This window comes from Tachypleus tridentatus, chromosome 6 (genome assembly GCF_004210375.1).
Source record: "Tachypleus tridentatus isolate NWPU-2018 chromosome 6, ASM421037v1, whole genome shotgun sequence".
Classification (NCBI taxonomy): Eukaryota; Metazoa; Arthropoda; class Merostomata; order Xiphosura; family Limulidae; genus Tachypleus; species Tachypleus tridentatus.
This window is the reverse complement of record NC_134830.1, coordinates 150158430-150276762: the sequence shown is the minus strand read 5'-3', so window position 1 is coordinate 150276762 and position 118333 is coordinate 150158430. Positions and strand designations below refer to the sequence as shown.

The 118333-nt window shown below is 34.1% G+C and overlaps 4 protein-coding genes and 1 long non-coding RNA gene across 6 annotated transcripts; 1 reads left to right on the top strand and 4 right to left on the bottom strand.

Annotated features, from left to right (window-relative positions):
• Positions 1–20279: 20279 nt before the first annotated feature.
• Positions 20280–32912, bottom strand: LOC143254023 (uncharacterized). Its single transcript, XM_076508739.1, has 2 exons — positions 32633–32912; positions 20280–24575 (listed from the first exon to the last, which is right to left on the bottom strand). Exon 2 carries the CDS (start codon positions 24424–24426, stop codon positions 21775–21777), a length of 2652 nt encoding a protein of 883 aa, XP_076364854.1. The 5' UTR covers positions 24427–24575; positions 32633–32912; the 3' UTR covers positions 20280–21774.
• Positions 20562–62410, top strand: LOC143254026 (uncharacterized). The gene is made up of 2 exons (XR_013029931.1): positions 20562–20625; positions 62294–62410. It is a non-coding gene; the product is annotated as an uncharacterized LOC143254026 (long non-coding RNA).
• Positions 34165–45071, bottom strand: LOC143254024 (HEAT repeat-containing protein 1-like). The gene is made up of 10 exons (XM_076508741.1): positions 44911–45071; positions 43505–43666; positions 42954–43091; positions 42588–42692; positions 41162–41232; positions 38604–38701; positions 38212–38369; positions 37300–37458; positions 34978–35086; positions 34165–34355 (listed from the first exon to the last, which is right to left on the bottom strand). Exons 3-10 carry the CDS (start codon positions 43068–43070, stop codon positions 34267–34269), a joined length of 906 nt encoding a protein of 301 aa, XP_076364856.1. The 5' UTR covers positions 43071–43091; positions 43505–43666; positions 44911–45071; the 3' UTR covers positions 34165–34266.
• Positions 44911–106494, bottom strand: LOC143254022 (HEAT repeat-containing protein 1-like). Of its 2 annotated transcripts, none has more exons than XM_076508737.1 (29): positions 106381–106494; positions 105187–105272; positions 103127–103339; positions 102563–102727; positions 98765–98996; positions 97318–97410; positions 95080–95168; positions 94151–94344; positions 93351–93472; positions 92939–93103; positions 91633–91783; positions 90067–90206; positions 89252–89438; positions 82254–82425; positions 72228–72444; positions 71042–71290; positions 68748–68879; positions 67446–67537; positions 65971–66117; positions 64702–64945; positions 64057–64185; positions 62280–62504; positions 62004–62129; positions 61705–61865; positions 60735–60911; positions 47342–47485; positions 45657–45842; positions 45211–45389; positions 44911–45010 (listed from the first exon to the last, which is right to left on the bottom strand). In XM_076508737.1, the coding sequence occupies exons 2-23, from the start codon at positions 105249–105251 to the stop codon at positions 62085–62087; spliced, it is 3468 nt and encodes a 1155-aa protein (XP_076364852.1). In that variant the 5' UTR covers positions 105252–105272; positions 106381–106494; the 3' UTR covers positions 44911–45010; positions 45211–45389; positions 45657–45842; positions 47342–47485; positions 60735–60911; positions 61705–61865; positions 62004–62084. The 2 variants fall into 2 exon arrangements, with proteins under 2 accessions (XP_076364852.1, XP_076364853.1); XM_076508738.1 differs by having other exon boundaries at positions 93351–93451.
• Positions 106495–109911: 3417 nt separating this feature from the next.
• On the bottom strand, positions 109912–115397 carry LOC143254025 (HEAT repeat-containing protein 1-like). The gene is made up of 4 exons (XM_076508742.1): positions 115262–115397; positions 113041–113194; positions 111485–111701; positions 109912–110059 (listed from the first exon to the last, which is right to left on the bottom strand). Exons 2-4 carry the CDS (start codon positions 113180–113182, stop codon positions 109912–109914), a joined length of 507 nt encoding a protein of 168 aa, XP_076364857.1. The 5' UTR covers positions 113183–113194; positions 115262–115397.
• Positions 115398–118333: the final 2936 nt, after the last annotated feature.

The following is a 118333-nucleotide window of genomic DNA, read 5'->3' as shown; positions in this document are numbered from 1 at the left end:
ACAAGAAAACATGGAATGGAGGTTATACTGATGAACTGGAATATTAGAGGGTTAAACTATTGTTGTTGTTCTTAATTAAGCACAAAGTCACACAATTTGTTATCTGTGCTCTGCTCACCACGGGTATCGAAACACGGTTTTTCGCGTTGCAAGTCTACAGATATACCGTTGTACCACTCCGTGAGGGGGGTTAAAATGTCTTTTATTTTGTGCAGATCTACATAGATGCTTATAATAGAGATAAAGATGATTAATCAGACAGAAAAAATAATATTAAGCTTCGAACGTTTCTGAAACATTTTCATCAAATTCTGGGAATAATATTATAATTATATTTACTGACGGGAGGGGAATAAAGATTATACAACATCTTAAGGAAGTAATATAAATAATGAAGTGAATAATCATCAAGTTAAAACTATTCTCAAATGAGTTGAGTATGAAGTGAAGTTATTTAAAACAGTTTTAATTTCTAACGATATTTGTAAGTCTTTAATTAGCGGAGTGTCTTTAGTTATGAATAAACTTTCTTTTATACAGAGTTCAACATCTGAAGATCCTGTGGTAAAGATGGCGAAATCATTACATGAAATATTGTGACCCGTGGTTTCAGAATGTGAACGAATGGCTGAGTTTAAGTAGTGGAGGACCGGTTCTGTTAAATACTCCTAAATATTAACAGACTTTCGTTTTTAACTGGCATTTCCTTTTGTTACTGTATGTGGCCTTATTAATACATGAGCCATGAAATAAGTATTTTATGTGGAAGCTGGGTATAGATATAAATGTGAGCTGAATTTGAAGGTACTACAGCACGCCTTCTCTGAAAAAAAAAAAAAAAACACCATTCACCGTCAACTCTTGGGCTATTCTTTTCCAATGAATAGTAGGATTGACCAACTAATTATAACGTACAATTGGCTGAAAAGGCAAGCATGTTAGTAAACGGAGATTCGAACCTGCTATCCACAGGACCTGTAAACAGATTAGCCACAGTTGTTATTACATGCTACATAATGGGGTTTTTGCACTCTCTTCATCGCAAGGAATACAACCCCAGATTTTGGCGGTGTGACTACTTAAACTTTACTGCTAACCCATATGGAAAAACTCGGGTTTCGTTCATGACGAAGGGCAGATTATAGACGGCGTATTGTGCAGCTTTAGGCTTAACAATAAACAAGCATATCGTTTCTAAGAGAGATCTACTCACAGGAACTAGAATTTTGTATCCAGTAATCTGTGAGTTAAATAAATAGGAATAATAAAGAACTATACATTAAAAGACACCTTGTGATAAAAAAGCCAAGAGTTAACACAGAAATTTCAAATTCTCTAGAAAGATTAGCAGTCAAACACATGGTTGCCAGATGATTTTCTTGGATTTCACCGAATAATTTTCTAAAATTTACCGAAAATTCTTGGACTTTACCAAATTAAATAAAAGCACATAAGTAACCTTATTTTATTAAAATCTAGGCGCTTTTCTTCTTCATTAGTATACAAATTAGTTTCCTTCATTTTTTGCACAATTTTTCAGATGGTTGTTATTCTTTACATGTCGTTTTTTTCTAAAAGATTTTTGCCATATAATAAGGCATCTAGTGTTTCCGTACTTAGCCAGGAACGATTTTTCTACCTTTATATTGTTTACCAAAGAGAACAGTCTTTCTACCACAGGTGAAGAATGAGACAATGATAGTAAGTTTGTCATTAGATTAGAGATAATTGGGGAACTATAATACCAGTATTTCTTTGGTTCTGAAATTTCATTCTCACCATTCTCTACTGATATCTTCATGTTGTTTTTCCTCAATGATATTAGGAAATTTCATGGTCAATGAGTTAATTGAATATGGCTGTCCTTAAGACACATTTTCTGGATCTAAAGTTTCAAGTAGCTGTAAATACGTGAACATACCAGATGATACAAACCGTTTGTACATTTCCTTGTTTAGTTTGACATAAAAATTCAATGTCTTAAGATGAAATTCTTCGAGGTCTTTGGTTTGGATTTTGGAAGAATATTCTAGAAAGATACTTTCAGTTCTTGCTCCACGATATATTTCACTTAAGGGAAGGTAAATTGAAGAATCATTGTTGTTAACCTTCGATATATCTGAACCTTTTAGTACTTCTCTTTTAATAAAATTACCAAGGATACCTTTCATACTACTGTTGATGGAGGCACGTAGCCTATGAATTCTGAAGCTCTCAGCTTGAAACTCTAAATTTATTTTATTTACATATGGCAGAATAGAAGTTAGAAATGCACAGTACATTTTTAGAATTGGATTCTGTAAATCTCCTAGTATTGTAGATGCTAAAGTCATCCCATCTTCTAATTCCACTGAAGTAAAAAATAAGACAAATGCTGGCCATTGATTCAGTAATCTTTCTACCAGTTGCTGAAGTGATAACCATCAAGTACAGCTATGATGCAAATTCCTGAAATTCTGTATATTCAGATAATCTCTTTGGGCTGTTTGACAAATGTGAATAAATATTTCTAGTCAGCTCCTCTAAGAAAGTTTAGAACATGCACAGGATGCACGTAAATAAGTTAAATGACATACACAACCTTGTACAAAGATATATGGAACTATCTGTTTTAGAAGACTTTGAACACAACTTTTCGACCCCGTCATTACACTTGAATTATCACTTGCATAGCCTATCAGGTTTTTAAATGGGATTCCATGTTTTTCAGAATAATATACCATAGAATTGTAAATGCCTTGGGCAGAACAGCAATTGATTTCCAAATGAGTTATAAACTTGTCAACTGTTTTTTTGAATAATGGCTGTCATAAAATCTAACTATTATAACAAGTTGTTTTTTTGTGTGGATACATCTGTACTTTTATCAATAATTAATGAAAAATTAATATTCTTTAATTGTGATATAATAATTTCCAAGTATTCCTCACCAATGTTCCTTTTGTTCTTGTACCCTTACTTCCCTTAACAAATTTAGAATCAGGGCATGCATTAGATAGAAAGCCTGGAAGATGATCTAGTGTTAAAATGAGGATATTGTGTTCTGCGACAACACAAACGAACACATTTTCAGTTCAGTGGAAGCCACTTGAGACATGCTGTGTGAAGAAGTAGAAGACCGTAAGAAATTAGTTACTTTGGAAGTCTGGGCACTTGTTTTAATATTTTTTAAATGTTTTTTCACTGTCTAGATGTTTCTCAACTATGGTAACACTCCCAAATAAGTCACAACTACATATTTCACGAAATGACTTATTTAAGTTTTTCGAACTTCGACTAAAACAACTAAACTCAGGATTATTAAGACATTTTTGTGTCAACTGATGTTTCTGTTCGTAACTAGGCCTAAGTAGGCTTACTTTCTTACATGGATTTTCTACTATATCACTACACTCATCATTCCTAAGTAGGCTTACTTTCTTACATGGATTTTCTACTATATCACTACACTCATCATTCCTTTTCTCAGCCATTATGATCTGTGGGTTAGGTTAAATATAAATTAAAGAAAATTATTAAAATTAAATAAAACACAAATTTAAAATTAAACATTATGCTGTAAACGAATACTGACACTTACGAGTCACAACTCACAGAATCATAACAACAGTTACAGTATATGAAAACAACACAAAGATCCACGGTTGGACCACCATTGTCTGAAGTTATCTTGCGCCTGCGCAATGAGCCCTTATAAAGCATATTCAAACATTTAGACATAAAACTGGCCTGGCATGGCCTAGCGCGTTAAGGCGTGCGCTTCGTAATCTGAGGGTCGCGGATTCGCGCCCGAGTCGCGCCAAACATGCTCGCCCTCCCAGACGTGGGGGCGTTATAATGTGACGGTCAATCCCACTTTTCGTTGGTAAAAGAGTAGCCCAAGAGTTGGCGGTGGGTGGTGATGACTAGCTGCCTTCCCTCTAGTCTTACACTGCTAAATTAGGGACGGCTAGCACAGATAGCCCTCGAGTAGCTTTGTGCGAAATTCCAAAAAAAACAAACAAAACAAAGACATAAAACTCGACCTTATGAAGCATTATCGCAAGGTCAAATTTCACGTAAAGAAGGCAATGAAAGATTTTCAAATTTATTGTCCAACATTTACAGTGGAGCCTTAATAGATTTAGCACGTGACAGTATAATTTATAATAATCTTTTTGTTGTTTATTTGTTTAAAATTGTACAATTGTTATTTCAAATTGTACCTCACTATACAAAATAAAATATCTATTCTTATATTTCAACACTTTCTTTTCTCACTATCGCCCTCTGATAGTTAAGCAGTGAGTTTACGAATTTTAAACGCTAAAATCCTGGGTTTCATTACCTGCAGTAGACAGAGAGCAAATAGCCCATTTTGTAATTTTGAGCAAGAAATAAATACGAAACAAAAACATCGCCCTCTGTTACAAACATTATTCTTATGACATCTGATACCATTTACGATGCTCTACAACATATAACATTTTTATGGAAAAACATTAAGTTTATGGTGTTGTTGCGTGTAAGACACGATTCTCTCGTTTTGTTGTTTCGTTAGAAAATGTTTCCTCTTTTTGTTCTAACTAACGAATAATAATAATAATAATGCTATACGAGTCATGTCACACAAAGAAACGCTTATTTCAGCGCCAGCTAAGTTATATTAGGAAGCCTAATTAACGTGTCAAACTTCTGTGAATTCAGAGAAATGTGCGTAAAAATGAACGTGTTATTGATTTACGGTACATTTGGTAATTTTCTTTCTGTCTAATAATTAACTATAAACAGATTTAATGCTAGAAACCACAAAATTGTACATAATGTCAGGTTTTCAACATATGTACGGTCCGGATTATTTGCAGTAGGTGTCTTTGTCTTGTTGTTAATCAATTCAACAATAAACAAACAGCACACGATCCATTTGTTTTAAAATAATATATTAAAACATGTCAAATGTATATACATATGCGGACCGGCATGGCCAGGTAGGTTAAGGTGTTCGACTCGTAATCTGAGGGTCGCGGGTTCGAATCCCCGTCGTACCAAACATGTTCGCCCTTTCAGCCGTTGGGGTGTTATAATGTTACGGTCAATCCCAATATTCGCTGGTAAAAGAGTAGCCTAAGAGTTGGCGGTGGGTGGTGATGACTAGCTGACTTCCCTCTAGTCTTACACTGCTAAATTAGGGACGGCTAGCGCAGATAGCCCTCGTGTAGCTTTGAGCGAAATTAAAAAACAAACAAACAATCTAATACGTAATATTCAGAAACTATTCAATTTAGTAAATTATTTTCAGAAATTGGTATCCTACGTTTTTAATGCTACTGCTGACCAATAGATGTCGCAACTAAGAAGGTTTGGAAGATGTTAAAAATTTATTCTACAATGATCAGTGAAATTATATCACGCAATCATATTTGTATTAAATAATATAAACTGGTACAGTGTTAGATTTTGTACATGTGCAAATTTAAGAAACATGCATTTACAAACAAAATTAAAATAAATATGAAGTGCTTGATATTTTAATATTTTTTTGAAATATTTAAAGAACTTCGAACAAGTTCTTAATAAAGAACAGTTCAACACAATAAATAAGCACAAAAGATTAAAGAATTATTAATATATAAAAATCCGATTGGTCAAGCGTTTCGTTGTCAAACTGAAACGTTAATCTAACCTAACCTTTTCATGGCTGCAATATTTCGTACGTTTATTAACTAATTCTAAAGGTACGACTTCCAAATAGAGTTCAGTTTAAACAATAATAAGAAAGCTAAACTGATGGCTTATTTAACAATATCCTTTTATGCATTGATATACATATGTATAAAGGCACTGTTTTAAAACGGAATGAAATTACATCAACTTATAAGTCAATGAACAAACCTTCAAATAAACTTAACAAAGGATAAGACACAATACCAATAAACACAGAGTATCTGGTCCATGTTTATTTATATACTGTTACTTCCTTTAACCAAACAAAATCATTTTTCATTTAAAGTAGAAAAAAGTAAAGCTATTGAGCTCGAAAGAAAAACACGTTCACACAGCGAAACAGAAATAATTTCGATTAATCAAAACTCATTGCTGAACCAAGTTATTTCATGAAATTAACACAAGAGGGTTGAGAGAAGTATTTCAAAATAAGAAAGAAAATGTTGAATAGTATTTAACATTAATCTTATTTGTAAGGTTTTTATTTGTTGTTTTCCACAAATGAGTTATTTAATAGAGTTTCTGGTCTGGTTTGTTTTTAATTTCGCACAGAGCTGCATGGGGGCTATCTGCGCTAGCCGTCCCTAATTTAGTAGCGTAAGACTAGAGGGAAGACGGTTAGTCATTAATACCTACCGTCAACGAATAGTAGGACTGACCGTTACGTTATAACGACTCCATGGCTGAAAATGTCTGTTTGAATGGGGATTCCAACCCTCGCCCCTTTTATTGGGAATTAGATCCCTAAACAACTTTTCATGCTGTGCCACACTTTCTGGACCAGTTCGAACTTGAAACGTACAATGCAATGTACTCGTTAACTATCGCGCCAAGTCTCTTAAAAATGTCATGTTTCACGTTTTATGCTTTTATCAGTTCTTCGTTGTTTGTTTTATTTTCAAGCTGATCTGTTATTGGTCTATATGACTTTAGATTAAGATAATACTAATTAGATTAGTTTCCTGATATGAACTCCATACTTTCTTATGTATCTCGTTAAAGGGCGAAACATCTTTTCGATGTCGCTTCTTGATATCAGTTTAGAACATCGACCCCCATAATGATAGTGAAAAGTAATGTCAAACATCATTTTCATTGCGTTAGGAAAATACGAAAGTTTCTTAGTTTCCGAACTATATATACGTATTCTTTAGTATTACCATTCTCGCCTTATATTCGGAACAAGATGATTTATCAATTCTTTTATATCTCAATCAGGTCCCTCTCTGCAACGGATCTTTTATCACACCTAAACAAACAAACTTTTCCGCCAGTGAATACAAATATACTTATAAGTCCTGGGACAGGTTTTGTCATCTCTCTTGAAAACAGGAGTAATATTAGCGAAATTCCAATAATGTCACAACATTTGTATATTTTAACTTTTTTGTCTCGCGGTGAAAGGGGAGTTTCTATGTTGCATTCCATCATGGAGACAAGGGAAGTGTGTGTATTCCATCATGGAGATAAGGGAAGTGTGTGTATTCCATCATGGAGACAAGGGAAGTGTGCGCATTCCATCACAGAGAAATAAGATAGTTGTGTATTGCATCATGGAGAAAGGGGAAGTTTTTGTATTGTGTTCCATCATGGAGGAAGGAAGGGAGTTGTGTATTGTGTTCCATCATGGAGGAAGGAAGGGAATTATGTATTGTGTTCCATCATGGAGGAAGGAAGGGAGTTGTGTATTGTGTTCCATCATGGAGGAAGGAAGGGAGTTATGTATTGTGTTCCATCATGGAGGAAGGAAGGAAGTTGTGTATTGTGTTCCATCATGGAGGAAGGAAGGGAGTTGTGTATTATATTCCATCATGGAGGAAGGAAGGGAGTTGTGTATTGTGTTCCATCATGGAGGAAGGAAGGGAGTTGTGTATTGTGTTCCATCATGGAGGAAGGAAGGAGTTGTGTATTGTGTTCCATCATGGAGGAAGGAAGGGAATTATGTATTGTGTTCCATCATGGAGGAAGGAAGGGAGTTATGTATTGTGTTCCATCATGGAGGAAGGAAGGAAGTTGTGTATTGTGTTCCATCATGGAGGAAGGAAGGGAGTTGTGTATTATATTCCATCATGGAGGAAGGAAGGGAGTTGTGTATTGTGTTCCATCATGGAGGAAGGAAGGGAGTTGTGTATTGTGTTCCACCAATAAAGTGATTTTGTGGATAAAATCCTAGATTCTCCACTGTGAGGCACTATTTAGATAACAAAGGTTTATTTACTTATTTTTCTAAATTACTGACATATTTTAACAGAAACACGTGTATCACTCAATAGTATATTTTTCTACTAACAGTCCTACAAATTTGCTTTTAGTTTCCAACTGTACACTCACATTTGGACTTTCAACAATACGTTCCTCTGTGTATTCTACCAACTTTCAACAATACAATCATCTCTATATTTTACTATCTTCCAACAGGATATCCACTTCCAACAATGTGCTTGTCTTTAGATAGGACGTCCCATCAATAATTTGTTTTTAGATATACAGTTTTAAATACGGCTGACTATTAGAACTTTCTGCTGATGTGCAGTGCGCTTCTCTAGATAGGTTATCAATATCTTCTGCTAGCAATTTGTAGTAGTTGGTAGGCCAAATTTTCCATCCACATCTGGATAGTTTATGGGAATTTCTGTGAACATTTAGACAATTACAACAAAATACAGAGTTAAATACACAGAATGCAATAATACAACCGTGGAGATTTGATGACTGAAAAATAAAAGAGACATACGTTTATACTGGTTTGTACATCTGTTAACTCTGATGAAATTGTAGCTTATATAAATATAAACTGCGATTCATACGCCTAATTTAACTTAATAACTAGTTTTGTTAGAAAATTAAACATATAACTCATCGGGTAACTGAATTAATACAACAAACACGATAACTCTCACTTAATATTTATTCGTTAATCACTAACCCAGAACTATTTCCTGGTATTTGTATCTGCACCCTTCATCTTAGATATTTTCCGAGCTTAAGACTATTGATTGTTAACATTCATAAACATTATAGGTATTCTAAGACTAGGTTTATTAATTAACTTAACCTTAACATAACGCTCACTCTTGCAAATTACCTGAATTGAAACAATGAAATATTGTTTACTACAATATGAACAACGGGATTGTTTTAGAAACCATGCATTATGAAGGTTAGTTTAAGGCTTGGTCCGGCATGGCCTAGGTAGTTGAGGTGTTCGATTCGTAATTGGAGGGTCGCGGGTTCGAATCTCGGTCGCACCAAACATGCTTGTAATACTTTGAAACCGTCGTTTTGCGTGTGTGTTTCCTTTTAGCAAAGCCACATCGGGCTATCTGCTGAGAACACCGAGGAGAATTGAAGCCCTAATTTTAGCGTTGTAAATCCGTAGACATACTGCTATATCAGCGGGGACATGTCGTTTTGTACCTAATCATGTCCAAGATTTGTCGAAATGCTGTTCAATTAATAATTTCTTCAAACCGTTTCTATACTTTATTTGTCTCAAAGTAGGTCTGTCGTTATTAAATTTAAGACTCAATGGTCGTTCAAGATGTCCTAGCAAAGTTAAAATCTGATGTTTACCTGCTCTTGATACAAGCAATTCATGATTTCATGAAGCTCACAGGTTTTCAAAAACAATGATTACAGTTAATGGTGTTCTACAAGATTCATTTTTATAGGAACAGTCTCGTACAGTCATTATATTTCGTAGACGTTTGGTTAAACTACGCTAATTTGTTGATAAAACTAGCAAATTAACTCTAATTACTTCACATAAACCCACAGTGATATTGTTGAAAGATGAATCTATAGTTCATATCGGTCTTACGAAACTTCATCTGGTCGAAAACGTTTAATGTTAAACTCTGGTGGTATTATGATCTTCAGAAGCAGTCCCTGGGTTACTTATTATATAGTATCTTCAGAAGCAGTCCCTGAGTTACTGATTATATTGTACCTTCAGAAGCAGTCCCTGGGTTACTTATTATATAGTATCTTCAGAAGCAGTCCCTGGGTTACTGATTATATAGTATCTTCAGAAGCAGTCCCTGAGTTACTGATTATATAGTATCTTCAGAAGTGGTCCCTGGGTTACTGATTATATAGTATCTTCAGAAGCGGTCCCTGGGTTACTGATTATATAGTATCTTCAGAAGCGGTCCCTGGGTTACTGATTATATAGTATCTTCAGAAGCAGTCCTTGGGTTACTTATTATATAGTATCTTCAGAAGCAGTCCCTGGGTTACTGATTATATAGTATCTTCAGAAGCAGTCCCTGGGTTACTGATTGTATAGTATCTTCAGAAGCAGTCCCTGGGTTACTGTTTATATAGTACCTTCAGAAGTAGTCCCTGAGTTACTGATTGTATAGTACCTTCAGAAGCAGTCCCTGAGTTACTGATTATATTGTACCTTCAGAAGCAGTCCCTGAGTTACTGATTATATAGTACCTTCAGAAGCAGTCCCTGAGTTACTGATTATATTGTACCTTCAGAAGCAGTCCCTGAGTTACTGATTATATGGTATCTTCAGAAGCAGTCCCCGAGTTACTGATTACTGATTGTATAGTATCTTCAGAAGCAGTCCCTGAGTTACTGATTATATGATATCTTCAGAAGCAGTCCCTGAGTTACTGATTATATAGTATCTTCAAAAGCAGTCCCCGAGTTACTGATTATATAGCACCTTCAGAAGCAGTCCCTGCGTTATTGATTATATAGTATCTTCAGAAGCAGTTGATTGATCACTGATTATATATTACCTATGTATCTAATTTAGCAGTGTAAGACTAGAGGGAAGGCAACTAGTCATCACCAACCACCGCCAACAATTGGGCTAGTCTTTTACCAACGAATAGTTGGATTGACCACACATTGTAACGCATCCCCACGGCTGAAAGGGCGAGCATGTTTGGTGTGACAGTGATTCGAACCCGCAACCCTCAGATTACGAGTCAAGCGCTCTATACTTGCAGTGAGGAACTGAGCCTAGCCTAGTGGTTTGTGTGCCATACAGGGTATCCTATGGTACAGGGTTAGAACCTTGTTCCTGCAAAATGGCACGCTGCACTTTGAGGTCGTGAGTGTTTCATAACAGCACTGTTAAATCCCATTATTCGATTAATGTGCCCTGAGAGTTGGCGATGGGTGCTATTGAGTAGTTGCCTTCCCTCTGGACTATATAAGGTGGCCCGTAAGTCCCTGCACATCCATATATCCAGTGTATCTGTGTGCTGTCCCTCATTCTCACTGCGCTCATGTACCCACGTACTTGTCACAATACGCTCTTCAAGTGTAAATGGGCTTACATCAGCCATATTTCTCTGAAAAAAAGAAACAAATTTATAATACATGCATAATTGAATATAACATAATAACATGTGGATGGGTAGGGACTTACGGGCCAACCTGTAGATTCTAATTCAAGTGTACTAGCCCTTTTGTAGCTTTATGTGAATAATAAGTGATACAAATAAATTAGTAAAAGTAATTTTGTATATTATGAGTATGTATGCATTACTTTATGCGATGTTAGGACTGACCTTAATTGTTATTAATTATAATAAATTTTGTATTTACAAGCCTTATTGAAACCATATTTCTGTTTGAAATGGGTTGGTAATTAACAGTTTGCTCTCCAAAAGTTTGTTTTATTGCGGGACGGTGTACAAAACCCTTTCCCGCGAATACCTAACAACCCCTCCTTTACGGTTAAATTTCGTGTAACCCAAAGAAAACAAGTTCAACCGCCGGGCTAAACTAGTCGGTATGGTATATGGAAATTATGAACCTTGCCTCAGACGTTGGGTATGTCACGTGAAATAATTAGGTTAGAACTGGTATTCTGAGGAACAAATACTTCAGTTATTTTATATGTGGCTTATAGACAAAGTATGCAAAAACATAAAGAAATGCATTGTGGTCTGAAATGAACTACATTTTAAGAACAGTTAAATAGTTATTTGCTATACTTAATTTATGGGAGAAAAACAGTTAAACCTTGCAAAAATTTGTTACACATTTACCTTTTTTCTTTGTCTAAAGGCTAACGTGTTTGTTTGGACGTGCTTTTTGTAAAAACCCTTAAAATAAGTATTTAACAGATTGCGTGCTTTTACACGCTTTAGCCTCGTAACGGTGAAAAAAAGACGTAAAGATCATGTTTTCGCTAAGCCTATTCTTTTTCCGATAAACATTTCCACCGCTGCCTCACAAGACAAGTTATTAAAAATAACAACAACATAGTATTTTGACAAGTTTTCATATCAAAAGATTTTATTTTCAAAATTATCAATATAATATATTAGATAAAAATTTCCATTTACTTACTAAAATTTTAGTCTTGAACTACCATCAAACTTTATCACCCAAATTCTCGTATATGTTCATTTGGTAGGAGTTATTTTTTGAATGCATGTGGTTGTTGTTCGTTTTCTCCGTTTACCGTCTAGGTTATTATTTTTCAGTATTTTTCACAATTTATTGAACTTGCTTTTTAATTTAATTGTATAAACAATTTGATTATCCATTTATTTTTAACATCAGAGATATCAACATATTATACAGATTTTAAAGTATTTTTCGAGAATTCGTATAAAACTCAATTTTGTATGTATATGCCTATTTATTCGTTTATTCGTAATGTTTTGTAATTTATTCAGTTCGTTATGTTCAGTCCTGGATATGGTTCTTAATATTTTACTTATAATTTAATAATTTATTTGAACAGGTGCAATATGATAGTAAAATTATCGCTAAATCATGGTTCTTTTAAAAATACACTATTGTTGGTTTATTTCGGCTTTAACTTTCCACGTTTTCAAAGAACACCACCGGTTGATAAGTAGTAAAGTTAAAGGCTTATAACGCTTAAAGTCGAGGTTCGATATTCGCAGTGGGCATAGCACAAACATATTGTGTTACTGTAGCTTTTTCGCTGAAAAGTAAACAGAACTTTCGTAATACGTATGCTTGAATTCCTGTGAAGTTACATTATTCCAGCAGTAAATTCAGATAAGAAATATAGAATACGTTGTTTTCTTCTTTTTTGATAATTTAAGTTAACGTTCGTTTCTTTTTCTTTTTTTCACTTTAATAATAACTACACATTTAAAACTTCATTCATTTTTCTGCTTAACGTGTATCTGATAGTTTGTGCTAATTAAAAAAGGAAAAAGTACCATTTTTAGTAAAAAAATACGTTTGCGCAATAGAAAAAAAGAAAAATTATTTCCACAATATGGAGAACAACTGATTAACCTGTTTAGAAACAAGTGTAATTAATGTTATTTTCTAACCTTGTCACAGTTTTGATTATTTAATATCTTTATCCGCCGTTATGAGGCGTGCTATGTTTGATACTTTATTCTTGGGAAAATGCCAATGCAGAACAAGTTTTGGCAGGTTTTGAATGAAAAAGGCGATAGAGCCCTTCACCACATGATATATGTTAAATGCCTTCATTTAAATATTACACTATAAAAATGGGTCTCCACTCTATAGTTTAAACAAGTTTTGATTTAAAACATACTGTTAAAACTAAATCATAATAAAAGTATATATATACGTACCTTCCTCGTCTTATCTTACACGACTAGCAGAAATCGTGTTAACATACTGAACGTTTTTTGATAAGGTCAATGACTTCGCCACCTGTTTTATTTCTTTTAGCTCAACTCTTATCAACAAAACTTGGTTATTCATTGTAGATAAAAGTACGTTCCCACAGTGACATTTTGCGAAGTTTAAAGTAAAATTGACTAGCTAAAAATATATAATTATATGTTTAAAAATAATAAAATAACTTTAAAATTTATGTTTAAACGCCAAAGTGTTGGAAAACTAGTATTAATAAGCTTAATAATTCTTTGTTATAAAAAATAACTGAAATGTCCCTCACATACATTCCTTAATTTGCTCGTTGCGCTTCGAAATTACAGATGTGTAAATAACAGATCCTAAATATAATAATTTGCTCACACAAATCTATTCAATGCCATAACTTGTCAGTTGTACTAAACATTGAGAGACAAACAATTATATGAAACTATTAATATATGCACTAGTCCCCCCTCTAGTACAGTGGTAAGTTAAGTCTACGGATTTACAACGCTAAAATCAGGGGTTTGATTCCTATCGGTGGACTCAGTAGATAGCCTGATGTGGCTTTGCTATAAGAAAACATACACACATTTATGCAGTATGATATTTCAAACGTTGAAAGCCGGTAAACCATTAGGAACCGAATAGGCTTAGTAAGTGTTAGAAAACAAAGTATGCCTAAAAAGAACATTTGCTGTTAATTGGTTTAAATAACAACTTTATTACTCACAGTTAACACGTGTCGTCTCGAGATTCTTAGTAGTTTTGATAATCATTATAGTTGTATGGCTTGCTCGTGATAATAAAACTAATAATTTATTTCGATAAATAAATATTTATTTTAGCAACATCACAATCTTTACCCCTTATAAAATAAAACATCACAAAGATTGGTAAATCGCAAGTGTACTTATCGAAAACACGAAAACGTTTATTGTTTTTTAGATTTACAGTCATTGTCCTAGTGTTTTCAAACTTTTGTTTCAGTACCGTGAAAAAAATGTTTGACATGTTAAGATTGTACATTACCGTTACATTTAGATAACAATTAAAAGTAATGCTTTAAACCAGATATTACTGTGCACATCTCCTGATTCGCAGTTTTTAAAGTAGACGATGATGGCGGTAGTTACTGATCTCAACAAAACTCATTGTTAATTTAAAAGAAAAAGTTGTTAGATAGTGGGGAAAATCCAGTCTACTCTAAGCCGACTTATATTAAAATTACAATATGATCATATATAAAACTGTATATTTAAACTTATTATATCTTAGGAAATACTTGTTCTAGAAAAACTAAATTTCACCAGACACACATTTATAAAAATCGCAAAATTGGTTGAGGTTGCTATGTGCTTCAAGAACTGAAGCATAATCTGTTCTGGGTTTATAATAAATTTTGCATAAAGCCACAAGAGGGCTATCTGCACTGCCCACTCCTATTTTGGAAGTGATAGACTAGAGGGAAAGCAACTAGTCAACATCACATATCACCAACTCTTGAGATACTGCAATCAAATAGTTGGGTTTGATCATCGCTCTTATAACGTATCCAAGCCCCAAAATGCGGAACACGATTTTTTAAGGGGTCTAATAAAACGCGAACAACAGAACCTCGGATCCACAGTCTGGTACCTAACCACTGAGCTGCCTTCGTTTGTTCTGCACAATATTCGTTGGCCATCACAATCTCAGTTTTAATAATCAGTTTCAGGTACTCCAAATTTGTGGCGTGTTCCAATAGACAGTCTCTTTGAACAGACCTTTCGCACTGGAAAATCTGTGAATTTCTATATTTATTTTATTTTTCAAAAGCCCCCTTCTTCCCCAGTACTTGTGACGAGCACAGCACAGATTGGTCACTGAGTTGGTTTTGAGCTTACAAACAAATAAACAAGCAAAGAAAAAAACAAAGTTTGACTGAAATGAAGCTGGTATCGTTTGTACAACAAACCACCACACACTAAGACGACGTTTATTTAACTCACCAAAATAGTGTTGTTGAAAGATACATAAAAGCAAATAAGAAAAAACAACTGAGAAATGTAGTGTGATGCAATATTTTGTAATACCCTGTCCCACGTTCAGGCTTTTCTGATTAGAAGTTGTTTATAATTAACAGTGTGCCTCTAGTGAATTGTGTTCCCTAATAACTGTCAGATTTAAGATACATTGCTGGCCAAAATCTTAAGGCCAATGAATATAAAGAAAAAATATGCATTTTGCGTTGTTAGAATCAACCACTTATTTGAGTAGAGTTTCGAAAGATGAAAATAAGAAAAGGGAAAATAAAAATAAAAAACTTTTTTAGCATTTAAGAAGGAAAATGTGAACAGCTGCTGTTTGACGCCCCATTGTTCCATGGAGAAAGCACCCTAATAACATTAAATTATTAAGGGGCTTTCTTTACAATCACCTCGTTCCAGTTGGAGTAACAATGTCCGCCAAATCCCATCCATCGTCCAAAAACCTTGCTCACTTGGCACCTCTTTCCATTTTATTCCTAACTTCAGAGAAAACAGATCGAAAATTAGTTATTTTGTTTAATTGGCTATCACATAAGTAAAAGGAAGGTTAGAGGCCTACGTTATGTTTTAGAAGACTACATCACACATATTTGTAACACAATCATAGAAATGGAGTTTAAAAAAGGTGGCACCATCTCATAACCGAAATAAGAATGCAACTTTCGGGCTAAACTGACAGCGATTATTTTTTGGAAATAACACGAAAACATCTGATTTAATTTGTTATCACGTATTTATCACCAACGTTCTAGGTTTTCATCAGTATCGAACAATGCAAAGTAAATTCGTGCGAGAAAGTCTTTATATCGTTTAACAACAGCGACTTTTGAAGTTTGTATGTAGGTCAAGGAAAGCACGTGAGGGCGTGAAACAGTTTTGTTTGTTTTTAGTTAAACCTAAAGCTACACAATGGGCTACGTTTTCTGTGCCCACCACGGTATCGAAACCCAGTTTTTTAGGATTAGAAGCAAAATCCTTCAGACTTACCACCGTTCCACTGGTGGGCGTGAAACGAAGCATATTGGAGTAATTCGGCTATCATGCAGGTATTCTAGATTTGACAACAACAAGACAAGAAACAGTTAAAATGCAAATAAGATCCACACTATTCAAACAATATCTATATTCTACAAAACCTGAACAGACAAAGGTCGACATCTTAGAATAAGAACGAACAATAATAATTCTTCATCAAAATTTCAATGTCAAGGGTTGGCGGTCATAACTCTGCCATTTGGGTAACTGAAACACGTACGGTTGTTTACTTCTTATTCATTTATCTTGAACGACTATTTGTTTTTCAGAGGTTTGAATCTCAATGAAGTAGGGTCTTCTGGTGGCTCAGAGGTAAGTTTCCAGACTTATTATGATAAATTCCGGGGTTAGATTCCCCACGGTAGATCGCCCGAGTGCAGCTTTGCGTTAATAAAACAACAAAAAACGTTATTACAAACAATGAAACAAGAAACATAAAAGATGTGAAATGCGTTGCTGCTGATGTGTCAAAGGCCGATAAAAAGGAACCAGTTAACTTATTTGAAATCCAGTTTTATGCAGAAGATTTCGGACCTTTTAGACTACATGATTTCATTTTTTATTATTGTACTGTTGTTTACAGAATTCACAAGTTCACTACTAAGACGCAACCCTATTTTCTTGAAACACCCATAAACTAATGATAAACAGGAGGAAATCCTCAATAGTCACGACATCTGATATTTTTTAGGTAGGATTAGTGCAAAGTAGTCTATGAGACCTTTTTTTTTTACCCTTTTATTAACAATATTGTTATGCACCAGCACTACCAAGCGTGGAACACGCGTATACTACTCGATTATATTTTATTAGTCGCCAAGTACTCTACCAACTTACCCTTAAACTGAAATTATTTTAGACAGGATTAGAATAAATTAACCAATGAGAGCTTGGACGTTATCAAATACATGAGTCAAATTGTTGGACCTCTTGAGTCCAAAACTGGAATTAGATATTAAGTCGGTTAAGTTGTTGATTTGAATTAAGCACAAAGCTACACAATGGGCTATCTGTGCTCTGCCCACCACGGCATTGAAACCCAGATTTTAGTGTTGTAAGTCGGCAGGCATACCGCTGTGCCACTGGGGGGCAAGTCGGTTAAGTTTGTTTGTTTTTTTGTTTTTTGAAATTTTGCGCAAAGCTACACGAGGGCTATCTGCGCTAGCCGTCCCTAGTTTTGCAGTGTAAGACTAGAGGGAAGGCAGCTAGTCATCACCATCTACTGCCGACTCTTGAACTACTCTTTTACCAACGAATAGCTGGATTAACCGTCACATTATAATGCCCCCACGGCTGAAAGGCCCAGCATGTTTAGTGCGACGGGGATTCGAACCCATGACCCTCATATTACGAGTCGAGCGCCTTAATCCACATGGCCATGCCGGGCCAAAGTCGGTTAAGAGATGACAGAACTACTGAGCTAAAAATTTATACAGTGGAACCCCTCTAATCAGGCAAGTTTGTCTCAGTCCCGAAGGTGGCTGCTTTAGAGGGGTTCCACTGTACTTGAAAATCTCAGATTCGTTATGTTGCGGCTAAATACAAAAAACAAAGTAGTATTTTACTCAAATTACAAGCGCAATATTTTATTAATCTGTTTTTGACATATACATATATATCTAAAAGGTCTAGTCGTTAAGGTGTTAGACCCGTAATCTACAAGCGCCGGGATAAAAAATATGATGTTTAACATGCTTGAGATTTCAAGGGGAAGATCGGTTATAATTCCACAGTCAAGCTCATTATTCTTATTCTAACAGATGGCGCTGAATTCTGCCGGCTGTTTCTTCTCTCTGGCTGGTCGGCAGTTCAAAATGTAGGACAGCAGCAGACAACCACAGTAGCTTTGCCATAAATAAAATAATGAACACTAAAAAAAATTATTAGAATAAAACCTTTATTATGATTAGAATATTGTTGCTGTTGTTGTTTTTTTCATCCTTTTTATAACAAGATATGACTTACAAAAATGTTTTGAAATAAAGAATAGAACACATACAGTTGTGTAAACTGAGAAGACATCTGGTGGAAAGTTTATTCTTAATATTTTATTTTCCCCATTTTTTTTTCTTGTGAACATAAACTGCTTGAGGCTTGAGAAGATGTTTGAAGCTTTTTAGGAATTCTTATTAAGAGGAGTTTGTTGACACTTGCGGCGTTTTGGTGTTCATTTTGGCCCAAGTAGTGTCCGAAACGTCGTCATTTGACTCACACTGTTCAGAAAACACGGCAAACTTACAAAGTACTTCCTCTGATAAAACAGTGTTCAGGTTTGTGGCAATATTAGCGGTATAAAAATTAGGAACGAAATTAAACTCCCTTTCCTTAAAGATGTCATTAAGTCCTGACTATTTAGGTTTGCGAACCACCTCGTTTTTTGAAGAAGGGAAAAAGGCAGTACACTAAATTATAACAACATAATTTAATAAAATAAGATGAGAGAATAAACCTCACCACAGTATCAATATTAACCACCAAGATGGGTGTATAAAACTCACTACAGTGCCAATATTAATCACCAAGATGGGTGTATAAAACTCACTACAGTGTCAATATTAACCACCAAGATGGGTGTATAAAACTCACTACAGTATCAATATTAACCACCAAGATGGCTGTATAAAACTCACTACAGTGCCAATATTAACCACCAAGATGGGTGTATAAAACTCACTACAGTGTCAATATTAACCACCAAGATGGGTGTATAAAACTCACTACAGTGTCAATATTAACCACCAAGATGGGTGTATAAAACTCCTTACAGTGTCAATATTAACCACCAATATGGGTGTATAAAACTCACTACAGTGTCAATATTAACCACCAAGATGGGTGTATAAAACTCACTACAGTGTCAATATTAACCACCAAGATGGGTGTATAAAACTCACTACAGTGTCAATATTAACCACCAATATGGGTGTATAAAACTCACTACAGTATCAATATTAACCACCAAGATGGCTGTATAAAACTCACTACAGTGCCAATATTAACCACCAAGATGGGTGTATAAAACTCACTACAGTGCCAATATTAAAATACTGTCTTGTACAGGTACGCCACCCCTCCACCAGTGGCTTTGCGGAGAGTCTGAAGGTTTATAACACTAAAACCCAGGTTTCGAGATGGACACAGCACAGATATCCTATTGTGTAATTTTAGGCTTAACAACAAACAAATAAACGCTCAAGAATTCAGAACTATAATAGCGAGTGTTTTTTTTTAAATGTGACCCTAATATTCTGTCGCAAGAAAATCCCAATAACTTTTCTTAATTATTTAGTAATGAAACCGGTAGACAGGTCATTATTTTACAATGTGTTCGCCCTCCCCAAGTAAAGAATAAATATTTCTACTTTAACTCAAATAACATATACTTTATTTTATTTTTTATTTAATATTTTAAAGCAAGGTTATAAAATATATAATATTAATGCTATCAAATTATAATCAAACATATTTAAAATGAATCAATTAAGATCAACTTATGAATATATTTAATGTAAACGAGAAGATTACTATTATAGAATAAAATAGTTTAATTTTTCTATTTTTGATACTGTTATTAGGAATTAAGCACAAAGTTACACGAAGAGCTGTCCGTGCTTTGCCCACCACGAGTATTGAAACCCGATTTGTAGCAGTATAACTCCGCTGACATATCGTTGTGCCACTGGGGGAGGGGTATTTATTACACTGTGATGCTACGAAACCAGTAAAATGAAGAACAAGTGGATAAAAAGAAATAAACAAGGTACTATTTTGTGTACATACAGTTTCAAAATAATATATATATTTCGCTAACCTAATTTCAGTACTAAAATTATCCAATATATAAAAAAGAGCTGAAAATTAGAGGTCATGATAAATTATAGACAAGTAACTGTCTTGAAAAAATAACAATAAATCAGAGTATGACTTATTAAACAATTAGTTTCACTTTATTATAGTAAGTTCATCTGTTACACACGAAAAGCACAAAGCTTAATAAACCTTTATTCATATAACATTTTTCTATATGTATAGGTTATTTTCTTTTTTAAACTACGTTACACATGTATGAAAATAGTGTATCATTAAACCGACTAAAAATTAATATATGAATATATATATATTTTACTGATTAATTATTTCTTTACTAAAGGCAAAATTCAAAATATCTTCTGTGACGTATGACCTAATGCATTATTTGATTGGCCGTAGCCTCTGGTGTGGACTGCAGCTTCGCTGATTGAAGGCTCATCAAACTGAAGGTACACAGGTAGGCCTATTTCAAATGTGTGGCAGGAATTTAGGTTTAAAAATCTTTCAAGCTTACAAAAAAGATTTTGGGGTCTGAAAGACAACTCGATTTGGTTAGAAACTTTTGTTCTTTTCACCCTGAAAAGTATACTTTCTCTGAGCTCAAAAAACAACAACCAAACCCTTTCAAGTTAACCCTATAAAATGACGATGCATGCAAGATTTATGAGGTTTTGGTTGTTTTTTTTTTCGCTCGCCATTTAATAACCTAAATTAACTTCAGTTAATATATGGTGAATTAAATATTAAATCAGAAATCCTGAAACAGGTGTTATATATGAATTAAAACTATACAATGAAATTACATTTCAATTTGCATTTTGTGAAATTTTCCATTAACGCTAAAACGCGCTTGTTTTGTAACTATCACGTGACAATTACTCTCGAAATTGGTTGAGTTGTAGTTGAAATAGCCTAACTTACATAGTTTATCTTTAATCAGTTATAAGCGACTGATTCGTAAGTACAAACAATTTTTACTTTATATAAATTTACAAATAATCTTTCACAGGGGTTAATTTTGTCAATCAAGTATATCCGATCAGATATTGTTTAAAAGTTAGGAAACAGACGTTCCTGTTCAAACAGTGTTTCTAGTGCCAAACTTTTGTTTTGTCAAATTTATTATCATAATCTTATCTGGCATTAGGAAGAAATCTATATTACTTACACTTAGTTATTATGAAAATACTCGTATAATACTAATATTTGCTTTTAATTATGGCTTGCTGTTATAGCAACTACAACTTGAATATTATTAAATACAAACATTAACAGCAGCTGATAAATAGTTCGTTAATATGACGATATACTGAGACAGTTAAGGACATAGAAATGTGTAATTGCTCGTTGAAATTTAACACATTGTATCTAAAGAAACAAACTAACATTATACATGTGGAAGAACCAATACTGTGTTACGTAATTTATCTAAATGTGGAATGACACATCAGTTTGCTTTTTTAAAAAAATAAAAAAACGAACTATTATTCTCAACACTGTGTTATATTGCTATTAAATATGATATACATATATCGGAAAGCCCTCACCAAAAGAAGTAATAAACAGAATATACGAATATCACAGTCAGAACACACTACATTTCTAATTATTTTGATGGTTTACTCTTTAATTTTAATTTTAACCAAGCAAGCTTCGCATTCTTTGGTACTGAATGCCGTCGCTTGAGGGTGCTTTTGGCCAAACTGTCTTCACTATTCAGTGATTTTTGTTTACATAGTGGTTTCAACAGATCCTCAGTGTCCTCTTCTCCCGACTTGTCCTTTTCTTGAAATTGTACACTGTTCTGAGGACTTGAACTGGTGTCTTTCCAGTCTGATCTGTGATTAGCACTTACTATAGTCTCATTACTAACTGACTTATGTTCAATAAAAGGACTGTTTTCACAAGAAATTGTCTTCTCTTGGGAACATTGACTGACACTCTTATCACTTCCTTTTGAAACACGTGGACCACTTTCTGACTGAAGGTGTCCGTTTGCAGTTCGTGGACTGTTCTTTTGGCAGCGTTTCATGGAATGATTACCATGTGGTTCAATTATTGGATGTGACCCACTTTTTGAAGATCCCTCAACTCTTCTTTTCAGTTGGTGAACTTCGTTATTCAAGGTTTTTTTCCCACACCTTGTTGTATCACTGTCATAGCCAGATAATCTCGTTTCTGGTAAGTTCTCAATATGATCACAAAACGAACTCGAACGTTTTTCTTGTGCCACTTTCTGACGTGTTTTATACGCCACAGCAAGACCACCTCGGATACAGGACAGTTCACTTTGTGGTGCTTTATTTTCTCTAAATTCTAAAGAAGATTTGAAACGGGGATTTAATCCCTCAATAATGGCACATTCTACAACATCTTCAGGTGTCTTATGACGTGTCTCTTCCAGGTTTTCATAATTAATGGAGTACAACTTTGCCCGCGGCAGGGCTTTTTGCTTGCCCATAGAGTTATTACGTAGAGATCGTATCTGGAGACAGTCCTCTTTGACTGCTTGATGCCACAAATCACTTGCTTCCACAGCACGTTGAAACCTTTTTCCTTCATTGGAGAGAGGATTCTGGTACTTCACATTTGTCTTTCGAGAGTCAACTTCCTGGATCAGAGGGGAGTCGTTCTTCTCGGTAAAGATGTCCTGGTAAGTCTTCTGGTTTTTAAGGTGAATATCAACACTTTCATCGTACCATTCTTTCCCATTAAGATTCGCGTCTTTGTCTTCACAACCAACGCAATCATTTTTAACAAGAAACCCAGTATTGAGTTTGAATCCAAACGATCGATTCTTGGTCTTTACGTGTCGTAAAGTTCCGTTACCAAGTGTCAAACCATTTGTTTTCTTGTGCTCATTCTTTTTTACCTTCTCGGTCTGGCTGCTCGATTGAACATCTTCAGTGAGTGGCTGGTTCCTTAGGGATTCACGTTCTTCTTCTTCCAAGATACTGAAGATGGAGTCGTAAGTCTTCATTGGATTTATTATTTGAGATTGTTGTTTGTCGCTTTGCAAAGATTGGTCCTTGAATGATTGTGTATTACATTGGATACCAATATCTCTTGTACTTCTCTGTGCTTCCTTATCCATTATCCCATCCAATATTTGGCTTCTTAACGTTGGAACTCGTTCGTGGCTGGTTTGGTCAAGTACCTCTATGGAAATTCTCTTGTCTAGCTCATGTTTTGTTCGTTCACGGATGTTTTTGTCTCCCAAAATACTCTCGTAGGATCTTACACGACGCCTTCCAGGTTTAGGAGGAGCGTCCTCGGAATTTATATGTCCTCTATCGTGATACCATGTTTGATGTCTCTTCACTAAATCTTGACAGTTGCCACCTGGATGTTGATTGAAAGAATTTGTCTGGGCAGTGGAATATAAGAACAACCCATTTCTCTTATCCAGTGTTTCACAGTTTTGTTCAGAACTCAAATGGACCACTGTCAGCTTATCGTCTTTTTCACTATTAACATATTCGTCATTACTTTGAGTCTTGTTAAGATTCTTTTCTGATTTAAGGTTAGAGGGTTCGTGTGGATAGTCACACTGATCTTTGTGGTTTCCTCCGTGACAGTCAGCACCTGATGTGTCGATTTTCTGTGGTACTTTACCAGATATCATTTTGAAGACTATATAGTTTTTTGGTTTATTTGTGGTATAATCTACGTCATCATAATCTATAGGAGGTTCAGAAGGCTGAGTATATTTGTACCTAATGTTCTCGACAAGTGTTCTTAGGAAGTTACTCTCTTTTCTCTCGCGCCGAAGTGTTGCTTCCTTGTTGAACTTGTTTACAATCTCTCTCACGTAGTTCCTCTTCACTAGACTAGTTTCCATTTGCTGTCTTTCACCACCATCCTCAGAACCGGTAGCAGTAACCCTGGAAGGCTTTCCACCCTCAGAACCCTGGGTAGTAGCATTTGTTATTTCCGCTATGGGCATCAGTTTACCATTTCTGTTTTCGTGCCAGCGGCCATCTTGGTTTTTTAAACAGTAGTCGTGTCCTTTTTTTGGTTCTAACTTTCGGTTTCCTTTGCGTCGATTTTTGGACACTTTAAACCGACATTTTTTGTCTGAGCTGAGGTCGTCGGTGTTGGTATCAGTGTAGATGTCCATTTGCATAGGATACTTTTTTATTCTTACAGCTTTGTTGAAACTCACTTTTTTGCCCGACGCTCGTGAATCATTGCTGACGTCAGAGCGGTCAGAACCAGTCGAGTCCGTATGCTTGAATCCACCCACACTTCCCGGCATGTTGAATGTAGTAAGTTTTTTCCGTCGATGAAGGAACTATACAGAATTATGCTCTGTTCAAACACGACGATATCTTCTCTGTAGTTTTACCACTTCACTAAAGAGTCAGTCTGATCTTCAGTGAAATACGTTATCCATGTCTTCGGTCCCTGAAACACAAGAGTTAGAACCTTATATAAAATTAAGTCAGACGTGCAAGAACTTGTTATTTTCATATTAACTTTAAAACTAACTTGGGTTCAGGAATTTTCTCTCAATTAGTTCTATCAGTAATATAGCATTAAAAAAACACAAGTTAAGCTACTTGTAAGTCAAGCCCACGTGCCCCGGCATGGCCAGGTGGTTAAGACACTCGACTCATAATTTGAGGGTCGCAGGTTCGACCCTTGTAAGTCAAGTCCACGTGCCCCGGCATGGCCTGGTGGTTAAGACGCTGACGCATAATTTGAGGGTCCCCGTCACACCAAATATACTCGCCCTTTCAACCGTGGGGGTGTTATAATATGACGTTCAATCCCACTATTTGTTGGTAAAAGAGTAGCCCAAGGGTTAATGGTGAATGGTGATGACTAGCTGCCTTCCCTCTAGTCTTACACTGCTCATTTAGGGACGGCTAGCGCAGACAGCCCTCGTGTAGCTTTGCGCGAAATAAAAAAAAGCAAAAAACAATCCTACGTTAAGAATGATAAAGGAACAATATAAGGATTACAAGTAATAAAATAATAACTTGTCGGTCATGTTCTATAGAGTTTTATTTAAATACGGATTCAAGGTTTAGAGCTTTGGTGTGTTACATTAGACGATGTTTTGGGTTCTCTAGTGGCTGTCCAACCTCGGTGTATTATAGTGAACGATGTTTTGGGTTCTCTAGTGGCTGTCCAAACTCGGTGTATTACAGTGAACGATGTTTTTGAGTTCTTTAGCGGCTGTCCAACCTTGGTTTAGTACAGAGAACGATGTTTTAGGTTCTTTAGTGGCTGTCCAACCTCGGTGTATTACAGTGAACGATGTTTTGGGTTCACTAGTGGCTGTTCAACCTCGGTGTATTACAGTGAACGATGTTTTGGTTCTCTAGTGGCTGTCCAACCTCGGTGTATTACAGTGAACGATGTTTTGGGTTCTTTAGCGGCTGTCCAACCTTGGTTTAGTACAGAGAACGATGTTTTAGGTTCTTTAGTGGCTGTCCAACCTTGGTGTATTACAGTGAACGATGTTTTAGGTTCTTTAGTGGCTGTCCAACCTTGGTGTATTACAGTGAACGATGTTTTAGGTTCTCTAGTGGCTGTCCAACCTCGGTGTATTACAGTGAACGATGTTTTGGGTTCTTTAGTGGCTGTTCAACCTTGGTTTAGTACAGTGAACGATGTTTTGGGTTCTTTAGCGGCTGTCCAACCTTGGTTTAGCACAGAGAACGATGTTTTGGGTTCTTTAGCGGCTGTCCAACCTTGGTTTAGCACAGAGAACGATGTTTTGGGTTCTTTAGCGGCTGTCCAACCTTGGTTTAGTACAGAGAACGATGTTTTAGGTTCTTTAGTGGCTGTCCAACCTCGGTGTATTACAGTGAACGATGTTTTGGGTTCTTTAGCGGCTGTCCAACCTTGGTTTAGTACAGAGAACGATGTTTTGGGTTCTTTAGCGGCTGTCCAACCTCGGTGTATTACAGTGAACGATGTTTTGGTTCATTGCAGGTTAAATGTTAATAACAGTTTGATATTCCCAAAGTATTTGGTATACGTTTCGGGAGTGCAGAACTTTAGAGGAGAAATTCCTGAAGGCGGGCAGTTCCAAATGGTATTTAAAGCAGCCTTTTCTGAACCATTTACATATAATTAATGCTTACCAATGAAACATTCTAAAAATATTGCCAATCTAAAGTGTTTACTACAGACGATTAAAACACTTGTCACAAAAACTCTTTGAACTGAAAGAGTAAAGTTTATGGGAACTAATGCACCCCCCCCCATCCATCCATCGGCTTTGTCCCTCGTTTGTATTGTTAGTTGTGAGTTTATACTGTTGTTGTTATATGTTTTTGATATAAATATTTCTCACTTAAATTTAAAAGTATCAGATTTCTTTATTTGTTAAATAAAAAATAACAATCCTCATGAAGTCATTAGAAAACAAACCCTTTGTTGGTGGTGTTACTTGTCAAACCAAAATACCCTTACTAAATATATTATTTTTTACCACTGTAACTTCAGGATGAAATTAATGTTTGTATTATGTGGTACTTGGACCAATCGGAAAGCAGGGAGTGTTGGACCAATCAGCGAGAGGGGTTGTGAGAGAACGCAGCTGTACTGAAGGTCGTCACAAAGGGTTAAGCCTTTTAAAAACTAAAATAAAATCCATATCTTGGCATTGTTCACCAACAAAAATATTTCCTTGACGTCACATGAACATTCTAGTTTTATAACGCAAGGGGCCGTCTCACAAATATGAGAAACGATATTTCATTTAACAAATATTGCCTAATCCAAACTCCAGTGTGCAAGACAGTCTCCAACTTGGCCCGGCAAGGCCAGGTGGTTAGGGCGCTCGACTCGTAATCTGAGAGTCCCGGGGTTCGAATCCCGTCACATCAAACATGCTCGCCCTTTCAGCCGTGGGGATGTTATGATGCAACGGTCAATCTCACTATTCGTTGGTAAAAGAGTGGCTCAAGAGTGGGTTGTGGGTGGAGATGACTAGCTGCCTTCCCTCCAGTCTTGCACTGCTAAATTAAGGACGGCTAGCGCAGATAGCCTTCGGGTATCTTTGCGCGAAATTTCAAAACAAACAAACTCCAACTATTGACAAGACAATATCTTGTTTTGTGATAAGTGCTTTTCCTAGAGCTTCGTGCATGATGGGAGGGAGGGAGGGTGGTTCATGAAAGTAACACCGACATTGTTCGTTCCCGTCCGAAGAAAAGGACAAGTTTTATCTCGAGTGTTTTTAAGTGTGTAAATTAGGTTACATTATATATATATAATTTAGAGGTGTCAATACGCTTGTTACGATGCTATCTATTTGTTACTTGAATAGCGAAGAAGTACGTAACAACGAACGTTTCATTATTCACATAAACCTAACGTAACAACCGGTCTGTGAAACCGTTTTTAAAATCGCCCAACAGAACGTGTGGAATTGTGAAATTTGTTTTTATAAACTACTTACCGGTTTTGTTTCACGAGAAAAGCACGTGAACATTTTCTGAATACACGAGACAGTTAAACTGGATTATTGTTACTTAAACAACGCACTACTTTCTCACGCGTATTTGAAACATAAACGAACGTTTTGTTGTGTTTTTTGTACTATCGTCGCAGTTATCTTTGCGGAATTATATAATTTGTAGAACATAAACGTCAAAGGGTGTAGTTTATTTTATTATTTGTGTCGTACTTCGTGATTTTAAAATGCTAATAATCGTTGCCAAAGTTTTTCTCCATTTTGAAGTTCACATATATGTAATATGATTAGTCCGCCCGGGATTTGTAACAACGCTAAGAAAATACATAACCTTTATTTTGCACTGACATAAGATGTATACCAACCATCTGGTGAGTTGGCAGCTACCTTACGGACTTGGAATGTTAAAATATGGGGTTTGATTTCCCTCGTTAAACAATGAACAAGTATCCCATTTGGCTAGCTTTACTCTAAAAACAAATAACCACTATTATGTGCTCAGTATGGAATGTGTCGAGTTAACTTAAACAGCCTTAGCTAACTTATCTCACTGTTACTTGATTTGACAAAAACAAACAAAAGCAACAGTAAGGTTTGTGTGTTAAAGTTAATTAAACCAGTTGTTGTTTACAAATTCGTTTACTTCTTATTTTTATCTATAATTTCTTTAACATCTGCTGGCGCAGTTCTTCCTTTATCGTTATGTATTGGTAATTTAGTATAAACCCAGTAAGAGCTGTGTAGGCCTAAATCTGTTTCAATCACTAAGAAGTATCAGCGTCACTCAAGTCGCATAAATATTAAACAGACAACCAGCTAAGCCTAAAGTTTGTGATTTAAAAAAAAAATCATATTAGATGGATTTCTTATCATATTCTTCTTGATTTGTATATTTTGGGTTCAGAGGTATATAAAAACACCACTTTATATCCATCTTTCGGTTTCCCACAAATCACTACCCAAGAGGCCTTTCGCTAAGTACCAGAATTCGTCAGTTGGAACACACGATAGAGTGTTATGTTATTTGTTTGAATTTTGGCCCGGCATGGCCAGGATGTTGGGGCGCTTAACTCGTAATCTGAGGGTCGAGGGTTCGAATTCCCGTCACACTAAGCATGCTCGCCCTTTCAGCCGTGGGGCCGTTATTATGTGACGGTCAATCTCATATTCGTTGGTAAAAAAGAGCTCAAGAGTTAGCAGTGGGTGGTGATAACTAGCTGACTTCTCTCTAGTCTTACGCTGCTAAATTAGGGACAGCTAGCGCAAATGGCCCGTAGCTTTGCCCGAAATTCCAAAAAACAAACACCCAGAATTTTATCGTATTAGGCATATTATTTTGTCTCGTTATATCGAAGTGATTCGTTGGATCAACGCTAAAAAAAAACACAAACAAACAAAAGAAAGCATTGGGGCCTTGAGAGTGTTATAAACGTAACTGTTAAATCTCGCTATGTGATCAGAGTAGCCCAAAAGTTGTCTATCGGTTTGTGTAGCTTTGCGCAAGTAGTGGGAAAAGCCCATCCCAGAACAGCGCCACTGCATCTAGATAGGTGGCGCTGGAAATTTAATCGTTGAGGTTATGTTCAAATATTTTATTTTGTTTCTGCGGTATTTCTCTGCTCGTGTTTATTTTGTAACTGAGTGCGTTCTTAATCTTACCATTCAGGCGTAAAGAGTTGGAGTTCAATCTAATTCAAAGACTTGCGTGTAGCTTTTATAACGGGCAAGTTTACCCACAACTCTGTCTGTTAAACGTAGTGTTTATTTATCAACGTTTTCCGTCTTAAAGAAAAGCAAAAACAAATCCATTAAGCCTATACACTCATTGAACAAAATATATATTTTTTCACCCACAACTTATGTGTGTTACACAAAATTACTCTTACTGAGAAGTGGTGTATTTTAAGTACGTATATGACGTAGGACATTAAGTTATTCGAATATATACTGCTTACTTCCACAACTAGATCTATATAAAAAATCGTTTTCGGTTGCTACGGGTCTGAATGGCATGACCTTTACGTCAGCTGCTTATTAACTACAAAAATCGAAATTTCTTCGGTCTACTAATTTTAGGGCGGAAGTTTAGTTGTTCTTAAGAGAGGAACATAAGTAGAACAGGGCGTTATTTAAGGGTTGGTCCGCTGAACGAGGGCGAAGTTTTCTTGTTCTCGATCTTTTAAAAACACATCCTTCGCAAATGTTTTATCGAGCCGTTGCCTGCGACACCTACTTTGTGGATCGGTATTGATTATACGTGTGCCAACATTAGTTACATATGGCGATGTTTATGAACAAGGCGTAGCCCAATGGTTATGGTGCCCGGACCGTGAATCCGAGGAATCATGGTTAGCGAATCGTTACCGCAAAACACGACAACGTGCTCTGCCCCTCAGGGTCTATCGTTGCAATGTAGAAGATTGATGGCCAAATCTAACTATTCGATCAGACAAGAATAGTCCAACTGTTGGCGTTGGGTGACGTTGACTACTTATCTTCCCTCCGTTCTGTCAGTAAAATATTAGGGATGGCTAACGCAGATAATCTCGGAAAACTAAGGTTCGTTTGTTCTGATTGGAAGAAGAAATTTTACGTTAGTTTTAACAATCTCGCCCTTAAGCAGTGAAATAAAATAAATGAACGTATAAACAAGTACTAAAGGTTTGTGTTTGGAATTAAGCACAAAGCTACACAGTGGCCTGTCTGTGTTTAGCCCACCACGGGTATCGAAACTCGTTTTCTAGCGTTTTAAGTCCGCAGACACACTGGGTCGAGATCAAGAACAAACTCTAATGGTTGTTTCATCACGTCACTTTCCAGTATGTCCCCACAAAATTGATGTCTGGGAACCACAACGCGCCAAGTTCTGCCCTTTATAAACTAAAATATGCTTGAAAGCAAAGCACAATCTTGCACTGTTAAAACGTAATCTGACAGCAGAAGTAAACATTACGACTCGAGTGAGATCCGAACTCGCATTCCTTGCTTGTCAAACAGATACTAAGCGACCGTGATTCAAGTCTCACTGAGAAACTGGCATAATTTACCTGGTTGGTGGTGATTAGCCAAAAGTAAGTCATGTTTAAGTCAGATCTGGTTCTGCCCGGTTTCAGGTTTCGCCTCTTTATATTACATTTTACTGGCTATAAAATGACGTTTGTGGCGAATAAGCGAACCCTTTAATTATATAATAGAGTTGACAGATGGTTAAGTTTTTAATTTCGTTCTCAGTTATAGGTGAGGCGGTTGTGGCAACCAAACAATTTTTAGAAATAATATTCGACTAACCGACAGATGGAAGGGTTGTGTATTGTAATTTTTCTTGTGAGATCTAACTTGTTTCACTCTGTCTAACAATAAACAACCGCCATGTTCGTGTCGTGACTGAATAACTCCTAAACACATTTATTTAAATTTTTAGACAAAGACATTTAGCCTAAATTCGTTAATCAAAAATGGTTCACACAAGTAACTCACTGTTGACGAGGGTATTGAACTCATTTTTGTTCAAGGAGACATCAATCTTTGAAACATCGAATTTCCGGACACGTGTCTTGTTTAATCCACAAGTGTCACTCGAAACGTGTAACCAAATGAACCAACGCTAAATGTGCTCAAGGTGTTGAATGCGCTTTTATATTTCGATTAAATTTTATAGGTTATTTCTGTCACATCACAATAAGATTGTTACTGAATGTTAAGTTTCCTATACTTGACCTCTATGGTTTTCCATTAATATAAACTGTAACGCAATATTTCAACCACGTATTTATATTGGTGAGTCGACGAAACTCTGTACAAAAGTCCGGTGAACCCGCAGTATACTGAGCATTTCATCAACATTTTTACTGTTAGGCCTAAAGGTCACACTGTTTCGCGGGCTTCCATCATTTAAAAACCAAAACGTTTGAAGCATTGTTTACAAAAGCTGAAAGCTCCCAGTTGTGACCAATGTTCAACAAAGTGAATGACTTTGGTGGTTACTAACCGGTTTAATTAAGCCATCTTGTTTTGAGATGCTTGGGCATTTCATGTTTAAAACACGTTTCATTTTTACGTGAGGTTTTTCGTTCTTATTAATAAAGATTTATATATAAAAGATAGAAACACCATTTACTTGTGTTGAATCAAAATAGGTAATACAAAAACAATAAAAGTACTTTACCTATACTTTGTCAATAATACTACACCTCGGATCAAAAAGTACCTTAGCACTAACTAGGTCAACGTCATAAGCCTCGGGGTGGCCTACTTCTTATCGCGGTATATAAATCCTAACACTCGTGGGTGAATGACTATCGGCGGGTCTTAATAATCAGTGATGACGAGAAAACCCACTCGCAGGGAAAAATATATGTGTAAAAAGGCTCGTTTGGGTTTAGAAAATTTTTTATGTAGAGGAGCGAACAACGTTTCGACCTTCTTCGGTCATCGTGGGTCTTGACAGCTTCACTAAATAACCTAACAACTAAGCCTAAATTAAGGAGTACTTGATCACCGTAAAGTTTACACATTCAATTAGCAACTGTAATGATCTGAGCTCTAATAAACGATCATATATGATGGAAACTTTCGATCACATGGAAAATAACCGCTTAAACATCGAATACCTGTATTATTTTTATATAAAAATACCGTGAAATAAACTTCAGGAGGGATTACTACATACCAAAAAGTTGTTAATAAACGCTGCTACAATATCTGGATAGGGTTACCATCTACACTTTATAGCAATATAAAAAAGTAGTAACGGGCTATCATTGTACATATTGACCTCGATGTTGTAATTCACTAGTTCAAAAAAACACGTTTATCCGTCGATTAATGGAATCAAAATAATTTTAAATATATATCCGAAGTTCCTTATTGTTCAAATAAGAAGTTCATTACCCAAATAAACTTATTGTTTTCACTTACATTTTGTTGTATGAATTACAGTTACCTCTTATAATCTGTTTAAAGGTTACTTGGCCAACAGAACGTACCTGATAAATATTAACGTGTATTACACTAATTTTCATTTCTTTACCTTTTTTATTTTGTTGTTGTTTAACATCCGATCAGCTCATGTGCTATCAGTGCATTTAGTCGTAGCCAAGTACTTTTCCAACAAACTTTGTTGTAGTTATTCCACGAACTGCAGAAAGAAACCTAAAACGCTTATTTTCTGTCTTACTGAATTGTTAACTTTATCCTAGGGCATTCTCTGTACATATCACATGTACATTGTTCACTGCACAGCTTGGAGATGTTTAAAGTTCACTCGGGAGACGCGATACTGTATCCATCTCACACACCACTCGTATTTTGGTTTCTAACTCTTTCAGGTGCGCCAACACTACCTTCTTTCTCACGTTTGCGCATGCGTCTGCTTTACTATTCAGCGATCGGGACCAGCTTCGTCGGTTGGCAGCAATAATTTTATTGATAAAATGAGGATATTGTACTTTTTAACCAACATTTACAAACATAATTAATTCACAGTACCTTGAAATGCATAAAAGTTTAAATATTTTATAAAGAATTCCCAGTCTTTGTAATTAACCCTAGCTTACAAGCAAGTTTTTTTTTTTTAAAGGAACGTTGAAACGAAAGATTTTATGGATGGAAGTTATGGTGAAATAATGATAAATAAAAACAATTATTTTAGCTAAACAGAGAACTTGGATGACTTAAAAACGCGCAGTGAAGCTGACTCGATAGTATCACTTTTAACAGGTCATACTATGCTATGCAAATGAAGGCGTTAGTCATAACGAAGTGGATATTTTACCAGCAAAGAGCTAAGATTAATTTGGTTAGGATTTGATGAAGTAAAATAAAGGACTATATTAAAACAAATGTTGGCGGGCGTCGTTTTAACATAACTATATAACAAGCACTTTGGTATATCTAACATTGTAAGTAAATCTACGAATTGAACTAACATTTTGTGTGTTTGTACCCCTAACAACACACATTCATATGATAGACCTCCAAGACATAGGTCGACAAAAATGCACGATTTCACTGTTTACGTTTTATTTTAGGAGGTCCAACAACATAACTTTGGGCCCAGCGTGGCTGGGTGGCACGGCTCGTAATCTGAGGGTTGCGGGTTCGAACCCCCGACTAACCAAACATGCTCGCCTTTTCAGCCGTGGGGGCGTTATAATGTTATAGTCAGTCCCACTATTCGTTGATAAAAGGGTAGCCGGAAAGTTGGCGGTGGATGGTGAGGACTAGCTGCCTTCGCTCTAGTCTTACACTGCTAAATTAAGGACGGCTAGCGCAGATAGCCCTCGTGTAGCTTTGCGCGAAATTAAAACCAAATCAGAACATAACTTTAAATTCTTACAAAACCAACCACGACGTACTTCTGGTACTTTGTTCCTTATATTACACTATACGTAAATATACTGTATTTTAAAGTTTTGACAAACCAGTCCTGGGATTCTGTTTTGTAATGTGGTAAGAAGTGATAATCACTGATATGATGTAGAATTATGTTTGAAAAAAATATTATAATAACTTTAGCATAAAGTGGCATTAAGTAATTATAAAAATAAAAAAGCCACAAAATTAAATAAAAAATATTTATTAAAATTATTTACAGTTTCTTGTATAAATAAGAAAACAAACCCGGATTGGTACTATCGAGGTACATTCGTTTTCCTAAACGATTTAAAAATATTTAGCTAAAGGTTCTCCCAAAACCTGTTCCATTTCAGCTATAACAGATTGGCATTGCTGCTCTACTTCGGTGCTGTCATCTAGTGAGAGATAAAAAACAAATAGTTCAAATTATTTTGTCTGAACCAACAAGAGAGGCGATAAAAAAAGGTAACTCTTAAAAGTTGAAACATATTGACACCAAACTAGTTCCAAAAGAATGTTTTGGTACATTAGCAGCAAAAACAAGAAATAAAATGGCAGAAGAGGGCAATGAAGCATGACTGATTACATTTTATAAAACACTGGTAAAAAAAGAAAATACACTTGGATAACAAGAGAAGAACGACCGGTTATATAATACGATAGTCTACGGAATGTAACAGCTTTAATCTACAGCCCCCCCCCCAAAAAAAAGTCAAGAAACCTGGAGGGTTGAGAAAAGTAATGAATGTTTATCATTACTCATTTTAATTAATTTGTTGACCCATTTAACATAATCTTTATTCAAACATCTTCCACAACTATTTTTCAGCAGATTTAACATTAAAAAAAAAAATATTGATCATGGGCTTAAATACTTTAACTAGTCCTAACATGATACCACACACATAAATGCTTATAAATATACTGATGAAAGCTTACAAATATTTTTTTCTGTTTGTTAGAACAGTGTCAAACTACTTGTGTTTTATTATACATTTAACTCTTAAGCTATTTTACCTTCCATTAGTTCAGCCAGGAATGGAATTGCCTCTGGCAACAGCACCATATAGTCCTCAGCTAATTTTATTACCACTTCTCGGATCACTTGAAGGGCTGCAAACCGAACCTTTGAACAAAATTATCAATAAATATATCTTCTACACTGGTTAAAAGACTGTCAAACAACGTCAGTGTGTAGAACAATGTTTACCACATGTGGTCACATATTTGAAAGACTTGTTCGAGTATTTTATATTTGAAATTGCTAAACCTTAATTTGTTACTGAGAATCATAACTTAATTTGTTGTTTATAGATTTCTTCTGAAATATTTAACTTGCTAAGTAAACACAAATACTAGCATTATATTACCTCAATATAGTAAAAATGAACTGTTACACTGTCTTAAAACTGATAACTGAATAAGCAAATATGCCAGTTACAATAACCATTTATGTAAAATAAATGTTTACTTATCACACAGTCTTTAGTTATTATACCGTTTAAACTGTATTACGGAACTGAGTGATGTAGTAGAGAACAGACAGCTAATATGGCTGTATACACCGTCCACAGAACAGAAGTTTAGAATCAAATACAACATGCTTAAAAAAACAAATTTTATTTACAATACTGAGATTACCAACATTTGAAATTAGGTCACAATTATGGGTTAACTTATGCTCTGAGGATCAAGTTTATAGATCAAGTGATATTTAAACAGGTATTACATTTATAGAGTAACTGTTTGGTAATGGGATCAGTATAATATACACATTAAGTATTTATACTATAACTTTTGATACAGTAAGTACATCTTCACAAGCCTTGGTAGACTTTTAGTAAATGTTACAAGTTTTTTATACACAAAAAATCAGATTTTTTTAATGTTGTATTTTTAATGAAGATTAGTTTGTGAAAATACTGAGTGTGTTGTTACTAGTCTGACTGCAAAGTAATTTCATGTTACCATTAAAACACTGTTCTTTGTACCCAGAATCTCAAGTGTTATTGTATAATCTCCAAAACCTCCTAAATACATTTCATGTTTGTTTCCTTTCTACCTCACTGTGTGGGGGTCTGTAAATTTGACCAATTTCATAACCATCATTTAAAAGAAATAAATTTAAATTATTCGTTTTTTGTGTGCTATAATGACTACGTATTATAACATGAAATTATAAATGTTTAGTCAAAGTGGCTTAAGTCTCATAACCTTAATATGGTTATTAATTTTTATTATAATGACCAATGCCTTCCATTGATACAGTGCATGTACACTCATGTTACTGATATTTATTTAGTCTTTACTCAGTGACTCTATCTTGGCTGTGTTTCAATGGACTGATATTGTGTATTATAATGTCACATTTCAATTATTACACATTACACAGATTATTATTATTTACAAATAAATTATTAAACTTGTTTTTTCTTAAAGTATAGAACAATAAATAAAGAAGTAAAGCAAACAATTATCTCTTCTAGTTATGACCTTTGTACTTGGTTGCTGTTGGACATAGCTTGCTAAGCCGTTTAAAATTTAGGATGTGGATGCACCCACATGAAACAAAATATTTTTTCAGGTTTTTTATATACACTTTAATAACCAAAAAAATCATAAATAAATATACTGATACCACAGTATTTCACTATAATTTATTAAGCTTAGTAAATAAGTTAAATTTAGGTCTAAACAAACAAACAAAAAATACTTCATGCAGACTAAAGACACAACCAGCCTCCATGAAATATTGGTTCGAAAGAATGTGGTTGACTTTTAATAGATTAAAATGGCTGAGAAAACCACTAGTGGAACATTCTAAGATGGTTATTTACATGTTATATAGTGAAATGTATATAAGATGGTTATTTACAAAAAATGTGTTTCCTTCAGTACATAAATCACATCTCAACAAAATAGAAAGATGTGAGGTTCTTATTTTATATTCTAGCCCATAAATATCAGTAATTTGAGTTCCTAATCTGTATGAAACTATACACTTAGTATTTCGACATCACAAAGATCTAATTTTAAACAGTGCTGCATTCAACATATCATGTGACTCAGTAAAATCTGTATGTGTGTTCTTTTAATACTTACTTTTAAATTACGAAATTTAGTCACACGTAAATACTAAAGTTTGAATTATAATATACTATTTGATAATAAATTTACTGACATAAATTCATAAAATTTGATAACATTTTGAATGGTAGTTAATCAATGCGATGAAATGACCTTTGACCCATGATGCATTGTGAAAAGGTTACGGATATTCATACAGGAATCAAGGAAACAAGTTTTTTTTGTGTTAAAACTCTTTAAGACCACACTTACTCTGGCAGACGAATGCCGGGTCTTCAGAAGTAGTTGGTAGTTGAGCGACTTCCATAAACTGTTGTCCTTTGCTGCAACAGCAAATTGAGCAACACAAGGCACCAAATACTTGGTTGTTCGGTCTTCGTAATCTGTATCAGTACCAAGTAGATTTTCAACCTGTCAAATACAGAGATTATTTCTGAGGTAAAACAACTATTAAAAGAATTCTGATCAGAGTACACTACATAATGTTGAATAATAATCAACCCAATACACTGAATTACATATTTAGTTGTAAAGATTGGGATGCACTGTTTCATCATTCTAACAACACTTTCGGTCATAAACCCAGTAATACCTTATGAGGTTTGACCAGCTTAGAAGGCTCAGGTCAATAAAGATTACACCTAGGAAGTAGCTGATATAGGCCTAATCAACTTTTATAACACAGCTATTTCAGAACGTTTGAAATTCACTTAAAGTTTCTTCAGTAATGTCAGCAAGAAAAGCCACATAAAAACAGTTAAACCTCTCTAACTGCTTGGTATGTAACCAAACACAGAGGTGATAACACCAAAGTAAACATTGGACTTTTAAGAGTAAAATAAGTGCCAAATTGGCTAAGGTTCTTCTGTGAATATTTTGTTTGATGTAAACTCCTAAGTAACTAAGATTCACTATTAAAATTTGTGTTAATAACTAAATACGTACAACTATGTGAGGGTTTTGTTTCTAATGGGAGTTTATCTCACAAGTCAAATTATTTTTTTATAAACTAAGAGAAGTTAAAAACAACTAGACCATAAAGATATTACAATACTAAGTCTAAAGCTTTTAAATGGAAAAACTGTATATAATGCTGGGACAAAACATTGTATAATTTTAACTAACACCACAATATCTTGGTGTCTGGTGACCAAAAGACCTCACCTGATCCAATAAAGGCTGCATCAAGGTCTCAAAGCACTCTCTGGTGACAAATCCTTCATTATCATAGAGGAAACACTTTTCTAACGTGGAAAGAATGTACTGCAACAACATACAGGACTTCTGAACATCAGTGTCTTTCTCTCCAAAGTATAATGACTCTGAAAGACCAGTACGATGAATGATAAACCTGCTGCTATTAATGATGATATTGTTACTGTATTTACCTCTAACTGCTGTGATAAAACTATGTTTAGTTTTATCATTGTATTAAAACAGTCATAGATGAATACAATCATTTTCTGTTCTTTAACTGAATACAACTAAACCTCTATCATTTCATGTGAAACACTTTTTGTTTTGAATGTTTAATGCAAAATGTAAGAAACCATTACCTGTTTTTACCAAGTTGTTCTGATCCAAAAGGGAAGCTGTATTTTTCACAATATGTCCAGCAAACAAGACAAACAAACTCTTCAACTTTGAAGCCAAACTAAAATATAAAGAATATTATGGATAACAATTTGTTTAGGAAGAAGTACTACATATTGGCATACATAACTCTACATCAGTGTTTTTCAAGTTTATAAATATTAACCACAACTCACACTAACTTGAAGCAATAAGAATTATTGATAATACTGAATTTTATTAAGTATTACTGTACGTATATCGTAAAGTTACAATAAACTATTAAACAGTGTTATACGTATATCATAAAGTTACAATAAACTAATAAACAGTATCATACGTATATCATAGTTACAATAAACTATTAAACAGTATTAGACGTGTATCATAAAGTTATATTAAACTATTACACGTGTATCATAAAGTTACAATAAACTATTATATGTATATCATAGAGTTACAATAAACTATTATATGTATATCATAGAGTTACAATAAACTATTAAATAGTATTACATGTATATCACAAAGTTACAATAAACTATTAAATAGTAATACATGTATATCATAAAGTTACAATAAACATCATCAAAACTTGAAAATTACAATTGTAATATACAAGTGTAATGAGGTCTATGTAACAGGCAAGGAAATATTAGAAAACAAATCCACATGAAGTTCAACTGAATACAGAAAGTTAATTTCCCATGACACAGTAAATTGTTTTTACAGCAGTTTATTGTGACAAAACTCCATTATAACATTTAACAAACTTAAAATCAGTAGATTAAGTACAATATACAAATATGCCACAAACCTGACTGGAAATTCATAGTGAAACTTTCTCCAACACTGTTTGTATCAATGGATGAATTAAGTCTCTCAATATGGGGCTAAGTTGATATGACCAACCATGACCTTAGTATGTATTTAAAGTGGTTTTAGATACTTTTAAACTTTGAGTAGTGTGTGTATATTTTCACAAAAGTTGGCAGGCTTTCAGGTAACATTATAAATCCTTCACATATAAGAAATCACATTTTTAGTAAAGTATTTTAATAAAATAAAATATATTTTCATAAATAGGTTCAGTATTTGTTTTGAATAGTCCGTGAGCAAAGTACTTTTCAGGTTAAAATAAAAAAAACAAAAACTTTTCCTTATCTCAGACTTCCTTTGTGTAATCTCTAAAAACTTCCTAAATGCACTTCAAACTTATTTTAGTGAAACTTTATTGTTTATCTGTTACTTTTTCTATCCTGTCTCAAAATGAAATCAGTCAATTTGACCCACCTTGTAACCACCAGAAAAGAAAGAACTCTAAATTACCCCTTTTGCTTTTTAGAATGACTTCACATTGTGACACAAACCTATGTTCATTTATCCCAAGTAGCTCTAAGTTTATAACAGTGTACATCTATTTATGATTAAATTTTATTGTTTTATTGCCCTTTGAACCACATGTAACTACTATCCATATCATTATAAGCTGTAAATTACTCAGGGAACATGCAGCTCACATTACCCACAAACTACTGCAAGCTGCTTATGTGAAACATTTTTATTATACTATTATTTATGTGATCTAATCTTAAATAATCTAAAAAGTTCCCTATTTTTACATTTTAGTTACTTTTAAAATTATACATAAAAAATAAATAAGATATTTAAGCTGTCTTGTTTTTTCTTGCTCTTGACTGTCAAAGAGAGTTAACCCTAAATTTTTTACACTAATCATAGTAAAGCACTTAAATAATGCATCAAACAATATATACTGATAACATGCAAAAAGCAGACAAATTCCCTTATCTCTCAAAGTTTTTCTACCTTTCTAACAATGCAAGAGTCGTTACAAATTCATCCAAGCCAGTTTTTAACTTTATCATGGAAATGATGTTGATACTCTGAGTGAAACTAACATTAACTATTCAGAACATAATTTTATACATCAATCGATAGATGAAAACGTGACTCTCTATTGATTATAGTTAATACATAATTAAACATACGAGAGAGCTATTAATGAATTACAAAAAAGAGGACCCGAGAAATAGGTGTGGCAGGTGGGGTCTAATTTTATATTTGATAGCTTTGTAACCAAACAAAATTGAAGTCTATAAAAACATTGTTTGTCTGAGCAATGACAATTTGATAGAAAATAATTTATGTTTAATTTCATACTTTTTCAAGGGGTAGTGGATAAAATATGGAAGCTGATGTTAAATGAGTCACACAAGGTGAAATTTAATATTTTTAATAAAAATATTGCCTTGAAGAAGTAAGAACTTGAAACTTGCATATTATTAAAATATGGATTATTAGTGAAGACTTTATGCTATTCTAACTGGTATAACATAGGAAAAACAGTCGAATAAAATTAACTATAAGACGCTAAAACCTTGTCGTGCTCTGTAAAGAATAGCTGTGATGAGAGGGTTAATGGAAATACGCTTACCCATTGCTCAGTCTGCACCTACCTGTTGCTAAGTCTGTATCTACCAATTGTCGAGTCTGTATCTATTTGTCACTGGTCTGTACTTACCTGTCACTAAGTATATAAAATGTTAGGATTTTATCTCGACTTTCACTGTCTTGGGTTGCCCACATGAATAGCTAAGGGAAAAGAAAAAGCTGTTAAAAAATATAAACATTACTGAAAGTGTCAACACAAGTTACAAAAATAAAATGTTACAACACATTAACAGGACCAGTGATTATTGCTGTTTCATTTCTTCTTCAGTTAAAAATTATAATATTTTAAAACATTTCCATACCTTATTCTAAATGTACTATAAATACTGTTGCCGAGGAAGTAATAAAAAAAACTCTTTAAACCAGCAAAAACAAAACAAAACAAACTATCTTAAATTTCATAACATGGAACACAACCTGTTTTAAACATCCCAAGGTTATCTATGTTTCTTATGCTGTTAATTTCAGAGCAATGAGATTATGACAGGGTTTTATCGACAACACAAAATAATCACAGCAGGTGGACATTGGAATTGGATTTAAATAAAAAACTGTATTATTGTACAGACTGCTACAATCTCAGTCACCCAGCTTGAAAAACTGAACTAATTAAGTAGGGGACACTAAAGTTAAACAATCAGTTTCAAGGACTGAACTTATTGGGCAGAGGACACTAAATATATATATAAAAACGGCTGGTATGGGTTGAAAAAATTCTCAACCCATACCAGCCGTTTTTACATGCATATTTTTCTCTACAAGTGGGTTTTCTTGTCATCACGAGAGGACACTAAAGTTAACCAATCAGTTTCACACAGAAAACACAACTAGTCAACACCTTTTTAAGACTGATTCAAATACAGAAAAGGTGAAACAAGTGTTACTCTGAAGTTTGGAGTTCTGGTCTTACATGGGATTTGCTACATTACATACAAACTCTCACATAATTAGATACATTCCTAGTTGTCAAAAACAACTAGGAGATATTGTTCAATGTTCTCTCTCACTCTTGCAGTCACCTTAACACCAGAGAGACTGAAAGTTTTAATTCCTCCTGTGATAAATCAACATTCAAATAAAATGTACAGATTTTTCTAAAGATGGCATTTTAATTCCTAACACAAAAACAGAGGAGAGGTTTAATGTATATTTAAGGAAAAAACACAATAATTACAATATATTTTATTATTAATTCCTATGTTATATATATACACAGCAATTATTAATTTTCGACTGATAGGCTGAAACTAGTCAACAGTCACACCTAACTCTTGACCAAACAGTGGGATTTGTCATCACTCTTACAGAACACCCACAACCCCAAAAACTGCAACATTTTCAACAATGGAACATGAACCATGAATCCTTGGGATTCACAGTCTGAGAATGCTAAGTACTAGGCCATGCCCAACCCACTATTCTCTGAAACAGTGTAAACAATACTAGACATGTTTCTCATACAAAAACATCAAACAAGTAGGAATGAGTTACTACACCTTGAAGAACACTGGACGGAAAGTGGTTTCTGAGAGCTTGAGAACAAATTTCAAAAAACAGGCAATCACATGACCTTCCACTTGTGATACATCAGCCAGTGGATCCTATAAAAACAAACGTTTAATAAGCTAACTGGAATTATTTAGCTCTAAAAACTGAAAAACATTCTCTTGGTTATCTAGTAAGAAACCTGTAAAAGTGTCTCACCACCATGAATGATTCTTCTTCAGTCTTGCATTTAATAAAAGATTGGATGAAAATCATCTGCTATTTAACAATTACTGATGTTGTTTACATCACTGAGTTTAGCCATCTTCCTCAATATGACATCTTGTTTTGTTATGTTACTTACATTATTAACTTACCTTATAATGCTGACTACGATAGTTCAGAGATTCCACAAAAATGTTCTGTATATCAAGTAGATGTGCATTCAGGTCTTCTTTATTCATCACAGATAAGTGTTCACCAAAGATGGACATCAGCTGACCAATTCCTTTGTCCTTTTTTAAAAAAACATTGTTTTCTCTTATTTATCTCAGTTACCTTATAGTTTCTCTGAGCTATTTTAAAATTATTGAAAATTCATGTTATCAAAAGAAGTACCTAAAACACACATTTTTATCTTAAATAATAAAGTTTCTTTTGTTGTTGTTTAAGTTAAAGCATCGCTAAGTAAAAACCAGGTTATGCATATAGCATATGAAGTAAATAAATCTCTATATTTCAATCGTTCGATTAAGGAAAGTATCACAGATAAACGAGTATTTAAAAAATAAAAGATAACAAACACACGTGGAGCATTTCCATTCAAGTAACTTTCCAATTCTATGCTTCAAACAAAAGGAACTGAAAACAAGGAGAACATTAGCAGGTGATTATACTTTGTTTCAGAAAACACAAAGATGTTATTTACCTGTTTTGTTTCAACCAAGAAAAGATAACATTTCTCTACTGTAGGCACTAACACTCTTGAAGCTAACAAAGTGGCTAGATGATGGCATACAATTTTTAACTTTTGCTGTAGTGGTGTTTTTTGTCCCTCACTTTCAGGATGATTGGCAGACAAAATACAGACCTGTAGTAATAAGAAGAAAGATTAACAAATGTTGTGAGAAAAAGAGATGGTTAGTCTACAGGTTAAGGTATAGTAAGAACATAGAGGAAGGCACCATTAAGGTATAGTAAGATTACAGAAAAAGGCAGTTTTATCATGTTACTTATTGTGTACAGCAACAGGAACATCATAAAAGTTTATAGAAAAGTGACAAAAAAAAAGATTTTTAAGTTTATATACTTTGGTAGTCTTGTCGTATAGTGAAGCAAAACTGTTTCACAATTTACCGATGCACTTTGCTTGACAAACATTCAAAAATTTTTAAGCATCAACCTTGGGAAGTCCACCAGAAGATTTGTCCCTGGGAGGTCTAATTTCTAAAAGTACTTGAACTGTTGTCCAAGTTGATACACAAAAAACTGTACTCTTCACAAAGTAAATGCTCTTAAAAACTTCAAATGTTTCCAAAAACATATTTCTCTCTTGCTAGCAAATCAAGCAACTCACTGATGATAGCTCACGACCACCAAGTGACTCACTGATGATAGCTTACGACCAACAAGTGACTCACTGATGATAGCTCACGACCACCAAGTGACTCACTGATGCTAGCTCACAACCAACAAGTGACTCACTGATGATAGCTTACGACCACCAAGTGACTCACTGATGCTAGCTCACAACCAACAAGTGACTCACTGATGATAGCTTACGACCACCAAGTGACTCACTGATGCTAGCTCACAACCAACAAGTGACTCACTGATGATAGCTTACGACCACCAAGTGACTCACTGATGCTAGCTCACAACCAACAAGTGACTCACTGATGATAGCTTACGACCTCCACATTGAAAAGTTTTGTTCTACCGATCATTTCTACGTTGTTTCAATTTGATTCTGTTATTTGACAGACAGCACCATATTTACACGTTTTCAAGATAACAAAAGAATACAACATTCTAGAATTATAACATCTAAAAACTTATCTAAAATCATGCTAGCAAAATGAAGAGAAAAATTCAACATAGTGTTGAAAAGGAAGAGGGTGCTTGAAGGCTAACGGCAAAATCAGGAAATCGCATTAAAAGCGCCTTAGCAGATTAGATCTCTGAAGGCCAAATTGGAACCAAGATGATCATAGTGGGGAAAATGTAAACAAACATGTAATATATTTACTTTTTTAGTCTTAAAACTTTCTTTCTGGCTTGGAAGTGGAGACCCAACTGATCTATTTAAAGTATAAATACAAACATGTAACTAACCTGATTTATGATAACTGGTAAGTAAGAGCTGAGGAAGGCAGCCAGAGTTTCCAATAACCTCTGCAATGTGGTGGTTACACTCAGAAGTAAAAGTTCATTACTATTACACAACAAAGAAAAAAATGTAAGTACATTGTTACAACAGGAACTATACAATAAATGTTACATTTTTAGCAGTTACTTTATCAATTTATTAAAATAGAAACCACACAATAAATGTTACATTTGTAACAGTTCCATCGCCACAATTACATGACTAACCTCACCAAATGCCACCATTAGTGACGTCACACAACTAACCTGATCAAAGTTTCTGTATCTTTCAGCAACTCTAGAATTGGAGACATGAAATCACTGAGAGAGGGCACTGCTTGAGCTCTTAGACTGTGACACAACTCTGCTAGACACAAGATGGCGCTTGCTGTTAACTGCTTCTGGGACATTCCCTTCTTAATCACCTTAATAACAACCTGCAAGGTCTGAAACAGAAGGATAACTGACAAAACTCATACAGCCCTAGGTATTCGAGTAAAGAATATTTCTCCGTATCCAGTACAGGCTATCCTTTGAATCAGTAGCTAATAACACACACTACTTGTAACCTTGAAATGTCATCCACCAGTTTTAAGAAGTCAAGAAATTCTTACTACTAAAGTTACCAACATTATTTACCAATGGAAATTCTTATGGTATGCTTTCCGAGTGAACATTTAACTAACTATTGTAAAACAGTTCGTATCTCTTACCCTCAGAAACTTGTCTGGGTACGTGCTTCCAAGAAACCTACAGAGCAACTTTAATGACAGCAGGGCAGTCTGACGATTCAGCACCAAGTCCTCAACGTCCTCAGACCTGGACTTAGATGGTGAATCACTAGATTTCTGTCGTACAATTCGCAGCAGTGGTTTGACGAGTCTCAAGAGGTCTTGGTGCTGTAACAGTCATGACACACAATCAGTACTTCTAGGTACTTCCTTATTTTAACGTTGTTAAATACAGTACTGTTGGGTATTCCTAGAGACATGTTTTTCAGGTGGTACTCTCCACTGTACTGGTTAAGTAATAATATCTGTAATGTTAATCATTTGTTAAGCCTAGAATACTTTATGTTTCCTTACATTGCATATTTGTAACATGCAAGCTTGAAATAATGTTTCAATTATTGTTATTATGAGTTTTGAGATTCAATATCTCTTAATGAGTTCTGGCATCAACAAAAAAGCATCTCCACAGCATTATGAAGTTTTGTTAACCAGTGAATTTTATATTTTTACCTGGTAGTTTACTCTGTGTAAAAGCATTCCATTCTCTACATATGTTTTTGTAAAGTTACACAGGGATAACCTGCACTAGTTGTCCTAAATTTTGAACCAATAAACTAGAGAGAAGATGTTTAGTTGACAGCCCCCACACACCAGACCTTGGGCTACTCTAATCAAATAGTGGAAGTTGACCAGTGTCTCTTAATGTATCCACAGCCCTAAAGTGTAGAGCACAATCTGGTGGCAGTGGTAAACAAACCATAGATCCTCACATTTACACCACTGGGCTGATATTCTATGTAAAACAAACAGAAAATCTCAGCTGCAAGAAGTGGAATTACTTGTATTGTTATCGGCAATTTGATTTACATTATTATAGTCATGTTTTAACAAGTAATTTTGTGCATAAATAGCTATCAAACTTGAAGTGTGAAGCACAAAGCAGCTACACAACTGGCTACCCATTGAGTTTTTGTCATTACATACCTTCAGATTTACCACTGAGTCTCTGGGGTGGGGGATGTTTATTAAATAAAAATATTTAGAAAGCTGATGTGATCCATTGATTCTTCCAGAATTAAAAAATAAACATCTTAACTCAATATCAGCTAGGTACACCAGTTAAATTACAAAACTGTAATTTTATGTTAAAAAACAATGATATATCACTTGAGAAAATGACAATAAAAACTAAACTTAACACTACCCAGTATTGGATATTCAGTTGTATATTTATATTGTGTATAACTTTGTTTACAGAACCACATTTTAACAGTGATCAGACATTTCACTAATACCATATTTCTAGAACTCAGTCTTGATTGAAATATCTATCGTGTTTCAGTTAATATACTGCCTCATTCCTTAAATTATCTAGAACTGTTTACTGAATAAGCATGTATCTATCAACAATTCACTTATACAAGCTGTCTGTTCAGAACTTATATCCTAACAACTTCCAGCTTCGAGGAATGAGGTGACACAGGTTCTTACATAAATCAAGATGGAAAAAACAAACAAACATTAAAATCAGTTATTCTAAATTATTGCAGGTTAAAAACTAATTTGTTTCATATTAGTAATAGTTGATGAATAAACTGAAGTCATCATCATAAGATTAAAACTTGATAAAACTGTACAGTTTTAAAAGATAGCCCAAGTTTACTAACATTCTCAACAGAGAAGTATCCATGATGGTGCATCAGTCTCGAATTCAACATCTCCATAGCTTTTCTGCGAACAGTTGCAATCTCGCTGGTCAATAATCCAGCAATCACACAGATGAACTGACCACTGGGCAGTAAGGAATTAATCTGTGAATTTCAAACAAGATATTGTTGTCAAGACTTGCAGCTATAAATTATTTACTTTGTAATTTAGACAAAGAAAACAAAGATTACTGTTGTAAGACTAAATGTGAATAGAGAGAGATATTTCATCAACTTAGAAACACAGGATATACAAACACATAAAACTTTCTTTGAACAAAAATATAGAAACAATTTTGTTCACTGTATCATAAAATTAGATATAAAGATTAAAAACTGATTCTAAACAGATGTAAAAAATTAAAATAATAATAAACACATAAATGTGAAACATTTTCAGGTACAGTAGAAACGACTACTGCTGAGTTTAGTTTGAAGTATCAAACCCCAGGGTTGTCCCAGTAGATGTTGACCCCTACATAGTCTATTATTACCAACATAAGTTAGATAAGACTGTTTTTAAAGGAACAGAGTAAATAAGCTACTATTATCATAGTAAGTGAAGCGAAATTATTGTTACCCAAAATACAGTAGATACAACAATGTTGTGAAATGTTTTATCTGTAATAGGCCAACTATTTTTATTCACTGCAACAACTGTATTGTTACTATTGTATAGTACACATATTCATATTTATTGTAATAACTTTCACAGTACTATTAACTAAAAATATAATTTACCACAAGGCCTACACATATAATCTACAGACAGCATATATCACACTGGTATTCCTTGTGTTGGAAATATGATTTATATATAAAAATCAAAATCATGCACTTATGCAGGGGAGGGGGGGTATTTATCCTCCTACTTTTGTGATTTATAAATTATACAGATGTCCCTTTTAGATACGACAGACCAACCTGCCATGATAGTCATAACTGACAGGAAATACTTGTTCAAAGGATAAACAAACATATACTCAGTGACTGAGTTCAAGCTGAGCCATTCACTGTTCTCAAGGTTTTAATGTAACAGTTTACAGGCTATAGAAGAAATAAGATAAACTATCAAGTTGGTATAATAACAGTTCAAGGATAAAACTGTTAATGTTTCATGTATGTATCTTGGATAGAGTGTTGGTGTTTCATGTATAATAATGTATCTTGGATAGAGTGTTGGTGTTTCATGTATAATAATGTATCTTGGATAGAGTGTTTGTGTTTCATGTATAATAATGTATCTTGGATAGAGTGTTGGTGTTTCATGTATAATAATGTATCTTGGATAGTGTGTTGGTGTTTCATGTATAATAATGTATCTTGGATAGAGTGTTGGTGTTTCATGTATAATAATGTATCTTGGATAGAGTGTTGGTGTTTCATGTATAATAATGTATCCTGGATAGAGTGTTGGTGTTTCATGCATAATAATGCATCTTGGATAGTGTGTTTGTGTTTCATGTATAATAATGTATCTTGGATAGAGTGTTGGTGTTTCATGTATAATAATGTATCTTGGATAGAGTGTTGGTGTTTCATGTATAATAATGTATCTTGGATAGAGTGTTGGTGTTTCATGTATAATAATGTATCTTGGATAGAGTGTTGGTGTTTCATGTATAATAATGTATCTTGGATAGTGTTGGTGTTTCATGTATAATAATGTATCTTGGATAGTGTGTTTGTGTTTCATGTATAATAATGCATCCTTGGATAGAGTGTTGGTGTTTCCTGCATAATAATGCATCCTGGATAGAGTGTTGGTGTTTCATGTATAATAACGTATCCTGGATAGAGTGTTGGTGTTTCATGTATAATAATGTATCCTGGATAGAGTGTTGGTGTTTCATGCATAATAATGTATCTTGGATAGAGTGTTGGTGTTTCATGCATAATAATGTATCTTGGATAGAGTGTTGGTGTTTCATGTATAATAATGCATCTTGGATAGAGTGTTGGTGTTTCATGCATAATAATGTATCTTGGATAGAGTGTTGGTGTTTCCTGCATAATAATGTATCTTGGATAGAGTGTTGGTGTTTCATGTATAATAATGCATCCTGGATAGAGTGTTGGTGTTTCATGCATAACAATGCATCCTGGATAGAGTGTTGGTGTTTCATGTATAATAACGCATCTTGGATAGAGCCGTTGGTGTTTCATGTATAATAACGCATCCTGATAGAGCGTTGGTGTTTCTCGCATGCATAACAACGCATCCTGGATAGAGCGTTGGTGTTTCGCGTATAATAACGTATCTTGGATAGAGTGTTGGTGTTTCGCGTATAATAATGTATCTTGGATAGAGTGTTGGTGTTTCATGTATAATAACGCATCCTGGATAGAGTGTTGGTGTTTCATGCATAATAATGCATCCTGGATAGAGTGTTGGTGTTTCATGTATAATAACGCATCCTGGATATAGTGTTGGTGTTTCATGCATAATAACGTATCCTGGATAGTGTGTTTGTGTTTCATGCATAACAACGTATCCTGGATAGTGTGTTTGTGTTTTCATGCATAACAATGCATCCTGGATAGAGTGTTGGTGTTCCTGCATAACAACGCATCCTGGATACAGTGTTGGTGTTTCATGTATAATAATGCATCCTGGATAGTGTGTTGGTGTTTCATGTATAATAACGTATCCTGGATAGAGTGTTGGTGTTTCATGTATAATAACGCATCCTGGATAGTGTGTTGGTGTTTCATGTATAATAACGCATCTTGGATAGAGTGTTGGTGTTTCATGTATAATAACGTATCCTGGATAGAGTGTTGGTGTTTCATGTATAATAATGCATCTTGGATAGAGTGTTGGTGTTTCATGTATAATAATGCATCCTGGATAGAGTGTTGGTGTTTCATGCATAATAATGTATCCTGGATAGTGTTGGTGTTTCATGCATAATAATGTATCTTGGATAGAGTGTTGGTGTTTCATGCATAATAATGCATCTTGGATAGAGTGTTGGTGTTTCATGTATAATAACGTATCTTGGATAGAGTGTTGGTGTTTCGTATAACAAATGTATCTTGGATAGAGTGTTGGTGTTTCGTGTATAACAATGTATCTTGGATAGAGTGTTGGTGTTTCATGCATAATAATGTATCTTGGATAGAGTGTTGGTGTTTCATGCATAATAATGTATCTTGGATAGTGTTGGTGTTTCGCGTATAATAATGTATCTTGGATAGAGTGTTGGTGTTCCTGTATAATAATGTATCCTGGATAGAGTGTTGGTGTTTCATGTATAATAAGGCATCTTGGATAGAGTGTTGGTGTTTCATGCATAATAAGGCATCCTGGATAGAGTGTTGGTGTTTCATGCATAATAACCATCTTGGATAGAGTGTTGGTGTTTCATGCATATAATAATGTATCTTGATAGAGTGTTGGTGTTTCATGTATAATAATGTATCTTGGATAGAGTGTTTGTGTTTCATGTATAATAATGTATCTTGGATAGAGTGTTGGTGTTTCATGTATAATAACGTATCCTTGGATAGTGTGTTGGTGTTTCATGCATAATAATGCATCCTTGGATAGAGTGTTGGTGTTCATGCATAATAACGTATAATAATGCATCCTGGATAGAGTGTTGGTGTTTCATGCATAATAATGCATCTTGGATAGAGTGTTGGTGTTTCATGCATAATAATGCATCTTGGATAGTGTGTTTGTGTTTCATGTATAATAATGTATCTTGGATAGTGTGTTTGGTTTCATGCATAATAACGCATCCTGGATAGAGTGTTGGTGTTCCTGCATAATAATGTATCTTGGATAGAGTGTTGGTGTTTCATGCATAATAATGTATCTTGGATAGAGTGTTGGTGTTTCATGTATAATAACGTATCTTGGATAGAGTGTTGGTGTTTCATGCATAATAACGTATCTTGATAGAGTGTTGGTGTTTCATGTATAATAACGCATCCTGGATAGAGTGTTGGTGTTTCATGCATAATAACGCATCTTGGATAGAGTGTTGGTGTTTCATGTATAATAACGTATCTTGGATAGAGTGTTGGTGTTTCATGCATAATAAGGTATCTTGGATAGAGTGTTGGTGTTTCATGCATAATAAGGCATCTTGGATAGAGTGTTGGTGTTTCAACGATAATAACGTATCTTGGATAGAGTGTTGGTGTTTCAACGATAATAATGTATCCTGGATAGAGTGTTGGTGTTTCAACGATAATAATGTATCTTGGATAGAGTGTTTGTGTTTCATGCATAATAATGCATCCTGGATAGAGTGTTGGTGTTCCTGCATAATAATGTATCCTGGATACAGTGTTGGTGTTCATGCATAATAACGCATCCTGGATAGTGTGTTGGTGTTTCATGCATAATAACGCATCCTGGATAGAGTGTTGGTGTTTCATGTATAATAACGTATCTTGGATAGTGTGTTGGTGTTTCATGTATAATAACGTATCCTGGATAGAGTGTTGGTGTTCCATGCATAATAACGCATCTTGGATAGAGTGTTGGTGTTTCATGCATAATAACGTATCCTGGATAGAGTGTTGGTGTTTCATGTATAATAACGTATCCTGGATAGAGTGTTGGTGTTTACGCGCATAATAACGTATCCTGGATAGTGTTGGTGTTTCCATGCATAACAACGCATCCTGGATAGAGCGTCGGTGTTTCATGCATAATAACGCATCCTGGATAGAGTGTTGGTGCTCATGCATAATAACGCATCCTGGATAGAGTGCTGGTGTTCGTGCATAATAACGTATCTTGATAGAGTGTTGGTGTTTCATGCATAACAACGCATCCTGGATAGAGTGTTGGTGTTTCGCATAATAACGCATCCTGGATAGAGTGTTGGTGTCTCATGCATAACAACGCATCCTGGATAGCGCTGGTGTTTCGTGTATAATAATGTATCCTTGGATAGAGTGTTGGTGTTCCTGCATAACAACGTATCCTGGATAGAGTGTTGGTGTTTCATGTATAATAAGGCATCCTGGATAGAGTGTTGGTGTTCGCGGCATAATAAGGCATCTTGGATAGAGTGTTGGTGTTCTCATGCATAACAACGTATCTTGGATAGAGTGTTGGTGTTCAACGCATAACAACGTATCCTGGATAGTGTTGGTGTCTCGTGTATAACAATGTATCCTGGATAGAGTGTTGGTGTTCCCTGTAACAATGTATCCTTGGATAGAGTGTTGGTGTTCTCATGTATAATAAGGCATCCTGGATAGAGTGTTGGTGTTTAGCGCATAACAAGGCATCCTGGATAGAGTGTTGGTGCTCATGTATAATAACGATCCTGATAGAGTGTTGGTGTTTCAACGATAATAATGCATCCTGATAGAGTGTTGGTGCTCAACGATAACAATGCATCCTGGATAGAGTGTTTGTGTTCATGCATAATAATGCATCCTGATAGAGTGTTGGTGTTTCATGCATAACAACGCATCCTGGATAGTGTGTGGTGTTCCATGCATAAATAACGCATCCTGATAGAGGTTGGTGTTCACGCATAATAACGCATAACAACGCATCCTGGATAGAGTGTTGGTGTTTCATGCATAACAACGCATCCTGGATAGAGTGTTGGTGTTTCATGCATAATAACGCATCCTGGATAGTGTGTTTGTGCTCATGCATAATAACGCATCCTGGATAGTGTGTTTGTGTTCATGCATAACAACGCATCCTGGATAGAGTGTTGGTGCTCCTGCATAACAACGCATCCTGGATAGAGTGTTGGTGTCTCATGCATAATAACGCATCCTGGATAGAGTGTTGGTGTTTCATGCATAACAACGCATCCTGGATTACAGTGTTGGTGCTCATGCATAACAACGCATCCTGGATAGTGTGTCTTGTGCTCATGCATAACAACGTATCCTGGATAGTGTGTTCAGGTTTCATGCATAATAATGCATCCTGGATAGAGTGCTGGTGTTCCTGCATAATAACGTATCCTGGATACAGTGTTGGTGTTTCATGCATAATAATGCATCCTGGATAGTGTGTTGGTGTTTCATGCATAATAACGCATCCTGGATAGAGTGTTGGTGTTTCATGCATAATAACGCATCCTGGATAGTGCGTGTTGTTCTTTCATGCATAACAACGCATCCTGGATAGAGTGTTGGTGTTCATGCATAATAACGCATCCTGGATAGAGTGTTGGTGTTTCATGCATAACAACGCATCCTGGATAGAGTGTTGGTGTTTTCATGCATAATAACGTATCCTGGATAGAGTGTTGGTGTTCGCGTATAACAACGCATCCTGGATAGTGTTGGTGTTTCATGCATAATAACGCATCCTGGATAGAGTGTCGGTGTCATGCATAATAACGTATCTTGGATAGAGTGTTGGTGTTTCATGCATAATAACGCATCCTGGATAGAGTGTTGGTGCTCGCATAATAACGCATCCTGGATAGAGTGTTGGTGTTTCATGCATAATAACGTATCCTGGATAGAGTGTTGGTGTTTTAGCTGCATAATAATGCATCCTGGATAGAGTGTTGGTGCTCATGCATAATAACGCATCCTGGATAGTGTTGGTGTTCGTGTATAATAACGCATCCTGGATAGAGTGTTGGTGTTCCTGCATAACAACGTATCCTGGATAGAGTGTTGGTGTTTCATGCATAATAAGGCATCCTGGATAGAGTGTTGGTGCTCGCATAATAAGGCATCCTGGATAGAGTGTTGGTGTTTCATGCATAATAACGATCTTGATAGAGTGTTGGTGTTTCAACGATAATAATGCATCCTGGATAGAGTGTTGGTGTTTCAACGATAATAATGCATCCTTGGATAGAGTGTTTGTGCTCATGCATAATAACGCATCTTGGATAGAGTGTTGGTGTTTCATGCATAATAACGCATCTTGATAGTGTGTTGGTGTTTCATGTATAATAATGCATCCTGGATAGAGTGTTGGTGTTTCATGCATAATAATGTATAATAATGTATCCTGGATAGAGTGTTGGTGTTTCATGTATAATAACGTATCCTGGATAGAGTGTTGGTGTTTCATGCATAACAATGCATCTTGGATAGTGTGTTTGTGTTTCATGTATAATAATGTATCTTGGATAGTGTGTTTGTGTTTCATGCATAACAATGCATCTTGGATAGAGTGTTGGTGCTTCCTGTATAATAATGTATCTTGGATAGAGTGTTGGTGTTTCATGCATAATAATGTATCTTGGATAGTGTGTTTGTGTTTCATGTATAATAATGTATCTTGGATAGAGTGTTGGTGTTTCCTGTATAATAAGGCATCTTGGATAGAGTGTTTGTGCTCCCTGTATAATAACGATCTTGGATAGAGTGTTGGTGTTTCATGTATAATAACGTATCCTGGATAGAGTGTTGGTGTTTCAATTATAATAACGTATCTTGATAGAGTGTTTGTGTTCATGCATAATAACGCATCTTGGATAGAGTGTTGGTGTTTCATGCATAATAACGTATCCTGGATAGTGTGTTGGTGTTTCATGCATAATAATGCATCCTGGATAGAGTGTTGGTGTTTCATGCATAATAATGTATCCTGGATAGAGTGTTGGTGTTTCATGCATAATAACGCATCCTGGATAGAGTGTTGGTGTTTCATGCATAACAACGTATCCTGATAGTGTGTTTGTGTTCATGCATAATAACGCATCCTGATAGTGTGTTTGTGTTTCATGCATAATAACGCATCCTGGATAGTGTGTTTGTGCTCATGCATAACAACGTATCCTGGATAGAGTGTTGGTGTTCCGCATAACAACGCATCCTGGATAGAGTGTTGGTGTTTCATGTATAATAACGCATCCTGGATAGAGTGTTGGTGTTTCATGCATAATAACGCATCCTGGATAGTGCTGGTGTTTCATGCATAATAACGCATCCTGGATAGTGTGTTTGTGCTCATGCATAATAACGCATCCTGGATAGAGTGTTGGTGTTCCCTGCATAACAACGCATCCTGGATAGAGTGTTGGTGTTTCATGCATAACAACGCATCCTGATAGAGTGTTGGTGTTCTCGCATAACAACGCATCCTGGATAGAGTGTTGGTGTTTCATGCATAACAACGCATCCTGGATAGAGTGTTGGTGTTCTCATGCATAACAACGCATCCTGGATAGAGTGTTGGTGTTTCATGCATAATAACGCATCCTGGATAGAGTGTTGGTGTCTCATGCATAATAACGTATCCTGGATAGAGTGTTGGTGTTCCTGCATAACAACGTATCTTGGATAGAGTGTTGGTGTTTCATGTATAACAACGCATCCTGGATAGAGTGTTGGTGTTTCATGCATAATAACGTATCCTGGATAGAGTGTTGGTGTTCCATGCATAATAACGTATCCTGGATAGAGTGTTGGTGTTTCATGCATAACAACGCATCCTGGATAGAGCGCTGGTGTTTCGCGGCATAACGCATCCTGGATAGAGCCGCTGGTGCTCGCGGTATAACAACGCATCCTGGATAGAGTGTGTTGGTGTTCTCGCATAACAACGCATCCTGGATAGAGCGTTGGTGTTCGCGCATAACAACGCATCCTGGATAGAGTGTTGGTGTTTTAGCGGCATAACAACGCATCCTGGATAGAGTGTTGGTGTTTCATGCATAACAACGCATCCTGGATAGAGTGTTGGTGTTTCATGCATAATAACGCATCCTGGATAGAGTGTTGGTGTTCATGCATAACAACGCATCCTGGATATAGTGTTGGTGTCTCATGCATAACAACGCATCCTGGATAGCGTGTTTGGCTTCATGCATAACAACGCATCCTGGATAGTGTGTTTGGTGTTCCATGCATAACAACGCATCCTGGATAGTGTGTTGGTGTTTCATGCATAATAACGCATCCTGATAGAGTGTTGGTGTTTCATGCATAATAACGCATCCTGGATAGAGTGTTGGTGTTTCATGTATAATAATGTATCCTGGATAGAGTGTTGGTGTTTCATGTATAATAACGTATCCTGGATAGAGTGTTGGTGTTTCGCGGCATAATAATGCATCCTGGATAGAGTGTTGGTGTTTCATGCATAATAATGCATCCTGGATAGAGTGTCGGTGTTTCATGCATAACAACGCATCCTGGATAGAGTGTTGGTGTTTCATGCATAACAACGCATCTTGGATAGAGTGTTGGTGTTTCAGCATAACAATGCATCCTGGATAGAGTGTTTGGTGTTTCATGCATAACAACGCATCCTGGATAGAGTGTTGGTGTTTCGCATAATAATGCATCCTGGATAGAGTGTTGGTGTTTCATGCATAATAACGCATCCTGGATAGTGTTGGTGTTTCGCATGCATAATAATGCATCCTGGATAGAGTGTTGGTGTTTAGCGTGTATAACAACGCATCCTGGATAGAGTGTTGGTGTTCCAGCATAATAACGTATCCTGGATAGAGTGTTTGTGCTTCATGCATAACAACGTATCCTGGATAGAGTGTCTGTGTTTCATGCATAATAATGTATCCTGGATAGAGTGTTGGTGTTTCATGCATAATAACGTATCCTGGATAGAGTGTTGGTGTTTCATGCATAATAACGCATCTTGGATAGAGTGTTTGTGTTTCATGTATAATAATGTATCCTGGATAGAGTGTTGGTGTTTCGTGCATAATAATGCATCCTGGATAGAGTGTTTGTGTTTCATGCATAATAATGTATCTTGGATAGTGTGTTGGTTTTCATGCATAATAATGTATCTTGGATAGAGTGTTGGTGTTTCCTGCATAATAATGTATCTTGGATAGAGTGTTGGTGTTTCATGTATAATAATGTATCTTGGATAGAGTGTTGGTGTTTCATGTATAATAATGTATCTTGGATAGAGTGTTTGTGTTTCATGTATAATAATGTATCTTGGATAGAGTGTTGGTGTTTCATGTATAATAATGTATCTTGGATAGAGTGTTGATGTTTCATGTATAATAATGTATCTTGGATAGAGTGTTGGTGTTTCATGTATAATAATGTATCTTGGATAGAGTGTTGGTGTTTCATGTATAATAATGTATCTTGGATAGTGTGTTGGTGTTTCATGTATAATAATCACAGAACTAATGTAACATTGGTTTGTTAAGTTGATGATTTTTTGTTTAATTCACTTTGGTGACTTTTATTTTTGTATTAAAACCATTTCCTATAACTTAATGATTTTAACTTTATCTGCAACAACTGTTTAAACCTGCAGTAACATGAACATATTTATTATGAAGGTTTTTGATGACTGACATTTACCTGAAAAGTTAGGTGTTTACATGTAAACGTTTCTCAAAGTATTATGAAACAGAATTGGGCTTTCTACAAAAGTTAGTTACTCTGTTGTGTGTGTCATGTTTATACAGTAATCCACAGATTAACTACTTACCCTCGTCATGCATCACATGACGTCTCAAGAAAACACTCATTTCTGACTGTTGACTAGCTGGTGAGGTTTTTCACAGCTAATTGTACACTACTTATTAAAACACTCACATTTCAACTGTTCTGATCAAGAGTTAACTACTGCTGAGATGTGTTTTACTTATCACATTGAATAATGAAGTTAGAGGTATTCATGTTTTGATAAATATGTAAGTTCTCCAGTCTTCTCATTGTACACTCACCTGCTGTAGTCTTCAACAAACTACACTTGATTTATTAAGATCATATTATATAAATGTAAACATAAGATCAATCATAGGAACACACACACACGTTTGTATGTTTCTACTGAAATGAAGAAAAGTCGTTACTGAGGAATCGTCTTCCCACATTCTGCCAAAACATCACGATCGTTTGTTGAATCTGTCAGGAATTTGTTTTCCAGAGGTGATATCGATAGCAAGTTGTATCTAAAAGGAAGTCATTATTGAGGGGTTCTGTATACACCAGGGACTGCTGTTACAGAATAGCTGCTTATGGTATTTAATGATCTCTACATAGTACACGTTTTTCTGATGAAGTAACAGCATTTTCTAGCTTGAAACAGTTGCACATAATGGATTCTGTTGACACTTTGTCATTGGAAGTTCAATGTTCTGTTGCTACTCTGTTGGCATGTTTCTTTACAGTGTGTGTTTTTGTGACTTGTTGGCTATAAATTTCAATAATAACAAATAGCAACACTGTCCACTTCTTTTAAAATAATGTATTGAAACAAGTTAAATGGATATACAAGTGTTCGTTACATCGTTAGTTATTACAGTTGTTTGTCAAATTTATATAACTGTCTCTCTCTTTTTATATTAAAGTTCACATAGTCTGGTTCAGTTACTTCAAAATACAACTGACAAAACAAATTATTTTTTCTCTGCTCCGTTATTGCAATAAAGTCTGATAATTTCATTTTAAAAATCACCACTATACACTCTTCATTATTAAAATCATAATCATGCAGTCTTGATCTAAATAACACTCTTTTAGCACAACTGAAGATGTTAAAAATGCTGTAACTTATCTAAAAATACTGGAATCCTTTGAATTAACTTTTTGTTTTACAACTTTATAATGCTCTCTTCACTGTTTTAAAGAAGTTTATATAAATATGCAAGGTCCAAGACAAGACGGTTTCCCTAACAGAATAATACTGTGAAGAGTTGGCTTCACGAGAAGTGGACATAGATGATTATTCACATTATCTTCAATCACTAATACTGAAAACAAATCTGATGTTTTCATGCCACGATTTAGTCAATGACAAGTCCAGCATGAAAATGTAGAATGTAGTTCCATAAAGAATTACTTTAATAACCATTCCTTTTATAGTAGAATGTAGTTCCATAAAGAATTACTTTAATAACCATTCCTTTTATAGTAGAATGTAGTTCCATAAAGAATTACTTTAATAACCATTCCTTTATAGTAGAATGTAGTTCCATAAAGAATTACTTTAATAACCATTCCTTTTATAGTAGAATGTAGTTCCATAAAGAATTACTTTAATAACCATTCCTTTTATAGTAGAATGTAGTTCCATAAAGAATTACTTTAATAACCATTCCTTTTATAGTAGAATGTAGTTCCATAAAGAATTACTTTAATAACCATTCCTTTTATAGTAGAATGTAGTTCCATAAAGAATTACTTTAATAACCATTCCTTTTATAGTAGAATGTAGTTCCATAAAGAATTACTTTAATAACCATTCCTTTTATAGTAGAATGTAGTTCCATAAAGAATTACTTTAATAACCATTCCTTTTATAGTAGAATGTAGTTCCATAAAGAATTACTTTAATAACCATTCCTTTTATAGTAGAATGTAGTTCCATAAAGAATTACTTTAATAACCATTCCTTTTATAGTAGAATGTAGTTCCATAAAGAATTACTTTAATAACCATTCCTTTTATAGTAGAATGTAGTTCCATAAAGAATTACTTTAATAACCATTCCTTTATAGTAGAATGTAGTTCCATAAAGAATTACTTTAATAACCATTCCTTTTATTGACCAAATCATCAGTGATCTTTTCTCTAGATTTGATGCACATGTAAAGCTCTCAACATCAGTTCAGAAACTCATGTCACCAAAACTCATGCAAGAGTTTTCTGTTTCTGAGATCAGTCAGGCTTTGGATTATTAGACGGATGATTTGCCAAATTCTGATTTTTTTATTAACAACTTTGTTGATGGAAGACAAGATGGCTTCCTATACCATTTCAAGACAGGTACTGCCTGACTGCTTAAAACCATGCTTCAATGTAACAAATATTTTTATATGACTAAAACTCTTTACCATACATCCAATAAATTCATGTGAACGTCAGTTCTCTGCTGGTTGAATAATTATCCAACGTTTACAAAAACGAAAGAAAGACTGGGTGATCTATCTTTAATACACAATCATTATGACACTGTTATCAACACTGAAATAAATTTGTAGAACATCGGATCTCGAACCTCGAATCTTCCATTATTCACAACAAACAAATACAGCTGCCATGAAGTAGGTACGACCTCCAAAATTTATGTATGTATGCACATAAAAGTATATATGTGGTGTCTGTGTATATATATACACAAGTATATGATTAAAAGCAGAATTAACTGTACCAAGTGATATACAGTTGAAAGAAAAGTACCATTAAAAACTTATGACAGAGATAATTTTAAAGTAATGTTTTTTTCTAATTAAAAGGAATACAACAATAAAAATCATTACAAAATAAATAAAGAAAGAAAGGCTACACATCTTTTGGTGTAAAAACAACAAAGGGCAATGTTGGAACTTGTATACCGATGTAAGTATTTATACCACCATCTAGGCTTAACCTACCCAGAGTTACAAAACATCTGTCCAGTATTTGATTATTTCTAGACCTGGACCATTTAATATGTATAAAAGACCTTAACACTGACCTTATCAAGCAAGTCATACAACTTGTACAGTAGTACTCTCCAGAATTTAGACGTTGCTGTCGATCCACTTTCTTGAAGATGACGTGCCACTTTCTGAATGTATTTTAAGGTAATCTCAAGAAAGTTCTGGTAGTGTGGTTCCATTTTCTTGGAAGACTTAGAGCTTAGTCCAGCAATCTTTAAATGTAACAAAAACAACAACAATTTCAATATTGGGCATATCAGTATTTAACTCAAAACTTTTCTGATATTAAAACAAAAAAACTTTCAGTCTCTTAATACTGAATTAACATAAAACAGTTACATAGATAGGAGGCCTGTTGCAAACACTAGTTCATCAAGTATCTATTGTTTGAAATGATAAACACTACTTGAATCATTGAAAGTTCTCAAATGCAGCCTGAAGAGTTTTTTTAACTTTCTCATGTTTGTTTCCTTAAATTCCAACATCTGCTCCCAGAATTAGAAAAAGCCCAATGTTCAATGTTTTGTTTACACTTGAAACTTTGACCTTACAGTTATAACCACAATTTTATTTTGTTATTAATCCCCCCAGTTGTTCACAAGTTTGTTTTCTTATAGCAAAACCACATCAGCTAGCTGCTGTGTCCACTCTGAGGGGAATCAAACTCATAATTTTAGCATTGTAAGTCCTAAGACTTACTGCTGTCTCCACTGGGGGACAGTTGTTCACAAAGGAAAACGTGATAATAACCTACATTTTTCTTCCTCTACATAACTTACTTTTATAACTTTACTTTTTAAAATACTAATATTTTATTATATAAATTGAAAATATATTTTTTTTCAGGTACAGTAGAGAACTGATGAACACTTAACATACAACAAAACATTTTATACCTGACCAGACACAATTGATTTCATGTACAATTCTCATCTCTAAGTTAGTGATAACAAAGCTTTAGGCCTGAACACTAACACAAAGAAACAACAAAACACAGATCTGTACCTGACTAACAAAAGTTTGTGAAGACAGAAGAGTGACCATGAATGATACAGTGGTATACATGAAGTGGCGGAGTTGCTTAGCTGAATGTGTGTTGACATCAAAGAGTGGGTAGATATCTGGTAGAATTTCACAGGTTTTTGAATTCACAGTTGCAGAACCATCTGACAAAAACAAACATAACTTTACTTGGTGAAACTAACGAATATTGGCCACGTTTGGGACGATAAGTTTTACTGGACAAACAAAAAGTTTTACCGGACAAACACAAAAAAAACATTTTCATTATTAATAACACTTACCTTCTTGTTGCGGCAACGATAATAAAAACTCGAGCAGTTTGACGAAAGAAACCAACTGGACAGTGGGCTGAAAACACTGGCTTAGTGAGACAGCAAATTCCACCAGAGGGGCAGAGTTCCTTGAACCTGTAAAGAATGTATTAAGTATAACATAGTTAAAAATACAAGATGTACGGTCTTCAAAAGTTTTGTTCTGTTGTATGAAATAAAGAACGTAATTCTAAAATTACTCAAAAAGTCCACTGTTACTGTTCTTCTAATTCTGTACAATCTCACCTTTTCCTCGGCAGGTCCCTGAACAGGTTGCTTGGTTATGTGTTGGTCAAATACTTGACCAAGAGGAATCCACAAGTACTGCTTTGGACCAAGGGTGTGAATTAGCTTGGAAAAAACTGGTAATCGTCGATGCTGTGGAACATCCAGAACAGCATCTACAAACACCCTTGTCACCATGGAAACAGTCTTTTGGGTTTCATCTGTAGTTCCAGTTTGGTTGCTTGTCTGTATAATTTTTAAAAAAAGAATTACCTTCATGAAGAAAATGCAGTCTCAAATAAGAATCAAGAAAAAAAAAATGAAATAAAAAAACATGGGGCTATTTTCAGAGGTATTTCATGAGGCATTCATTTAATATTTAAAGAAATGTTTTTAGTTTCATAACTTTCTGAAGTTTTACCTGAAAATTTATGGAAAACATACTAAAAATGACAAATATGTATGATAAAAACTGACAAAGGAAAGAATTTTTCAAAACTCCCTAGTAATGGTGCTGAGTGCAACATAAAATATTTATTGTTAGACTTATCAAATTCCAATATTATTCAAAAGTATTACTATATACAAACAAATACTGTACAATAAAACAAAAATAATAAACTGTTTAAAACAGGATTCAGAAAATACAAACACAAGACAATACACATTTCACTAGCTTTAAAACTGATGTCACAAATTCCTGTAATATGAATTACCAAAGGAAACAGAACCCTTCAGAAATAACATTGATACTGTACAAAAAGCAACTCATGACTATTTTATCAAGTATTGTACCACAATACAAATGAAAGTGCAACCAATCCTATCTTATCATTTCTTCAAACTTTCATCAGTTTGCAGTACAGGTAAAATCTGGTAATGTGGTAAAGCTGCAACAAGATGTCACTACAGTTGTACAAAAACCTAAAAATATCATTGTGCAATACAACAACAGATATATTTGAATATTTTTTGCTGATACAATCCAATATTTAACACTCCTACGAAAAGACGTTTCTAGTCCTGATTTCTCCAAGCCCGTTCCCCTGGCTGTGGTTTCGCTAGATAGTAGATAGGGACAGCGGGAATCTCGTTAATCCATTCATTAATGGATTTAAATGGCAATTTCATTTAAGTACAAAATTATTAGCCTAATATTAATAACCTTTCAAGTTGCTCTGGGGCCTATTAGGCCCCACTTTTCGTAGGAGTGTTAAAAGGATTTTTCCACAGATATGACACATTCGTTAATGTACAATAAAGCTACCAGAGGGAACCACTAGGAAACTGATATAGAATTAACATGAAAAGTTTAGTGAAATAATCATATTAGTTCTGTAGTCCTCCTTCAATCCAATTTTTTATTTGCCACTTCATAAAAAAGGTGATTGGAATATAAATACACCTAAATTCCATCCTGTGATGTGTGTAACTGTCTCTTCATAAAATCCAACACAAATATTTGGTTAAACTAATATTAAATATGACTTTAATCACACCACAAAGAATGACACAAATGACATCTGATAATGTCATTTTGTAACTCTTGCCAAGGGGTTACTGGTATTCCTATAACTTTGAAGAAACAACATCATAACTTGTTTACGTCAAGCAAAGCATATTCGAGTTATTTTGGAACGCACACTGATATTTTTATGATAACTTACACTTCCATGTTTCAATGCTAAAATTATTGAATGTTCCAAAAGCAGTCATTCTTTCACTAAGAAAATTCTTTAACTTGATTCAATGAAGTTTAATTCATAAATGTATTTGACAACAAACTTCAGTCACTGACCTCAAGAAGAGCTGGAATAATCGTCTCAATCGTCTGGCTGATCACTTGGAAGCTGTAGGAGTTGTCCTGACGTACTAAACTTGCTCCCATAAAAGTGAAAATTGCTATGATATTGTGTAGAACATGCTCCTGTCAAGAAAAAAAGGTTTTCCACATAACATGCATGCTTACATAACCATTAATGTCACTTTCAACAATACACCTTTCAGATACAGGTACATTTGAACCCTCCTTTGTACATTAGGTTATATTAAAGTTGGTGTTGTGTCCAAAAAATTGCAAAAATAAAAGGTAAACCATTTAACTGTTCACAAAAAAGTCACGAAACAGAAATCTCAAAGGTTAGGTAAGTCAAATATAAGATAAAAATTACTTATAATTGCTCATATAAATATGAAATAATTTAATTACACAATGTAAACAGCTAAAAATTAGTGTATCACAATGTCTGGAAGTTGTTCATAATTTTAGACAAGATGTTTTGTTTGAAAAACCATTTAAAATATCCATGAGGTAACTAATAACAACAGGATACAAAAAACAGTATAATTATTTTACTCAGAATTATGTCATCTCATGTATTTCGAATTATGGAGTAATTGCAACAACATTAAACAGAATAAGGAAGAAGTAAAAATATCTTACAGAAAAACGACAAGCAATTAGGTTTAAGAGCAACAAAGCCTGGTTTTGTGTTTGTGGATTTTCCGAGACACGAATGACTTGTACAATTAATTCAACTTGAAAATGCTCTTCTCTCAGTTTCACACTTGTTTCACGATTGTCGCCATCTTCTGATGACATCACCTGCTGCACACAAGTATAGAGACAAGACAAAATAACCTGCTGAAGGTAATGTTTGTCAGGACCATTTCCTACTTCCAGTGACCTAAGGGAGAAAGAGAACATATTCCTAATATATAAAAGCTATCTTCCAGCAGTGAGAGAATGCACGTCCATCTGATTTGTAGAAAGTTACTTGTTTTTTTATAAAATGTTATAATACAAGTCCAATCATTTCTCTTACAAATCAAACTCTTTAGAATTACTGCTTCTAAAAAGAAAAAATATTAAAGTTAGTAAAATGATGCAACAGATATTTCTCAGGTTAACATTAGAATCTCTAACAGCAAAACCAACTAAACAAATTAAGATACAAAATCAATTTAAAAAAATTCTACACTTTTCTCTTTTCTACGCAGCCCAAGAATCTTGTAGCTAAGACACAAATAATTCAAAGAAAGTGAGAGAAAACAACTGCTGAATTCATTTAAAACAAAGTTACTTTTCAGATTTTTGTAAGATGGATACCTTTAATACTCATATTCTACACCAAATCATTAAACATGTTTAAACTATTACATGAATATATCTATCTGGTGTATGTTCATAACATTTTACTCCATCTTGAGTTATAAACTTACCAAAGTTACTGTTAGATTTCTTTAACATGTTCTCATATAAGTTATCAAATTAACACCAAAGTAAACTTGTGTATCGGTTAGGTTATTAAACTTCATATGGAGATGTGCAAGGGCTATCAAATAGACGTAAAAACTTTGAAGTGATAAGATGGAATGCAGTTTGTCAGCACTCAGCACATTAGGATGGTCCTAGGGTTTAAAGATTAAGTATGTTCTCCAACAGATTTCAATCAACCTATCCACTACATCTTGTTTATAGCAAACCTCTGCATGGTTTTTACTTTTCATATTATTATATTTCCCTTGTTACTTTGATCAACTATTAGTTTCCAAGACACATCAGTATTTCAAACATATTTAATCAAGGGCTTGTAATATAGATGTAGGCTTATCAGAACAGCAGATGGGGAGATCTGCGGCTACGATACCACTGCTCTTACATACAGCTTTATATAAAAAACATTAAAATATGAAAGAGTAATAAATATACCTTTTTAATAAGTCAAAGAGAGCAGGAATCAAAGTTTCAACGGCCTGCAACTTTGACCTACTCTGAACGATTTCAAGTAACACAATAACTTTCTTCCAAGGTTGCTTGTCCAACACATTTTCAACTTCAGGACTTGATGTCTGGGTCCTAATGATACAAAAACAAAACAAAACAAAAATCACCATGAGAAACTATAGAATGATGTATAATAACGTTTTAAAAAACATAATATCTTCAAAACAAAAGTAGACAGTACAAGTAAGATATTCAGAAAAGAAATAAACCATGAAAAATAAACTACCATGAAAAGCTTTGGTTTTTGAATTTTGTGCAAAGCTATACGAGGGCCATCTGCGCTAGTCGTCCATAATTTAGCAATGTAAGACCAGAGAGAAGGCAGCTAGTCATCACCACACACTGCCAACTCTTGGGCTCTGCTTTTGTCAACAAACAGTGGGATTGATCATCACATATAATGCCCCCATGGCTGAAAGGACGAGCATGTTTGGTGTGACGGGGATTTGAACCTGCAACTGTTGGATTATGATTCGAGTGCCTTAACCACATGGCCATAATATGAAAAGGAAAACAGCAACATAAAAAGAACAGAGAAAACTGAATAAATATTTTTACCAAAAACTTTACAAAATACAAAGCCATTACCAAAAGCTAAACTTTAAATAGAACAGATCCCATAATCAATATGCATATTTAGTTAAAAACAACAGTAGTGCACACGTAAGTTTAACTTTGCTTGCCTTCCTTCTACTTTCATGCGTGAAGTAGGCCTCTGGTCGAAAGACAGTACAAACAAACAGTTTAAAGAGTTTCTTTATGAAGTAAAAAAGAGCCTAACAGTAAATGACAGATGATACACAGGAGATGCGAGTTTAAAAAAATTATACAAGACAATGAATGACTAATATACCTGATAGGAAATACACTAAAAACAGGCAACTCCATGAACACTGACAAAGAATCTTCAGACATATTGGCAAAAATCTCAGAGAAATTATTAGAAGTCTACTAACTGATGATGGAAAAAAAAAATTTTAGAGAAAGAAACAGGAGGTAAGAGGTATCTTAAAATGTTAACAAACAACGAAAATTGTGAGTTCTGTACTAACCTAGTGACACATAAAAAGGTGTCTGTACGAATCTCAGTAACACGGAAATAGGTGTCTGTACAATCAAGGTAACACAGAAACAGGTGTCTGTACCAGCCTAAGTAATACAGAGGTGTCTGTGACACCCTAAGTAAAACAGAAACAAGAGGCCTATTTGTTCCTGTATAAACATTTTGCCTGGATAATAAGCAACCAAAACAAACATAAGATTTTACCATTTCCTGGATAATTTGTTTAAGAAGGTAAAAAACAACAACATGGAAACACATAAAAACAGAAAGTCAACGTCTGACAGACCATTGAACATCATACATGTTAGATGAGCAATAGAGTTTGTAAGTTCAATACCTTTGTTTCTTGACGTCTCTGACAGTCTTTGTTGTGGCACTGGTCTCTACTTGGTGAAGCACTTTCACAAGAAGCTTACCATCAAAACACATCTGAAACATAAAAATACTTTCACTCATAGATTCACTTCAGATTATTAAACACAATGTGAACTCTGTCACAACTTCTGGGCAAAAATTCTTTTGAATTCCTATCAGTACTGATGTTCAAGTTATGAATCTTAACTAAGGAATCTTACAAAAGTTGATCCACGTGCTTATAGTCGTTTCATGACTTGATGTTAGTCATTATACACATTCTGAGGCAACTTATTGCAAAAACATTATTACATTAAAAATATATACATATTAAAACTTATATTACGTGTAGCACAACCACAGTGTAGCGAATGTTCTAGTGTATCACAGCCAATGTGTAGTAAGTGCTTTTTCTTAACCTGAAGATGAGCTAGCAAGGTCGACATGTTCTTCTCTTCTTATCAATAGTGTTAATATCCATTCTCAGATACATTTTGATTTCAAGTGGGTTTCTCGTCATCAAGGATAAGTGCTCTGGTGTATAACAGCCACAGTGTAGTTAGTGCTCTGATGTACCACAGCCACAGTGTAATAAGTGCTCTGATGTATCACAGCCACAGTGTAATAAGTGCTCAAGTGTATCACAAATGCATACAAAAACTAATTACTTGTATACAAAAATAACAACCAAGTAGCAGGAGACTTTTCTGTTAGAAACATGTTATGTGCTGTTATAACTGATGTATGAAAATTAATAACATTTCAGGATGGTATTTTAAGAACTTGGTTCGTTCTTTATGCACTCCCGATGTTAGTTACTGTTGTTCTAACTGTCTTACTGTGATATATTCATCAAGTTTCTAAACCGTTTTAAAAAAACATTTCTCTACATCCTCAACCATCATAGTCTTTTATTTATATTGTTATCCAAACAATTCAATTTCTTTAACTGTTAACAGAACACTTATTACTCTTAACATGTTACAACTCTCTAGGTTTTAGAGCCAACTTGTTTCTATGTCACCTACATTTTGCCAACACTTTACAAACAAAAGCAGACACTAGTCAAAAGTTACTTATTAAACATTTAATGAAGTAAGTTTTGATATCTGTTTACTTAAAAGTTTTCCCACCTCTCTAAAAGTACCTTTGTATTACAGGATGTATTTCTACTGTAAATGTTTTGAAGTACCTTTGTATTACAGGATGTAATTCTACTGTAAATGTTTTGAACAATAAACTCAGAAAGTTTGAGTAGTTGAATAACTACTAACAAGTAACATACCTTTTTAATAACTTTGGTCATAGCTTTCCCGTCATGAGCAGAAGTGGAATTTACATAAAGATCTAGAACAAGGTCCAAGAGTTCATGTTGAACAATGGGAGATCCAAGTGCTTGGAAAAACTCCTTTGTTAACTGCAACAAACAATTTTATAACACTTCAAAAAGTTTTCATTTTTCTAGCAAGACTTTTTGTAATCTGTCTTTTAACATCGTAGTTGTACGTCCTAAGTAACTGTTCAATATTACAGTTCAGAAATAATTATTTAAAAAATTTTCAAATCTATACCCTACAGAGAAACAAGAAAAAATGTTGACTGTTTGTAGGTAGGTTTAAACTTGTTTTTATTTTGTTTAATGGGTTATATTCAGAACTTTAATTTACTTGTTTTCAACCAAATGAACTAGTGAAAGGGTTCTAACTTTATATTTTGTTCAAGACGAGCTAACAATTCTAGTATTAAGACCTTGCTTTATCATACCTTCCTCTTCTGTCAGTTATTGCTATAAAATAATAATAAATCTGACCAATTACCATAAAAAAATTTCCTTTCCAATGCCTTGTTTTATCAAGGGAATGTTAGTCGATATGAATGTAGTCCAGAAATAACTCTCAGTGAAGTTGTTGCGATGAAATGGTGGTTAGTTATATGTATTACAATGTTTTTATTTTCTAGTGTACATTACAATAACTTAAAAATAAACAAATCAGTTATCAAATGGTTTATATTTATAAAAAAAAAAAGGTTTGAATCCAGAAAATTTTATCAGGTAGTAAAAAACATTCAAGGTATGACAACCTTTTTTTATTTAAATGTTTGCTCAGAACAAACAACAAAGTCAATAGCAAAGCTTCAGTAAATATTTTCTTAACCAAAGTTATTGTTCTAGGTTAATGCCCATGAGTTTACATCATAACCCAATGATCTTCATAGTTTAAAGAATTATCAGTTTTGTGGTACAAAGACAAGGTCACATAAAGGCATGTTACATACCTCTAGAGTTGAACTCTAATAAATTGTTTTATTTCTTTATAAAATCATAATTTTTCAGTTAGACTTTTTTTTTGTGAAACCAAAACTTTACAACATTAGTATGAAACCAAAGCTTTACAACATTAGTATGAAACCAAAACTTTACAACATTAGTATGAAACCAAAGCTTTACAACATTAGTATGAAACCAAAGCTTTACAACATTAGTATGAAACCAAAGCTTTACAACATTAGTATGAAACCAAAGCTATACAACATTAGTATGAAACCAAAGCTATACAACATTAGTATGAAACCAAAACTTTACAACATTAGTATGAAACCAAAGCTATACAACATTAGTATGAAACCAAAGCTTTACAACATTAGTATGAAACCAAAACTTTACAACATTAGTATGAAACCAAAGCTATACAACATTAGTATGAAACCAAAACTATACAACATTAGTATGAAACCAAAGCTATACAACATTAGTATGAAACCAAAACTTTACAACATTAGTATGAAACCAAAGCTTTACAACATTAGTATGAAACCAAAGCTATACAACATTAGTATGAAACCAAAGCTATACAACATTAGTATGAAACCAAAGCTATACAACATTAGTATGAAACCAAAGCTATACAACATTAGTATGAAACCAAAGCTATACAACATTAGTATGAAACCAAAGCTATACAACATTAGTATGAAACCAAAGCTATACAACATTAGTATGAAACCAAAGCTATACAACATTAGTATGAAACCAAAGCTTTACAACATTAGTATGAAACCAAAGCTATACAACATTAGTATGAAACCAAAGCTATACAACATTAGTATGAAACCAAAGCTTTACAACATTAGTATGAAACCAAAGCTTTACAACATTAGTATGAAACCAAAGCTTTACAACATTAGTATGAAACCAAAACTTTACAACATTAGTATGAAACCAAAACTTTACAACATTAGTATGAAACCAAAACTTTACAACATTAGTATGAAACCAAAACTTTACAACATTAGTATGAAACCAAAGCTTTACAACATTAGTATGAAACCAAAACTTTACAACATTAGTATGAAACCAAAGCTTTACAACATTAGTATGAAACCAAAGCTTTACAACATTAGTATGAAACCAAAACTTTACAATTAGGGTAGTTACTTATTATTCTATGCCATTTTTATACTTACTAGTTTATATTTTTTAACAAATTTACTTTGAGATTTTACAAGTAGTTTTTCCTGACCAAGTAAAAGTAAACAAACTGACCACAAATATATTGCAATTGACCACAAAGAACTTACCACTTTCAAAGCCATTAAATGTAGCGAGTCCATTCCACAGTTCACTCTAATGCTTGACAAAAGCATTTTCTTTAGTAACTGTAGAGCTTGGCTTTTCTCTTTGCAAAACAACTCAGCATTTTCTGAGGTAAATTTTGAAAGAATTTGCTCAACGATAGCATATTGAGAATGTTTTAAAATCAGGTCTTTGTCGTTGAAGTAAGGTTCCAGCATAGAGTCAAGCAATGGTAACAATTTACCTAAACAATCCTAAATAAAATAATAAAAATAAGAAAACAAGAAGCGCCTTCTCTTCTTATAAAAATTATGGTAAAAATAGAGTCAATGTTTTTATGTACACGACACTTGGAACTTTGATTATTTTAGTCTTACTTTTAAATTAAACAAGAGCTTGGCTTAACTGGAAGAAGTTATATTTGTTAAATATGTGAAAATAAACCTAAAAAAGATGTCAGAATCTTAAAAATGATCAACATAAATAGTAAGACACAATGATATTCTGATAAATTTTCAAACATGTAAAACTATAAAGAACCATTTAACAGTGAAAAACAATGCTTTTGTTTTAAAATTTAAAAAATCTTCAAATTTTGATTATCATTAGTTATAGCCAGCTTTAACGTAAGTGTTCTTATATATCATAAAAACTCATATGAGCCTCAATTTTGTTTCTTGACAAGTAAGGCCTTGAAAATAACCTGAAAAACGGTTGATTTGTTGTTTAGTATTTACTTTCATAAAGCAACAAGGCCATCTGTGTCAAACAACCAGTAAAAAAAAAAAGTAAAACTTAGTAGAAAATGTAAAAATTAAATAAATTGAACATCCAACTTCCAGATAAAAAATTAAATAGAAATAAAAAGAGAAACAACTCATAAAAAATTACAAACACAAGAAAGGTGAATGATGTCACTGTTGCTAATGACACTGTACAATGTCAGGAGTAAACCCAGAAAAAGAGACACGTTTAAAATGGTGCTGTTGCTCATGGTCATAATGCCAATGACACTATACAATGTCAGGAGTAAACCCAGAAAAAGAGACATGTTTAAAATGGTGCTGTTGCTTACGGTCATAATGATGGTACAACAGTAAAATGTGTGACTTAAGTGTCACTTGAGAAAAGAAAACTTAAACCTGTACATTGAGCTTTTAGTGAATTAAGTACAACATATGCAAGTTTCACCTGTGAATTCACACACTGGAGAACTCGAAGTAAACCATGCTGGATGTGGGCAGGAGTACTGGTATCAACCACCAACTCCAGCAGAATCTTCAAAGTTGTAGCTTCTGTTGACAAGTGAGTGGTTGCTGCACTTCTGGTGGAAGGTCTCAGCCTGGTTGAAGAGTCATTTTCCTTCACTGCTGGAGCAAACCACTTTGACAAAACAATCGGTAGTTGGCTGTTTAAGAAACAAACACACATAGAAACCTCTGTTTTGTAACATTCAACCTGTAGAATTTTAAAGTTTGAAACAAACACACATAGAAACCTCTGTTTTGTAACATTCAACCTGTAGAATTTTAAAGTTTGAAACAAACACACATAGAAACCTCTGTTTTGTAACATTCAACCTGTAGAATTTTGAAGTTTGAAACAAACACACATAGAAACCTCTGTTTTGTAACATTCAACCTGTAGAATTTTAAAGTTTGAAACAAACACACATAGAAACCTCTGTTTTGTAACATTCAACCTGTAGAATTTTAAAGTTTGAAACAAACACACATAGAAACCTCTGTTTTGTAACATTCAACCTGTAGAATTTTAAAGTTTGAAACAAACACACATGGAAACCTCTGTTTTGTAACATTCAACCTGTAGAATTTTAAAGTTTGAACATAATTTGAAGTGCATGTATTTAAAACATTCTATTATCAAAATTTCAAATACAGACTTAACAAAATGTACACACAGTTGGTCCTTCAGACAAATACAGACTTAACAAAATGTACACACAGTTGGTCCTTCAGACAAATGCTTCTTAACAAAATGTACACGCAGTTGGTCCTTCAGACAAATACAGACTTAACAAAATGTACACGCAGTTGGTCCTTCAGACAAATACAGACTTAACAAAATGTACACGCAGTTGGTCCTTCAGACAAATACAGACTTAACAAAATGTACACACAGTTGGTCCTTCAGACAAATACAGACTTAACAAAATGTACACGCAGTTGGTCCTTCAGACAAATGCTTCTTAACAAAATGTACACACAGTTGGTCCTTCAGACAAATACAGACTTAACAAAATGTACACGCAGTTGTTCCTTCAGACAAATACAGACTTAACAAAATGTACACACAGTTGGTCCTTCAGACAAATACAGACTTAACAAAATGTACACACAGTTGGTCCTTCAGACAAATACTTCTTAACAAAATGTACACGCAGTTGGTCCTTCAGACAAATACAGACTTAACAAAATGTACACACAGTTGGTCCTTCAGACAAATACAGACTTAACAAAATGTACACGCAGTTGGTCCTTCAGACAAATGCTTCTTAACAAAATGTACATGCAGTTGGTCCTTCAGACAAATACAGACTTAACAAAATGTACACACAGTTGGTCCTTCAGACAAATACAGACTTAACAAAATGTACACACAGTTGGTCCTTTAGACAAATACAGACTTAACAAAATGTACACACAGTTGGTCTTTCAGACAAATACAGACTTAACAAAATGTACACACAGTTGGTCCTTCAGACAAATGCTTCTTAACAAAATGTACATGCAGTTGGTCCTTCAAACAAATACAGACTTAACAAAATGTACACGCAGTTGGTCCTTCAGACAAATACAGACTTAACAAAATGTACACGCAGTTGGTCCTTCAGACAAATACACTTAACAAAATGTACACGCAGTTGGTCCTTCAGACAAATATAGACTTAACAAAATGTACACGCAGTTGGTCCTTCAGACAAATACAGACTTAACAAAATGTACACACAGTTGGTCTTTCAGACAAATGCTTCTTAACAAAATGTACATGCAGTTGGTCCTTCAGACAAATACAGACTTAACAAAATGTACACACAGTTGGTCCTTCAGACAAATACAGACTTAACAAAATGTACACGCAGTTGGTCCTTCAGACAAATATAGACTTAACAAAATGTACACGCAGTTGGTCCTTCAGACAAATACAGACTTAACAAAATGTACACACAGTTGGTCCTTCAGACAAATACAGACTTAACAAAATGTACACACAGTTGGTCCTTCAGACAAATACAGACTTAACAAAATGTACACACAGTTGGTCCTTCAGACAAATACAGACTTAACAAAATGTACACACAGTTGGTCCTTCAGACAAATACAGACTTAACAAAATGTACACACAGTTGGTCTTTCAGACAAATACAGACTTAACAAAATGTACACACAGTTGGTCCTTCAGACAAATGCTTCTTAACAAAATGTACACGCAGTTGGTCCTTCAGACAAATACAGACTTAACAAAATGTACACGCAGTTGGTCCTTCAGACAAATGCTTCTTAACAAAATGTACACGCAGTTGGTCCTTCAGACAAATACAGACTTAACAAAATGTACACACAGTTGGTCCTTCAGACAAATACAGACTTAACAAAATGTACACACAGTTGGTCTTTCAGACAAATACAGACTTAACAAAATGTACACACAGTTGGTCCTTCAGACAAATGCTTCTTAACAAAATGTACATGCAGTTGGTCCTTCAGACAAATACAGACTTAACAAAATGTACACACAGTTGGTCCTTCAGACAAATGCTTCTTAACAAAATGTACACGCAGTTGGTCCTTCAGACAAATACAGACTTAACAAAATGTACACACAGTTGGTCCTTCAGACAAATACAGACTTAACAAAATGTACACACAGTTGGTCCTTCAGACAAATACTTCTTAACAAAATGTACACGCAGTTGGTCCTTCAGACAAATACAGACTTAACAAAATGTACACACAGTTGGTCCTTCAGACAAATACAGACTTAACAAAATGTACACACAGTTGGTCCTTCAGACAAATACAGACTTAACAAAATGTACACGCAGTTGGTCCTTCAGACAAATACAGACTTAACAAAATGTACACACAGTTGGTCCTTCAGACAAATACAGACTTAACAAAATGTACACACAGTTGGTCCTTCAGACAAATACAGACTTAACAAAATGTACACACAGTTGGTCCTTCAGACAAATGCTTCTTAACAAAATGTACACGCAGTTGGTCCTTCAGACAAATACAGACTTAACAAAATGTACACACAGTTGGTCCTTCAGACAAATACAGACTTAACAAAATGTACACACAGTTGGTCCTTCAGACAAATACAGACTTAACAAAATGTACACACAGTTGGTCCTTCAGACAAATACAGACTTAACAAAATGTACACACAGTTGGTCCTTCAGACAAATGCTTCTTAACAAAATGTACACGCAGTTGGTCCTTCAGACAAATACAGACTTAACAAAATGTACACGCAGTTGGTCCTTCAGACAAATACAGACTTAACAAAATGTACACGCAGTTGGTCCTTCAGACAAATACAGACTTAACAAAATGTACACACAGTTGGTCCTTCAGACAAATACAGACTTAACAAAATGTACACGCAGTTGGTCCTTCAGACAAATGCTTCTTAACAAAATGTACACACAGTTGGTCCTTCAGACAAATACAGACTTAACAAAATGTACACGCAGTTGTTCCTTCAGACAAATACAGACTTAACAAAATGTACACACAGTTGGTCCTTCAGACAAATACAGACTTAACAAAATGTACACACAGTTGGTCCTTCAGACAAATACTTCTTAACAAAATGTACACGCAGTTGGTCCTTCAGACAAATACAGACTTAACAAAATGTACACGCAGTTGGTCCTTCAGACAAATGCTTCTTAACAAAATGTACACGCAGTTGGTCCTTCAGACAAATACAGACTTAACAAAATGTACACACAGTTGGTCCTTCAGACAAATACAGACTTAACAAAATGTACACGCAGTTGGTCCTTCAGACAAATACAGACTTAACAAAATGTACACGCAGTTGGTCCTTCAGACAAATACAGACTTAACAAAATGTACACACAGTTGGTCCTTCAGACAAATACAGACTTAACAAAATGTACACACAGTTGGTCTTTCAGACAAATGCTTCTTAACAAAATGTACATGCAGTTGGTCCTTCAGACAAATACAGACTTAACAAGATGTACACGCAGTTGGTCCTTCAGACAAATATAGACTTAACAAAATGTACACGCAGTTGGTCCTTCAGACAAATATAGACTTAACAAAATGTACACGCAGTTGGTCCTTCAGACAAATACAGACTTAACAAAATGTACACACAGTTGGTCCTTCAGACAAATACAGACTTAACAAAATGTACACACAGTTGGTCCTTCAGACAAATACAGACTTAACAAAATGTACACACAGTTGGTCCTTCAGACAAATACAGACTTAACAAAATGTACACACAGTTGGTCTTTCAGACAAATACAGACTTAACAAAATGTACACACAGTTGGTCCTTCAGACAAATGCTTCTTAACAAAATGTACATGCAGTTGGTCCTTCAGACAAATACAGACTTAACAAAATGTACACACAGTTGGTCCTTCAGACAAATACAGACTTAACAAAATGTACACACAGTTGGTCCTTTAGACAAATACAGACTTAACAAAATGTACACACAGTTGGTCTTTCAGACAAATACAGACTTAACAAAATGTACACACAGTTGGTCCTTCAGACAAATGCTTCTTAACAAAATGTACATGCAGTTGGTCCTTCAAACAAATACAGACTTAACAAAATGTACACGCAGTTGGTCCTTCAGACAAATACAGACTTAACAAAATGTACACGCAGTTGGTCCTTCAGACAAATACAGACTTAACAAAATGTACACGTAGTTGGTCCTTCAGACAAATATAGACTTAACAAAATGTACACGCAGTTGGTCCTTCAGACAAATACAGACTTAACAAAATGTACACACAGTTGGTCCTTCAGACAAATACAGACTTAACAAAATGTACACACAGTTGGTCTTTCAGACAAATGCTTCTTAACAAAATGTACATGCAGTTGGTCCTTCAGACAAATACAGACTTAACAAAATGTACACACAGTTGGTCCTTCAGACAAATACAGACTTAACAAAATGTACACGCAGTTGGTCCTTCAGACAAATATAGACTTAACAAAATGTACACGCAGTTGGTCCTTCAGACAAATACAGACTTAACAAAATGTACACACAGTTGGTCCTTCAGACAAATACAGACTTAACAAAATGTACACACAGTTGGTCCTTCAGACAAATACAGACTTAACAAAATGTACACACAGTTGGTCCTTCAGACAAATACAGACTTAACAAAATGTACACACAGTTGGTCCTTCAGACAAATACAGACTTAACAAAATGTACACACAGTTGGTCTTTCAGACAAATACAGACTTAACAAAATGTACACACAGTTGGTCCTTCAGACAAATGCTTCTTAACAAAATGTACACGCAGTTGGTCCTTCAGACAAATACAGACTTAACAAAATGTACACGCAGTTGGTCCTTCAGACAAATGCTTCTTAACAAAATGTACACGCAGTTGGTCCTTCAGACAAATACAGACTTAACAAAATGTACACACAGTTGGTCCTTCAGACAAATACAGACTTAACAAAATGTACACACAGTTGGTCTTTCAGACAAATACAGACTTAACAAAATGTACACACAGTTGGTCCTTCAGACAAATGCTTCTTAACAAAATGTACATGCAGTTGGTCCTTCAGACAAATACAGACTTAACAAAATGTACACGCAGTTGGTCCTTCAGACAAATACAGACTTAACAAAATGTACACGCAGTTGGTCCTTCAGACAAATACAGACTTAACAAAATGTACACGCAGTTGGTCCTTCAGACAAATATAGACTTAACAAAATGTACACGCAGTTGGTCCTTCAGACAAATACAGACTTAACAAAATGTACACACAGTTGGTCCTTCAGACAAATACAGACTTAACAAAATGTACACACAGTTGGTCTTTCAGACAAATGCTTCTTAACAAAATGTACATGCAGTTGGTCCTTCAGACAAATACAGACTTAACAAAATGTACACACAGTTGGTCCTTCAGACAAATACAGACTTAACAAAATGTACACGCAGTTGGTCCTTCAGACAAATATAGACTTAACAAAATGTACACGCAGTTGGTCCTTCAGACAAATACAGACTTAACAAAATGTACACACAGTTGGTCCTTCAGACAAATACAGACTTAACAAAATGTACACACAGTTGGTCCTTCAGACAAATACAGACTTAACAAAATGTACACACAGTTGGTCCTTCAGACAAATACAGACTTAACAAAATGTACACACAGTTGGTCTTTCAGACAAATACAGACTTAACAAAATGTACACACAGTTGGTCCTTCAGACAAATGCTTCTTAACAAAATGTACACAGTTGGTCCTTCAGACAAATACAGACTTAACAAAATGTACCGCGCAGTTGGTCCTTCAGACAAATGCTTCTTAACAAAATGTACACGCAGTTGGTCCTTCAGACAAATACAGACTTAACAAAATGTACACACAGTTGGTCTTTCAGACAAATGCTTCTTAACAAAATGTACATGCAGTTGGTCCTTCAGACAAATACAGACTTAACAAAATGTACACACAGTTGGTCCTTCAGACAAATACAGACTTAACAAAATGTACACGCAGTTGGTCCTTCAGACAAATATAGACTTAACAAAATGTACACGCAGTTGGTCCTTCAGACAAATACAGACTTAACAAAATGTACACACAGTTGGTCCTTCAGACAAATACAGACTTAACAAAATGTACACACAGTTGGTCCTTCAGACAAATACAGACTTAACAAAATGTACACACAGTTGGTCCTTCAGACAAATACAGACTTAACAAAATGTACACACAGTTGGTCTTTCAGACAAATACAGACTTAACAAAATGTACACACAGTTGGTCCTTCAGACAAATGCTTCTTAACAAAATGTACATGCAGTTGGTCCTTCAGACAAATACAGACTTAACAAAATGTACACGCAGTTGGTCCTTCAGACAAATACAGACTTAACAAAATGTACACGCAGTTGGTCCTTCAGACAAATACAGACTTAACAAAATGTACACGCAGTTGGTCCTTCAGACAAATGCTTCTTAACAAAATGTACACGCAGTTGGTCCTTCAGACAAATGCTTCTTAACAAAATGTACACACAGTTGGTCCTTCAGACAAATGCTTCTCAACTCGGTGAATGGTTCATCAAGGGTTTTTGTTTTTGTTGTATTCAGCCTAGTTGTACTTTGATAATTAAAGGTACAATAAAGAATGTTATGTTTTTTTTTGTCTTTCTTTGTAACTTTGGTGACTGAGCTGTTGTGAAAAACTTATAAAGATGAATGATACAGGACAAGGTTAAGAACCACTTTGATAAACTAACCCTGTACTATACACAGAACATTAACTATAATTCTCAACGTATGTTATCTACACCACATGTAGCAAGCTTTTAGTTTTGTCCATCATAAAGATTATATAACCTGTAGAAATGTATATTAACAGCAATGATGGAGGGTGATATGTACAGTTGATAACTCTGACATCAAACCCTGAACACCATGTTAAATGTCACACAGTAAAAGGTTGAGCACTTTGACTTTATAAAATCAATAAACAAACATCACTCAATTCATTACCTTGTTAGAAAAGCAAATAATGTTTACGTTACAAAATCACGTAACGAATAAAACAAGATGGACGCTCACTGTGGCACATACTTTCAGCCCTCAGCCATGACCACGTTTAGTTCTGATGTGGAAATATGTTTGTACAGCTAATGTTATACACAAACATTGGCCATTTTTGGCAGGACAGTGAAGAATAATACCTTCACCAAAATCTGATCATTCTGGACTGAGTTAAAGAACAATAAGTGTGGAAAATTAATCCCAATATTAACAGACAGGGATTTTTTTGGATTTTTGCAACCATGATGCTCCAAAAACTAATCACTTTTACATAGGATCATAGCCCAAATGTATGCCAATTTTTCTCAAAATTTATTCAGCCATTTCTGAGTAATATTGTTGACAAAGACAGATGCACAGAGGGATTAAAACATAACCTCCATCCATCTTTCCTAATGGAGGAACAAAAGAGAGCAAACTTATCCATAAGACACAGATGCAACAAAAATGCTAACTTGTTGGATAGGTCACAAAACTGATTTTACCGCAGTTCATATACCAAAACTGGAATAACATTTTTGTCACATCACACATTTTTACACTTTTTTGCCATATCACACTAAATCAACAAAATGTATTACCTTCCATGCTAGAGTTATAATTCATGCCTCCAAGCTTATCAAAAATGTAACTGTTACAAATGCCAGATACTAAATGTATTACTATACTTGAAACAAAAATTAAACCCACAAAAAATTAGAAAATTTCAAACATGCTAAGACTTACTTATTATATGGCTGGTTGTTTTTAAACACACAACAGTATTCTGTACACAATGGGTATCGAAATTTGATTTGTACGAATGCAGTCTTACTGCTGAGCCATTAGTAGATAGTTACTTACCAACATCTAGGCTACCCAGCATTAGGCCTACAACAAAACATGAAGTCACAGAGACACTAGAAATACCACGCTTCAGGTTGTCTCTCCAGAAATATATCCAGGTAAGTAATTTGAGAATTTGTTTTAGAAAGCAACTGTGTATAAATGACTAATAATTATACTGTAGACATGCAAGTGAGGTCTTGCATACATTTGAGATATTAATATAATTGGTCTATAATTAAAATTATCATCTAATGTTGACTGGTCTATAATAAGTTATCGTCCGATGCTGAGTTATCCAAAATGTGTTCACAATATGTACATTGTACGGGTCAAAAGTGCATATACTATAACTTTTGCAAAGTTCCATTCAACATGGTATTACACATTTGATATCAGGTATTGACCAGTCATTTTACCCTACACTGATGATTCGTGGTAGATGAGATTAAATACAATATACAAAGATATTGAAACAGACTGTATTATACAGGTTATACAAATACAATATTCAAACTTTACAAGAGACAAAAGTACTTTATTCTTAACATGAATGTCACCGTACAATACAATTAGTAAGTCTGAATTAAACTAAAGTTATCAATCTATAGTCACATCATTAGTACAAATAATGATGTTGTGCATTTAACAGACTGATGTTATCAATCTATAGTCACATCCTTAGTACAAATACTGATGTTGTGTATTTAACAGACTGATGTTATCGATCTATAGTCACATCCTTAGTACAAATAATGATGTTGTGCATTTAACAGACTGATGTTATCAATCTATAGTCACATCCTTAGTACAAATACAGATGTTGTGTATTTAACAGACTCATGTTATCAATCTATAGTCATCCTCAGTACAAATACAGATGTCGTGTATTTAACAGAGTTGTACATATGACTGAAAGCTTGCTATATTTCACACAGATAAATAAAGGTCAATCAGAATTACAGTCAACATTCCTTTATCAACAGACAGTCAGTTCAGTGGACAAAACCCACGACCATTTGGGAGTTCTATGTATATTCTACCATAAACAGTTGGTCACACTAATTCAATCTGTAATATCCGACTCTAGTTTATAACATGAAACTTATTTTTCTTGTACATTTTTCCTTCAAGAACTTGAATTACTCAGAATATCAGTGTTAACTGTTCTTATAATTAGTCACTGCTAGTTTGTCAGCATCTCAGTCAAACACTCATAATATATTTACAGACAGATCTTTACAGATTTGTATATTTTATAAAAAGCTTGCAATATTTTGTAAAAAATACATAAAGTTTCAAGAACAGTCAATATTACTTCTCCAACATTAGACAGGCCCTGTGCACATCCAATTAGCTAATCCAAAGATCTTTTGTACGTTACCATATACAGCTAACTGAAATTATATTTAAATCCCAGCATGCCTTGAAATGAGTAGATTTCAGATCCAACAGTTTCATAAACAAAATCTAGGTCATCAAAACACAAAAACCATTCAGTAATAAATTATTTTAATTAGAAAGATACCGTAGTGTCAACAATTACCAACCGTGAATCAACAATAATCTCTTCAGTATGGTTTACCAAGTGTTGTGTGAGCCTCCCATAGGGAGTGTTGTCGGCATCACCACAATACTCTCCTAACTTCTGTAGACACAAAGCAGCTGCTAGACGTACAGGTTCTAACTGTGAAGTCAATGCCACCAGAAGACAGGGAAACACTGTAACGATAGTTTTAATTACACCTATTGTATATATACATACACATCAGTATATGTAAAGTAAAAATTAGGTCACATATACAAGTCTTGCTCAGAAAAAAATTTTATTTTACTTTTCATATACAAAATTGTCTTCCAATTTCTTTTTGCCTGTTATACATTATAAAATGTCATTCTACTTATGAACGAACACCTCAGTGTTACTCTGAGCGGCTTAATTTATGTACACACACAACAGATGCATCGTCCCTTCCTCAATTCTTGCTGAAACAATTATAGACTGTCTGGAATTCACAGCATCAACTAAGAGCTTTATCATCAACAGTGATTGACCTCACCCAATAACTGGGCTTTATCTCTCTATCCAAGAGTAAGTTTAAAAGTAACACACTGATTATTAATCAATGAACTACTGTCTATGAAATAAATCCATGCACTACAAAAAAACAGTAACATTTAAACTAACTTCCTATGACCAGAGTACACACACATCAACTTATTAAGGTCTGTATAGATCACAAGTGGCAAAAGGTATACAGACGGGGCTGCACGTGAGACTACGCAGCATCTAATTAAATATCACCAGTTATTTTACTAACTGAATATTTTAAAATCTACTTTTCTGTGTTATCTACAAACCAAACCAAGATCAACTTCCACAAGCATGTGGAAGTAGGGGTACAAGTCCTCTCACATAACAAATTTAGAGTTCTACAGACGGTTGATATGATTATCCATGTTTACATGATAAATTATTTTTAACTGAAATACTTCAGATTTAGTGCAAGAAATAGATAGCTACACGAAACACTGACACAACTAGAGTAGCTACATGAAACACTGACACAAGTAGAGTAGCTACATGAAACACTGACACAACTAGAGTAGCTACATGAAACACTGACACAAGTAGAGTAGCTACAGGAAACACTGACACAACTAGAGTAGCTACAGGAAACACTGACACAACTAGAGTAGCTACACGAAACACTGACACAACTAGAGTAGCTACATGAAACACTGACACAAGTAGAGTAGCTACACGAAACACTGACACAACTAGAGTAGCTACACGAAACACTGACACAACTAGAGTAGCTACATGAAACACTGACACAACTAGAGTAGCTACAGGAAACACTGACACAACTAGAGTAGCTACATGAAACACTGACACAACTAGAGTAGCTACACGAAACACTGACACAAACTAGAGTAGCTACACGAAACACTGACACAACTAGAGTAGCTACAGGAAACACTGACACAACTAGAGTAGCTACAGGAAACACTGACACAACTAGAGTAGCTACATGAAACACTGACACAACTAGAGTAGCTACATGAAACACTGACACAACTAGAGTAGTTACATGAAACACTGACACAACTAGAGTAGCTACAGGAAACACTGACACAACTAGAGTAGCTACAGGAAACACTGACACAACTAGAGTAGCTACATGAAACACTAACACAACTAGAGAAGCTACATGAAACACTGACACAACTAGAGTAGCTACAGGAAACACTGACACAACTAGAGTAGCTACAGGAAACACTGACACAACTAGAGTAGCTACAGGAAACACTGACACAACTAGAGTAGCTACAGGAAACACTGACACAACTAGAGTAGCTACATGAAACACTGACACAACTAGAGAAGCTACATGAAACACTGACACAACTAGAGTAGCTACAGGAAACACTGACACAACTAGAGTAGCTACAGGAAACACTGACACAACTAGAGTAGCTACACAGAAACACTGACACAACTAGAGTAGCTACACCTAAACACTGACACAACTAGAGTAGCTACATGAAACACTGACACAACTAGAGTAGCTACAGGAAACACTGACACAACTAGAGTAGCTACACGAAACACTGACACAACTAGAGTAGCTACACGAAACACTGATACAACTAGAGTAGTTACACGAAACACTGACACAACTAGAGTAGCTACAGGAAACACTGACACAACTAGAGTAGCTACACGAAACACTGACACAACTAGAGTAGCTACACGAAACACTGACACAACTAGAGTAGCTACATGAAACAATGACACAACTAGAGTAGCTACACGAAACACTGATACAACTAGAGTAGTTACACGAAACACTGACACAACTAGAGTAGCTACACGAAACACTGACACAACTAGAGTAGCTACAAGAAACACTGACACAACTAGAGTAGCTACATGAAACACTGACACAACTAGAGTAGCTACACGAAACACTGACACAACTAGAGTAGCTACAGGAAACACTGACACAACTAGAGTAGCTACATGAAACACTGACACAACTAGAGTAGCTACAGGAAACACTGACACAACTAGAGTAGCTACATGAAACACTAACACAACTAGAGTAGCTACATGAAACACTGACACTAATAGAGTAGCTACATGAAACACTGACACTAATAGAGTAGCTACATGAAACACTGACACTAATAGAGTAGCTACATGAAACACTGACACTAATAGAGTAGCTACATGAAACACTGACACAACTAGAGTAGCTACAGGAAACACTGACACAACTAGAGTAGCTACATGAAACACTGACACAACTAGAGTAGCTACATGAAACACTTACACAAGTAGAGTAGCTACAGGAAACACTGACACAACTAGAGTAGCTACACGAAACACTGACACAAGTAGAGTAGCTACAGGAAACACTGACACAACTAGAGTAGCTACATGAAACACTGACACAACTAGAGTAGCTACATGAAACACTAACACAGCTAGAGTAGCTACACGAAACACTGACACAACTAGAGTAGCTACACCAAACACTGACACAAGTAGAGTAGTTACACGAAACACTGACACAACTAGAGTAGCTACAGGAAACACTGACACAACTAGAGTAGCTACACGAAACACTGACACTACTAGAGTAGCTACACGAAACACTGACACAACTAGAGTAGCTACATGAAACACTGACACAAGTAGAGTAGCTACAGGAAACACTGACACAACTAGAGTAGCTACAGGAAACACTGACACAACTAGAGTAGCTACACTAAAACATTGACACAACTAGAGTAGCTACAGGAAAACACTGACACTACTAGAGTGGCTACACCCAAACACTGACACAACTAGAGTAGCTACAGGAAACACTGACACAACTAGAGTAGCTACAGGAAACACTGACACAACTATAGTAGCTACATGAAACACTGACACAACTAGAGTAGCTACACGAAACATTGACACAACTAGAGTAGCTACAGGAAACACTGACACAACTAGAGTAGCTACAGGAAACACTGACACAACTAGAGTAGCTACAGGAAACACTGACACAACTAGAGTAGCTACAGGAAACACTGACACAACTAGAGTAGCTACATGAAACACTGACACAACTAGAGTAGCTACAGGAAACACTGACACAACTAGAGTAGCTACAGGAAACACTGACACAACTAGAGTAGCTACATGAAACACTGACACAACTAGAGTAGCTACAGGAAACACTGACACAACTAGAGTAGCTACATGAAACACTGACACAACTATAGTAGCTACATGAAACACTGACACAACTAGAGTAGCTACATGAAACACTGACACAACTAGAGTAGCTACAGGAAACACTGACACAACTAGAGTAGCTACACGAAACACTGACACAACTAGAGTAGCTACACCAAACACTGACACAAGTAGAGTAGCTACAGGAAACACTGACACAACTAGAGTAGCTACATGAAACACTGACACAACTAGAGTAGCTACAGGAAACACTGACACAACTAGAGTAGCTACACGAAACACTGACACAACTAGAGTAGCTACACGAAACACTGACACAACTAGAGTAGCTACACCAAACACTGACACAAGTAGAGTAGCTACAGGAAACACTGACACAACTAGAGTAGCTACACGAAACATTGACACAACTATAGTAGCTACATGAAACACTGACACAACTATAGTAGCTACACGAAACACTGACACAACTAGAGTAGCTACAGGAAACACTGACACAACTAGAGTAGCTACACGAAACACTGACACAACTAGAGTAGCTACACGAAACACTGACACAACTAGAGTAGCTACACGAAACACTGACACAACTAGAGTAGCTACACGAAACACTGACACAACTAGAGTAGCTACACGTGAAACACTGACACAACTAGAGTAGCTACATGAAACACTGACACAACTAGAGTAGCTACAGGAAACACTGACACAACTAGAGTAGCTACACGAAACATTGACACAACTAGAGTAGCTACAGGAAACACTGACACAACTATAGTAGCTACATGAAACACTGACACAACTATAGTAGCTACATGAAACACTGACACAACTATAGTAGCTACATGAAACACTGACACAACTATAGTAGCTACATGAAACACTGACACAACTATAGTAGCTACATGAAACACTGACACAACTATAGTAGCTACATGAAACACTGACACAACTAGAGTAGCTACACGAAACATTGACACAACTAGAGTAGCTACAGGAAACACTGACACAACTAGAGTAGCTACAGGAAACACTGACACAACTATAGTAGCTACATGAAACACTGACACAACTAGAGTAGCTACACGAAACATTGACACAACTAGAGTAGCTACAGGAAACACTGACACAACTATAGTAGCTACATGAAACACTGACACAACTAGAGTAGCTACATGAAACACTGACACAACTAGAGTAGCTACACCAAACACTGACACAACTAGAGTAGCTACAGGAAACATTGACACAACTAGAGTAGCTACACGAAACACTGACACAACTAGAGTAGCTACACGAAACACTGACACAACTAGAGTAGCTACACGAAACACTGACACAACTAGAGTAGCTACATGAAACACTGACACAACCTAGGTAGCTACACGAAACACTGACACAACTAGAGTGGCTACACCAAAACCTGACACAACTAGAGTAGCTACACGAAACACTGACACAACTAGGTAACTACACCCAAACACTGACACAACTAGAGTAGCTACACGAAACACTGACACAACTAGAGTAGCTACAGCAGAAACACTGACACAACTAGAGTAGCTACACAGAAACACTGACACAACTAGAGTAGCTACATGAAACACTGACACAACTAGAGTAGCTACACGAAACACTGACACAACTAGAGTAACTACACGAAACACTGACACAACTAGAGTAGCTACACGAAACACTGACACAACTAGAGTAGCTACATGAAACACTGACACAACTAGAGTAGCTACATGAAACACTGACACAACTAGAGTAACTACACGAAACACTGACACAACTAGAGTAGCTACAGGAAACACTGACACAACTAGAGTAGCTACAGGAAACACTGACACAACTAGAGTAGCTACATGAAACACTGACACAACTAGAGTAGCTACAGGAAACACTGACACAACTAGAGTAGCTACAGGAAACACTGACACAACTAGAGTAGCTACATGAAACACTGACACAACTAGAGTAGCTACACGAAACACTGACACAACTATAGTAGCTACAGGAAACATTGACACAACTAGAGTAGCTACAGGAAACACTGACACAACTATAATAGCTACATGAAACACTGACACAACTAGAGTAGCTACAGGAAACATTGACACAACTAGAGTAGCTACACGAAACACTGACACAACTAGAGTAGCTACACGAAACACTGACACAACTAGAGTAGGCTACAGGAAACACTGACACAACTAGAGTAGCTACATGAAACACTGACACAACCAGAGTAGGCTACATGAAACACTGACACAACTAGAGTAGCTACACGGAAACACTGACACAACTAGAGTAGCTACACCAAACACTGACACAACTAGAGTAGCTACACCCAAACACTGACACAACTAGAGTAGCTACACCAAACACTGACACAACTATAGTAGCTACACGCAAACACTGACACAACTATAGTAGCTACACGGAAACACTGACACAACTAGAGTAGCTACACAAACACTGACACAACTATAGTAGCTACACGCAAACACTGACACAACTAGAGTGGCTACACGAAACACTGACACAACTAGAGTAGCTACAGGAAACACTGACACAACTATAGTAGCTACAGGAAACACTGACACAACTAGAGTAGCTACATGAAACACTGACACAAGTAGAGTAGCTACACGAAACACTGACACAACTAGAGTAGCTACATGAAACACTGACACAAGTAGAGTAGCTACATGAAACACTGACACAAGTAGAGTAGCTACATGAAACACTGACACAACTAGAGTAGCTACACGAAACACTGACACAACTAGAGTAGCTACAGGAAACACTGACACAACTAGAGTAGTTACACGAAACACTGACACAACTAGAGTAGCTACATGAAACACTGACACAACTAGAGTAGCTACAGGAAACACTGACACAACTAGAGTAGCTACACGAAACACTGACACAACTAGAGTAGCTACAGGAAACACTGACACAACTATAGTAGCTACAGGAAACACTGACACAACTAGAGTAGCTACATGAAACACTGACACAACTATACTTACTTTAATAAATTAAACACTTTTGGTCAAGTGCCACATTTCACAATGTTACATGTTTTGTGAAATGGTATAATATTGAGAAAAAACAAATCAAATTAAAATGATTAATTTCAACAGGACACTAATGGGGCAAATTTCTTTAACATCTTTCTACACATGAAACTGTTTCAAACAACTATTTTATGTCATACAAGTTTGGTTTGATTTAAAAAGTAAACCCCATTACTGTGCATTGTTCAAAGGACCAACCCACCTGTTGATGAGTTTTTCAGGATATGTTCAACATGCTTCTTACTGGCAGTATACAATGTTGCAGAGATGTAAAGGGAGCGTACTTGAACAACAGATTTCAAAAGTACATCTTCATGAAGTAACAGTAGATCAAAGCACCACAACGATGACATGAACTTCCCGAGTACTTCTGGTTCACCAAGTTGATACTGGGAAATTTTATTTATTAAAGCTTTATGTAAAATATTTCACAATTATCCATTTATAAAACAACTATGTTAACTTGACCTGTATTACATAACATAGTGTATTATAAAAGCAGTTTGTTCAGCCTTCAAATGTTCCTAATTAATAAATTCTAGTTACCAATAACATGCTTGGAGTTAAATTAAAATTTGAAAAAGCATATCAAGGTCACATTTTTAATAGAATAATAACAATAGTAATTAACAATAATTAAATGCACAGAAATAAATTATTTGGAGAGAAATTTGCTGTATTATTCACCATACATTCTAATCATGCTATGTTAAAATATAACAAACAAATGAAGATCTGACATCATAACAACAGCATAAAAAGACCTGTTACTCTGGGAAACATTAAATGATAAAACCATACATGAAGGACTAACCTATTTACTGTGCTGGCACTCCAAATTACATCAGACAAAACCTTAAATTTCAAGATAACAATAATTTCCTACATCACAGAAATGAACCATCCTTAACACTATTCACTTAACTGTGTAAGGAAAGTCCATGGAGATTATTTGAATATGCTGATGTTATAAGGATTTAACTTGAGGAGTACAGTGAGTCAATAATTCTGTCTCACCTTGAAAAAGTCCATCAGAAGCTTCTGAGACCTCTGCTTCATGGCTCCCTTACATGATGCAGCCAATTCAGTTACCAGGTAAAACAGTTGAAGTAAGAGGCTCTCGGTAACAGAGGAACCCGGTACAAACCATGAACGTTCTGTAAAACAAATAATGGCAAAATAAAGAACTTTGAACCCACTGAATAAATTGTGCTGTAAATCAACTCCCAAGTGTAAAATGTAAACTTAAATTCCAAAAATAAAGTAGTAACACAGCATGTACAGAGGAAAAGAAATTATGTAACTGTGTCGTTGTTTTTACATCTGTCATAATATACAAAAAATTTCGAAATGTGCACACTTTTAAGTTAGCCATATAGCTACAAAGACAAAAAGACTGCTATAAAAACTTAAACACTGACTGAACACTAAAAAAAAATCAGTATTAGTAAATAAGTGGTAGTTGAAAGATAATAAAGGCTCTGGACAAGCTGCAAGCTTTCACATATTGATACATGTGTTATAATAAAGATCAGAAAGCTGAAAGTAAATAATGAAATACAAGTAACTACAGAGACAATGCAATCAAGAGGATGTTATGGTCAAAACATGGAGATGGATAAGTTGTATTTTACAGGAAGACCAAACAAACATTTTCAGAGAAGCAACTTTCTGGACCTTTGATGATAAATGTAACTAAATATGTCAAGAGTTCACCTGTCATACAAAAACACAGGTGGCATTAAAAATACTGAGAAACATGTAACAGAATTGGTTAAAGACAGGATGAGTTGGCAAAGGTTAGTTGATGCCTTATGTTCCATTTGGAACAGAGAACAAAGGTTTGTTGATGCCTTATGTTCCATTTGGAACAGAGAACAAAGGTTAGTTGATGCCTTATGCTCCATTTGGAACAGAGAACAAAGGTTAGTTGATGCCTTATGTTCCATTTGGAACATAGAACAAAGGTTTGTTGATGCCTTACGTTCCATTTGGAACATAGAACAAAGGTTTGTTGATGCCTTACGTTCCATTTGGAACATAGAACAAAGGTTTGTTGATGCCTTACGTTCCATTTGGAACATAGAAGACCATGTATATTTACCAAACAATTTACTCAGACTAAAAATAAATAAAATAATAAACTGAACTTCAAAGAAATTGTTTTCTTAATGCAATATAAGCTGTGATGAGGACATTCAAAAAATATCTCTACATTTATGTAAAAGAATGATGCTTTCACACAGAAGCATTGGTTAAAAAAAACTTCCTCAACATTAAATACAACCTTTTTTTAAAGTCTGAACCACCAATAAAATCACTCAAAGTCAGAGATGACTGAAAAATGCATGTTCCCCAGCCAACCACACCCTTCAATTAAACACAATGTTTCCTCCCCCAGTTTTTACAATATTTCAAACTGCAATACTTATAATGGATCACAAAACACAAATAAATGAGAAATACATTTGTTTCTCACTTGGTGTTTTCAAATTACAATGGTATTAAAATAGCAATATACTAGTGGACTCCTAAACATAAGGAACTGAATATTATCATCAACATATTGTTTGTACAACTTACCCTTCAAATGTTCTCCACACTCCACGCCTTGGATAATAGAACCAAGACATTTCAAAATGGCTGATAATGGGAGCTTCTGCTTCCTCAGAGCTCTTAGGTTTAGTTCAAGTTCCTTTTGCTCATCTGTTTCCATTTTGTCTTCTGTAAATATCTAGAAAATATGTTATACAAAAAAACTACTAAATATCAACCTATAATATACATTAATTGCAAACCTCTTATATTCTCTATATAGATCAGAATTACACATACTAAACCGATACAAAATAGAACTGTGTTACCCACATAATATGACAATTGTAACGATCATGACTGTTATAAATTATGATAAAACAAACAGTCCAACAACCAGGGCTGTTACAAATTACAATAAAAACAAACAGTCCAACAACTGGGGCTGTTACAAATTACGATAAAGCAAACAGTCCGACAATCACGACTGTTACAAATTACGATAAAACAAACAGTCCGACAATCACGACTGTTGTAACTTACGATAAAACAAACAGTCCGACAATCACGACTGTTGTAACTTACGATAAAACAAACAGTCCGACAATCACGACTGTTGTAACTTACGATAAAACAAACAGTCCGACAATCACGACTGTTGTAACTTACGATAAAACAAACAGTCCGACAATCACGACTGTTGTAACTTACGATAAAACAAACAGTCCGACAATCACGACTGTTGTAACTTACGATAAAACAAACAGTCCGACAATCACGACTGTTGTAACTTACGATAAAACAAACAGTCTAACAATCATGACTTATAAATTACGATAAATCAATCATGACTGTCATAAGCTGTTAGTTAAACAAAATGCTCAGTATCTATATAGACCAACAAACATGACTGCAGTAATCTCAAGAACAGTAACGTTGCATTTTCTATGAAGCAGAATGAAAATATTCTACACAACCATTATGAAAAGTTAACAGTAAATACAATGTTGATGTAAAACCAGCTAAATATTCATTCAAAGCAGTGCACTGTTTTATACTAAAGAAATATTCATGAAACAAAAATTTGTTAATCTGAAATTAAGACTTCCAATGACCCAACTTTAATATTATCAAGGCCTTATTACTTCTCAATGACCACTAGTGTAATCTGTGGATGTTTTATTAATGGTGAAACTTTTCAACTTACAAATAATTTGTTGTTGTTTTTTCAAATTGTGATTAAATATTTAAACTTTGGTACTGGTCAACATTCGTATCTACACTAAGGAAAGGGCTGGACTGACCATCTGGTCATTTTAATTATCACGTTTTTAATTACTATCATTTATAATACCTTTTCTTCTTTCAGCCAATTACTAAATGAAACCACAATCTTGTATGAAGCCTCCACTTTCTTATTTAAAGAAAATGGTGACACAAAAGCACAACTGAGTAGCTGACACACGAGATACTTCATGGTGGTGTCTTCTCCATCAATGGCTCCTAGCAGAGACTCAACCTGTAGATACCAGATGAACAGAATAATTATTTACTGATTTGATAATGTTATTTTACAGTACACGCAGGTAATATGGTATAGCTAATACATAAGGTAATATTAAACAGGTAATGTGAATTTTTTCAAGTCAAAGGTGAAAAAAGATCTTCTTGCTTTATACGTAACAAGTGTTAAAAGATGAAATGTTGTGATTCAAGTCAACACTTAACATGAACTTTCAAAGCAACATGTGTAAAGAACAACGTACCATTGTTTCTTTATCTGAAGTCTCCATTTGTTCTACGTTCTGACCAAGAAGTTGCAAAACTGTCCGACTGAAGTCCACAAAAGTGTCTCCCGCTTTGCTCTCTTCAAATGTAGAAACAATTTCTTCACATATAGAAAACCACAAACAATCTATTTATGATGGTAATGTGTACAGACACGAATCATGCATAGTCAAAATGATTAAGTTTAGGAAGACATAAGTGAGAACATATTAGATATACCAAGTTACTAAAATTATTCAGTTTTCTTTCATAAAATAGTAAATATAAAACAAAAAACATTAATCAGTAACCTAAATATTGATTTTTACCATTAAACAAAAATAAGTAAAGAATTATAATTATTCTTATAAAAATTGGTGTAAGGTATAAAAAATAAAATAGAAATAATTTAAAACAATTACAAGTTGATTTAACTTGACCTTTGATCTGTGACTTCCAAAAGATAATCCGGTCTAGAATTTTGTATTTAGTATCTATTATAAAATTTTAGTCAAAATCCATCCATCCAACCTCAAGCTATCATGTCCACAAGATCCCTCCCCACTAGTACAGTGGTAAGTCTATGGATTTACAACACCATAACCAGGGGTTCCATTCCCCTCAGTGTACTCAGCAGATAGCCCAATGTGGCTTTGTTATAAGAAAAAAACACATACATGTTCACAAGACTGGAATGGGTGGACAAACAGGGTGGGGGTGGAAGGACGTACAAATGACCACTTCATTAAATATTCAACAACTTACAAGCTCATAAAATAGTAATACAGACATGACTAACCTTCCCAGATGCCATGTAGGAGAGAATGTGATGATGCAAGAGAAGATTGCAAAACACTTTTTGCTAAATTTATTTCATGGTTATTCACTGCTACTATCAACGGCAGTACATCAATGAAAAGTTTAGTGTGACCAGCACCCGGCCTGGTACTTTTAGTAAACAGAAGTTCAAGTGCTTTTGCCCTCACTTGACACCTACATAAAAAATTGATTCAATTTGAAAGTTCCCCATCTATTGAAGAAAGACACTTTTATTCTAATGCCTTATTTCATTACTTAAAACAAAACAACTAATTGCTTGTAACATGTAATTTACTAAGGCTTCCAAGACAATTATAAAAAAAATGGCAAAATGTTACTTCAGACAGATTTATCAGTAATTTGTGATGTTTGGGAAAGAATGTATTGATTGTTACATTCCAGGAACACACACAATTCACAAAGATTTGGTAGTTTAAACAACTTTAAAATATTCAGCAAAAAATAAAAGAAATCCAAAACATAAATGAACAATGCAAGGAAGAAAAGTTTTCAAATTTTCTAGTTTTAAAAAGTAACACTAGTTCATAATATGTAAAATCTTTAGGGTAAAATATATAAATTAAATTAACAATGCAAGGAAGAAATGTTTTGCAATCTTCTAGTTCTGAAATATAACATTGCAATTCAGAGTATGTAAAATCTTCTTGATAAAATTAAGTTTTTCATGTTTGATTTTTAATTGATCAAACATCCAACTACATCATTTAAATTTAATAAAAAGAGTTTGTTTTGTTTTCAACATCTTGTATTTGTCTAATTAAACATTTCCACCAGTGGAAACAATGAAAACTCTCAGTAGACTAGAACTTGTTAATCAGATGACCAGTTAGTAAAATACATTTTACAATGCTCAAGCATGTTTAAAATCATAATTATAATTCAATTTACCATTTTCTATGATTGTTATTTGGTTGTTTCTTCACTATATTCATCAATATAGGTGTAATGTCATCATCTGATAGGTAGGTAGTCAAAACCTAAATTAATAAAATGTTTCTATTAGACAATGATATAGGTTTTACCTTCTCCAAAACACACATTTTATTATATAAAAAAATTCTCGTATCAAAAGATTTGCTGTTGAGTTTCTTAGGTTATCATAATGTAATTAGACACCTCACCCTACTCACGTAAAGTTGCTGATCTGGTACATAAGAGCTCTTGCTCTAAAAGGTTCTCCTAAGTTTCAAACTTTCAGACTGTCTTTTATATTATTCTTGATATTTGTTTCAACTAAATAATCTAAAGTTTAAAGAATTTTAAGAGAATAAGAATATGTTAGCAAAATGCTGAGTTTTGTAATTTTTTTAATCATCATCTTCCAGAAATAAAATTATATATAAAACTTAACAATTTTGTAACCCAATCATTAATTTCTGTTTCTCTGTTACCATTAATTATACCAATTTTGTTTTATAAAGGATTTTAAACCCATTTTGATACATCCTGTGAAAAAAAGTACAAATTGTGTATCAAGCAGTACTAGGCGAAAGACAGAACAAACTGAACAATGCTGCACTAAGCCTTAAGATATGGTAATGGTTATCACAATGCACTAGGCTTAAAGGTATACAGGGTGGCCAGTAAGTCCCCACCCATCCATATGTTATATTCAATTACGCATGTATTATAATTTTTTTTTTTTTTTGAGAGCAAACTGTTTGAAACTGGCAATATTAAGGATGCACCTCGTTCAGGAAGACCAGTTATACGTAGAGAGTTGTGCTGGTGTGGAAGAGTCAATAATTAACTGGATACATAAGATATATGGATGGGTAGGGACTTACAAGCCACCCTGTAAATATATAAAAACACCAGCTAGTGTGACATAGAAGTTGTGACAAATGACATCAAATTCTAAGCTTGAAGTTTGAACAATGGGTGTCAAGCTGCACTAAGCCTAAAGTCATAACAAAGCATAATGGCTACATTAGGCTTACCTTCTATTCGTTAATAAACTATATTGTGTCTCTTAAAGTAACATTTATTTCATGTCAGATACAAACAGCAAAGTGATGTAGAGGTCTGATTACTTATTCAGTTGCTGACATTAATTAATATTTGCTTGATTTAACATAAAGCTGAAAAACAGCTCTCTGTGCAGTGTCCAACAAGGTGACTGAATCTCAAATTTTAAGGTAATCTAAAAACTTACAGCTCAAAGCTATAGTTTTGCACACCTCTGATTTGAAATACAAAGGGAAAAAATACAGGTCATAAGAAAAAACGTCAAGAGTTTAAAAGATTTTTATTACAAATATTAGGTTATGGTTCAATTATAGTAAATTAAATCTAATCTTATCTGATTAATTACAAACTACAAGCAACAAAAATAACTAATATTTACTCATTTCTAAATTTATTTCTTAATGTTTTCTTCAGGTTTTATTTTTGTTTCTTTTAAATAACACTATAATAAACAATCATAAAACCACCAAAAGAAGCCATAAGACAACAAATTAGGCTTAGAATGTCACTGAAACAAAACCTGGTTTTTCATTTTCCCTTGTGTTTTACTTAGCTGAGAGTATTTGTTAACTTTTTTACATGTAGAGTTGTATCATCCTTTTATTATTTTAGCCTGAGTCATAACTAACAACCTATAACTTTAATCCTAACCTACAATTTATCCCTAACTCCACTTACCAGCTTCTTCAACACACTTTATTCTAAACTTTTCATACACTACTTGTTGGTTACAGTTCTTAAATAATACAGAAGTTACACACACACAAAAGTAAGTACTGTAATTAATCCTAAAAGGTATTCGATATTAAAATTAAAACAAATTTTTGGCCTTCTTACTTACTACTACATGTTATGGTATAAAATAAATATTGAGGCTGTTTAGTCTGAGACCTCCACAGCTACAGTTTACTTACCATGTAAAAAACATACAACAAATAATTCAGATTGTCTTCATGTAATGCATTAACTAGTCAGTGAATGTTTAATAAAAGATACATAAAATTCTTATGGTGGTTGTATATAATTTTGTATGACACATAACCTATACAACTTTTAGTTTCTGCAAGATGTAGCTCTTATAATAATAGAAACATCACTTTGTAAAAAGGTAATGTTAAAAAACTAGTTAATATTTAATAATCTTAAAAAAATTCTTACCTTTCTATACTTTAACACCTTTGCTACAACTATAGGACTTTCATCTGCTAATCTTGACTGTAGGTTCTCACTAATAAACTCAACATCCAGATCCTAATTAAAACCAAAGAATGTAAATCTGGAAGAACATTCTTTTCAGTCAACACATTTTGTTATGTATTTTAATAACTAAGTAGTTATCATCTTTACTTAACACAACTATTTAGTGTTATGTTATTTTTATATATAAACTTGAAGTTGAGGTTGGTCCAATTTCAGGAAAAAGAGGTGTTGTGTGTCATGGATACAGTCTTAACTTGCAATGCTTAGTTACACCAGTATGATGTACAGTCATTTTGTGTTTCAAAGTCACGTCTAGTAGACGGCCACTCCTTATAAAATATTCCTTAAGCCTTGAGAAGCTTTATAGAGAAAACACATCTGGCAAGTCCAATGGTTTATTAGGCCTCAGGTATTCACCTATACATATATAACCACTACTAGTACTCTTTATTTAGTGGTCACCACAGTTTTAATATAAAACTACATCATGCTAATAAAACTCCAATTTCAATAAAACATCTAAAAGTGTAGGTCAACTAAAAACATAATTCAATTCTACAAAGCAATTAATTCATTTTACACAACTATATCTTTAGGCCTAACATTATTCACTTGGATAAAATTTAAGAAAAACCAAAGACACTCCAGATAACTATAAAAGAACATATTTTTATTTAAACCAACATTTTGCCTTTGTGATTTTTTAAGGTTAATATATGTAACTTTTTGATATTAGAGTATTCATTAAATTATAAAACCGCTTGTTATGTTCTTTCCTTAACTTTTATCAAACTGTTTGAACCCCTCCAGTATGCACCACTAATTTTGACAGACCTACATTATTTAATTTTGTTTAAATTAAACAACACTTTTCTAGTGTTGGATATCAAGAATTGTGCATGTACTCAAATGTAGTCATCCTTCTTTTCAAATAACTAAACAAGCCCTAAAAGTTCCAGAACAAATAGCCATTTGTAGAATTTAGCACAAAACTACTTAAGGTTTATTTATGCTAGTGGTCCCTAGTTTAGTAGTGACAGACATGATGGAAGGCAGCTAGTCAATCCCATCTCACTAGACTTAATACAAAAGGTGAAAACTAAGCTAATTTTTCCATCTCATGTTGGTCTGATATTAAAACTAATTGTGATAGTTTCTATCTACAAAATTTAGGACTTTTTCTCCTGTTTATTTCTATAAACACTTTCAAAACAAACAACAAAAAATGTTACGTAACTTAACGACACTCAGTTTTTACACGTAAACAGAAACCTGGAATTCTCCGAGATATAATCCATGCCAACCAAACTTTTAAAACATCAGTTCCTGATATCTTAAGGACTTCTTTGGTTTGAAATTTACTATATTTAAAGTTTTAGAACTCTATTAATTGCTGGTAACTTACAGATTTCTTTTTATTTCTCTCTGAAACTTCACATGCAAGTGTTTCTACTGCTAACATCCTGATATTATCATTAGGATGGTTTAAGCCTAAATACAGATTTGCACTTCCACCAGGAAGCAGCTTATGTTTGGATCCAGAAAAATTATTCAGTAATTTTTGAACGACAACTCGTTTTTTTGTTGGGACATCTTGAATAAATTTTCCAACAGCCTGGTCAAAACAAACAGGATACCTGGAACAAATAATAGAAAACTTTTTTTTGATTCAGAAAAGTAATCTATAGACTAAGATATGTAATAACACATTTCATTCTGAGCATGCATGCTGATAAAGCAATCTCCTATACTGAGACACACCCCATACTGACAAAATAAAATTTTAAAGGGTATTCATAAGTAGCTCAAAAACACTTAAAAATATTCCCCCAACAACAGAATAATTGATATCTAAAAAATAAAGAGAAACAGAAGTACTCACTATACAGGGTGTTCCAAAAGTCACATGCAATCTCTTTTATTATTTTTTTTTACTTATTTATAAATTTGCTTTATAGAAAATTGGATTGAAGAAATGTTTTGAGCTAAGCAGCACTGGGGCTACCTGCTGTGTCCATTACAGATAATCAATTTCAAATTTTAGCACTGAAAGTCCATCAACTCACTGTTGTCCCACCAGTGATATGATGGTGATCTAGACATGACAGTCATGTAATCTACTGATTGTGAGAATATTCTGTAGTTGTGTGAAGATATTCACCTGATGTGATTAGCTTTTGGAAAACCACACACAATATCGGTAAGAAAACATATGACAGGCAAGAAAAATAGTAGAAAACACTAGATTACAAAATCATCTGACAAGAGATGTGATGGTAAACACTATACAACAAAATCATCTAACAAGAGACGTGATGGTAAACACTACATTACAAATCATCTGACAATAGATGTGATGGTAAACACTACATTACAAAATCATCTGACAATAGATGTCATGGTAAACACTACATTACAAAATCATCTGACAATAGATGTCATGGTAAACACTACATTACAAATCATCTGACAATAGATGTGATGGTAAACACTACATTACAAAATCATCTGACAAGAGATGTGATGGTAACACTACATTACAAAATCATCTGACAATAGATGTGATGGTAAACACTACATTACAAAATCATCTGACAATAGATGTGATGGTAAACACTACATTACAAAATCATCTGACAATAGATCTGATGGTAAACACTACATTACAAAATCATCTGACAATAGATGTGATGGTAAACACTACATTACAAAATCATCTGACAATAGATGTTATGGTAAACACTACATTACAAATCATCTGACAATAGATGTGATGGTAAACACTACATTACAAAATCATCTAACAAGAGATGTGATGGTAAACACTACATTACAAAATCATCTGACAAGAAACATGATGGTAAACACTACATTACAAAATCATTTGACAATAGATGTGATGGTAAACACTACATTACAAAATCATCTGACAAGAGATGTGATGGTAAACACTACATTACAAAATCATCTGACAATAGATGTGATGGTAAACACTACATTACAAAATCATCTGACAATAGATGTGATGGTAAACACTACATTACAAAATCATCTGACAATAGATGTGATGGTAAACACTATACAACAAAATCTAACAATAGATGTGATGGTAAACACTACATTACAAAATCATCTGACAATAGATGTGATGGTAAACACTACATTACAAAATCATCTGACAATAGATGTGATGGTAAACACTACATTACAAAATCATCTGACAATAGATGTGATGGTAAACACTACATTACAAAATCATCTGACAATAGATGTGATGGTAAACACTACATTACAAAATCATCTGACAATAGATGTGATGGTAAACACTATACAACAAAATCATCTGACAATAGATGTGATGGTAAACACTACATTACAAAATCATCTGATAATAGATGTGATGGTAAACACTATACAACAAAATCATCTGACAATAGATGTGATGGTAAACACTACATTACAAAATCATCTGACAATAGATGTGATGGTAAACACTACATTACAAAATCATCTGACAATAGATGTGATGGTAAACACTACATTACAAAATCATCTGACAATAGATGTGATGGTAAACACTACATTACAAAATCATCTGACAATAGATGTGATGGTAAACACTACATTACAAAATCATCTGACAATAGATGTGATGGTAAACACTACATTACAAAATCATCTGACAATAGATGTGATGGTAAACACTACATTACAAAATCATCTGACAATAGATGTGATGGTAAACACTACATTACAAAATCATCTGACAATAGATGTGATGGTAAACACTACATTACAAAATCATCTGACAATAGATGTGATGGTAAACACTACATTACAAAATCATCTGATAATAGATGTGATGGTAAACACTATACAACAAAATCTAACAAGAGATGTGATGGTAAACACTATACAACAAAATCTAACAAGAGATGTGATGGTAAACACTATACAACAAAATCTAACAAGAGATGTGATGGTAAACACTATACAACAAAATCTAACAAGAGATGTGATGGTAAACACTATACAACAAAATCTAACAAGAGATGTGATGGTAAACACTATACAACAAAATCATCTAACAAGAGATGTGATGGTAAACACTATACAACAAAATCATCTGACAATAGATGTGATGGTAAACACTACATTACAAAATCATCTGACAATAGATGTGATGGTAAACACTATACAACAAAATCATCTGACAATAGATGTGATGGTAAACACTACATTACAAAATCATCTGATAATAGATGTGATGGTAAACACTATACAACAAAATCATCTGACAATAGATGTCATGGTAAACACTACATTACAAAATCATCTGACAATAGATGTGATGGTAAACACTATACAACAAAATCATCTGATAATAGATGTCATGGTAAACACTACATTACAAAATCATCTGACAATAGATGTGATGGTAAACACTATACAACAAAATCATCTGACAATAGATGTGATGGTAAACACTATACAACAAAATCATCTAACAATAGATGTGATGGTAAACACTACATTACAAAATCATCTAACAAGAGATGTGATGGTAAACACTACATTACAAAATCATCTGATAATAGATGTGATGGTAAACACTACATTACAAAATCATCTAACAACAGATGTGATGGTAAACACTACATTAACAACAAAATCATCTAACAACAGATGTGATGGTAAACACTACATTACAAATCATCTAACAATAGATGTGATGGTAAACACTACATTACAAAATCATCTGATAATAGATGTGATGGTAAACACTACATTACAAAATCATCTAACAATAGATGTGATGGTAAACACTACATTACAAAATCATCTGATAATAGATGTGATGGTAAACACTACATTACAAAATCATCTGACAATAGATGTGATGGTAAACACTATACAACAAAATCATCTGATAATAGATGTGATGGTAAACACTACATTACAAAATCATCTGATAATAGATGTGATGGTAAACACTACATTACAAAATCATCTGACAATAGATGTGATGGTAACACTACATTACAAAATCATCTGACAAGAGACATGATGGTAAACACTACATTACAAAATCATCTGACAATAGATGTGATGGTAAATGTAATTTTTGTAATGTCGATCATTCACTTTCCACAAACTGTCAGACAAACAGTATTTAGCCTACAAAAAATAGTACAGTACAAACCTCCTCTCTAAACGTTGTAACAACAATCCAGCTTTCTTGATTAAAGGGTTCTGCCATTTCTGAGATCGAGACGGTTTCTGTAGATTTACCTTTATTAAATGCTTTTGTTTTTGTGCTCTACCAACATCTTTTGTATACATCTTCATAAAATATTGCAGTATTAACCTGAGAGGAACAGTAAATATTATATTAACAATATCTCATGATTCAAACTAGTACACAATATTTGTTGTATATCATACCACTTTAGGCTGTGACTGGATGGTGTTATTACCAAGTATGCTCATGGATTTGAGGTTACAATGCACTGCACTAAAATTACTGTAATTATGAGAAAACATTATATCTTTACTAACAAAAACGTCTTTATTTAATTAGAAACAATGCAGATGAATGTTCTTTTTGTGCAAATTTAATTACAGCTAAGCAAATATGAATATTCTAGAACATACTTCCAGTAACTGAAGACAGTTATAGTAACCCTACAGATGTAGACATTACATATTCCAAAACTGTCAAACAAAAGTTTAACTAGCCAAGAAAAAGTATAACAGTTGTCCTTACCTCACCAGGAAAGACGCTTCTTTACCCTCCAGATCTACAGTTTTTATGAGAGAAGAGAGTAAACGGCGTTTTTTCACACTTTTTGCAGTTTCTGACAAAGATGCAGGGACCAACTTTTGGAAAAATGGTCGAAGAATAGGTCCAAGATGATATTCGTGACACAAGTGCTCCAAGCTCCCAATTACATCCTTTGAACACAAGGCCAGAAATCCTCTAAAAGTGAACCAGGTGATGTTAGTCAAAAATGATTGGTTTTCCTTCATCCGTGCACTTGACACTTGGAAGTACATACTGTAAACTAGTCATACTAATGAAACTAATAGTATTATTTCACACTTAAGAAATTCAGCAGATTAGTTTGGGAATGAGTTCTTCATAAAAATGTTGGAAAGAAGTCATTAATTGTAGTTACCTGACTTCCACAGGAACATTAATGTTGTGAATCAATATGGAATGTCATCAAAATTATGAATGCTTAAACAGTTTATAGTTATTCAAACAATGAATCCTCTGATACTTTTTACTATCACCATTATATTAGAAGTTTACCCATACAAGTGAAACACAGATGCTTTAACTCAAATACGAATACTTTTAGTTTTAACTTGGCTGTTTATTAAGGACAGAACATGGTTGTGATCTGCAGTCCAGACTTCTTAGTAAATAATAGTAATCTGTAAAAGTCTTTAAAACTAAACTTTATTAAAAATTGAACCAAATCTTTGATCTACATGCCTGCATTGTAAGTTCTGCACAAAGCTAAACAAGGACTATCTAAACTAGAAGACAGCTAGTTAATGTCACCAACACTTGGGCTACTCTTTTACCAACAAACAGTGGGACTGACTGCCTCTCACAGCTGAGGGGGTAAACATTTCAGTTAAGAGGATTTGAACCTGTAATTCACAGATTGTGAGTGGAGCACCCTAACCATCAGGTCTTAAAAACAAAGTTACTTAATTGAATGTTATAAGGATTTTAAGTTTAATACACAAACCATTAGTAACAGATATGTAACTTAATATAATCATGTAATAATATTGTGTGTCTGTAAAGGGTAAAGAAATGTGTTTCAGAACAGTTACTATATTAATTACATTAGTTGTAAAAAGCCAATTAAAATCAGCACTATAAAACAATAAAGTATTTAATATAAATTGAGCCTTAAAATTATTTCAAAATTCCCTTGCAAAGTATTTCAGTCATTACCTTAGTCATAATAGAAATAGTACATGGTGATAGCAACCAAAAATGTTGGGTATATCCCATCTAGCAGAAAAAACACAGATGAAGAACAAGTTAACAGTCATCAAGTTATTGATATGAGACTCAACTCTGCACACTCATTGGATTCCTGCTCCCGATAACTTCAAGAGTTAAGTTTCATTTTACTTATCACCAGATGTCATCTTTTTCTTATTCTTATTTTAACTAGAGAGAGCAGTCACCTTCCCACAATTATCTGCAGGCAGTGAAGGGTGATATAGATGTGGGACATTGTGGGCTTGACTCCCACATCTTGCTCTCCTAATTTATATTCTTCTTATGTGAGACTATCAAACTGGAGGTTTAGACTGACAGACAGTGTATTCCCACTGCAGTGTGGGTCCTGCTTCTTCAGTCACCTCCAAAACCTAGGATACATTTTATAATCCCACGTTGTAGCTTGTACCCTAGAATCTTCTTAAAAGATGCAGCGTACTTTGTATAATTTTAATGTGTTTTGTTTATGGCTTACAAATTTATGGTTATAATATAATTAATGAGAAGTTGGGATTTGCTGTTTTTAATGCAGTCCTTCCTCATAATTTTCTTTTCTTACTTAACTCCACTTAAATATAATTATTTAATCTCATTAAAATTATATATATTTAATTTGTGTTACAAAATTTAGCTTTTCCCCAATCAACAGACAATTATTTTCAACAAAAGACAACTTTTAATTTTAAATTTTTATTTTAGTAATTCTGACGTGTCTTCTCAGCCAAGTAAACTTAGCATTTATCTTAAGTTTCGTCCTATGTAAATTGTTTTGATCACAAGTAACATAGAGTACTTACAGACGAGGAAAACGGCGTAGATTCTGGTATTGAAAGATAACTAGCAAACAAACAAAACCTTGCATTGTCAATTCAGGCTGCAGATGCTGAAATTATTAAAAAAAAATTTAAATATTAATTTCAAACTTAAATTAGGCATAACAATATTATTAGGGTACAGTATATAGTACCTTGTAATTATATCATACAAACTAAAACTATAAACATCTGGTTTATTAAACTGATATCCATTACAATGTTAGTGAAAACTTAAACCACCAGCATGCTGTTCTGAGACAACCAGTAAACAACTCGTGTTCTTAATTGAAGGACACAAAAAATTGTAGTTTTTACAGCTGCTAAAGTGTCTCGTGCACAGAGCTTTCTTAATATTACTGTTTTGTTCACCACCAAAAAGAGTAAACACGCTGACTGATTCTTTGTTTGCTAAAGTAATTATTTTAAAAGGTTTACAACAGCACGTTAGCCACAATAGTTCAAAATTTTAAATTTCAAGAGTCAATGGACAGTGTATTATCTACCAAAGTTATAAGTCACTATTATAACAGTACAACAATATAATGAAGATTACAGCAAATTACGCTCACCAACTAAGCTGCCATGACAACAAATATACAATAAACAAAAGCTTAGGTTTAGAGGTAAAGATAAGTATCTCAAATAAGACAACCTGTCCACACTCTCATACAACTTGTTGCTCATAAATTAACTCAAATAAGACAACCTGTGCACACTCTCATACAACTTGTTGCTCATAAATTAACTCAAATAAGACAACCTGTCCACACTCTCATACAACTTGTTGCTCATAAATTAACTCAAATAAGACAACCTGTGCACACTCTCATACAACTTGTTGCTCATAAATTAACTCAAATAAGACAACCTGTGCACACTCTCATACAACTTGTTGCTCATAAATTAACTCAAATAAGACAACCTGTGCACACTCTCATACAACTTGTTGCTCATAAATTAACTCAAATAAGACAACCTGTCCACACTCTCATACAACTTGTTGCTCATAAATTAACTCAAATAAGACAACCTGTGCACACTCTCATACAACTTGTTGCTCATAAATTAACTCAAATAAGACAACCTGTCCACACTCTCATACAACTTGTTGCTCATAAACAATCAACTGTTGATTAGTAACAACAGTTCACAAACAAACATAATATAACTTATCACCTTGCTAATCTTAACAACCAATTTCTCGCTAATGATGACATTAGGTGAGTTTTTCGCATCAATTGACACAGTATCATGTAGGTGGCAGCACAGTAGTCCTTATCACCACTCTTCAATCCCTTCAGAACAAAAGGAAGTAATGTTGCCACTATCTCTTCAGTCACTTTATCTGCATACTCCAGAGCCCCCAAAACAGACGACATGTAAAAAGACGTAACAGTCCGGTGTGCTGGGTGCGTTTTTAGTTGATGAATCTACAAAACAGGACAGGACTTAAATAAACTTAATATTTAATAAAGTTCTTATTTATAGAGTTCAGAATGCAATGTTTCATCAGCTGTGTATCCTTGCTGTAAAACATACTTCTGGCCTTAAAATCAATAATATCTCAATATTCAGCAGAGATTTAGGTCAGTCCAAAGTACATACTCTAAATAACCAATACAAACAATTTTTGAAATTAAACTATAATAATACAAACAAAAATAACAAAACTAAGAATATTTAACATTCTAACTAATACTGTTAATCAAAGTAACATTAAAGGTATAACAGAATGCACCACAGTGAAGACAAACACACTAGTATTCAGCCCTCAACAGTGTTTAAAATCTTACCAATAGATACCTACACTTCTACAGGTAACCCATCATTATTCTAAATGTCTTACCTCAACAGACACCTACACTTGTAGAAGTAACCCATCAGAATTCTAAATGTCTTACCAACACACACCTATACTTGTAGAGGTAATCCATCATTATTCTAAATGTCTTACCAACAGACACCTACACTTGTACAGGTAACCCATCATTATTCTAAATGTCTTACCAACAGACACCTCCACCTGTACAGGTAACCCATCATTATTCTAAATGTCTTACCAACAGACACCTCCACCTGTACAGGTAACCCATCATTATTCTAAATGTCTTACCAACAGACACCTCCACCTGTACAGTTAACCTATCATTATTCTAAATGTCTTACCAACAGACACCTCCACCTGTACAGGTAACCCATCATTATTCTAAATGTCTTACCAACAGACACCTACACCTGTACAGGTAACCCAGTGTAAGTAACACCTACACCTGTACAGGTAACCCATCATTATTCTAAATGTCTTACCAACAGACACCTCCACCTGTACAGGTAACCTATCATTATTCTAAATGTCTTACCAACAGACACCTCCACCTGTACAGGTAACCCATCATTATCCTAAATGTCTTACCAACAGACACCTACACCTGTACAGGTAACCCAGTGTAAGTAACACCTACACCTGTACAGATAACCTATCATTATTCTAAATGTCTTACCAACAGACACCTACACCTGTACAGGTAACCCAGTGTAAGTAACACCTTCACCTGTACAGGTAACCCAGTGTAAGTAACACCTATGAAATGGTTTAAAACTCATGAATTCTTCTTCCCGTATTGATGAACATAAATCTATGTTCATATTCTTCATGCTTTAACTTCATGTTGTGTTATATTACATTTTATATGTTTATAGATATAAAAAAATCTTTATACACAAGACTAGTGTTTCAATTTTATTTTCAAATAGCACACAAGTTTTACTGGTAAATCCTTGGATTGAAACTCACTTTGTTATATCACGACTTAAAATAAAACTATGTGGTCTATTTATAAGATTGTTTTCATAAATTTTGCACAAAGATTGGTGAGGACTATCTGCACTAGCCATCTCTAATTTTGCAGTGTAAGACTAGAGGGAAGGCAGCTAATCATCACCACCCACCACCAACTCTTGGGCTACTCTTTTACTGACAAATAGTGGGATTGATTGTAACATTATAACGCCCTCAGGGCTGAAAGACTGAGAATTTGTGGTGTGAAGAGAATTTGAACCTGCTACCCTCAGGTTTCGAGCTGAGCACCCTAACCACCTGGCCAAGCCATGCCCACTTACTGCTAGGCCACTGAAAGATAAGGAATGTTTTTATGAGAAAACTAAATCACATGCGAATGATAATTTCTGGGATATTTCTAATGGTGAGGTGTTGGTTTATTAGAAAGTAATTATGCCTCAGAAAATTAGAAGAAAGAAATTTAAACAAAAAATATTTTGAACTAAAACAGTATTTTCTAATAATGTTTGGGAAGACAACTAAATTGATAAAAAATAAAAATAATTTTCATAATTGTTTAGCCTTTTGGGTTATTCTACACAATATGATGTATAAGGTTTTGTAACCTTCTATTCTTCTGTAATGCTAAAATTTCTTTTTAAGAATTCTAACACAAATATGGTAACTGGAAACAGTTTAGGCTAGTGAAAGTGTGAAACACAGTGAACTTTGTTTTTCACAATTAACAAAATGTGTTCTAGTATGTTTTCAGCTCTATGGGAAACAAAACCAATAATTAATATCCAGAAGATAAAAATTGTTTTTTTTTTAATGTGATCCTAATGAAGAAATAATGAAGCAAACATATAAATAAAATAAAAAAAATCCTAAAATTTGAGGATTTCTATTAATCCTTTACTAATAACAAGAAAGACTTCCTTGCTATAATTAGTACAGAATTGTCTTGAGAAGAACCAAAACTGGTGCAAAAGTGTCTTTGTGTGAACACAAATTATTTTAACAGTGTTAATTTTGGTTCTTCAAAAAGGGTCTACATATCTATAAATAGAGCCAAAGGTTTAAGAAACAAAACAAAAAACAGTTTTTACCTTAAGAGTTTCTGGAACAAGATTGCATATGAATTTCATAAAACTGATATCTTTGTAACAATGGTTGAGTAGAGTGACCTTAGGAAGAGGAACTCCAGGTTTCTAAAAAAAGAAACAAATCATATATTGTTGGAGTAACACCATACAGCTAGAAAAGCAACTAACATCATATACAGCTCAAATTATCCTTCTCACAGTTACCCTTCTATATTAAAGTTGATATACAGCTCAAATTATCCTTCTCAAAGTTACCCTTCTATACTAAAGTTGATATACAGCTCAAATTATCCTTCTCAAAGTTACCCTTCCATATTAAAGTTGATATACAGCTCAAATTATCCTTCTCAAAGTTACCCTTCTATATTAAAGTTGATATACAGCTCAAATTATCCTTCTCAAAGTTACCCTTCCATATTAAAGTTGATATACAGCTCAAATTATCCTTCTCAAAGTTACCCTTCCATATTAAAGTTGATATACAGCTCAAATTATCCTTCTCAAAGTTACCCTTCCATATTAAAGTTGATATACAGCTCAAATTATCCTTCTCAAAGTTACCCTTTCATATTAAAGTTGATATACAGCTCAAATTATCCTTCTCAAAGTTACCCTTCCATATTAAAGATGATATACAGCTCAAATTATCCTTCTCAAAGTTACCCTTCCATATTAAAGTTTTAATCTTGTTTTTTTCTTTGGTTCATACTTTTCTCTCAACTGACAAAATGTAATTCTGTAAACATTATTATTTAACTACTACTTAAACTAATTGTTACTGGCTTTATGATCTTACACTAAGATATAGAACATGTAGTAGCTTTATACCTGCAAGGGCTTCAACCAGTGCCAACGACTGGTAGCATCGTTCAGGTTAAGAAGCTGGATTACTCGTACAAAGATGCGAGTCTCGTGGTACGGCAGAATACAAGCAATTAAATCATCCACATTGTAAACATGAATGTGAAATCTGAAAACAAAACCAGAACCTTGGAATGTAATTACAAACTACAAGTAAGAGAAAATTATCAAAGATAAATACTAGTTAATTACTAGTTGATTTTACAGTTAAATAAGTCACCTAATGAAAAATTACATTCTTTTTACATAAGTTATAGGATAGAAGTTTTGGCAAACACTTTAGGTAGTGTTGATTTCTTATTTTCACACCAATTAAACTTAAAACCTAATACAACTATGATGGTTCAATTAAGTCCTTTATCATTGGTAAAGCAAGAATTCAACAATTTAACAACCACATGTAATAACTGTTAGTAAAGTAAGAAATGAATAAATTAACCACATGTAATAACTGTTGCTAAAGTAAAAAATGAATAAATTAACCACATGTAATAACTGTTGCTAAAGTAAGAAATGAATAAATTAACCACATGTAATAACTGTTGCTAAAGTAAAAAATGAATAAATTAACCACATGTAATAACTGTTGCTAAAGTAAGAAATGAATAAATTAACCACATGTAATAACTGTTGCTAAAGTAAAAAATGAATAAATTAACCACATGTAATAACTGTTGCTAAAGTAAGAAATGAATAAATTAACCACATGTAATAACTGTTGCTAAAGTAAAAATGAATAAATTAACCACATGTAATAACTGTTGCTAAAGTAAGAAATGAATAAATTAACCACATGTAATAACTGTTGCTAAAGTAAAAAATGAATAAATTAACCACATGTAATAACTGTTGCTAAAGTAAAAAATGAATAAATTAACCACATGTAATAACTGTTGCTAAAGTAAGAAATGAATAAATTAACCACATGTAATAACTGTTGCTAAAGTAAGAAATGAATAAATTAACCACATGTAATAACTGTTGCTAAAGTAAGAAATGAATAAATTAACCACATGTAATAACTGTTGCTAAAGTAAGAAATGAATAAATTAACCACATGTAATAACTGTTGCTAAAGTAAGAAATGAATAAATTAACCACATGTAATAACTGTTGCTAAAGTAAAAAATGAATAAATTAACCACATGTAATAACTGTTGCTAAAGTAAGAAATGAATAAATTAACTGTTGCTAAAGTAAGAATATGAATAAATTAACCACATGTAATAACTGTTGCTAAAGTAAGAAATGAATAAATTAACCACATGTAATAACTGTTGCTAAAGTAAAAATGAATAAATTAACCACATGTAATAACTGTTGCTAAAGTAAAAAATGAATAAATTAACCACATGTAATAACTGTTGCTAAAGTAAAAAATGAATAAATTAACCACATGTAATAACTGTTGCTAAAGTAAAAAATGAATAAATTAACCACATGTAATAACTGTTGCTAAAGTAAAAAATGAATAAATTAACCACATGTAATTACTCTCAAATACCTTTCATGAGGTGAAAACAAAAGATCTCACCTGTGAATGAGCCACTCGAGTGCCTTGTGTGCAGGTCGTAAAAGAAAATAAGGTGACACAAGCACAAGGAATTTTTTTATTGCATTATCCAGTTGTAAATTAACTTCCTGTGTTTTTACGGCACGCTCAAAGGTCTTGGCTGACTCGTTAAACAAACTTTGTTCAAATATAGCAAATTCTGGCTCGATTAACTCAAGCTCTTCCAATCCAGTAAGACCTACACAGGAAGAGAGAGAAAGAAACCCTTGTTTCAGAACTATATTAGTGTCATGAGTTATCAAACAAGAACCTTTTACCCTTATAGCTCATCTTTAAGCAATTTGCAACAAAAAAAATCATTCTATATAAGAATCTGGTGAACCTAATATTCAGATATACGTTTTGGGTCAATATGACCCGATGAAACTTCACACAAAATATAGAGGCCTGGAACTGATACAGATTTTCTTTGCATACATTTTACTCTTTTCCATCCATTATTAGAAGGTTGTGTAAAATCATTATAACAAAATCAGAGTTATCATAATGTAATGGCAAATAGTTATGGGTCAAATCAACCCAAATTATAATAAAACCCAAATCTCTTCACAAGAAACTAAAAAAAATCAGGTTATAATATTAAAAAAAAGTAAACATCTCTTTCGAAATTAATGCCCATGTATATATAATAAAATATATAAACAGCCTTTCATAGTTTTTATAACTCATAGAAAAACAAAATCTTGAAAGTCTATGCAATTCCTGTAATATATTTTATAGTTTTTTCTCAGTAAATACAACTTGTTTCTTAAATGTACATATTTGGTTAAGCTCTAATAAAAAACTATTTAATTATTATAATTCACATGAAAATAGGGTCTGGTTATTTTATTATAATGTAGCTTGTGATATATACATCCAAGACTTGGATCTCGGAAACAACTACACCAGTAATCACCAGTTGTAACCAAGTAATATTTTTAAAGCTAAGCAGTATTTTTATATCTGAGCAATAGTTAAAATAATTGAAATTTCCACAAATATTATATGTTTCAAATTAAACCAATAAGAATAACAAACAATAAATTTTCAAATATAAAACAGTATAAAAAGTGAACTTAAAAATATTTGTCTTTCTTCAGTGAAAATCTCATGAGTGTTGCAACATAAAAACAAAGCACTTTTATCAATAACAACATCTACAAAGAAACACTTCAATAAAAATCTGTGATGTAATGTTGTGATGATAGCTCATTTTTAAACTAAAATTTCAATAAAATCCTTTTCCTCATGGATGTTGAACATTACTGAATGTCAAATATGAATACATTATTGTAGAAGTGACAGAGAATTTCAGAAAAGGCCATAGGTCCAATAGCCTTTCATAGGAACTAGCATTTATACCTGCTCAGATGATTGGTATTTCTGGTAGTTAGTATATCATAATAAAACATATAAATAATAAATTACTGGTTAACTGAAAATTAGAAATTGTGATAGTCAATAACAATGCACAGTTCAGTTGCTGCAAACAATCCATAAACACATTTATATACTTCATGAAATACTATACATACCAATTGCAAAGATTGTATCCCTATCATAGGAAGACGCTTCCCTTGGGTCAAAAAGAAGTGAGGCTTTAACCTTATCCTCAAGAAGGATTGTTGTTTGTGGTACGGCTAGTTTCTTCAGTTGCCGAGCAAGTGAAGTGGTCATTGTCTTATCTTTCTAAGTCATATAATATACATAATCAGTTGGTTTCCATGAATAATGCATCAACAATGATCAAACATTGTTGAACAGATGCCAGACTTTGATGACATCAAATTAAAAAGATGACCACTATAATAATTTTCTTTCCAATCAAATTTTGCTGTTCACATTAAATAGTTTTTCTTTACTACTTATTATTTTATTAGATTTTTTTTATTCTAACTCAATTAAAGTAACGTATTGTAAAAACTTGGAAAATTCAAAAAGAGTAAGCGGAACCTCTCGAACAAATTTCCATCTGTGTTACAATGTTCATAACCCACATAAATAAAGATTGTAATAAGTTGATCAGTGAAACACAACATAAAAATGTTGGAATTTTTAAACAGCACAAGTTCAAAAGACTAAGTGAAAGTCAATATACTTGAATTATCAAACACTGTAAATCAATTACCTTGGAATCAAAACAGGTAAAGTTAATTAAAAATACAGTAAAAAAGAATGAATAAACCCGCATTCAGTGTAATAACTTAGTAGTAACACAAGGGTCTGTGTGAAAGTAAACCTGCATTCAGTGTAATAACTTAGTAGTAACACTGGAGTCTGTGTAAAAGTAAACCTGTACACAGTGTGATAACTTAGTAGTAATACTAGAGTTTGTGTAGAAACATGAATATTTGCACTTTTGATTTGCTCAATCAGTAAAACCATTTTGATGATTAAATCCAATACAAACACGGTTGTATGGTCACAAAGTATAAAGTTAGCAAGAAATATTTCACACTTATATTCTTGAAAAAGACAATCTTCTACTTTGTGAACCTGATGATGACCAAAGAAGGTCAAAACATTGTTCGTGCCTCTACATAAAAAAATGTTCTCCACCCATACCAGCCATTTATACATAAATTTCTCTACAAGTGGGTTTTCTCATCATCATGGATCATCTTCTACTTTTTTATTAATGTAACATAAAACATGTAATAGATTGAACTGAATATTTCATCTTTTAAAAACAAGTTTTAAATTTTATCATGAAAATTTAATTTTAATGCAGATAATAAAATATAAATATGCTGGATATCAGTAACCAAACAGTATTATTGTTTCAACAGGGAATACTTGATGAGTATGTCATCTACTGGTATGCTTCAGCCTTCATGTTCACTGTTAATTAGATGATCAACATACTAGAAGAGGCAGGTGGCTTTATCCTAAACATTAGCATTTAATGTTCTAATTTCTGTGTAATCTTAAACATTTCCAGTCAGTTTTTAAACTAAACAAGCTTACGCTAGAGTGAAACTTCACTACAACTTACCTAAATACATTAAGAAGTGCAACACACATTCTCCATAGAATTTTCAGAACTGTTACAAATTTCATGTTTTTCATAAAACCTTAGAGTAGATATGTTGAAATAATAGTGCTAGATCAAGCTGGCCAACATTAAAGATCTTAAAATGAAATTTTTTGTTGGAAGCAATTCCTTACGTAAGGACAGAAAGCTTCATTAGACCATAGCATCACGCTCTAGGCTGATGAATGATCAGTTGTAGGTTGACCATAGAATGAATTTGCCATACTTAAATTACAACTTATGTAACCCTTTTGAATGTTATTAGTTTCTCTTATTTTATTCTTTCATTTCTCATAAATGTTATTTGTTTATCAAAAACTGATTGGGAACATTTTTAACATTGGTCTGGTAATTTTGTCATATTACTCATTAGTTCCACTCTACGCCTAGCAAAGTAACCAGCCTTTGTAAAATTGAACAAATGAATTGAAATATATGTACAACTATACAAGTGAGATAACTAACAATGAATAGTACAAGTTCATGTCACTGAACAAACTATTAATATATAACAGTTAAACTGTGATTATCCAATAATTATGCATTGTATTACAGTCTATAATACTTATACTAATGTTACTATTACTATTAGCACTAACAGTATACATCAACTTCTAATATCAATAATTTAGTTCAATACATAAATTTTGATTACATTATTCATTATTCTTTTCTTTCTTTTTTAACTTTACTTTAATACTTACCAGAATATTTTTACTTACAATTTCACTGTTGTCTTTAACTTCTAATATTTTTTTTGTATTACGTAAGTCTCAATCAAACGTTAACACTATTTTACAACAGAGAAAAAAGCACGTGGACTGACAAACGTCGTATAGTTGAACCATTTCCACCATTAATATATGATAAACAAAATAGCACTTTGTTCACATATGTAATTATTACGATTTCGTACTTATTGCTTTTATAAAAAAAAAGTGAAATATAAAAACAATATTATTCTTGATCAAAAACAATAGATATCCCAAACGAAAAATATATGATTTGAAATATAATTTCATTTTTTAAGTTAAAAGAGTAATTTGTAACAACTTTAAAATTACTTATGAAGGTTTCAGTTTTATATAATACGAAACTAGTTATAATTCGTATTTATATTTTGTAATCATGGCAAAGGTATTAAGATTATTTTTCTACCGTCTTTAGTTTTAACTAAAAGAAAGGCAACCAGTCAATAACGCCTTACCATCCACTTAGAAATTGTCTGCCACTCTTAAAGCGCACACACAGCATGAAATGAAGAGACCATTTTGTAGTATCATGCAGAATCTAACCAGATTCACCTGCACCAAAATCAAGAGCTCTAGCGCAAAACCAAACTGCGCCTAACTAATGAAAAAATTGAGGTCTGTTTTGCTTTTATTTTACCTTTTGCTGCATGATTGTCTTTCCTTAATAATGGTGTCACTAACTTCGAGAAAGAAATTCGCCTTAGAAAGTAATTTTAAAACAATAAGATAAATATCTTTACCATAATTTTATTCTAAAGTTTGTTTAACGATTTTTTCAATCAATGCACCTTTGCCGTTAGAAACATAAACAATACTTGACTGTAGTTAGGTATATATTTATTGCATATGTGGATTACAGTGACAAACATATAACATGTTTTACGTTAGTTTCACTTTAGTCGACCATTTTTCAGAGTTAAAAATTAATATTTGAATGAACAGGGAGACATTGGATGGAAGAAATGTTATTGTTGGGTAAGTATGAAATAAAAAGTATATACCACAGTGTCATATATTGATTTATTGTCATAAGCTTATAACTCTCATTATCTAAAGAGAGCTCTCACTTGTTGATGTTGTTATCTTAGTATTAATTACACTAGATTGGAAGTCACGTGCTTTTCTCCATGCTTTAGCAGCCACCATTATTACGTGCTGAACTTTCAAAGCCTGCTTTTTGGACTGACAATCAAAAGGCTATATTACCTCACCATCTATAGCCATTTTCTAATTAAACTAACTGTTTGGATAATTTTATTATTTAATTTTAATAAATGTGTCAAGCCTAAATGATCTAAACCAGGGGTGTGCAACAGGCGGCCCGCGGGCCACAACCCGGCCCGCCAAGCCATTTAGTGTGGCCCTAGTTGTTGTAATCTAACCATGTGGCCTGATCTGTAATCCAACGCAAATGGAATATTTTTAAAAGCATCGATCCTACGGGATTCCCAGGCTTCGACTCGACAAACTTCTAAAATTATCTTTGCTAGAGAGGAGCAGGCCGAATTTGATTGGTCGGCCTCCTTAGGGCATGAATAGGTGACGTGCACTAGCACTATTGTCTACGACTCAACGTCATGTCCTGAACCTCGCCTTCGCTCGCTGGCGACAATTTTCCCTAACCTTTGCTGTCCGTCATTCATTATTGGTGAAAATTTTATTACCTTTTACAGTTACTACAAGAGATTGAAGGTAAATTGATTATTATTTAGTATATTGTTGTGACTTTACTGAATTTATTAAAATTTTTGCTTTCAGATGCATCTGATTCTATGTACAGTGTGACCTCGTTATTCGCGGGGTTACGTTCTTTACCCTCCGCGAATAGCGAAAACCGCGAATATTGGACGCAGTTTTAAAACGTATATGTATGCGATTATATACTATATGAAATGCTTCCCAAACACTAATGATACTTATACTCATTGATGCAGTAATAATGTAGCAATATTGCATACTGTTATGTATTTCACTAAATTGTACCGTGCGTTACCGGGCTGTGCTTTGCCGTTTGCGTTGTTGGGGAAGCTGAGGCAGTCAGCCAATAGCAGTCAATCTTGTTTGGTGAAGACGACAATTGATAAAACGGCTTGATTGAGTAAATACAACAGAAATCTCCTCGAAAAGCCCTTTCAGTCTCTGTGACCTACAAAACGCAGTTCGCGCATAACCCGCGAATATGCGGGGCCGCGAATGGCGAACCGCGAATAGGCGAGGTCACACTGTATTTTGCTATTCTCAATTAATTTAAGTACCGGAAGGCTATGATCGGGATGCCAATTTAGAAACATGTGTTTCTGTCCATAAGAGGTTCCACGTGTAAATAAATTCTATGTTTTTTTCTACTTTGCTATTTTCGTGAGAATAATTTTTGTTTTGATTTCAGGGCTAGTAAAATGTCAGCAGTTAAGAAACGAAAAATTGATGATGAGGGAAGGTTATTCAACAGTGAATGGTGCACAAAATATCTTGTTGTCCCACATAATCAAGGTGTTGTCTGCCTCGTCTGTCAAACTACAATTGCAGTCATGAAAGAGTACAATATTAAGCGACATTACGCAACTAAGCACTCCTCCCAGTTTGATGAAATTGTTGGTCAGGCACGAAAGGACAAAATTGAACATTTAAGAACATCCATTGAAAAGCAACAAGGTGTTTTTACCACTTTCAAGAAAAATTCAGAACTGGTGACAAAACTGAGTTTTAAGCTTTGTGAATGTATGGCAGAAAAGGAAAAGCCTTTCAGTGATGGAGAATTTATTAAAAATTGTTTAACAATATTCACAGAATATGCATGTCCAGAGAAAAAATATTTGGTGGAGCAAACTAGCCTTTCCCGCTTTACTGTCTCACGCAGGACAAAAGATCTTTCAGAGGACATCAAAGAAACTTTGAAAGAGAGATTGAATTTGTGTGAAGCTTTCAGTCTGGCTTTGGATGAAAGCACTGATATCAATGACACATCCCAACTTGTCATTTTCATCAGAGCTGTTACTGCAGGCTTTGATGTTTTCGAAGAGTTTTTAGATATGGCAAGCCTTT

Excerpts from the sequence above, each read along its gene's own strand:
- LOC143254023 (XM_076508739.1), bottom strand. The coding sequence starts at position 24,426 with ATGCCGGGAAGTGTGGGTGGATTCAAGCATACGGACTCGACTGGTTCT.
- LOC143254022 (XM_076508737.1), bottom strand. The coding sequence starts at position 105,251 with ATGCAAGGTTTTGTTTGTTTGCTAGTTATCTTTCAATACCAGAATCTA. Across the intron at positions 90,207-91,632 it reads GTGTGGAGAACATTTGAAGG|AACGTTCATGGTTTGTACCG; the intron begins GTAAGTTGTACA and ends TTTGTTTTACAG. Across the intron at positions 68,880-71,041 it reads ATTTAATGGCTTTGAAAGTG|TTAACAAAGGAGTTTTTCCA; the intron begins GTAAGTTCTTTG and ends TGTTTGTTGCAG.
- LOC143254025 (XM_076508742.1), bottom strand. The coding sequence starts at position 113,182 with ATGACCACTTCACTTGCTCGGCAACTGAAGAAACTAGCCGTACCACAA. Across the intron at positions 111,702-113,040 it reads GGATACAATCTTTGCAATTG|GTCTTACTGGATTGGAAGAG; the intron begins GTATGTATAGTA and ends CTTCCTGTGTAG. Across the intron at positions 110,060-111,484 it reads CTCGAGTGGCTCATTCACAG|ATTTCACATTCATGTTTACA; the intron begins GTGAGATCTTTT and ends TTTTGTTTTCAG.
- LOC143254024 (XM_076508741.1), bottom strand. The coding sequence starts at position 43,070 with ATGTCCATCTTTGGTGAACACTTATCTGTGATGAATAAAGAAGACCTG. Across the intron at positions 42,693-42,953 it reads ATCGTAGTCAGCATTATAAG|GATCCACTGGCTGATGTATC; the intron begins GTAAGTTAATAA and ends TTGTTTTTATAG. Across the intron at positions 41,233-42,587 it reads TCCGTCCAGTGTTCTTCAAG|CTATTCATGTGGGCAACCCA; the intron begins GTGTAGTAACTC and ends CTTTTCCCTTAG.